The sequence below is a fragment of the Chionomys nivalis genome, chromosome 7 (assembly GCF_950005125.1).
Source record: "Chionomys nivalis chromosome 7, mChiNiv1.1, whole genome shotgun sequence".
Classification (NCBI taxonomy): domain Eukaryota; kingdom Metazoa; phylum Chordata; class Mammalia; order Rodentia; family Cricetidae; genus Chionomys; species Chionomys nivalis.
The window spans coordinates 102,289,557-102,393,750 of NC_080092.1; the positions used below are offsets into that span (position 1 = coordinate 102,289,557).

Genomic DNA, 104,194 nt, shown 5'->3' on the forward strand with positions numbered 1-104,194 from the left:
GCTTGGCTTGAGGAGATGCTCTGTAACAAGGAGAATGGTACCAACCCTAACCCTGGGACAGACCCCGGACCAGGAAGCTCCCCTCGGTCACGTGCTCCCTACCGTTGCCTCCAGCATCCGGGCCCCGAGCAGCCAACGGTCCATGGGTCCCAGACCGTTGGGGCGCAAGTAGCTCGGCAGCAGATGCTCTGAGCAGCTGTAGACGACATGATCTCCTCCAAGGTGGTGCCCCGAGAGGAGGCTCAGCGGGAGACGCTGTCTGAAGGTCGACTGGAGGCAGAGTCCTCCGACGAGGCTGGCCCTAGCTGGGCCGCAGGGCCGCCGTCAGAGCGCCTGCCGCCCCTGGGTCAGGAGGCACCTCCACCACGCCGCTGCCACACCGACTGTTTAGAAGCGCCCCTGTCGCGCTCCTTCCAGCGCCTTGGCGCCGCGGTGGGTTCGCACCCCTGGCTGTTTTTGCTTGGGCCTGCGCTGCTGACGGTCGCGCTGGGCACCGGCCTCATCTTCCTGCCCAAGGAGAAGGAGAACCTGGAGGAGCAGTACACGCCGATTGGCAGCCCTGCCAAGGCCGAGCGGCGCTTCGTGCAGGGTCACTTCAGCACCAACGACACGTACCGCTTCTCCGCCTCCAGGACCAGCTCCGAGACCAACTTCGCGTCCATCCTGGTGGTGTCTCTCACCGACTCGCTCCTGAAGCCGAGGACATTCACAGAGGTGAGCAAGCTGGACAAAGCGGTGCAGGCGCTGAAGGTGGTACAGGAAAACGGACCGCCGATCCTGTATAAAGAGGTGTGCGCCAAGTACAAGACGCTGTGCGTGCCACCCAACCCTCTGCTGTATGCCTGGCAGCATAACTTGTCATTGGATTTATCAAGCCTCACCTTCCCCATTCATAACATGTCCAACCACTTCATCTACTTGGCGGGCTTCTTTGGGGGAAACGTCTTGGGCCAAACCGTGGGAAGAAGTCAACGACTTGTTGAGTCCCGAGCGTTGAGGCTGCTGTATTACCTCAAGACCGAAGACCCCGAAGACAGTGAGCGTAGCAAGGCATGGCTGACTCACTTTCTTGACCATTTCAACGACATGAAGAGCAGTCTGACTTTAGAAGAGACAGAGGTATTCTGAAGGTTAGGGTTTGCAAGGGAGGCCAATAAGGGTGGGAGGGTTGGAGATGAGGTGGGCCCTTGAATTAAAGCTGAATATGCTCTGCTATGCTCGGTATGGAATCCCATTGTAACACGGATAGATGAAGCCACAGATCATAAAGCATTGTCATCATTCTGGTCTGTACACGAATCCTGCATCAGGAACTCTGCCCAATATAGAAAATGACTTTGACACGTGGTGTGGGGTTTGGTTTTCTAATTAAGTTACTTGAAAAATATTTTATTGAGCCCATTCTTGTTCCTAGGAGTTCCTACAGCCTGTTTGTGCCCAATGGAATTAAAAGACAAAACTTTTAAGTTCTGTCATGTTATTTAAGAAGATAACTACTTCAGCCCTTTTATGGTTAGTTATAGAAGTATATGTCACCTAGCTTAGTATTGAAGTATATGTCATCTGTTAAAATTCTGGGCCAGCAATTCCAATATATAACCCTAGTGAAAGCAAATGCTTACTGGGAAGCCAAGCATTTCTTTTTTATTTTATTTTATTTTATTTTATTTTATTTTTTGGTTTTTCGAGACAGGGTTTCTCTGTGGCTTTGGAGCCTGTCCTGGAACTAGCTCTGTAGACCATGCTGGTCTCGAACTCACAGAGATCCGCCTGCCTCTGCCTCCCGAGTGCTGGGATTAAAGGTGTGCGCCACCATCGCCCGGTAAGCCAAGCATTTCTTAAAGTGCTATTGATGCAACTAAAATATGAAAAGACACCAATCTAATAAGATGTAGAATATGCCCAAAATTTTCCACAGTTGTCAGTGAGGATAAGATTTTACAGTGTGCATAAAATTCAATTTTGGTTTGTTTATATTTAGGGTTTGCTTTTTTTTTTTAAAAAAAAAAAAAACCTGATCTTGCTAGAATGGAGAGCAACAATTTAAACTTTGCATTTTGAGGGAAAGGTAGGAAAGCACACTGCAGATTTTATGTGAGGCAAATCATTGACTTTTTACACTGTGGCCATTAACAAACTGAAGTGTCCAGCAGAGTTTGTAACTTCTGACAGACTCTGGAATTGGGATTGATACCGAGTATTTGTTGTTGTTGTTGTTGCAGGTAGTCTATTTTACATCCCTTTCAAGGCAGCTGGAGTTTGAGGCAACCTCCAAGACTGTGATTCCTCTGTTCCATCTGGCATACATTTTAATCATACTGTTTGCAGTTGTATCATGTTTCAGGTAAAACTCTCACTCATGATTTACTTCTCACTTTCTAATATATTGTGATAAAAACATACACAATATACAAATTTCATTGTAACAATTTAGTGATATTAATTCTATCCATACTGTTTATCCATCACAACTATCTGCTTCCTAGGTTTCTCAACACTACTAATAGATACTCTATTAATTATGCAGTAACCCCCTAAACCCTTCTCCCATAGTCCCAGAAAAACTAACCTATTTTCTATTTCTGAATTTGCCTATCCTAGACTTTTCCTTTCTGTTCTTTATAGCTTACTCAGTCTAAAGAAACCATAACAGACTGACACTTCTGTTATCTATGGTTTTATTTTTCCCCTAATTTTAAAGATTTCCAGTTATTCAAGTTTTTCCTTTTTAAAGTAGGTGTCTATTGCCGTACATTGCCTTGTCACCTCACTCTGTAAGTTAACAATGTTGTATGGCTTTTCTGTCACTTGATAGAAAATCTATACCAAAAGAAACTTATAGAAGAAAGAATTAATTTTGGCTTATGTTTCTCAAGGGATACAGTTTATTATGGAGCAGGGATCTGGCTGATCATATTTCACCCACACATAGGAAACAGAAGGACAACAGGAAGTACCCAGTGATGTACTTTCTCTGGAAAGGCTCCACCTCCTAAAGTTTCCATAACTTCTTCAAACAGTACCACAAAATGAGGACCAAGTATTCAGGAAAAAAGCCCGTGAGGGAAATTTCTCATTCAGACTAATAGTTTCTGCCCCTTGTCCCCATAAGTTCATGACCATCTTACAATGCAAAATGCATTTAGTCCAACTTTAAACATTCCCACAGTAGTGGCTGGAGAAATGGCTCAGTAGTTAATAGTACCTGGGTTTGGTTCCTAGCACCCCCACACAGTGGCTAACAACTGCCTGTAACCCCACTTCTAGTTGATCTGACCTTCCTTTCTTATCACTGCAAATGTGGTGTAAGACATATACATACAAAATTTAAAAAGTAAGTTCCTATAGTTTTAAGTCTTAGCACTGTTCAAAAGTTCAAATTTTCTTCGTAACTGTGATTTCCTGTTTTTTAAAAAAACAAGTTATATATATGCACACATATATATATACAGATACACATACACATATATCTTATAAAATGGGACAGAGTATATATTACCCCTCCAAAATGGAAGTTTGGGGACATAGTAAGGAAATATTAGAGGAAACCAAGACTGAAACCCAGCAGGGCAAATGCAATGGTTTGTAGCTCTGTGTCTGGTAGCTGGGACTTCAGGTTCAGAGGGCTTAGTTAGGTGCCTCGGCACTTCCAGCTTTGTTGTCAGCAATATCTCTCCTGAACTGGTTCCATTTCCTGTATTCAGCTCTCCTTGATACATGGCTTTTGCAGTTTTGACATCTCCAAATCTTGAGGTCTGAAACACAGTCTGGGTTTCACTTTTACAAGCTTCACACAATGGCCTTTCAGGGCCTCTAACATTGGCAACATTGCTTGGCCTCAGTGGCTCTTTGACACTGTGGAAAAAGAATCAATGACTTTCTCAATTTTGCATCTTTCTTATCTACAAAAGTAGTACTATGTGAACAACACTGAGAAGTTCAGCTGCCAGCCTGAAATGGGCCCTTGCCTGTTGGCTTGGTTTGTTTCATTTTCTAATTGCTGAGTTGCTTGCAAGTAGATTGTGTGCTACAAACCTTACTCTCTGTTGATGAAAATAGTTTTAGGTTTCTAATCTAAAGTTTTTCTTTAACTATTATTTTATTTCATATATATGGGTGTTTTCCTGCACATATGTCTGTGTGCTGTGTACTTGCTTGGTACCCATGGAGGACAGAAGATGTTGTCAGATACCCTAGAACAGAGTTACAGATGGTATGAGCTACTCTGTGGGTGCTGGGAACCAAACCCTGGTCCCCTGGAAGAGCAGCCAGTGCTCTTAACTGCTGAACCATTTCCCCAGCTCCTTTTTCTAACTCTTTAAAGAGTTTGTTGAGGTCTGAAAAGCTAAGTCCCTCATTACGACTTTTCATGAAAATTATTGTGTGGCGTTTTTCATTTTTCTGCGTATTTATCTGTACACTGAGCAGGTGACATGAAGTTTTCAGCCCTGGTCTAATCTTCTGGAACCACCATTGATTATGCACTTTCCACTGCCTCCAAACAACATTGTTATTGGAACATCATTTGTCACTATTATATGACATACTTTTCTTGGAAAAACACAACACAATACACACACAACTACTCACCCCAGAAAGGGAGCTCACAATAGATCAAAGTAATGATCGTGCAGAGTTTAAATTTGAAGAACTAATGAGTTTTTAATGGGGTTGCTAAAAGTAGTATGCGTAAGGGCATTACTTACAGGAATAGGGGTGACTCAGAAAGAGTAGCTGGATCACCAGAAAGCAAAACTTAACATGGGTGGCCACTCATGAAAGTCGTATCCCTAGAACTTTCTGCATAATTTGCAAGGAAACTGGATAGACTGAGGGTTTTTCTGTGTCTTGACTGGTTAGATTCCTCTCCTAGCAGATCTATGAGAATTTTTACAAGATTTTGCTTTCCTAGATGTGTGTCTCTTGAGTTTCTTCCTCCTTCCTGGAATAGGAATAGGTGAAGAAATGTTTGCCTATTTGAATACGATCTTTCCTTTTGTCTTAGAATCTCTGATTTGAATTCCTACTCATCATCCGCACATGATGTATTTCTTTTCCCTATAATGTATTTGGAAGTATAGTTGTCACTCACGGTTTTGAAGCAGTTTCTAGCAAGTGAAGTCTAAAACCTGTAGTGTATTGCCAAGGTTTTAAAAGGTACTGATGGGGGCAGAGGGATGGTTCTTACAGAGAACCCAGGTTCAGTTCCCAGCATTCATTTGGTGGCTTATGATAAAGCATCCTCTTCTGACCTCTGTGGGAAGAAGGAATGGGCATTATGAACATACAGATATGCAGGCAAAACAAACATACACACAGAAGAAAATAAATCCAAAAATTTTAAAATTTTCTGTTGTCCTGACAAGGAAATAGGTTGGTTGTTCAAAATGTGTTGTACTCCAATTCTTTTCTTTCCTTTTTCAAATTATCAACCTTTCTATAAAGCACACATCATCAAGTAGATAAAAATCATGAAAATGATTTTAAACAATGTTTCCATACCTTTAGCACAGTATCTACTGGACTAATTTCAAATTGCAGACTATTTGTACTATGTTTATGTCTAGTTGAAGTCAGGGGTTGGATGGACAAAGAGCTGAATATGTGTTCCATTTCACACACAGCTTGCCCTTGACTGTGCTTTGGATGTGGATTGAGGGAGTCCTAGTTCATGTATTGATAACTTGGTTTTTAGCATTGTGATATTGGGAGACAGTGATAGGGATGCTGTCCTCAGAGAGCACTGACATGGCTCTCATTAGTTCTTTTTTTTTTTTTTTTTTTTTTTTTTTTTTTGGTTTTTCGAGACAGGGTTTCTCTGTAGCTTTGGTTCCTGTCCTGGAACTAGCTCTTGTAGACCAGGCTGGCCGCGAACTCCCAGAGATCCGCCTGCCTCTGCCTCCCAAGTGCTGGGATTAAAGGCGTGTGCCACCACCGCCCGGCCTCATTAGTTCTTGTAACAGAAAGTTATGAAAACAAAAAATCTTTCTCCTAAATCTATTTTCCCATCTTTCCTTTTATTCAATCTCTCTCTCTCTCTCTCTCTCTCTCTCTCTCTCTCTCTCTCTCTCTCTCTCTCTCTCTCTCTCTCTTTCTCCTACCACAAAGACATGTACCATGTTATAACACAGTGCCAGGAGCTCTTGCAAAGATGCTGCATCATCCTCTTGGACCTTCAGAATTGTGAACTAAATCAATGGTTTTCATTTTATAAAGTATCAGGCCACCAATGTAAAACATTTAAAATTAATAGTTGCTTTTAAAAAGTAGATTCAACAGCTACCTTGTATCATATCTATATCCTCCCTTTTTCTTTTTAGAATAGATTCAATAATCTTCCTTTCTATCTTGTCATATTTATATCCCCTTTTTACTTTTAATCCCCCAAAGGAGATCCCTGAGATTACAAAATTTACACCCCAACTCCCAACCCTATGCCAGCTATAATCAACCCCTAATTGATGTCCCTAACCCTGAGGATAAACTTTGTTGAAAGAGGGGATGTTGTCTTCTAGAATTACTTCCAGCTGTCATGAAGGCCATGTTCTTTCTATGGGATCCTGTAAAAACTAAAATGATGGTTAAATTTCAAGACTACTGTCTGGTATAATTGCAAATAGTCTCTGAGTAGTGGGTAGGGTTTTTCTGAAGTTCTTGTTTGAAATTCTGGCCATAACATTGTAAGAAGGTGCACCATTTCAGCTGACCAAGTTGGAATCATTTTGAGTAGCTGGTACCCAACACTGATCTTAAAGTAGCATTATCAGCATCATGATGTCATAACAGCCAGATGAAATCGTTGTTGTGGGACCCCATCTTTTTCCTGGAAACTTCAAAGAATACTGCAGGAAAATTTATTGTTCATTATTATTATTCATATAGACATATATTCAATGAAAGGTATGATAGAGACAGAAATATTTATGGAGAAAAGTAAAATCTTTCCTAAATTCTTTCTTCTTTCTGTCCCATACCAAATGGCTCTATATGAGACAGAAACTCTGAATTTTTCTTTTAACAACATGCTTGGATTTAGAGATGGATAGTCATTGTTCAACTCCAAAGTCAACTTTGATTTTTAAGTGATTTATGCTTCTAGTATACTGAGAAGTGAATATATATGTAATTAAATTTTACCCTGTAAAGGTTATGGTACCATAAGTCAGATTTCTCTTTGCTTGTTGATTCTTTCTGGATAGCTATGTTTTCTTCTTTCGGCATCTAAATGTCCAAAGTCTCTTGACTTTTTGAAGATGAGTATTTTTCTGCAAAGACAAGAACAGAATCTTCCCCAACCCTTATGAGGGTTTCTTACCACTTATATTATTGTAATCTCTGTGGATGAACTGTTATTTTTATGTCTCAGAGATTTCTCTTTTTCAAACTGAATTTTTATTAATCTTAATGATATCCACAGCTCTTCTTCTCCTGTAGAAACAAGAGAGAAACCCCTTCCCCAATCTCCTGGTTTCCATTCTGAAGTCAACACATTCTTGAAATACACTGGCTGATTTAATTCAGAATTTTTTCTATTATCCAATCTCTCTGCTGTTGTTTCTTTCTCATTAGTGATAAGAAAATTCAAGGTTAATAAAGCATTATACAATCTATTTCTGGAGGTATTTTTCTATCCCTTTCTGTTTGTTTAGCATGTCCTTTATAGTTCAATTTGATCTTTCTATAACTGCCTGACCTGAGGGATTGTTTGATGTATCTGTAATATGTATATATTTATATATGCATATGTATGGATATGAGATAAGTATATGACAGATATAAAAATTATCATCCTAGAGGCTTTTGCCTTGGTGTCTAAGTCAACAACTAATTGGTCGTATTTCAGTATGAAAGCTGCCATCACAAGTTTTTATTTTTCTCTCTAAACTTACAGGTTGGACTGTGTAAGAAACAAAATGTGGGTAGCAGTCTCTGGAGTATTTTGTGTTGCCTTGTCAGTGGTGAGTGGCTTTGGCTTGATGCTGCACATTGGAGTCCCGTTTGTGATCATAGTTGCAAATTCACCATTTCTTATTCTTGGTGAGTAAAACAAAATATGAAGCTGTGTTGAGCCTGTAGGTATGTGTGGTTAAAAAGGTAACACATTTGTGTAGAAACCTCAAGCAACTGGAAGAACAAATTGGCTTATCTATCTTCAGAGTTGGAAAAATGTAGTATCCCAGACAAATAGAAAGGAGAATGGACTTTAGTTCACACTGAAAATATGCAAGAAGTATTTTGTATCAAGGGATACACACTAAATTTGAAAAAGTTTTTCCTCTAGATTAATCAGTATTAGCAAGATTATTTTGGAATGTCGTGTGTGAATACTCAAGAGTTTGCTGTAGAAAAAATATAAATTGGTTTGTATTCCCCAAGTTTATAGCAAAAAATTATAGAGCAACAATTTCAGTTCTATAAAATTTATTTGATACATGTAATTGATCATAAGAACAAATGGGTTTATTTTGGTGTGTTTTAGAATAAGAAAATATTGAAAGCAACTTGATCCCATATCAATATGGCATTTGTCAAATCAAACATATTAAAAATGGAAACCATATCTGACCTTTTAAAAAAGACATATAATGAATCAAATGAAAATTTGTCATTATGAATCAAGATACATGCAATAGATAATTTCATGGGTGTAGCTGCATAGAACAAATTCTAGATGAATTTTTAAAATGTGTTTTCAGAATTTTCCTTGCAAGGGTGATTATAGTTTTTTTGTATTGCTGTTTTTAAATTTTATTTTACAGTAAGTATGCCTGTCAAACTATGCAATTTGAGAGAAATCAGTTTTTCCCCTGTAGATAGATGGGTTTATATTGCACATCAGTTTAGCCTGCTCTTAAGATTACACTCCCATGTTCATACAGTTAGCCACTGTGCCCATAGTCATCAATAACTAGGTTGATGTCTTTATTGTAAGCCAGTTTGTACTCACTGTATTCATACAGTCTGTATCCATAGGAGTGTAAGTATAGATTTGTAAAGAGTATATGTAATTCTAACAACTCAGTAACAGTGAGGAGAATTTCTGAACAAATTTCCATAAGTAATAAAATCAGGTTTTAAACACCCAAGAGTTACCAGTGCATTCCATTCTTGGTTTTTAGTGCCTCTGATTATTTCCTCTGTTCGGTTGCTGGTCATGGGGTGCTACCATACAGTATATGACAGCCCCTCTACCTTTGCGCAACTTCCTACCTCAATTATATCTGAACTACAGGCCAGCTTGTAATTTTTAGTATTCTCCTAACCTTAACTTGTAACCAATGAAAAAGAAGTAAAGATCAGCATTGCAGTCCCAAACCTGCTGTTAAATAAACATGGAAATAAAAGCACACATGACTGTAAGCAGTCTCCACTTCAGTCTAATGCTGGAGGGAAGTCATTGATAGCTGGCTCAGACTGTCTAGTCTCCCTGCTTTTGCGTCTTCATTTTTTACACTATTAATGTAAAAGCTCTCAAACATTCTTCAGTTTTGTTTCAAGCCAACCATGAAATGGCACCATGGAAAGGATTCCAAAGATTCACTTTTGCACACCTTTCTCATCTCAGGACCAAAGAAACATTCTGTCCACTGAATGCTAGGTGTCAAAAACCAACAGAGACACTAGATTTGTGTGTATGCCTAATAAAAATGGCACAACTTGGATGGCCTTATGCTTACCTGCAAAAACATTTGCCAACTCCCACAGAATGTTTGATGGATGTGTTTGTGTATTAGTTGAAATGACTCATGGGATCAAAGATAGATTGCTGATGCTATTTCACCTGGTATGCAATCAGGTAGATGTCCTCATTTTATCACGAAGATACCCTGGGTAAACACTAGGGAGTATTCTGTGTACTAGCAACATAGGTATGTACAAAACTAAGACCTATTACAGAGGAAAGAGTGACAAATTTTGTCATAAATTCAGAACCAGACTGAGAAGATGGTGTTGAAACAGAGATTTTCAAGACAAGTAATAAAAAACACTTGGTTGTTTTAATATTTAATGTGTATTATTAATATGTAGAAAGATCTGTTCTTTTGTTATAGGTGTTGGGGTTGATGACATGTTTATCATGATTTCTGCCTGGCAGAAGACCAGCCTCATGGAAAGCATAAGAGAACGACTCTCCAATTCATATTCAAAGGTGGCAGTGTCCATTACAATCACCACCCTCACCAATGTCCTTGCTTTTTATACGGGAATCAGCAGCTCTTTTAGGTCTGTACAGTATTTTTGCATCTATACAGGAACAACTCTGCTCTTTTGCTATTTTTATAGTATCACCTGTTTTGGAGCAATTATGGCTCTGGATGGTAAAAGAGAAGTTGCGTGCTTCCGCTGGCTAGAAAAGCCAGACCCAAAATATGCTTCATTAAAAAAATCCTGCTGTGTCCCATTTGGTTCAACCCCAGATGAGAATGGGGAAGATAAGCATCCAATGAATTTGTTCTTTAGAGACTATTTTGGTCCTTTCCTCACAACTTCTAAAGCCAAGTTTTTTGTAGTGCTGATATACATTTTCTACATCATAAGCAGTATATATGGATGTTTCCAAGTGCAGGAAGGGTTAGATCTTCGGAACCTTGCGAGCGATGATTCCTACATCACACCATATTTTAATGTTGAGGAAGATTACTTTTCAGACTATGGCCCAAGGGTTATGGTCATAGTCACTGAGAGTGTCAACTACTGGGATGGAGATGTAAGACAGAAGCTGGACAACTGCATGATAAAGTTTGAAGAAAATGAATATATAGATAAAAATCTCACAGAGTTTTGGTTGAAAGCATATATTCAATATATGAATAACAGTGGAAAGGACCCTAATGACAAGAATACATTTATGAATAATATTTCAGGTTTTTTAAAAGTTTCCCCTGTTTTTACATATGATATTAATATTTCCTCATCTAATGAGATCATTGCCTCCAGAGGCTTCATTCAGACTGTAAGGGTTTCTTCGTCAAGCAATAAGAAGAGAATGTTACTACAGTTACGAGGCATAGCTGAGAACTGTGAGGTTCCCTTAATGGTGTATAACCAGGCATTCATCTATTTTGATCAGTATGCTGCGATAATAGAAAACACTGTTCGAAATGTCATGGTTGCGTCAACAGCTATGCTCATTGTTTCTTTATTGCTAATTCCTCACCCAGTGTGCTCCTTGTGGGTTACTTTTGCTATTGCATCTGTGATTGTGGGAGTGACGGGTTTCATGGCATTCTGGAATGTTAATCTTGATTCCATATCCATGATTAATCTTGTTATTTGTATAGGGTTTTCCTTTGATTTTTCTGCACACATTTCCTATGCATTTGTTTCCAGTTCTGAGACCTCAGTAAATAAAAAGTCAATTGAGGCGTTATATATGCTAGGCTATCCAGTGTTGCAAAGTGCAATCTCAACAATAATAGGGGTGTGTGTTTTATCTGCAGCTAAAGCTTACATCTTCAGGACATTTTTTAAGATTATGTTTCTTGTTATGTTTTTTGGGGCCGCTCATGGCCTAATTTTTATTCCAGTATTCTTAACCTTTTTTTGAAAGTTTGTTTCAATACACGGTAAATAGCCCTAACCAGTTAGAGAATTCCTGATGACCTGAATCCAGTCTGATTGCAAAATGTACTAATTAAGACTAGTCAATAGAAAAAGAGAGAGATGAATTAGAAGAGGCATTTCAGGGTAAGAAAAACCAGGGGTAGGGGTGAGAGGGAAGAGAGGGTAATGTTGGATATAAACAAAGGACATTGTATACATGTATGAAAATGTCTCAATAAAAACCATTAGTTTTGTCCAATTGGTATGCACTAATAAAGTATGAATTATTAATGTATAACTGAAAACAGATATAAAGTGTTAAAAATAGTCATTCCACTTCAAAGATGTTTTCTTGATTTTGAAGTTCCATATTAAATTGTTCCTTAACATATTCTGAGAAAAATTAAAATGTCTTTACCAAATTCAGAAAAATGTTATCATCTTTATTCTAATATCTACAATAAGTCTTAGTTACTTTTCTATTGATGTGATGACCATAACCAAACTTTGGAAGGAAAGGTTTATTTCAGTTTATAGCTTACAGTCCATCACAAAGGAAAGTCAGGACAAGAACAGAGAGACAGAAACTGAGGCATAGACTGTTGGAAAAACTCTTATTGGATTGTTCCTCATGGGTTGCTCAGCCTGATTTCTTACATACCCTAGGGAACCTTTCCAGAGATGGCCCATGAAGGGACTGTAAGCTAGGTACTGTGGGTACTCAGCTATCAAAAACAAGACATTACTCTCTCTTTTTCGAGACAGGGATTTTCTGTGTAGTCCTGGCTGTTCTAGAATTCACTCTATACACCTGACTGGCCTTAAACTCAGATCTGCCTGCCTTTGCCTCCTGAGTACTGATATTAAAGGTGTGTGCCAACCCTGCCACCTCTGTCATAACACTGTTTGGGAACATACATAGTTTTTTGAAGGAGATAGCATTCAATTCTGAATAAATAAATGTATTAGTAATTAGTAAGTAGGGATGTTGTTCCAAAAAGATGAATTATATCATTTTTGTTTTTGGACATATGTTTTATTTCTTCTTGCTCATCTTTTAGTCATCATTAATAAACTATGACAGAACAGAGTTATCATTTCCAATCATTTTCCCTCAAGTTTTGACATTATTGATTAATAGAGTTATCATTTTTACTCATTAACCCCATAACCCAATTTTTAAAAATCTAGAAGCATATGACAAGCTGTTCTCAGACTGGTTGCTTCTCTGACTACAAGGACATTTGACCAAATCATCTTCAAACCATCCTGAGCATGGTGCCACATCCCAAGCAGTGTATTTTTAATTCTTCATGGTCAGAGTGCCCAAGATATATCCTCAGGCCAAAGCTGCTGCAGTTATTATGCAAATTCTGGCATAATACAATGTTTATATTTTATATCTTTATGGAATACTTTTATCATCTTTCTATATCATTCTTTGCCTGTCAGTATAAGTCTGTGTAGGACAGAGGCAACTTCAGCTAATCTAACTTTGTTGCTGCCTGTGCCAGGCAATTGCCTGAGTGTACAGTGGGAAGAGGCTTGTGATCTGAACTGTGGCCAGTTCCTCTAGCCCACCGAATCTTGTTGACCTTTTAAAGTTTACTTTGTTTTGATTATCTTGTTTCTGAATAAGTATAGGGACAGATGTTTCAAAATGTCTTATAGCCTCATAAAGAGACTTCTGGCTTCTTTATGTGTGTCACAACCTGCAAGGTGTAAGGAAGACCTTCAAGTAGATGAGGATATCTTCCAAAGTGGGGGGGAATAGTATGCTAGGGACTGTGCTGGGGAAGCTTAGAAATACCATTCCTGGGAGAAGGCCTAAATCACTCATAATAAATGTTCCATCAATCCAATGTCCCAAATTGTACAAATATTAAAAGTCTCCCAAGTATGCAACAGGTGGAGATGAAAACCAAAGGTAGTATGGCGGCCATCATGTGGCTCAGCTTTGCTGGATCTTTGCCAAATAGCTGTGCTGGCTTTATGATTCCTGCCATTCCCATCAGATATGACTGTGCCAATATCCAGCATACAAAACTTCACAGAATGTTCCCTTAAAATGGTTTGTATTGGGTTGGAAATACAGCTTAGTGGTTCAGTTTTTGCCTAACATATGTGGATCACTGGGTTCAGTCCCTAGTACTATAAAAATAATTTCTAAAAAAATGTGTTTCGTATTGAATTTTGCATTTTTACAGTCAGATCTTTCCATTTTGGTGATTTTTTGGCAAATGCAAATAGTTGTGTAACCACTACCTCCTCCAAACTGTAGAACTGACTGAGCATGGTAGTGTATACCTGCTACACCAGCACTTTGGAGAGAGAAACAGGAGCTAAAGGTCAGCCTGGGCTACATGAGACTTTGTGCTAAAATCAAAAACAGCAATGATAGCCTTTGCTGGAGAGGTTGTGGAGAAAGGGGCACACTCATTCATTGCTGGTGGGAATGCAAACTTGTGCAACCACTTTGGAAATCAGTGTGGCGATTTCTCAGGAAATTTGGGATCAACCTACCCCAAGATCCAGTAATACCACTATTGGGAATATACCCAAGAGATGCCCCATCAAATGACAAAAGTATCTGTTCAACTATGTTCATAGCAGCATTGTTTGTAACCTGGAAACAACCTAGATGCCCTTCAATGGAGAAATGGATGAAGAAAGTGTGGAATATATACATATTAGAGTACTACTCAGCGGTAAAAAACAATGACTTCTCGAATTTTGCGTGCAAATGGATGGAAATAGAAAACACTATCCTGAGTGAGGTATCCCAGACCCAAAAAGAGGAACATGGGATGTACTCACTCATAATCGGTTTCTAGCCACAAATAAAGGACATTGAGCATATAATTTGTGATCCTAGAGAAGCTAAATAAGAAAGTGAACCCAAAGAAAATCATATAGTCATCCGCCTGGAGAGGGGAAGTAGACAAGATTGCAGGGCAAAAACTGGGAACTTGCGGGTGAGGTGGCAAGGAGCAAAGGGGAAATGGGATGAGAAACATGAGAAGGGGAGGATGGGAGGAGCTCGGGGGATTAGGATGGTTGGGATATAGGAAGGGAGGATACGGGAGCAGCGAAGTATATATCCTAACTAAGAGAGCCATCTTAGGGTTGGCAAGAAACTTGACTCTAGAGGGGTTAGCAGGTGTCCAGGGAGATGTCCCCAGCTGGTACCTTGGGCAACTAAGGAGAGGGAACCTGAAATGACCCTATCCTATACTGATGAATATCTTGCATATCACCTTAGAACCTTCATCTGGCGATGGATCGAGGTAGAGACAGAGTCTCAGTTTGGAGCAACGGTCTGAGCTCTTAAGGTCTAATGAGGAGCAGAAGGAGGGAGAACATGAGCAAGGAAACCAGGACCACGAGGGATGCACCCACCCACTATGACAGTGGAACTGATTTATTGTGAGCCCACCAAGGCCAGCTGGTCTGGGTCTGAATAAGCATGGGTTGAAACTGGACTCTCTGAGCATGGCGGACAATGAAGGCTGATGAGAAGCCAAGGACAATGGCACTAGGTTTCGATCCTAATACATGAACTGGCTTTGTGGGTGCTTAGCCTGTTTAGACGCTCACCTTCCTGGACATAGATAGAAGACCTTCGTCTTCCCGCAGGGCAGAGAATTTGGACTGCTCTTCAGTATCGAGAGGGATGGGGAATGGTGTGGGGGGAGGAGAAGAGGAGTGGGGATAGGGGGAGGGGACTGGGGGGAGGGGGCAATATTTGGGAGGAGGGGAGGGAAATGGGAAACGGGGAGAAGGTGGAAATTTTAATTAAAAAAGAATAAAAAAAAGAAAGAAAAAAAACTAAAAAAAGAACAGTTCCATCACCCCAAACACAGTGAAGTACCAGCCAGTACTTCTTTGCCTCCCACAGCCCTTGGTGAGGTAGCTACTTAAGTATAATCTCGTCTTTTGTTTGTGTGACCCCTTTATCTAAGAGTTTGTCCCTCTCCTCTGGTTGCTAACAGGGCTTGAAGCATGATTTAACAAAAGCTCAGGGTCAGAAATTGGTGTTCAAACTGAAGATCCAAAAAGCAAAACAGCCAGCCACTGGCTCGTACCTCGACCTCAGTCTGAAATGGCGATAGTACCTTCTGAGATCTCAGAAGGAGACTGCTTCTGAGAGCTGTCTTCCCCTGTCTTATATTTCTCTCTAGGGCTGGGAGTAAAGGTGTGCGCCACTGTCATTAAAGTCATGTACCACCCAGTTTCTATGGCAACTAGTGTGTCACTGGGATTAAAGGTGTGTGTCATTGTGGCTACTGAGATTAAAGGTGTGTATTATCATAACCTGGTTTTGTTTTACTCTCAGATCTCCAGGAAGTCTTTATTTATTAAAATACATTTGAAATGATACTACAAGGGCTGATAGGAGGGCCTCAAAAACAAAAATATGTCCTGTGGATCCAATGGAGTTGGAGGAGCCAGGTTACTGAGCCCCGGCATTGCTTCTATGGCTATTCTCTATCCATAGAGTTTGCTTATCTCAAATGTTGCATGGATGGAATTATGTGGTTTGTTGGCTGCAGCTTCTTTGACAATGCTCGGTTAATTTGAGATTTATCTGATACATAAGTTAATGGTTTGTTTTTATTGTTGAATATATGTCCACCATACAGATATACCACATCTTATTTTTGCATTCTCTGTTGGAAGATTTTTGGGCAGTTATAAAGCCCTTTCCAGTTTCATATACTTGTATATGGGTTTTTATGTCAATGTATCTCTGCACTCTCAGATATGTGTGAAAAGAATGACCTTATGCATCTCCTAATTATTCACGTGTTGAAGGTTTGTATCCAGCCTTGAGAGGTAGTGGACTCTTCTAAAAGGTAGAATCTAGCAAGACAACCTTAGATTATTGGATATATGCTTCTTAAGGGATTAATGAGGCCTTGATCTCTTTCCTTTATTGTTCCTGACCATGACATGAACAGGTCTCTTCTGCCAGACTTGTCTGCAATGATGTGCTGTGCTGGTCCAGGCCCCAAAGCAACAGGGCCCATTGACTCTCTTAGCTACGTGTTCTTTTACTGTGAACAAAACAACTTGGGGAAGAAAGGATTTATTTCAGCTTATAGTTCCATGTCACAGTCTATCACTGATGAAAATCAGGGCTAGAACTCAAACAGGGTAGGAACCTAGAGCCAGGAGCTGGTATAGAAGCCCACGGAGGATTGTTGCTTACTGGCTTGCTTGTCATGGCTTGTTCAGACTGCTTTCTTATGGCAGCCAGGACCATCTGCTCAGGGGTACCAACACCCACAATAGGGTGTGCCCTTCCCCATCAATCACTAATGAAAAAAATAAATAGGTTTTCTGTAGCCTGATAATAGGTTTCTTCACTAAGCCAGATCAAGCCAAATAGAAAAAGTGGAAGAAGAGGGTTTTTTGCTTGTTTTTTTGTTTTGTTTTTTTGAGCAAAGCAACTTCTGGATGAGTTCTCCAGTTCCAGAGATTGAGGCTGGAGAAGTCATACACCTGAACAGGGAGCTTTTATATAGGCTGTAGGCAAGGAGTGATGATGATGTGTCTGCCACAAGCTAGGTTTATGCCCAAGTATGGTCAAAAGCTGAACACTTTAGGCAGGGACTTGGGCAGCTGGCAACTTCAGGGGAGGAAGCTACAGTAACCACTAAGAACACAGAATTGGACTTTTTGGTGCCTCCCCTTTGTTCAGAGATTCTACAAGTAGGCAGACTTTGGTGGGAGGCATGGGGCTTTCCAGATCATGCAGAGGAGAGCTGGAGGTTCCAACCAAACAAAATATACTGCAGATTTGTAGATGGAGACTGCTTGTTTGTTTCCTGGCTGCCCAGAACCGAATAGTTACACAGAAACTGTATTAATTATAACAGTGCTTGGCCATTGACTCAGGTATATTCTACCTAGCTCTTACATCTGAAATTAACCCATTTCTATTCATCTGTGTATCTCCACATGGCTATGGCCTACCAGTAAGGTTCCAGCATCTGTCTCCTTCAGCATCTAAATGGCAAGGCATCTCTTTGACTCTGCCTACTCTCTCTCTACATCTCTGTTGGAATTTACCACCTGACTTTACTCTGCTAAGCCATTGACCAAAACTGCTTTATTCATTAGCCAATAAAAACAAGATATATACATCCCACATCATCTTTCCCTTTCTGCCTAATTAAAAGGAAGGTTTTAACTTTAATATAGTAAAATTGCATATAACAAAACAATTATCAAGCAAGAATTATAGTTACAGTATTTCTTTGTGAGTGTAAAGTTTCATAGCTAAATTATCTTTTATCATAACTAAGGAAAACTATAACTATCCGTCTTCAACTCCACCAAAGACCCTAGAGGATATAATATTACCTAAGTTCAGAGGAAGTGCACTGCAAGCAACTTCCAAACCTTTAGAGTTGACAGAGATGTCTCGTTGTCCAGACAGTCACCCAAAGTTCTTCTGTCATGTTGGGGCATTCATCTTCAGCCTACGGGCCCATGGCATCCAGCACACTTTTCAGTACTGTCAGCTCAGTCTCTTTCTGATGGAACTCCAGAAATGGAGGGCAAAGACATGTGTCTTGCTCAGTGCATATTTGTTTGATGTTGTAGACACTGGTGACCTTCAGTAATGTGGTTGTGGCCTTCTTCAGGGAAGAGTGGAAGCTGCTGAATGCTGATCAGCAGATTATGTACAAAGATGTGATGCCGAGAACTGCAGGAAGCAGCTTTCTCTGAGAAGGGCCACAAAAGTGATTTAGTTTTTGTTTGTATAGGTATTTTGTTGGGATGTCTGTCGGTGTACCACAGGGTCTTAGAGGCCCCCAGACTTTAGCACAACCAGTACCACCTTGGAAGTACCATTTATTTAGGTCATGGAATCCAGCATATGGTGACACCACCTGCCAAAAGGAGAACAAAGACCTAATTCATAAATGTCTGTAGTTCTGGGAAAGTCTTTTGGCTTCTGTAGTTCTGCTTCTAACTGTTCTTGCTACAACCCAGGATGTTGGTGAGTTTTCCACTTACATACATTTCATTTCAATGCTATTATGTCTAACATGCAAATTATTATACAGCTTTCAAAGGTGTTTTCTTTTTCCCCAGCCTCCCGAGTGTGTGCATAAGGACAGCCAGCCTTCTATGTAAAAAGAAAACAGAACTTTTGCTCATCCCTGCTCCTTCATTCTCTATCTCTTTTCTCTGACCTGTTCTCAGCTCATCTAGCATCCTACCTTCAGCATTCACATTAATTAACTGAGTGATAATTGTGTTTATTTTTGAAGACAAAATCTCACTATGTAGCCCTGGCTGACCTGGAACTCACTATGTTTGTATACTAACCAGGCTGTCCTCAAACTCACAGTGATTTATCTGTCTCTGCTTCCTAAGTGCTGGGAGGTAAGGTGTGTGCCACCAAGCACTTCTCAATACTGCTGTCTTAATAATTTACAGCTAATATCTTCCATGCTATATAGAATAGTAGCAGGAACTGGAGACAAAGCCCATAAAACCTCATCTGAAGCAGACTGAGGAGTTCTTTTCAGAGACCTCTACTTAGATGGAGCCAGGGTTCTTGGCTTTGCAACAGAAAAGAATTTTAGGTTGAGTCAGTATAAATCACACTTAAGGTTTATATAAAAAGATTTTTAACATAGATATTACCATAGGTATTAAGTAAGATAGACAGCCCTTCACACACACACACACACACACACACACAGAGAGAGAGAGGGGGGGGGAAGGATAGTATTCATCTAGGTGTGGGTATTAATTTCGTGTGGGGGTTTCTGCAAACACCTTGGCCAACAGAATGTCAATCTGTGTGAGGCAAAAAGGAATTCAGATTCAATAGGATTCAGTAGTCACACTAAGGTTATTATAGGCATTATTTATGTAGAGTATAATTCGAAAAAAAGTTTCCTGGTGTAACAGAATCCCATGAGCACAGTAAAGCTTAAGTCACAACTAAATAGAAACTTTTTTTTTCAAAATACATGTCTCTTATTAAATGAAGATGGGTTCCATAGATAGACTATAGATGTTATCTTAAGAGCCTTGGGGAGGATGTTCAGATAGTACAAAGGTCATCTAGGCTATTGACCACCTCCATTCCTAGTCTTCCAGAAAACAGGTTGTACATCTCTTCCTTTGAAGAGACAATCCTGTATGTTTAGCATTCCTGGTTTTCCTGTTCCTTATCTGTGAGCACAAGGATCTCTGTGCCCTAAACAATTTCATAAGAGAGTTGTGTGGTGCCTTACTAATAGCAATATATATGATTTTGTTGGCTTCTGATGTTTTGGATTTTATACCATTTTGAATTTCAGATTAGGTGTGCTCCCACTGCCTGTAATGTAGTGTGTTTATCTCATGGAAATACCCCATTCTATTGGGCATTTTTTTTTACCTGTGGACTATTATGAAGATGATTTCTTCCTATGCTGTACTATCTAATTGATAATAATGTTGCCATTTTATACTACAGGTAATGTTCGGTATTTGGTTGTCGGCTGACATCTTAGTGTTAGAAGATGGAGTTCTTGGTATCTTGGGGAAATCTAGGGATGATGGTTAGAATCAAACTTGAGAACCACAGAGAACAGGGCATCGTTCTGACAACACATGGCTCATTTAACTCAATCATACAGTTGAAACTCTATCAGAAGGTTATTGTGTGGACTGACTGTAATGCATGGAATACTTAAACAGTGCCTGGCCCTTAACAGGGATCTTTATCTGAGCAGTGAACAATGCTAGCTTTGAACTCAAGACCTGGAAGTGCAGTAAATGGTGAGGGGCTAGTGGGTAGGGTCACTTTCTGCTAATCCTGATGATCTGAGTTTTGTACCCAGAGTCTAAATGGTAGCAGGAAAGAAGCAACATGGCACATATTCCCTCACTCTCAAGAAAGTAAAAATAACAAAAAAGAGGTAAACATTTGATGGTCGTTCAGCTGGTGCTTATAGTATTCGATAATTTATGAAATAAAAACATTCATCAACATTTTGATTATTATATATCTATGTAATAGAATATTATGCAGACATTAAAATTATATACACAACAGCTGTGGGAAGAGGCCCGCAGCTCCCTACTACAAAGTCTAATAATGGAAAGATTGATACTGCCATGTATAGTGAGGAAAAAGCATGATCGGTGTTGGTACGACATAAACTAACATATTTATAAATAAATGCACAATAAATAGGTGTCCATTGCCCCAAACTTAAGAAAATATGTAAAGGATTAATAGCAGTTAACCTACATATTGTTTGTTTGTTTTTAAAACTATGCTTGGGCTAGCGAGAGGGCTCAGAGATTGAGATTGCTTGTGGCTCTTATAGAAGACTCAGGTTCCATTCCCAGTACCTGCATGGTAATTACAGTTCTGGCACATAAATACAGGCACTTTCTCCCCACCACCCAACACAATACCTTAAAATTGTTTTATTTGTTACTAGGGGTGATGATGCAAACCTTTAATATCAGCACTCAGAAAGCTGAGGCAGGTGGATTTCTTTGACTAGTATGGTCAACACAGGGAATTCCAGGACAGCTAGAACTACATGGTGAGACCCTGTTTCAACAAAACAAAACACACTATCTCACTCTTGCCAAATTCTCCTCAGAGACCATGTTAAATTTTATAATCAAGAAAACTGTATGTGGTAACAAAATTTTCTCTTCCAAAGTTCCTCTTTATTCATATGCTCACAAAATCTTAAGGGAGTTTAGGAAGGTCATAGAACATCTAGAAAGTGAAATCAGAACTATGCACTTACATTTATAATGATATAAATGTATTCAGTTTTTTATTAATGAAATATGTATGGACTAGGGTGAAAACTAAAGCAATGTTAAATGGAATCATGAAGCAAAGGGCCAGTGAGGTAGTTTAGTGGGTAAAGGAGCTTGCTTGAGAAAGGAAAGACCCAATTACCGCAGTCCCACATCGAATACTATGGCACTCTCCCTCCCCCATGGAAGGAAAGATCCAATTACTGCAATTCCACATCAAATACCATGGCACTCTCCCTCCCCAAGGAAGGAAAGACCCAATTACCGCAATCCCACATAGAATACCATGGCACTCTCCCTCCCCATGGAAGGAAAGACCCAATTACCACAATCCCACATAGAATACTATGGCACCCCCCCCCCAAATAAGACAGATAAAATTTAAAGAAATTATAAAACCCATTATAATGCAGAAAGATGTCATGATCACAATGGAAAACTCAGTATTGTTAACATAGCATGTATTCCACAAATTAACTTTTAGATTCAGAGGCATTTTGTGTTTAAATGAACAGGCTAATCTAAAATTTGTGTGGAAATGCAAAAGTCTGAGAATAACCAAAGCATATTTCTAAAAATACATGGAAAATCTTTTTTTTTTTTTTTTTTTTTTTTTTTTTTTTTTTTTTTTTTGGTTTTTTCGAGACAGGGTTTCTCTGCAGCTTTGGAGCCTGTCCTGGAACTAGCTCTTGTAGACCAGGCTGGCCTCGAACTCACAGAGATCCGCCTGCCTCTGCCTCCCAAGTGCTGGGATTAAAGGCGTGCGCCACCACCGCCCGGCCATAAATGGAAAATCTTGCACTAAATAATTTTAAAGCTTGCCGTAGAAATGCATTAGTTACACTAATAAGCAGTTCAGTGTGGCCCCACGTGCCACAGGCTGGAAGAATGTGAGTCCAGGTCAGTCTAGAGGATGTAGTGTAGTCCTGTCTCAAAAGAACCAAACAAGTATACTAATAAGAAATATCTTTGACATTTGTAATTAAATGACTTTTAGCATATGTACCTCTTTCCTCAGCAGTCAAAGTCAAACAATTCAAAGACAACACAATAACAGTATTTAGACTGTGTATTTTTTACCTTCATATAGCTTTCTTTTTCTTACCCTATTTTATTTTATTTGCTTTTTGGGTTTTTTTTTGAGGCAGTCTTTCACTGTTTATCTTTGTCTGTCCTGGAACTCACTCTGTAGAACAGACTGGCCTCAAACTCACAAAGATTCATCTACCTCTGCCTTCCACATCCTGGGATTAAAGGCATGCACCATCATGCCCAGATACTCTACTTTTAAAAATTTTTTCTACCCCTTTTCTCTCAAGCCTACATATATTTTTAAACATATTGTAAACCATTTAGATGTTTTTATTCTATCTGAATCTGTTTTTACTGTATATCTCTATCTTTTTCTGAGCATGAGTCTTAAATCTACTAAGCAGCATGGTTAACATTAAATCTGCAGGTCCCTGGCACCACCAGGAAGCATGCCACCAGCCACTCATAAAAACCTTTTAAGTGATTGGAAGCAGGACCTCTTAAAAGGGCTGCCATGTGGTTTTTGCCATTAACATTAAGTTAGGAAGCCTCAATTAAAGAAGCTGAGCTTCTGCTTGCTGCCAGCAAACAGAGCCTACCAGAGAAAAGATGGTTACCAAGAAGCTGCACTTGACTCTGTTCTTGTCTGACTAGAATATTTTTTTAAAGAAAGCTTTCTCAAGCTTCATGTGGATATTCTTTCCAAACATTTGGGTGCCATTTGTAGACAGAAGTTTCTGTCCGGCCTAATCCTGTAACCATTCATCCCAAAGAAACACACAGAGGCTTATATTAGTTATAAACTGTTTGGCCTATTAGCTCAGGCTTATTACTAAAGTTCTCACAACTTAAATTAACACATAATTTTTGTTGATGTTTAGCCATGTGGCTTGGTACCTTTACTCAGTGAGGCATTCTCATCTTGCTTCCTCTGCATCTGGCTGGTGACTGACTCTTTGACTTTCCTCTTCCAAGAATTCTCTTAGCCTGGTCACCCCCCCCCCCCCCCATTCTTCCTGCCTGGCTACTGGCCAATCGGCATTTTATTAAACAAATACAAGTGACAAATCTTTACAGTGTACAAAAGCACCATCCCACAACAAATATCCATAAAGTTTTACAACTGAATTAGTTATTTCATGTCATTGAAGAGATACATGAAATCTAAAAGAGTTACTTTAACATTTAAGTTTGTAGGGCTCTGTTCATACGAGTTTGTAGGTACAAACAAAATAATAATACACTGCTTGAACAGATTGTTGACACTGTCAGATTTTATCTCCAGAATTCCCTTGTGTAACTTAAATGTATTAGCTAAAGGTCTTCCCAAATCCTTTATAGCTAGAGTCTCTTCTGTATGAGTTTTTATCATGTCCTCAATGACTACTGTGATATGCACAGGCTTTAACAGAATGGTTTCACACTAAAAGTGTTATTGTCGTATAAAGAGTACTATGAAGTGCAAAACCTTACCACATTAACTACATTTGTAGGGTTTCTATGCAGTTTGATTTTTTCTCATTGTTTCAAAGACAAAAATCATGTACAAAGGCTTTACCACAATGATTACTTTCATAGAGTTTCAATCCAGTGTGTGTTCTTTTATATATGTGGAATCTACTGTTACATGCAAAGGATTTCCCACGTTGATTATATCAGCAATCAGGGTTTCTTGCCTGTATGTGTTCGCTTATGTGTTTTGAGATATTTGTGAAATGCAAAGGCTTTACCACATTGATTACATTCATAGGGTTTCTCTCTGGTATGTGTTCTTTCATGTGTTTGGAGACTACTGTCACGTGCAAAGGCTTTACCACATTGACTACATTCATAGGGTTTCTCTCCAGTATGTGTTCTTTTATGCATTAGAAGAGCACTGCTATATCCATAGGCCTTACCACATTGATTACATTCATAAGGTTTCTCTCCAGTATGTATTCTTTTATGCATTAGAAGGTAACTGTGAGTGGTAAAGGATTTCCCACATTGATTACATCCATAGGGTTTCTCGCCTGTATGTGTTCTTTTATGTGTTTTGAGATAACTTTGAAATGCAAAGGTTTTACCACACTGATTACATCCATAGGGTTTCTCGCCTGTATGTGTTCTTTTATGTGTTTTGAGATAACTTTGAAATGCAAAGGCCTTACCACATTGATTACATTCATAGGGTTTCTCTCCCGTATGTGTTCTTTTATGTGTTTGAAGCCTACTGTGACATGCAAAGGCCTTACCACACTGATTACATTCATAGGGTTTCTCACCAGTATGTTTTCGTCTATGCATTAGAAGATGATTGTGTTGAGCAAAGGCTTTACCACATTGATTACATTCATAGGGTTTCTCTCCAGTATGTATTCTTTTATGTATTCGGAGATAACTGTGAAATGCAAAGGCTTTACCACATTGGTTACATTCAAAGGGTTTCTCTCCAGTATGTGTTCTTCTATGCATTAGAAGACGACTGTGCTGTGCAAAGGCTTTACCACATTGTTTACATTCATAGGGTTTCACACCTGTATGTATTCTTTTATGTGTTGTGAGATAACTGTGAAATGAAAAGGCTTTGCCACATTGATTACATTCATAGGGTTTCTCTCCAGTATGTATTCTTTTATGTGCTTGGAGAATACTGTCACGTAAAAAGGCCTTACCACACTTATTACATTCATAAGGTTTCTCTTCACTATGTATTATTTTATGCATTTGAAGACTACTGTCACGTGAAAAGGCCTTACCACAATGATTACATTTATAGGGTTTTTCCCCAGTATGTGTTATTTTATGCCTTAGAAGATTCCTATTGCATACATAAGTTTTACCACACTGATCACATTCATAGCGTTTCTCTCCAGTATGGATTCTTTCATGCCTTTGAAGCTGATTATTATAAGCATAAGCTTCAACACTTTGAGTATATTCAGAAGGTTTCTCTCCAGTATGGCTTCTTCCATTCCTGTAACAATAATTGGCACATGTAAAAGCTTTACCATATTCATTACATTATTGAATATATTGCATGAATTAATTTTACAATTTTGTCTAATTGTAAATAGGAACCAGATCTTAAGGTTTTATGACTACTACTATTACATTTATATTGTACTCTTTCATTAAGGGATGTTTTGCATCTTTGAAGATACCTATGATGATAAGAGCCTTTATTACATGGTTCACATTTTATAACATCTTTTTTTCTATTTAAGATTTTTCACATATTTGAAAAGAACTGCAAAAATTCAGAGCTTTATCACACATATTGCATTCATAAATTCTCCTATAATGTGAGTCATACTACATTTGCGGAGTGAACAAGAACAAACAAGTATTTAGACATTCCTACTACTCACAGGGCTTTTCTGCAGTGTGAGTTTGTTGCTGAATTTTCAAAGAAGTAAAAGCATTTACTTGTAAACTTGAAACCTACTGAATAAGTTCATTCAAAGTGGGGACTAATATATATCTTCTAATTGATCTGAGAGGGAGAGGGGTATGTTGCTTCTTTTGATATCCCTATGTTTATATGGCTTGTATCCAGAGTGACATAGGATATACCTATTAAAGGAAGAATTACAAATAAAAGGTGTCCATGTTCCATTCATGAAGTTTGAGTTTCTGTTCCTCATAGACATATGGTATAGGGATTAAGGTTCCTGCACAACAACTGCCCTTTGGCTCTTGACTCTAACTACCCCCTCCTCACACCAAACATAGCAAAATCACAACAAGTATATGAGGAACACGAGCTTTATTATAGACTGTTTGCTTATTAGAAGGTTTGGGACATGTACATATCACCTATTTAATGAGCATACCTTTTGTACTATGACTGGCATGAAACTAAATGGATTGGCAGTTCCACAGTACAGCTCACATGGGGCTATAATTGAAATGGTGATATCTATTAAGAAACTGTTTCCTTCTCTTCTTTTTTTAACAATGATTTGCAAACAAAATTCACCTATATGACATGAAGATATGTGGTTTTGTGAGAATTTAATAATCATCAGTGCACTTTAAGTTGTCCTTATTTACACTGTTGCTTTCTTTTAAAATGTCTTACAATTTCTTGAGGCATATTTATATTAGCTTGCATATGAAAATTACCTTCCAGGTCTTCTAGAACTTTGATGTTCTTCAAAATTATGATCTTCCCATTTGCAGCCTAAAATATAGTAACAGAAAATGAGTAATGTATTATTGGAAAATGTGCAAAATTTAAGTTGTTATCTTCAGTGAACCTTAGAACCATGCCCAACTTATTCACATCATCCTTCCTTAGTCTCAATTACAATTACAAAAGATCATCTATAACCAAGAAACAGTCATCCCCTTATTTTAAAATGTTTTTTTTTTGTTTTGTTTTTTTGCTAAACCAAAACTTCCTTTATACAAGTATTAAAATACAATCACATTTCTAAAGTGAAGCCATAGGTACACGGCTGTAGTCGTAAAGCTACACAGAGAATCATCAGTGGGGCAAATGTTTGACGAAGACACTCCTGAATTTCACGTTTTCACCGAGCATCGAAAACCACCAATCTTTTAGTCCTTTTCTTGTACATTATTCTATATCCACATTCTCTGCATCTGATTGGATCTCTGGACTTTATTTCATTTTCGGTGTGACACTCTCCACAAATATATATCATCGGCTGCTGCTTTGGAGGTTGGACGTCTTTCTGGGTATCCATTATTAGTGCCTTGGCAGCTCAAACAAGCTCTGTGCACGCAAAACCTTTCCCGGGTCCTCGTTAAAGTGTTTTTTTTTTTTTTTTTTGGTTTTTCGAGACAGGGTTTCTCTGTGTCTTTGGAGCCTGTCCTGGAACTAGCTCTGTAGACCAGGCTGGTCTTGAACTCACAGAGATCCGCCTGCCTCTGCCTCCCGAGTGCTGGGATTAAAGGCGTGCGCCACCATCGCCCGGCTCATCCCCTTATTTTAAAATGTGAAGTAAAATTCATAGTCTTACCTATAGCAGTGAGGTTCCTGTAGGTCTCCAGCATCACATCTCTGTAGAGACTCTTCTGGGAAGGATCCAGCAAAGACCACTCTTCCCAAGTGAAGTCAACAAGCACATCATCATAGGTCACTGCATTCTAAAATATACATGTGTACAAAAGAAAGTGATAACCTTGCAAATGTATACTTCTTTGAAAATATAGTCATATAATTCTGGTGCTTCTCAACATATTTCATGACACAGAAGTTTAAACGTAATCACCAAGTTATTCTAGAAGGAAATTGAACAGGAGGGTCAACTGTCATTTCTGCACCTTTATATGGGATATTGCCTTGTTAGAGAAATGCCTATTAACAGACTCAGAGAGACAAGTAAACAGATCAATAGTACTGACTACACATCAGAGAAATTGTATGAACAACTACCAACTACAAAAACATGATGGGCAAGCTGGTGTGCTGGCTCATGTCTGTAATCCTAGCACTCAGAAGGCAAAGGCAGGTATGTTTGCCTCTGAGTTGAGTACCGGCCCCATTTATGCAATCCGTTCCAACACAGATGGAAATACATCATTAAAAACCTGTCTCTCATGCAAAAATCAAACAAACAGAAAAGATATTAAGAACTCAGGGGTTTCTTACTGAAGTTTCTACAAAGAGTATGTATTCATTCCAGTTCTGCATTCATATTCAAGAAACATGAAGTACCTGTCTAAACTGTACTATAAATAAGATCTTTCTAAAAGGAACTGCATATTTAAACAGGTACAAATGGACAGATGAAAACAAGCAATGTAAATGTTGATCATAAATAATCAACATAGGGCAAGAGAGATGGCTCAGTAGAAAGGAATATTTGCTGATCTTTCATATAGGTTAGATCAATTGCTAGTACTTACAGGGGGGAAATCATAATTATCTATTGTCTCAAGTTCAGAGGTTCTGAGACCATCTTTTTACTATTGTGAGGACCAGGCACTCATGGGGTGTATGTCCAGGGAAACAGACAAAGACTCATATTAACTAAAAAAAATTCAAAGCAAATACAACAGGTAGGAAGAATGTCACAGATTTGCAATCCAATGACTCAGAATGCTCAGGCAGTATTAGTGTCATGAGCTTTTATTTATTGCAAGCTCGAGCTTAAACTCTCCATCCGTTCTGAAACAGAGGTTGGTTCAGGGAGAGCCCCAAGTTCAGCTGGGGCAGGGCTGTCAATGATTAAAGTATGGGAGATGGGGTAGGGGAACTCCTCATTGGGGAGGTGAGAGGCAACAGGAGTTTTGTCAAACAGGGATTGGTGCTGGCACTGCTGCAGGGAAATTGAAAGCTATATGCAAGTTATGTAAGCTATTTTTAACTTTCTGGAATATCTGGTACTTGTTTGTCTCAATTCTGACTGGTGGCTGAACTCGGGATCAACGTGAGGGTGAGGCCTAGTACCAGTATTCCTAGCCTGTAGCCTTTCATGGCTGCACTAATGTTAAGTTAGTCCTCCTCAGTACAACTTCAATGATTCCACCAAATTTGGCTTCTAATTTGTGATGGGACCTGCCATACTTCAAACAGAGTTGCTTAAGATTTTTATAGGAAATTGCTTCCTGGGACTAGGAATCACTTTTCCTAATCCTTCCATTAACTGCCAAGAAATGAGATGCTCAACTACTTGCCACATCCATCAGAAGATCAGGGAGGCTACCCTCAGATCTACCACATTATCTATTAGCCCAGATCCGATTTTCCCAGTTGCCTCTAGCACTGGAATAGAAACCAGAGTAAGCTTCCCCTCGATCCTCTCCATACCTCCTGTGGATCCCTAGGAAGATCTCCCTTTGGCCTCTCATTTCCCTAGCCTCTAACACCAGCAAGCTTTCTCCCATGAGCATATAATAGTCAACAAACACTCTGATACTCCAGAGAGCACACAGAAATCCAGGAACAAACCTTCCATCCAACAATGAAGCCAGAAATTAGCACCTAGACCTACAATCATCCCAACCCCAGATGCTTACACACCAGCACAGGAATATAATCCATAACATCTATGGAAATATATCACCAACAGAGCTCAGCTATCCTATCATAGCAGGTACTGAATATTCCAATATAGCTGAAATACAACAAAAAGGTCCTTAAAAACAATTATATGATTACAAATTATAGCCTCAATGTCCTTTATTTATGGATAGAATCCACTTATGAGTGAGTACATATCATATTCATCTTTTTGGGTCTGGGTTATCTCACTCAGTAAAGTGTTTTCTATTTCCATCCATTATAATTCGTGATCCTAGAAAAGCTAAATAAGAAGGTGAACCCAAAGAAAAACATATAGTTATCCACCTGGATATTGGAAGTAGACAAGATTGCCAGGTAAAAGTTGGGAGCACAGGGGTGGGGGTGGGGTGGAGGTAAGGGGAGATGGGGAGAAGGGAGAAGGGGAGGATTGGGGAGAGCTTGGGGGAATGGGATGGTTGAGATGGAGGAAGGGTGGATATGGGAGCAGGGAAGTAGATATCTTAATTAAGGGAGCCATTTTAGGATTGGCAAGAGACTTGACTCTAGAGGGGTTCCCAGGTGTCCAAGGAGATGTCCCCAGCTTGTTCCTTGGGCAGCAGAGGAGAGGTTGCCTGAACTGGCCTTATCCCATAGCCACATTGATGAATATCTTGCATATCACCATAGAACCTTTATCTGGTGATGGATGGAGATAGAGACAGAAACCGACAGTGGAGCACTGGACTGAGCTCCCGAGGTCCAAATGAAGAGCAGAAGGAGGGAGAACATGAGCAAGGAAGTCAGGACCGCGAGGGGTGCGTCCACCCACGGAGATGGTGGACTGAAGGAGCATGTGATCAAACCGAACTCTCTGAATGTGGCTGACAACTGAGAAGCCAAGGACAATGGCACTGGGTTTTTATTCTACTGCATGGACTGGCTTTGTGGGAGCCTTGTCTGTTTGGATGCTCACCTTCCTAGACCTGGATAGAGGGGGGAGGACCTTGGACTTCCCACAGGGCAGGGAACCCTGACTTTTCTTAGGACTGGAGAGGGAGGAGGAGGGGGATTAGGAGGAGTGGGAGGAAAAATGGGAGGAGGTGGAAATTTTTAATAAATAGATAAAAAGAAAGGAAAAAAAACAATTATATGAAGATAACAGAGGTCTTCAAATAGAAAATGAACAAATCACTTAAATTCAGGAAAACACAAATGTTGGAGGAAATCAAAAAATCACCAAAAAAATCAAGGAAAACATAAATAGCTGTAGTACACACTCCCAAAATAAAGCAAAGAAAATAAAAGCCAGGCCGGGCGGTGGTAGCACACACCTTTAATCCCAGCACTCGGGAGGCAGAGGCAGGTGAATCTTTGTGAGTTCAAGACCAGCCTGGTCTATAAGAGCTAGTTCCAGGACAGGCCCCAAAGCTACAGAGAAACCCTGTCTCAAAAAACCAAAAAATAAAAAGGAAAGAAAAACCAAATAGTTAAAACAAGTGAAACTGTTCAAGACCTGAAAATGGAAATAGAAGCAATAAAGAAAACACAAACTGCAGGAATTGTGGAAATGAAATCAGTCTGGAATGAGTTACTGGTCTGTCTTCCCAGCAATGGGAAGCAAGGTCAGGATTAATGTTCAAAGTAATTCTCAATTACATATTGTAAAGCAAGCCTGAGAAATAGGAGACATTGGTCTAAACCAATAGTTCTCAACCCTTCTAATGCTGCAATCTTTTAATACAGTTCGAATTCCTGTGGTGACAACCAAACATAAAATTATTTCCATTGCTACTTTATAACCACAATTTTGCTTTTTATTATGAATTGTAATATAAATATCTGTGTTTATGATGGTCTTAGGTGACCCCTGTGTTAGGGTCTTTGACCCCAGGAATTATGACCCACAGGTTAAAAAACACTGTTCTAAAGATAGATAGATAGACAGGTAGATAGACAGATGTATACATAGATCGATCGATCGATAGATAGATAATAAAGCACTTAAGAAAAAATGGTATGAAAATTCTTAATGACTGGAAAATGTTAGAAAACAGAAACACATAGAAATTAGAGAGGCAATGCATTTAAAGAAAATATAATTTAAAAAGTGATACCAATAATTGACTTCTTAAAGAGATAAAAATAATTGGAAGAACACTTAGTTATACTGACTTTGAAACAGAATAGGCCCTTCCCTGGTAGAGAATGCCATTAATAAGACATTGTATGACTTTGTCCTGTGTAAAATGGTAGATGCTTAGGGCTGTAAACTCATACAGAGTTACAGGCAATGGCTGGTGTCTCAAACCTCTCAGCTGAGTTAACTGTGTCCACTAGGACTACACATATATGCATAGGAGAGTTCTCTAACTGAAAACTGAATACTCAGTATTCAAGCTACCCTCCATAAACTGCACACTCACCAATTCTGTCTGTCTTTGTTCATATAGAAGGGATAACACATACTGGGAAATTACACAGAAAGTACTTACCCTGCCCCATCAGTCCTTCTTTATGCTGGAGATCCCCCAGCTTACTGCCTTAAGCTTCAGTCTGTGATCTAGCTATTGTCTATTCTATTTCCTCCTGCAGTGTGCCCAGTACACTGTTTTTCCACTTCTGGTCTGAATGGAGAAGCCATGCTTCACACACAAATCCTTTCCCTGTACTGAAATGGACAGTCCACTACAGTAATCAAATGGGTAATCTTAGAAATTTGTAGTGCTACAGACCTGTAATCTAGATATTTAGGATGGCTAGTCAAAAGGATAGAAAGGGCAATGCCCTGTGGGTCTACAGACAGGGTTCAAGTTCACCTCAATCAACGTCAGAGACTTTGACTCAAACCATTTTTCAAAAAGGCTGGTGATGCAGCTGTTCTATAATACACCTTTATGGCAATGCTGGTTGTGACCCTGTAATGTCCCATTGAAGAGCATATTAGAGGACTGTTCTTTGATGGGGGCCTTTTGGCTGTTTGCAAATCAGGGTTGTCTCTTTTGTTATGGGAATGTAGCTTTACAAATCCCGATGGACAAACATTCATATACTAGCGTCCTAATCTCTAAAAGGCCTTGGTTACCTTAATGCTTATCTTTGGTGTATTTGGGAGGCAGCCCTACCCTTAGCTAAATTCTACTTTATGTGAATTAATGTCCTACAAATTGTCAAATCCTTATACTATCAAGTCTATTACCATCAACACTACTCTTGTATGTCACAGTTTACCAGTGGAGTGCTACTCTACACAGCAGATACTGTTTATAAATTGCACAAAATTAACTCCAGATGGATCCTAAAACTAAATGTTAAATGTTGAAAGTTCAGACACCTCCTCTTCACAATGACCCCCAGGGAATCGCAAGGACAATGCAGGACCATGCAGAATCATAAAAGTCACAGGGGATTCTGCCTCTTGCCACTGGTTCCAACCCAGCCCTGGGGAGAACACACAACACCAGATCTAGTAGCTTAGCAGGCCACCCCTCCCTGTCTGGGGACAGTGGCCCCTTGCTCACCAAGGTATGTATGCTGAGTATGCCTACTGTCTACCTGCAATGGAGCACAAGTAGCAACACACAGGCCAACTTCTGACTTCCTCAGTAGTGTAGCTGAGAAGGCAACATGGGGCTCAGAAGGCCCTTCCCATCTGAGCTTCCAGGTCCAGTGGAGGCCCTGATTGGCTAGTGAGATCTGAATGATAGGAGCAGTTCCCTTGGAGACAGGGTGAGCTGAAGGGACCCAGCAGAGTGGTTCCCAGCCTTGGCCTCCATTCCACCCTGAGCACAGACTATCCCAGACTGGCTGGAGATTTACAGCAACTTCACCAACACATCTCTTGATTACCTAAACCAATGGTTTCAGTTATAAAAAAAAATCTATACAAATTCAGAAGGAGGATAATCAATGTTGCCCAAGAAGGACACAGGGTAACTCCAAAATAAAATCAGGGAGAAACCGCTGAGCTAGTAAGCCAGAGCAAGAGACCACTGAGGGTCCAGATGTAAGTCTAGGACCTCCCAAGAACTAGGCCTGAGCCACGACCTCTGCCAGTCTCAGCGTGAATGTGGGACCTCTGAGGGAGTAGGCAGGAATGAGCGATCTTGCAGGGCCAGGCATGAGACTGGGACCTCAGAGGGAGTAGGACTGAGGCAGGACCTCTATGGGCCCAGGCATTGGTCTAGGACATCAAAGGGAATATGCAGGAACCTGGAAACTCTGCAGGTCTGAGCATGAATCTAGGACCTCTGATACAGTAAGCCTGAGCCAGGTCATCTGCGGTTCTGGGTGCACCCAAGCCTGGGAACTTGGAGGCAGTAAATTGGAGCCAGAAACCTTTGCAGGACACACTCCAAGTCAGGGACTTCTGCAGGAGGGGATCCAGACCAGGATTTACAGAAACAGGTCAGAGCCAGTAACCTAAGCCAAAGTAGGCCAGAGAGAGTAAACTCCAAGGGAGCAGAGCAAAGACATTACTAAGAAAGAGAATTACAAATCAAACTCACTCATGAACATGCAATAATAATAAAATACTGGCAAATCGAATCCAAGAACATATGAGAACCATCATCCACCATAATCAAGTTGGCTTCATCCCACAAATGCAGGGATGGTTCAACATATGAAAATCTGTCAACGTAATCCACCATATAAACAAATTGAAAAATAAAAACTACATGATCATCTCATTAAATGCCGAAAAAGCTTTCAACAAAATACAACATCCCTTCATGATAAAGGTCTTGGAGAGAGCAGGGATTCAAGGAACATACCTAAACATAATAAAGGCAATATATAGCAAACCAACAGTCAACATCAAACTAAATGGAGAGAAACTCCCAGCGATTCCATAGAAACCAGGAACAAGGCAAGGTTGTCCACTGTCTCCATATCTATTCAATAGAGTTCTTGAGGTCCTAGCTAGAGCAATAAGACACAAAAGGAGATCAGGGGGATTCAGATCGGAAAAGAAGAAGTCAAACTCTCACTGTTTGCTGATGATAGTTTACATAAGTGATCCAAAAATTCTATGAAGGAACTTCTACAACTCATAAACACTTTGAGCAATATAGCAGCATACAAGATTAACTAAAAAAAAACATCAGTAGCAATCCTGTACACAGATCATAAAAGAGCTGGGAAAGAAATCAGAAATACAACACCCTTCACAATAGCCACAAATAGCATAAAATATCTCAGAGTAACTCAAACCAAACAAGTGAAAGACTTGTATGACAAAAATTTTAAATCTCTGAAGAAAGAAACTGAAGAAAACACCAGAAAGTGGAAAGATCTCCCATGCTCTTGGGTAAGCAGAATTAACATAGTAAAAATGGCAATCTTTCCAAAAGCAATCTACAGATTCAATGCAATGCCTAGCAAAATTCTTCACAGACCTCGAAAGAACGGTACTCAATTTCATATGTAAAAGCAAAATACTCAGGATAGCCAAAACAATCCTGTGCAAGCCGGGCGGTGGTGGCGCACGCCTTTAATCCCAGCACTTGGGAGGCAGAGACAGGCGGATCTCTGTGAGTTCGAGACCAGCCTGGTCTACAAGAGCTAGTTCCAGGACAGGCTCCAAAACCACAGAGAAACCCTGTCTCGAAAAAGCAAAGAAAAAACAAAAACAAAAACAATCCTGTGCAATAAAAGAACTTCTGGAGGCATCACAATCCCTGACTTCCAACTCTACTACAGAGCTACAGTACTGAAAACAGCATGGCATAGGCATATGAACAGACAGGAGGACCAATGCAACTGAATAGAAGATCCAGATATTAATCCACACTCCTTCTAACACCTTATTTTTGATAAAGAAGTAAAAAACATAAAATGGAAAAAAGAAAGCATATTTAACAAATGGTGCTGGTATAACTGGATATCAACACGTAGAAGAATGAAAATAAACCCATATCTACCACCATGTACAAAATTCAAGTCCAAATGAATCAAACACCTCAACATAAAGTCAACCACACTGAACCTCATAGAATAAAAAGTGGGAAGTACACTTGAATGCACAGGAGACCACTTCCTAAATATAACCCCAGCAGCACAGACAGTGAATGAATCAATAAATGGGACTTCCTGAAACCGAAAAGTTTCTGTAAAGCAAAGGTCATGTTCAACAAAGCAACAGCCTACAAAATGGGAAAAGATCTTCACCAACCCCACATCAGACAGAGGTCTGATCTCCAAAATATAGCAAGAGCTCAAGAAATTGGTCATCAAAAGAACAAATAGTCCGATAAAAAAAAAATGGAGTACAGACCAAAACAGAGAACTCTCAACAGAGGAATCTCAAATGGCTGAAAGACACTTAAGGAAATGCTCAACATCTTTAGTCATCAGACAAATGCAAATCAAAATAACTCTGAGATTCCATCTTACACCTGTAAGAATGGCCAAGATCAAAAACACTTATGACAACTTATGCTGGAGAGGATGTAGGGTAAAGGGAACACTTCTGCATTGCTAGTGGGAATGCAAGCTGGTACAGCCCCTTTGGATATCAGTGTTTCAGATTTAGGAAACAACCTTCCTCAAGACCCAGTAATACCACTTTTGGGTATATATCCAAAGGATGCACAATTGTGCCACAAGGACATGTGCTCAACTATGTTCACAGTAGCATTGTTTGTCATAGCCAGAACCTGGAAACAACCTAAATGCCCTTCTACCGAAGAATGGATAAGGAAAATGTGGTACATTTACGCATTGGAGTACTACACAGCAGAAAAAAAATAATGACATCTTGAGTTTTGCAGGAAAATAGATGGAGCTAGAAAACACTCTTTTGAGTGAGGTAATCCAGACACATAAAGACAATTATCACATGTACTCACTCATTGGTGGATTTTAAACATGAAGCAAAGAAAAGCACCCTACAAACCACAATCCCAGAGAATTTAGACAACAATGAAGATACTAAGAGAGATTTACGTAGATCAAATACATGGGAAGTAAAAAAAGACAAGATCTCCTGAGTAAATTGGGAACATGAAGACCTTGGGGGAATGTTGAAGTGGGGAAGGGAGAGAAAGGGAGGGGAGCAGAGAAAAATGTAGAGCTCAATAAAAATCAATCAGTCAGTCAATAAATAAATAAAGTCCACAGTGACCATGGGACTGATAACCACAATCCCATGTGTGGAATGAATCAAGTTCTTAACTTCTGAAGCAACCCCTTCCCAAAGGCCCTGGCCCCAGACCATTACCAAGTGTGATCTTGACCAGTGTTACCCAGTTATGTTGAGGGATAATGTTGTCCACTGTAAAGATATGTCAATTGTATTAGTTTAATAAAATACTGATTGGCCAGTAGTCAGACAGGAAGTACCGATGGAGTGACCAGATTAAGAGAATTCTGGGAAGAGAAAAGGCAGAGATTCAGTCACCAGTCAGATGCAAAGGAAACAAGATGAGAATGTCTTAGTGAAAATAGATACCAAGCCACACGGCTAAACATAGACAAGAATTTTGGGTTAATGTAAATTGAAAGAGCTAGTTAATAATAAGCCTGAGCTAAGAGGCCAAACAGTTTATAATTAATCTAAAGCTCTGTGTGTGTCTATGGGACTGAATGGCTGTAGGAACATACAGGATAGAAATTTCCATCTACAAATAGCACTTATGTTTGGCAAGAATTTCCAAATAAAGCCTGAGAAAGCTTTAAAAAAAGAATTCTAAATATACAAGAACAAAGTCAAGCCCATCTTCTTGGTAATTGCCTTTTCTCCAGTACGCTCTGCTCCTTTAAGAGAGGCTTCTTGACTCAGCACTAGTGACAAAAACCTCCACAGCTCTTTTAAGAGGCTCTGCCACCAAACACTTAAACAGTGTTTATGAGCAGCTAGCATCAGGCTTCTTGGTGGTGGCATGAACCTAAAAACTCCACAGAGTTGTGACATTCAATGTGGTTCCCACTTGTACTTGTGCCATGAAGCTAGACTCTTAGGAAGCTAAGAAATGTAGAAGAGCCAGTTGCCAAAGCCACAGCTTTAATTCTAGCCATTTCACTTAGCAGATGAAGACTCATATGTTCAGAAAAAGATAGAAATATATAGTAAAGATAGATTCAGAGGAAAAAGAATCCTCTAAATGATTTACAGTGTGTTTAAAAATGTATGTTGGCTTGGGAGAGGAAAAAAAAGATAAAGTACTTAAACAGAAATAGAGTAGTTGGGTGGGGTGACACAGGCCATTAATCCCAGCACTTGTAAGGCTGAGACAGATAATCTCTGAATTCAAGGTCATCCTGGTTTACAGAGTGTGTAACCAGCATAGCCAAAGGTACACAGAGAAATCCTGTCTCAAAAACCAACCATTTAAAAATAAAAGAAGCCGGGCGGTGGTGGCGCACGCCTTTAATCCCAGCACTCGGGGAGGCAGAGGCAGGCGGATCTCTGTGAGTTCGAGGCCAGCCTGGTCTACAAGAGCTAGTTCCAGGACAGGCTCCAAAACCACAGAGAAACCCTGTCTCAAAAAACCAAAATAAATAAATAAATAAAAATAAAAGAAATGGAGTAAGAGAAAAAAAAGCTATATCAACATAGAAAATACACAGAGAATCTGGATCCTATATGTTATTGTGTTGTCTTTGAATTAACTGCTGAGAAAGGAGCAACAGCTGCTAAAACACATTTGATTATAAATGCTGCTGAGCAAAGAGATCAAGACCAGGATGGAGAGACCCACTGAAACAGCTTACCTGAGCTAATGGGAGCCCATGAACTGCATAGGACCAAAATAGGCCCACTTAATGTGAGTGACAGTTGTATGACTGGGGCAGCCTACAGGGACATTGGCAGTGAGACCAGGCTTTATCTCTACTGCTTGTACTGACCAAAGAGTTTATAATTAATATAAACCTCACTTTGTTTCTTTGGAACTGAATGGCTGTGGGACTGGATGGCACAGAAACTTCTGTCTATACAGCTACCTATAATTCTATCTGTGTACAGAAATTAATAAAGATAGATTTCACAACTTCAACAAAATTAACTCAAAGTGACACTTAAACTCTTCATGTTTTAAACCACCAGCTACTGATATGTCTTCCAGAGAGGCCCCATGCTCTGGAGCCCTCCCTGCAAATGGAGGCGATCACAGCTGTGGCATCTACCTTATTCACCTGCCCAACACCATGCAAACCTGAGATACCTCTACAGATCAGAAACTCATTTTGTCCCATGGAACTGAGCTTCACTGAATCACACCATGGTGGCTGGCAGCAGCAGAAAGTTGAAAACATTCTAATCATGTATTGCTGTAGGATGATGCCCATCACCTCCTTTCTACCAGTTTCTAAACTATCTGACATATGTGTTAAACAAACCTGAAAGTGGAATGAAACATTCAGAACTTCTACAACCCAGATCTTCAGTTTTCCAATCTGTCTTCCCATGGCACAACAAAAGCAATGCCTCTGTGTGGACACTGGACGGTGATATTACCAGATAATAGTCTCCGAGGTCAGGATGGCAGAACCTCCCCCTGCCCAGAGAATCCACACTCAAGGAAGCTCAGAGGTCCAGAGCCACTGCTCATGTCACCACAGGGATCAATAGAACCCCAGGCTGGCTTATGGGGTATCTGAGTCCAAGCAGTCCTGACTCTGATAGCTCAGTCAACCTACTCTTCCTGGTCTAGGGACAGTGGCCCCCACACTCACCATGGACTGGCTTGTGGACTTCAGCCCCCGCCCCCAGCAGAACAAGAGGAGAATCATGAAAAGAAATTGTAAACTACCTCCCACTAGTGCTCCTGAAGGCCAAGCCTTCCCAAATTTCCTCATTACTTAAGACCACCCAGTGAGCTTCAGGACAATAGCAGCAATGCCACTAGGTGAGTAGAGATCAAATGACTCAGACCACACAGTCCTTCCCAACCTTGTCCTTCCACATATGATCAAATAAGGCCCTAATCTGGGAAGTCTGCAGTTTAGTAAAATCCCCCAACCTCCCAGAACACTTCCTGTCCCTCTTCCAAGGCACAGCACCATCCAGTATAGCCAATCGTTTGCTTCATAGTTGGGAGGTCCTGCAGCCAAAGGCAGGTCACATCCAAATGGTAACTGTTGTTAAACAAAAAGAGGCCATGGATTAGAACATAATGAAAAGTCTATGGGAGGGCTTGGAGGTAAAAACAGAGATAGGAGAAATAATGTAATTATAATTGTAAAATATTATGTTAAAAAGTTGAAACAGGCTTTATGGCTATATGCTCCAGAGACTAGGAATTTCGAGTAGAGCACAGCAAGTACCACTCACGCATTTCTCTCAGGGAATACAACTGAAACCTGGAAAACACAGTCATGCAATGCAGGGACACCCCATTTTATCCAGTTCTTCTATTTAGGTTGAACTGGTATAACTACAATAATTTGGATTCTAGTTCAGTTTTTTTTTTTTCCAGATTCTTTATTGCCTGCTCTGTGGACCCAAGATACGGCTAGATAGAACCTTTTTTGACCATCTAAAATTGATTCCCTCACTACTCATTGCTAAAGTCAAGTACTGTCAGAGCAGGAAAGCCTTTACCCTCCTCCTTGCCCATCCTTTTCTGTGCTGTGACTACACATGCTTACAGTTAGTCAGTGAACTCAATTCTTCTATGGGTCTCACTTCATTTGTAAATTCAAAATAAAATCTACAGGATCATTCACTGATCTATTTTTCCTTCCAGTCAAGGCCCAGCCTGGAAGGAGCTAGAAGACTGTCTTTTCATCAGTGGGCAGCAGAGGCAGGAGTAGGTATTCAAAGCAATTTTCAGTTACATAGTGTGAGGCATCGGAGCTATGGGAGACACTGATCTAAACCAGTGGTTCTCAGCCTTCCTAATGCTGTCTCATTAATGTACAGTTCTACTACTTCATAGCTATAATTTTGCTGTTATGAATTGTAATATATATATATCTGTATTTTCTGATAGTCTTTTTTTAAATAATTTATTTATTTGTAATTTATATACATTGGTGTTTTTGTCTGCATGTATGTCTGTGTGAGGTGTTGGATCCCCTGGAACTGGAGTTTCAGACAGTTGTAAGCTGCCATGTGGGTGCTGGGAATTGAACTCGGGTCCTCTGGAAGAACAGTCGGTGCTCTTAACCACTGAGCCTTTCTGATAGTCTTAGGCCAGTCCTGTGATAGGGTCATTTGATCCCTCAAAGTGAGCCAGACCCCCCAGATTGAGAACCATTGCTCTAAACTAATATGAATAAATAGTACTTAAGAAAAAAACAATGGAATGATATTCTTAAACTGGGAAACATTGAAAACAGAAACAAAGGTTACAGCAGTAATGCATCAAAAAATGAAATAAAAAAATACAAAACACTGACCTTTTAAAATGATAAAAATAATTGGAAGAGTAGTTAGCTACACTGACATTGAAACAGAGTGGGCACTTCCCTGATAGGGAGAATGCCATTAAGAAGAGAATGCATGACTTTGTCCCATGTAAAATATTAGCTACTGAGTGCTGTAAGCTGGCACATGGAGTTACAGGCAATGGGCCCTATGTCTCAAACCTCTCAGCTGATTTAAATGTGTCAACCTGGATTGCTCATACTGCATGAGAGAGTTTGTTGATTGAAAACTGAATACTTAGTAGTTCAAGCTATCCTTCCTAAACTGAACACCCACCAATTCTGTCTGTCTTCATTCACATGGAAGGAGTTAATTCATAATGGGAAATACACAGATAGTCCCTCACCCTACACCATCAGGTCTGTCTTTGTAATGGAGACCCCTGCAGCTCACTGCCTTTAAACTTAACCTGTGACGTAGTTATTGTCTAGTCTATTTGCCCCTGCATTGTGCACAGTACACTGTTCCTCCTCTTCTATTCTAAATGGACGAGTCATGCTCCATCTACATAAATCCTTCTCTTGTTACTGCTTTGGATGGTCCACTATATGACTCAAACTGGTAATTTTAGAACTCTATGGTGCTATAGACCTGCAATCCAGGAACGTAGGGTGGTTTAGTCAGGAGGATAGCAAGCGCAGGGTCCTGTGGAACTACAGACGCGGTTCAAGTTCACCTTAATCAAATTGACTCAAAATTGCTTTTAAAAAAAGTATTGAAAGTGAAGAACTTCAAGAAGATACAGTATTTTTCGACTCTGGCAAATCTGGTGATGTCTCTCCACACTGCAGGCACCAGCTTTTCACAGTGATGTTAACAACAAGGATCTTACTGAGCACAATTCTGCTCCCAATGCTCTGCGCAGACACGACCGGGTGACTGAAGTTATTCAGAGGCTGCCAGCCCGGCCCAGGGAGTTGCAAGGCCACATAGGACCACGCTGGGCCAGGCAGGAATACAGCGAACTCTGTCTGCCCACTGGCTCCCACCAAGCCAGGGGAGGACCCATCACAGGCTGCGGAACCTCAGCCAGCCTCTCTACCTAGTTTGAGGACAGCGGCCCCTCCCTCACCAAGGGTAGCTACTCCACCACACGTGGGGACAGCGGACCCTGGCTCACCAAGGCCCACCGGTCCTCCCCGCGTGAGTTCAGCAGCCCCTCATTCACCATGGCCAGCCACTCTTGCCGGCATGGGGACAGCACCCCCTAGCTCACCAAGGCCCACCGCGCTTCCCCGTATGGGGTCAGCAGCCCATCAATCACCATGGCCAGCCACTCCTCCCCACATGGGGACAACCGATCCTCACTCACCGTGGTCCACCGCATTTCCCCGTTTGTGGAGCGCAACCCCTCGCTCACCATGCTGCGGCTGCCAGAACGATCCGTCCTCTCCCCACAAAGCAGCTCAAGGTTCAGCGTAGAGGAAACTTCCGACTTCCTCAGAAATGCTGAACCAGAAGTCTGCCTCCCGGAGGAACCCACCAATCTGACTGGCCGGTTCTCTGGAGGCTCTGATTGGCTAGTAATGAGTGAGTGATAGGAACGCAACCCAATGATTCTCAGCCTTGGCTTCAATCTTAAGGACAGACCTATCCCAGGTTGGATGGAAATTTGTGCCAAATTCAACAACCAGTCTCTTGTTAATGTAAACCAGTGGGCTCAGTTTTTATTTATTTATTTATTTATTTATTTATTTATTTATTTATTTATGATTTCTGCCTCCTCCCCGTCACCGCCTCCCATTTCCCTCCCCCTCCTCCAATCAAGTCCCCCTCCCTCGTCAGCCCTAAGAGCAGTCAGGGTTCCCTGCCCTGTGGGAAGTCCAAGGACCACCCACCTCCAGGTCTAGTAAGGTGAGCATCCAAACTGCAATGGGCTCAGTTTTAAAAGGAAGTATGCAAATTCAGGAGGAGGTTACTCAGATAATGTTGCACAAGGGGAACACAGGTAACTCAAGAACGTTAAACAGAGTTCACAGTGACCTTGGAACCACAGACCTTTGTGTGGAAAGTGTTGGATTCTCAGGAGTTGAAGCAATCCCATCCCAAAGGCCCTGGCCCCAGATCGTTGCCAGCTCTGCCAAGCATATTCCCGGTATTAGAGAGGGAACTCCGATTTTGCTCTATACATCAGGGCCTTAGAGAAAGCACCCAAAGCTTAGGCAGGTTGCCAAACTTGGAGAAGACTAGTTTCAAGTCTTCTCTTGAAGCTCTTCACTGGTGAGGGAGGAGCCGCTGTCCTCAAACTAGGTAGAGAAGCTGGCTGAGGTTCAGCAGCCTGTGACGGGTCCTCCCCTGGCTTGGTGGGAGCCAGTGGGCAGACAGAGTTCGCTGTATTCCTGCCTGGTCCAGCGTGGTCCTATGTGGCCTTGCAACTCCCTGGTCTAGGCTGACAACCTCTGAATAACTTCGGTTACCAGGTTGTATCTGGACAGAGCTTGACTTTAGCAATGAATAGTGAGGAACAGACTAGTTTAAGGTCTCCACCCCTTGCAAAGGTCTTGAACTCCTGGCTGACCCATTAAAGGGTGAGGCTACAACTTGACTGGTCTGCTTAGATATGCATTTTTTGTTTTGTTTTGTTTTGTTTTTTGAGACAGGGTTTCCCTGTGCAACAGTCCTAGCTGTCCTGGAATTAGTTCTTGTAGACCAGGCTGGCACCAGGGATCTGCCTGCCTCTGCCTCCCAAGTGCTGGGATTAAAGGCATGCGCCACCACCGCCCTGCCTAGACAGGTGTATTTGCTGCCTTTCAGCTACAATTACCTTCTTGTTGAAGTTGGGAAATTGCTGATTTGAATTCAGTCATTTTCAGGTTTCTTAGAAAAAAACACAAAAGAAAACAAAAAACTTATTTGTATTATTTCACATTTTAACTTGATTTTTTTAGGACAGGACCTGTCTTTTTATTTGTGCTTCAGCCAAACTATTTTAATACATGGCCCAGGACTTCTTTCTGAACACTTCTGCTGCAACTACAATTTAAAGAAGAAAAATTGAAATTAAAATAACTGACATGGGATTAACAAAGATGAAAAAAAGGAAAAAAGTTGCATTTTCTTTCTTTCTTTCTTCTTTCTTCTTTCTTTCTTTCTTTCTTTCTTTCTTTCTTTCTTTCTTTCTTCTTTTTTTGGTTTTTCAAGTCAGGGTTCCTCTGAAACTTTGGATCCTGTCCTGAAACTAGCTCTTATAGACCAGGCTGGCCTTGAACTCACAGAGATCTGCCTGCCTCTGCCTCCCAAGTGCTGGGATTTAAGTTGTGTACCAGCACTGCCTGGCTCTTTCTTTTTTCCTTTCTTACTTTGTTTTTTTATTTTTTGAGGCACAGTTTCTCTGTGTAATAGCCCTAGTTGTCCTGGAACTCACTTTATAAACCAGGCTGTTTTCTTGGTGAAGAACATTCTGTTTTTTTTCTTATTTTCTATCTGTAAATCGACATTTCTTCTCTTTGATTTATGTTTTTTTTTTTTTTTTTTTTTTTTTTTTTTTTGGTTTGTGTGATATTTTGGCTCCAAAATCTTTCTGTCTATTACCTGGAAATTTAGTAAAGCACAATTTAAAAAAAAATTGGGCTGATTCCTTAAATGAAATATTGGATCTGTTGGATGGTTATTACTGATGATTCATTCAGGTCTACAGTAAAAAGAAAACAAGGGCTGAAATAAATGAAAATGAAAAGGTAGTTACAGGTGGCAACCAATTACTAGGATAAGCAGGGATTTTCAAGGAGCTTATTATTATTATAGAGAAGGCCCTTGTCATGAAATGGAAGTCTAGCAAGATGCTCCAGGAGTAAGACTCCATCCACTTAAACCTTCAATTTATGTAAGGAGTAAGCAAATAATTCCCAGTCCTAGGAAGCAACTTCATACAAAACCTGCTATGCCTGTGGTGCAAGTGTGTTAGTGTCTATCAATTAAGAAGTTAAACTTTTCAGGACCACTCATCATGTGCTGGTCCTGGAAACAAGAAAAAAATCAAAATTTAAGGTACTGGGTTCTGAGTTTGTGGTTACAACTCAGCATTGTTACTGGCATCCATGATTGGCAGAGTCAGAAACCCAGTGAAGAGATTGTGAGAGTTCATGCCATGAAGCTGTGAGGATAAAATCTGTTGTTGTTGTTTTTATTTTTTGGGGGGCCTCCACCCGGCTCTCAAAAAAATGACATACACTGAGCCAAACTCGGAGACTTGTGGTCTCTCCTGGGTCTTCAGAACTTCTGAACTTTTAACATTTAGGTTTAGGATTCGTCTGTAGTTAATTTTGTGGGGCTTGTAAAAGGTTTCTCCTGTGTAGAGTAGCACTCTGCTGCTAAACTGTGATGTAGAAGAGTATAATTGATAATAGAATTAATGGTATAAGGATTTACCAGTTCTTAGGAGACATTAAGTCACACAAAGTGTTAGGTTGGGAGCTTAGGCCCCAGTCCTTCCCATCTATCCCAGCCACCAGGCCTGGTCTTGACTTCAAATCCCAGCATGCCAGGTCCTGACCCCTCCCTGGGGGTGGGGTCGGGACCCCTCCCCCAGGGTACTTAAGTCATCCCCCCCAAAAGAGGAACACGTGGTCTCCCTTTCTTCCTGGGTGTGGGGGGGTCGCAGTCCTGCTGCTTCCTGTTTCCCCTTGGGGCCACCCGAGAGTGCAGATCTCCCATTAAACCTGGATATTTCTTAATTTGGATTGTTTTGATTTGGCTTGATTGGGAATTTTTGCGTAGTCAGAGAGCTCGCTTAGGAAATATTCCTAACATTTGGAGGTTCCCACCAAGCTAGGGCAGGTCCTTTCCGAGTGGCAGGCCTCGTGTTGAAAGGCCCCTAGTCTTCAGTTCGAACCCTCTATGCCATGCTTAAAACTGGCTTCTGGGCTACAGCAGCTGCGTCTTGGTGAGTCCCTTTTCTTGTCTATGCTATAGGGTTTGGGGGGACCCATTCGTACTTATTTTTGTCGTTTTCAGATTTCTATTTGAAGTCGTGAGCTCACGCTGGGAATTCGAGTCAGGTTGTGGTCCGGGACGCCGGGCATTCAATCTCCGCGACCCCTTTTTGACCTAAGAGCCACTTTGGAGGACGCGTTGAAATGGACTTAGGCCACGTGGTTGGGCATAGACTCTAAATTGGCACTTACAGTTCAAAGCCAGGTCTGTTTTTGCCCCTGTAAGCCTCTCTTTTTTTTTTTTTTTTTTTTTGGTTTTTCGAGACAGGGTTTCTCTGTGGTTTTGGAGCCTGTCCTGGAACTAGCTCTTGTTGTAGACCAGGCTGGTCTCGAACTCACAGAGATCCGCCTGCCTCTGCCTCCCAAGAAAAAAAAATCTTTTAAATTTGGCTTGATTGGGAATTTTTGCGTCATCAAAGAGCTCATTGGGAAATATTCCTAACACAAAGTAGAATTTAAGTATTCTATCTTTCTTTTTTCTTTTTTTAAAAAATATTTATTTATTTATTATGTATACAATATTCTGTCTGTGTGTATGCCTAAAGGCCAGACCTCTTTACAGATGGGTGTGAGCCACCATGTGGTTGCTGGGAATTGAACTCAGGACCTTTGGAAGAGCAGGCAATGCTCTTAACCACTGAGCCATTTCTCCAGCCCAGTATTCTATTTTTCTAAATATTTTTCTAAATATTTATCTTAAATATTGTTCACATTCACGATTGTTATAGCTTTGATGTAAGTTTTTTTATTTTTGAGTTTTGGGTTTCCCTGTCTTTGAACTCACAGAGATCTGCCTGTGTCTGCCTCCCAAATGCTGGGAATAAAGATGTACACCACCACTTTCCAGCAAGAAGTCATATTATGTCAGTCTTTGTACTATTTTTTTATAATCTTATTGATCACTCTGAGTGTTTTCACTATGAATGTAGCTTTGTAATCAGCTTTTCTGTTATAAATTGTTGGAAATTGTCATTGAATTGTATTCATTTCATGCTTCAAATTTACTATACACAACATATTTGTTTTGAGGTATCAAGTTCCCAAAAATTAATTATATGCTTCTTTATTTATTTTATTTACTTTTCATCTCTTTTGATTTATTTTATTTTGAAATCTAATGCTAGATATTAGGATAGCTACACCTTCTTGTTTCTTAGGTGCATTTAATCAGAAAACCTTTTCCTAATCCTTTACTTTGACGTAATGTCTGTCTTAGAGGTTGAGGTGTGTTTCTTGTATACAACAGAAGTCTGTATCTTCTTTTCCTATCCATTTTTTTAGCCTGTGGCCTTTTATAGGTGAGTTGAGACCATTAAGTGCTATTAATGACCAGTGGTTGTTAATTCCTGTTCTTTTTCTGTGGGAGTGGTTGTGTGTTTCCCTTCCTTCGGTTTTGCTGATGTGAGGTTATCTGTTGCTTGATTTTTTGTGTGTGAAGTTAGCTTCCTTGGGTTGGGGTTTTCCTTCTAGTACTTTCTGTAAGGCTGGGTTTGTGGATATATATTGTGTATATCTGGTTTTGTCATGGAATATCTTGTTTCCTCCATCGATGGTGATTGAAAGGTTTGCTGGCTATAGATATCTGTGCTTGCATCTGTGGTCTCTTAGTGTCTGCAGCACATCTGACCAGGGCCTTCTGGCTTTCTTGGTTTCCATTGAGAAGTCAGGTGTAATTCTAATAGGTCTACCTTTCTATGTTACTTGACCTTTTCCCTTTGAAGCTCATAATATTCTGTCTTTAGTCTATATGTTTTGTGTTTTAATTATTGTATGGTGAGTGGACTTTATTTTGATCCAGTCTATCTTGTGTTCTGTAAGCTTCTTCTATCTTTGTAGGGCTATCCTTCTTTAAGTTTGGAAAGTTTTCTTGTATGATGTTGGTGAATGTGTTTTCTGTGTCTTTGAGCTGGAGTTCTTCTCCTTCTATCCCTATCATTCTTAGGTTTGGTCTTTTGATGTTTTTCCAGATTTCCTGGATGTTTTTTGTTAAGAATTTGTTAGATTTCATGTTTTCTTTGGCTGACGAATTTATTTCATATAGCTATCTTCAACCCCTGAGATTCTCTCTTCCATCTTTTCTATTCTGTTGGTCCAATTCTTACAGTGGCTGTCTGAGTCTCTGGGAACTGTTCTTGGTTTGCTCTGTGTCTCATGGAGCCACTGAGGTCTTCTTTAGCATGCTCTCTTGCTCTGTTCTCTTGGGTTGCTCTCACAACTTGTGCTTTATAGTGCCCCTTTTGGTCCTCTCAGCAGGAACCTCTCCTGCTAGCTGTCTAGATAACCCAAGTCAAGTTTGTGAGGACCCCTGCTGGGTTGCTGGTCACTCATCTCTTGGACCTCTCAGTATTGTATTTCAGAGTACCACTGAGGTTGCAGGATAGGTGAATTTGGGTGCAGGATGGTGTTTGTTGCTTGTGGGGGTCCAGTGGAAGGGAGTGGTATTGGTCCAGCTTCCTGCAGGAAACTCTCCTTTTGACTGGCTAGAGAAACTGAGCTAGTCAGGGTATAGGTCCAGGGTTTTGCCTCACTATGGAGGGCCTAGAAAGTGTGGTGTCATACTGGGTGGCTTGTCACTCATCTCTTGTTTCTCTCTGTATGACAGCAAGCTACTTTCAGAGGTTATGGTTAGGGACCCAAAAACTCCATAAAATGAGGGTAAAGTACAAAAATAATCAGGAGGGAAACTGACAATCAAAGTCTTTAAAACATGGTTGACCATTTAACCAAAGTCAAAATAATGAGTTTTTCTCCAATGTGGTTCTCTATTGGAACCATAAGCTCCCATATCAGATACTTACATGGATCTGTGTTTGAAAGAATTGTTTGCAAAAGCCCAAGGATCAAATGCCAAAGAAAAGTGCATAGGGTGCACTTAAGTAGTTTGGCACCATCTGCGCTCTGTATCCACTCTACTATGGTGGTTCAGCCTCCTCCAGGTCTTCCACTATTTACTTTTTTGGCACCTCATGTAACTGTCAGTGACAGTATCCTACAGCCCCCATTTTGCAGTCTCCATGGCAACATAAAGCTCTTTAGTCTCCACCCCATCAATCCCCATTACTTGTCTGCCTGATATGAATAAGGATAATCTAAGATACATTTAAATTTTTCCCTTTGGCTAACAACTAGTGAAATAATAGACACTATGAAATTTGAGGTTCCCTGGGAATTTCACTGTGGAAAAAGACTGACTTCTCCAGGTGAGACCGTGTCTACTGAAGAAACATTTACTCCTTATCTGACCACCTTACAGGAGAGACAGGAGCTGAGGTTTGGGGAGGGTTTTAGAGATGGGAAAGCTTTCATTATATGACTTAGGTATGTTAACTTAGTTGTGTATAGCCCTTGCCATCTATCTAAAACTGTTAGGACCTCAAGGATAAATTAATCAGCTTATATCTTCATCACTGTTCCAAATTAGTCATACCAAAAATATCATGTTTATTACTTTTGTTAATAATTTGTTCTTTTTTATTTTCTATTTTTATCTTAAAGAATAGCCTCATTATGAATCTCTGACTGTCCTGGAACTCACTGTATAGACTAGAATCTTGTAGAAAATCTCCGTAATTTGCCCACCTTATCTCCAATGTACCTGAATTATAGTTGGGCACATCACAGACAACTAAATTAATACATTTTTTGTTGTTCAAGACAAGGTTTCTTTTTGTAGCTTTGGCTGTCCTGAAACTAGCTTTGTAGACCAGGCTGACCTTGAGTTTATAGAGACCTGCCTTTCTCACAATTATGTAGTTTAGAATTGTTTTGAACACCCATTCCTGCTTCTGTTGCTCAGTGCTAGAAGGTCTTGCAGCTGCTTCAAGGCTGGGCCTTAATTGGTCAGTGAGAAGGAAAATAGATGAGTGTCCTCCAACTAATCTGTATTTTACTGTGAACTTGCAAATGAAGAGGGACTTGTGTAAGAATTGAGTTCACTGACAAACTGTAAATCAGGTATAGTCCCAGCACAGAGAGGTATGGGCAAGAAGGAGCATGAAAGCATTTCCCCTTAGACTGTAGCTCACATAAGAAATAGGTAGTGAGTCAATCAATTTTAGATGATTGCTAAATGTTCTGACTGGCCATTTCTTGCATCCACAGAGTAAGGAATCAAGAACCGGGATAAACAACCGAACTTATGAAACCAAATTACAGTAGTTGTACTAGTCTGACCAAAATAGAACTGGATAAAATGGTGTTCCCGTTCCTAGAAGAACTGTTATTTTACATATTTAAGATGTACATTCTGAGATAAAATGTGTTACTAATCCTTGGTGTGCTCTAATATAAATCACTAAACTTTGGAACACATGACCATAAACCTGTTTCACCTTTTTAGACGAATTTTTGTGGATTATAATTACATCATTTACATCATCACCTTCTTGCCTCTAAGACTTTCCAGAAATTAGAAAAATCATGAATTTTGCTTTATCAAGAGTTGCTGTTTTAATGTGACTTAGGTTTGGCTTCAGAATATCTGAGCTATAAAGGAAAGGATTGATTACACTGGTTACTAACTCTGTAATGGGCTAGGTGTGGGGCGTTGCTAGGGGTGGGCGTTGCTAGTGGTGGGGCGTTGCCAGGGCCAGGGAGGGGCCCTGGTGACCCAGCACTCGGGGTCAGTGGGCCTTTAGGGGGACTGGGGGGGGGAGGGTTGGGGCGTGGCTGGGGATGGGGCGTCGCTAGGTTTGGGCGTTGCCGGGGGTGGGGCGTTGTCAGGGCCGGGGAGGGGCCGCGGTGACCCGGCACACGGGTCCATGGGGACTCGGGGTGGCTGGGGGGGCCGGGGCGTGGGGTCCCCACGGGACGTGTCCCGGCCTTGGACACTCTCCCGGGGGATGGGGGGCGGCCCCACCGCTCCCTGCCCGCCCTCGCTCCGGGACCCGGTTCCGGTCCGGGACTACGTCTCCCATGATTCCCCGCGGCGGCCATTTTGCCTGTAGTCCGGGACCGTCCGGGATGGACTCGGTCTCCCAAGATCCCCGGGCTGGAAGCCCGGGCTCCTTCTTTCCTTCCTGCCTGCCCGGCGCTCCCGCCACGCTGGTAGCCAGCTCCCAGCGCGCGGGAAGCAGAGAAAGGAGAAAAAAGAAGAAAAAAGAAGAAAAACCGCCGCTTTTACCCCCCGCCGCCTGCAGCCGCCGCCGCCGCCGCTTGTGGAGCCGCTATCGCCGCGGGGGAATCCGAGGTGCCTGTTCGGAGGGGGGGGGGGGGGAGGGGGCGGAGCTCCAGGGCCACTTCCCGCGGGTTCCCGGGACCGGAACCAGGGCAATCGTGGCTCCCGGGCCGGCGATGGGGGGGTGCGTGGAGAGGGGGGGATCGGGGAGGGAGGAGGGAGGAGGAGCGAGCCACGCGGCTTCCCGCCGGTCCCCGTAACCGTAACCGCCGGGGCGACCGGGCCGGCGCGGGGGTGCGTGGGGCGTGGTGGGGACGGGGGGGGGGGGGGGGGGGGGTGGAGCGAGGAGGGAGGGGGGAGGGAGCGAGCCAGCCACGAGGCCAGGCGGCGGGAGCGGGAGCAGCCAGCAGGTCCAGACAGATGTCCACGGTGTCCGCCGTCCCCCGTCCCGCCCCCCCCCCCCCCCCCCCCCCCCCCCCCCCCGCGGACACAGGACACTCGGGAGGCCCCGGTACTCAGGCCATAATCCGCCAGGCCCCTCCTCCCGGCCCAGACGCTGACTCCACGTCTCCCCTGTGCCCTCTGTAGGCCCCTGACCGGACTCAGGATCCTCCTGGACCCCGAGACCCCTCGCTGGAGGCTGCAGGAAGATTCCCAGAAGGCCACAGAGGGCCCCAGTGTCCACAGACTCTGCCCAAGCGGCGACCAGGACTCCACTGGGGGCCTGGGCTGTGCCCAGAGAGGCTTCAGGTACGCGCTGAAGGTGCTCTGGGGGGGGCAGAGCTGACGCCCACGGTGTCCAGGCAGCCCCTGGGCGGACACAGGACACTCATGAGGCCTCCAGACTCTGCACAGACAGAGACCAGAGTCCGCCAGGCCCCTCTGCCCGGCCCAGACGCTGACCCCACGTCTACCCCGTGCCCTCCGCAGGCCCTTGACCGGACTCAGGACGCCCCTGGACCCCGAGATCCCTCGCTGGAGGCTGCAGGAAGATGCACAGAGGGCCACAGAGGGCCACAGAGCGCCCCAGAGTGCCCCAGAGTCCACAGACTCTGCCCAGACGGCGACCAGGACTTCACTGGGGGCCTGGGCTGTGCCCAGAGAGGCTTCAGGTACGCGCTGATGGTGCTCTGGGGGGCAGAGCACACGCTCACGGTGTCCAGGCCGCCCCTGGGGAGAGGAAGGGGAGACTCTGCAGGCCTGGCATGGTAGGATATTATGCTTGTAATACCACTGTCCAGTGTACAAAACAGAGTCATTCTCTTGGTGTGCAGTGGGAAGAGAGATTTGAAAATTGATGGTGTGGTTTCTAGAATTTTTGAATATTGCATTCCACTTTCAAGTTTGTCTTATAAATGTTTCAAATAGTTTCAAAGCTGGTAGTATTATGGTGATGTTTATTGTCTTTTAGCAATACATAATTAGAATGCTTCTAACTTTCTGCTATCACCAGCCACAATGACATGATTCAGTGCTGTTTAGTTCCAGGTGACAAAAGGAGCTACCAAGTTTTCTCAGGTGTGCATGGTGTTGGGCAGGTAGATAGGGCAGAATCTATGTCTTGTGCTATAGTCCTTGTGACAGGAAGCATAATTATATTCCATTTTCTAAATAATTTTATAAATATTCATCCTAAATATTTTTATAAATATTCATCCTAAATAATTTTATAAATATTCATCCTTAATATTTATCCCGTTCTTGATTGTTATACCTTTGTTGTAAGTTTTTTTTTTTTTTTTTTAGTTTTGGGTTTCTCTGTCTTTGAACTCACAGAGATCTCCCTGTGTCTGCCTCCTAAGTGCTGGGATTAAAGATGCAGAGCACTACTTTGATGTGAGTTAGCCAGAAACACGCTTATGTTATTGGCCAAACAGTGGTGCAGGAGAATTGTCTGTATTCTGTCAATCATATTTTAAATAAAGGCTGATTGGCAAGGCAGGAAGTATAGGCGGGTCAACCAGACAGGAAGTAGAGGTGGGGTGATGATGACAGGAAGATTCTGGGAAGAAGGAAGCTCTTCCCCTACTCCTGCCCAGAATCCTAAGAAGCAACATGTTATCTGCCCTGCTGTGAAAGGTACTGAGCCACATGGCTAACATAGATCAGAATAATCAGTTAATATAAAACTCAGGAGCTAATAAGTAGCCTGAGCTAATGGGCCAATCAGTTTTATATCTTATGGAGATATCTGTGTGATTTTCTTTAGGGCTTGCCAGCTGTGGGTAACTGGGCAGCGCAGAAACCCCAACATGCAGGCCCACCCTCATGTTACAGAATGGCGTTCTCGTGGATAACTACATCCACAGAAAGCCTGAAAAAGCTTGTAACGAATACAGTTAAGCATGTTTTCTTGGTAGCAGCAATTTCTTGGGTCTGCTTCTTAGAGGCAAACAAGCTCTCTCATCTAAGAGAGGCTTCCTGACTCGGCTTTAGCTGCAAAACCCTGCAGCTTTTTCAGAGGTCCTGCCATGAAATACTTAAATGGTGTTGTTGAAAAGCTGAATGCATGTTTTTCGGTTTTCAGCTTTAGCAAAAAAAAAAAGCTGCACTGTTTTAAATTGCTGGCTTTCTAGCCCGTCCTGCCAGGGCAAACTCTGATTCTTTCAGGTAGGCAGTGTGACTACTAAAACACTTGAGTATGGTCTGAGCAGAATGCTGCTGCTTGCTTGCTGGCTGAGACCTTGAAACACTGTAGAGTTGTGGCAGTGAAGGCTGCTCTGGCTGGTACCTCAGCCACAAGGCTGGAATCACAGAAAGCTAAGGAATGGGCTATATCCATCCTTCAAAGCCATGGCTTTAATCCGCTCCATAAATCCTCATTTGGTAAGAAAAAGACATATATATACAGTAAAGAGATTCAAAGATGAAGAAGACCTCTAAATGGTTTATAGTGTGTTTAAAATATGTGCAGGGTAAAGGTTAAAGTTCTTAAAGTGGAAAAAATAGGAAAGAGTAGTTGGGTGTGTTGGTACATACCTTTTATCCCAACACTTGGGGGCCAGAAATAGATTTACCTGTGAGACTTCAAGGGGCAGAGGTAGAATGATCTCTGTGACTTCAAGGTGTGGTGGTATACACCTTTAATCCCAATGCCTGGGAGGCCAGGACAGACAGATCTCTGTGAGTTCGGGGTGTGGTAGCACACACCTTTAATCTCAGCACTGTTGACAGATCTCTTTGAGTTCAAGGACAGCCTGGTCTACAGATTTATTCCTGGACAAAGATATACAGAGAACCTGTCTCAAAAAGAAAAGGTAAATATAAAAGAAATAGAGGTTAAGTAAAGCCACATAAAGATGGAAAATACACAGAGAATCTTGATACTGTATGTTATTATGCTCTCTTTGAATTGTTTTAACGCTGGTCCTTCATGTTACAAAACAGCATTGTAAATAATATGGTTTCTGTGTTATTATTTCAGGTGTGATCACTTGGGAACAAACAAGCATCTCCATAGAGAAGGTAAGGCACATTGCTTTGTGGAAGGTCCAAGGCCCTCTCTACTATATCTATGCTGAGCAAGGTATCCATCCAAAGAGAATAGTTTCCCAAAAATCCAGTACAAGCAGTAGAGATAAATCCTGGTGCCACTCCCAGTGGCCCATCAGTCTTCCCCAGCCATACCACTGTCAACCACATTCCAAGGGAATAGTTTGGCCCTATGTTGGTTCCTTCCCAGTCTGACTGGTGTTGGTGAGCTCCCATTAGCTCAGTTAAACTGTTTCAGTGGGTGAGCCCATCATGGTCTTGACCTATTTGCTCATATTCTCATTCCTTCCACTCTTCAATTTCAGAGTACCACTGAGGTTGCAGGATAGGTGAATTTTGGTGCAGGATATTGTTTGTTGCTTGTGGGGGTCCAGTGGATGGGAGTGGGTATTGGTCCAGCCTACCTGCAGGAAACTCTCCTTTTGACTGGCTATAGAAACTGAGGCAGTCTGGGTAGAGGTCCAGGTTTTTGCCTCACTATGGAGGGCCTAGAAAGTGTGTTGTCATACCGCGTGGCTTGTCACTCACCTCTTGGTACTCTCTGTATGGGAACCAGCTACTTTCTTGCATCCACAGATTAAGGAATCAAGAATCAGAATAAAGAGCCTAACTTATGAAACCAAATTACAGTAGTTGAACTACTCTGACAAAAATAGAGCTGTATAAAATGGTATTCCCCTGCCTAAAAGAACTGTTATTTTACATATTTAAGATGTACAGCCTGAGATAAAATGTATTACTAATCCTTGTTGTCCTCTAATATAAAACACTAAACTTCGTAGCACATGACCATAATAAACCTGTTTCACCTTTTTAGATGATTTTTTGTGGATTATAATTACATCATTTACATCATCACTTTCCTGCCTCTAAGACCTTCCATAAATGAGAAAAATCATTAATTTTGCTTTATGGAGTTGCAGTTTGAATGTGACCTAGGTTTGTCTTCGGAATATCTGAACTATGAGGGAAAGGGTTGATTACACTGGTCATTGACTCTGTAATGGAACACACACACACACATACACACACACACACACACACACAGGACACCATATTTTGTAAAAGAACAGGAATTGCTCTGAGAGACTGGAAGAGTTTCTACTAAAACACCTATTTTCCGTACTAGAGCCCTTTTTTCCATACTAGAGCCTAGGGGAATGGCATGTTTGGGAAAGGCTGTGTTGGCTTAGTGATTTGATTTCTGCTCATCTAGTAGGGGAACTGCTACTGTCTTGAGGCTCAACTGGGCAATCCTAGCTATTGAGGGACTCTGGTTGGCAATCATGAGCCCCAGTAGTAGGTAGTTTACCGGTTCTTTCAGGATTCTCTTGTTTTGCTCCAAGGAGCTGTAAGGAGGACCACAAGCCATGCTATGGTGAATGTATGAGCCACTGTCCTCAGACCAGGTAGAGCTGGTTGGCTGAGTTGTCAGAGCTGCTTGGACAGGGATGAACCATGAGCCAGACAGGTTCTCTTGTTCTTTGTGGTTACCTGGGCAGTGACCCTTGACCTTTGAGCTTTGTTGAGTGTGGGGGAGGCTAATCCATCCTGGCATGGGAGACTATGAGTTTATAATATTGTTTCTTCATGCTATGTAATTGAGAATTTCTTTAAACACTCCAGGACTAGGCTTTCGCTGGTCTATGAGAAAGAAAAACAAACCAGCTAATGAGTGATCTCCTGTCTCTCAGACTTTTCCTGTGTGATTGTAGATAAAGAGGGATCTGTGGAAGAATTGAGTGCATAGACAAATCTTGAAGCTGGCAGATTCACAGTGCAGAAAGGAAGAGACAGGACATTGGTTGAGAACTTTCCTACTTCAACAGTAGCTGAGATTAGCAATGTGGAACTAGGTAATCAATTTTAGATGCTCCATAAATGTTCTGATGGTCATTTCTTGGTGTCCACAGACCAGGCAATCAAGAATCTTGACTGACCTTATTATGAAACCAAATTGCTATAGTTACAACAGTTCAATCAAAATAGATCAGAGTGAAATGTTGTGGCCCTGCCTAACAGGACCATTACTGGTTTTAGATATATTCCCTGAGAATTAATACCCTGTGAATTAATATTGCATGATCGATAATAAAATTAATGGTATAAGAATTTCCCATAGTTTCTGTAACACATGGTTATAAAGCCTGCTTCAAATTTCACAATAATTTCTTGAGATTATAACTATATCATACTTTGAGCTTCCCTCTGTACGCATTTCCTTGGGAGAGGGAGACTCTGCAGTCCTGATATGGTAGGATATTGTGCTATATATGCTGATATTTGATATATATGCTGAGAGAATATTTATTACAGGAGAGAGGTGCAGAGAGAAGAGACGAGAGACAAAACCTGTGTGCACTCCAAAATAGAGAGAACTACTCCATGGCCTCTTTTTAACCGTTATTGTTTGAATGTGACCTGTGTTTGGTTGTAGTACCTCCCAGCTATGAATTAAAGGGTTCGCTACACTGGACATTGAGTGTATAATAGTGTGTATATGCATAGGACCCTGTGCCTTGGATGAAGAACAGGAAGTGCTCTTGGAGAATAGAAGATTTTATTAAACTGCAAAGTAGCGTCTTATCTCACCATAGTGTGGAAGGACAAACCTGGAGACTTTCTTGATCTTGATCTTGATTCCCTAGTAGTGGCTGGTCTCAGGCAGGGAGACACGTGGCCAGCTGGCCAAAGATAGAGACAGGGATAGACACGACTTGCAGAGTGAGGTCTACTGCGCATGCGTGGCCTTTTCGTGGAACTCTGCGTGATTCTGGGAAATGTGGTCTTTTAAATCTGGTGGGCAGATGCACTACTCTCCACATGCATGGCCTGTTTGTCTAACTCTGTGTGCTTCTGGGAAATGTGGTCTTTTAGATCAGGCGGGCAGACGCTCTACTCTGCACATGCGCAGTCCTTTTCTCAAACGCTGTGTGATTCTGGGAAATGTGGTCTTCCCAGGTTAGGTGCAACATTATGGCCTCTACGTACAGTGGCCTTCTGGGATATGTAGTGCCCCAGTAGAAAAACAGACATGACTTGCAGAGTGAGGATGCTTTGAAATGTATTTAGGCCACGTGGTTGTTCAAATTCTCTAAATGGGCACATACAGTTCAAGGCCAGGTCTGTTTTTGCCTCTGTCAGCCTCTTAAAAAAATCTATTAAATTGAGCCTGTCTGATACAAATGAGCAAAACTTACACATATATGGTTTTCTGTCCATGGTTTTTTGGTCTCTGTGCTCTCGGTCCACCCCCACCTTAGCCAGTCTCAGCACCATGCTGCCTGAGGCACTGGCCCCTCCCCTACCCTCTCAAGCCTACACTCCCTACCTCTTCTGGTTGAGCTACATTCATTCCCTAGTCCTTTGCTTCTATCCCAGCCACCATGCTTGGTCTGGATTTCAAACCTGAGCATGTCTTGACCCCTCCCTCGGGTACTTAATTGATGTCCCAAAAGAGAAGCACGTGGTTTCCCTTTCTTCTTCCCTGGGTTCGCCTTCCATGTGGCTTCCTGGTTTTCTCCTTGAGGCCACCGGAGAGCGTAGATCTCCCATTAAACCTGGTTATTTCTTAATTTTGATTGTTTTGATTTGACTTGATTGGAATTTTAGCATTGTCAGAGAGCTCGTTCTTCGTGAGTCCCTTTTCCTGTCCACGCATTTATGGTTTGTGGGGACCCATTTGTACTTATTTTTTTCGTTTTCTGATTTCTTTTTGAAGTTGTGAGCTCACTTTGGGAATTCGGTTCAGGTTGTGGTCAATCCGGTGGGATAGGTGTTAGCTGAGGCAGAGTTCTGTTTGTATCTGGACACTGGACAATTAATAAAAAAACCCAGGTTTGTTTTTGCACTTGTAAGCCTCTTACAAAAAAAATCATTTAAATTGGGCTTGATTGGGAATTTTTCCTAACCCAAATTAGAATTTAAGTATTCTATTTTTCTAAATATTTTCCTAAATATTTATCTTAAATATTGTTCACATTTCCGATTCTTATAGCTTTGATGTAAGTTTTTATTTTTGATGTTTGGGTTTCTCTGTCTTTGAACTCACAGAGATCTGCCTGTGTCTGCCTCCCAAATGCTGTGATTAAAGATGTACACCACCACTTTCCCGCCATAAGTCATACTATGTCAGTCTTTGTACTATTTTTTTATAATCTTATTGATCACTCTGAGTGTTTCCACTATGAATGTAGCTTTGTAATCAGCTTTTCTGTTATAAATTTTTGGAAATTGTCATTGAATTGTAGTCATTTTATTCTGCAACTTTACTATACACAGCATATTTGTTTTTAGGTATTAAGTTCCTCAAAATTAATTATATGCTTCTTTATTTTCTTTGGTTTTATTTTTCTTGTTGCTGTTAATCTTTGAAATAATTTTGGTTTAGTCTCAGTACCATGCTGCCTGAGGCACTGGCCCCTCCTCTACCCCCTCAAGCCTACACTCTCTACCTCTTCCGGTTTAGCCACATTCATTCCCGAGTCCTTTGCTTCTATCCCAGCCACCATGCTTGGTCTGGACTTCAAATCCCGCATGCCAGGTCCTGACCCCTCCCTCGGGTACTTAATTGATGCCCCAAAAGAGAAACACGTGGTCTCTCTTTATTCTTGCCTGTGTTCGCGTTCCAGGCGGCTTCCCGGTTTTCTCCCCTCCCTTTAAACCCGGATATTTCTTAATTTTGATTGTTTTATTTGGCTTGATTCGTAATTTTTGCGTCTTCATAGAGCTCGTTTAGGAATTATATCTAATATTTGGAGGTTCCCACCAAGCTAGGGCATGTCCTTTCCACGTGGCAGGCCTCCTGTTGAAAGGCCCCTAGTCTGCATTTTGAGCTCTCTACACCTTGCTTAAAACCGGCTTCTGGGGTACAGTGGCTGTGTCTTGGTGAGTCCCATTTCTTGTCTATGCTGTATGGTTTGTGGGGACCCATTCGTACTTATTTTTGTCGTTTTCAGATTTCTAATTGAAGTTGTGATCTCACGGTGGTAATTCGAGTCAGGTTGTGGTCAATCCCTTGTGCTTTGGGTTGGCTGAGGTGGAGTTCTGTATGTGGACACTGGGCACTTACTAAAAAAAGCCATGTCTGTTTTTTCCACTGTAATCTCTTACAAAAAAAAATCTTTTAAGTTGTGCTTGATTGGGAATTTTCCCCAACACAAAGTAGAATTTAAGTATTTATTTTTCTAAATATTTTTCAAAATATTCATCTTAAATATTGTTTACATTCACCATTGTTATAGCTTTGATGTTAATTTTTTTTTTTTTGAGTTTTGGGTTTCTCTTTGAACTCACAGAGATCTACCTGTGTCTGCCTCCCAAATGCTGTGATTAAAGATGTACACCACCACTTTCCCGCCATAAGTCATATTATGTCAGTCTGTGTACTATTTTTTTATAATCTTATTGGTGACTCTGAGTGTTTCCACTATGAATGTAGCTTTGTAAATTTTGGACATTGTCATTCAATTGTATTAATATTATTCTTTAAATTTAGTATACACAGCATATTTGTTTTTAGGTAATAAGTTCCAAGTAAATAATTCTATGCTTCTTTATTTACTTATTTTTATTTTTCTTGTTGCTGTTAATCTGTGAAAGTTTTGGTTTATTGGATACAACGTCTTTGCAGGTGGGTTTTGCTGATGTGAGGTTATCTGTTTGAGTTTTTTGGGTTCTGTTAGCTTTCTTTGTTTGGGGTTTTCCTTCTATTACTTTCTGTAAGGCTGGGTTTGTGGTTATGTGTTGTTTAAATGTGGTTTTGTCATGGAATATCTCATCTCCTCCATTGATGGTGATTGAAAGGTTTGCTGGGTCTAGATATCTGTGCTTGCATCTGTGATCTCTTAGTGTCTGCAGCACATCTGACCAGGGCCTTCTGGCTTTTTTGGTTTCCATTGAGAAGTCAGGTGTAATTCTTATCACCCAAAACCTCCATTAAATGCTGGTAAAGTATAAAAATAATCAGGATGGAGACTGACAATAAAATACTTTAAAAGATGCCTGACCATTTAACCAGAGTCAAAATAATGTTTTGGTTAATAGACATCTATTGGAACCCATAAGCTCGCATGTCAGATGGACCCCAGGTTGAGTTTTTACTTCCTATTAAGAAAAGAAAATGAACTTGCAGGCATGTATTCTGACTTCTTTGAATGGAGTCATATTGTGCTTCCCTGATGCCTACAAAATCTCTAGTTAGGAGTTTTCAATGATGTTGACCACATGACATCCAGATTGTGGTTAGATCATGAGACTGGAACTGAAGTCACTGTAAGGTTAAGTTAATCAGATACTTACATGGAGCTGTCTTTGAAACAATTGTTTGCAAAAGCCCAAGGATCAAATGTCAAAGAGCATTGCCTAGGGTGCACTTAAGTAGGATGGCACCATCTGTGCTCTGTATCCACTCTTCTGTGGTGTTGGTTCAGCCTCCTCCAGGTCTTCTACTATTTACTTTTTTTGGCTCCTCATGAAACTGTCAGTAACAGTATTCTACAGCCCCCATTTTGCAACCTCCCCAGGATTGTAAAGCTCTTTAGTCTCCATCTCATCAATTCCCAAATATTGTCTGCCTGGCAAGAATAAGGATATTCTAAGATACACGAATGGTGTTGCCTTATGTTGTCATGCTTATGTTGTCGTACGGGGAGAGCTATCACCGAATTTGCCAAACTCAGAAGACTACTGGTCTCTCCAGCATCTTCAGAAGTTCCTCACTTTTTCTATAATTTTTAAAAAAATGCTGCAAGTTCCCTGGCGGCAGTATGCAGCTGTAGTTCCCAAAATGGTGGTATCATGCCCTGTGGTGTCAGACAGCAGGCCCTGGGAGTAGCCAGTCCCAGGCATAAATGGCTGCCAGTCCCAGATTGGTGGCCTGAGTGGGGGTGTCAGGCCATGCGGTGTCAGGCAGTGGGTCCTGAGAGCAGCCAGTCTCAGGCAGAGATGGCTGCTGGTTCCCTAGTAGTGGCTGGTCCCAGACGGAGACACATGGCAGGCGGGCCAAAGATAGAGACAGGGATAGACACGACTTGCAGAGTGAGGTCTACTGCGCATGCATGGCCTTTTTGTGGAACTCTGGGTGCTTCTGGGAAATGTGGTCTTTTAGATCATGCGGGCAGATGCTCTACTCTGCACATGCGCGGCCCCTTTCTCAAACGCTGTGTGATTCTGGGAAATGTGGTCTTCCCAGGTTAGGCGGAACATTATGGCCTCTACACACAGCGGCCTTCTGGGAGATGTAGTCCCCCAGTAGAAAAACAGACATGACTTGCAGAGTGAGGTTGAATACCGTAACACTTTTAGCATTTAGGTTTACGTTGCCTCTGTAGTTAATTTTGTGGAGCTCGTAAATGGTTTCTCCTGTGTAGAGTAGCACTCCACTGCTAAACTGTGAATTAAGATTGCATGATTTTCTAATAGAATCTTTGGTATAAGAATTTCCCATAGTAACACATGGCCATAAAGCCTGCTTCAACTTTTCACAATAATTTCTTGAGATTATAACTATATCATACCCTGAGCCTCCCTGTGTATGGATTTCCTGGGGAGAGGGAGACTCCGTAGTCCTGTTATGGTAGCGTATTGTGCTATATATGCTGATATGTGATATATATGCTGAGAAAATATTTATTACAGGGGTTCTAAAATGTTTCTCCTGTGTAGAGTAGCACTCCACTGCTAAACAGTGATGTAGAAGAGTATAATTGATAATAGAATTAATGGTATAAGGATGTACCAGTTCTTAGGAGACATTAAGACACAGAAAGAGTTAGGTTGGGAGCTTAGGCTCCAGTCCTTAGCATCTATCACAGCCACCAGGCCTGTTCTGGACTTCAAATCCCAGCATGCCAGGTCCTGACCCCTTCCTGGGGGTGGGGTCGGTACCCCTCCCCAGGATACTTAAGTCATTCTCCCCTCCCCAAAGAGAAACACGTGGTCTTCCTTTCTTCCTCCCAGGTGTTGCATTCCTGAGGTTTCCCGTTTCTCTCTTGGGGCCACCCGAGAGCACAGATCTCCCTTTAAACCTGGATGTTTCTTAATTTGTATGGTTTTGATTTTGCTTGATTGGCAATTTTTGCTTCGTCAGAGAGCTCGGTTAGGAAATATTTCTAACATTTGGAGGTTCCCACCTAGCTAGGGCAGGTCCCTTCCACGTGGCAGGCCTCATGTTAAAAGGCCCCTAGTTTTCAGTTCCAGCTCTCTATGCCAAGCTTAAAAACTGCTTCTGGGCTACAGCTGCTGCGTCTTGGTGAGTCCCTTTTCTTATGCTATAGTGTTTGTGGGTATCCATTTGTACTTATTTTTGTTGTTTTCGGATTTCCATTTGAAATCAGGTGCTCACACTGGGAATTAGAGTCAGGTTGCAGCCAATTCTGTGTGATCTGGTTTTGCTGAGGCGGAGATCTGTTTCTATTGGGATGCCGGTCATTCAATCTCTGCTACCCCTTTTTTACCTAAGAGCCACTTTGGAGGATGCTTTGAAATGGACTTAGGCCACGTGGTTGTTCAAATTCTTTAAATGGGCACATACAGTTCAAGACCAGGTCTGTTTTTGCCCCTGTAAGCCTCTTAAAAAAATCTTTTAAATTGAGCCTGTCTGATACAAATGATCAAAACTTATATATACATGGTTTTCTGTCCATGATTTTTTGGTCTCTGTGCTCTCGGTCCACCCCCACCTTAGCCAGTCTCAGTACCATGCTGCATGAGGCAGTGGCCCTTCCCCTACCCCCTCAAGCATACACTCCCTACCTCTTCCGGTTGAGCTACATTCATTCCCTAGTCCTTTGTTTCTATCCCAGCCACCATGCTTGGTCTGGACTTCAAATCCCAGCATGCCAGGTCCTGACCCCTCCCTCGGGTACTTAATTGATGTCCCAAAAGAGAAGCACGTGGTTTTCCTTTCTTCTTCTCTGGGTTTGCTTTCCATGTGGCTTCCCGTTTTTCTCCTTGAGCCCACCCGAGAGCGTAGATCTCCCATTAAACCTGGTTATTTATTAATTTTGAATGTTTTTATTTGGCTTGATTGGGAATTTTAGCGTCGTCAGGGAGCTCGTTCAGGAAATGGTCCTAACATTTTGAGGTTCCCTCTTAGCTAGGGCAGGTAATTTCCATGTGGCAGGCCTCCTGTTGAAAAGCCCCTAGTCTGCATTTTGAGCTCTCTACACCATGCTTAAAACTGGCTTCTGGGGTACAGCGGCTGCGTCTTTGTGAGTCCCTTTTCTTGTCTATGCTATAGGGTTTGGGGGGACCCATTCGTACTTATTTTTGTCATTTTCTGATTTCTAATTGAAGTTGTTAGCTCATGCTGGGAATTCGGGTCATGTTGTGGTCAATCCGGTGGGATCGGGGTTCCTGAGGTGGAGTTCTGTTTGTATCTGGACACTGGGCACTTACTAACAAAAACCAGATCTGTTTTTGCACCTGTAAGCCTCTTACAAAAAAAAGAAATCTTTTAAATTGGGCTTGATTGGGAATTTTTCCTAACCCAAAGTAGAATTTAAGTATTCTATTTTTCTAAATATTTTTCTAAATATTTATCTTAAATATTGTTCACATTCCCGATTGTTATAGCTTTGATGTAAGTTTTTTCTTGAGTTTTGGGCTTCTCTGTCTTTGAACTCAGAAATCTGACTGTGTCTGCCTCCCAAATGCTGTGATTAAAGATGTACACCACCACTTTCCCGCCATAAGTCATATTATGTCAGTCTGTGTACTATTTTTTTATAATCTTATTGGTGACTCTGAGTGTTTCCACTATGAATGTAGCTTTGTAAATTTTGGACATTGTCATTCAATTGTATTAATATTATTCTTTAAATTTAGTATACACAGCATATTTGTTTTTAGGTAATAAGTTCCAAGTAAATAATTCTATGCTTCTTTATTTACTTATTTTTATTTTTCTTGTTGCTGTTAATCTGTGAAAGTTTTGGTTTATTGGATACAACGTCTTTGCAGGTGGGTTTTGCTGATGTGAGGTTATCTGTTTGAGTTTTTTGGGTTCTGTTAGCTTTCTTTGTTTGGGGTTTTCCTTCTATTACTTTCTGTAAGGCTGGGTTTGTGGTTATGTGTTGTTTAAATGTGGTTTTGTCATGGAATATCTCATCTCCTCCATTGATGGTGATTGAAAGGTTTGCTGGGTCTAGATATCTGTGCTTGCATCTGTGATCTCTTAGTGTCTGCAGCACATCTGACCAGGGCCTTCTGGCTTTTTTGGTTTCCATTGAGAAGTCAGGTGTAATTCTCATTGGTCTACCTTTATTTGGTACTTGACCTTTTCCCTTTGTAGCTCATAATATTCTTTCTTTTGTTTTGTGTTTTAATTATTATATGGTGATAGGACTTTATTTTGATCCAGTTCTATCTTGTGTTCTGTAAGCTTCTATCTTTGTAGGGATATTCTTCTTTAAGTTTGGAAAGTTTTCTTGTATGATGTTGGTGAATGTGTTTTCAGTGTTCTTGAGCTGGAGTTCTCCTTCTGTCCCTATAATTCTTAGGTTTTGTCTTTTGATGTTTTCCCATATTTCCTGGATATTTAGTGTTAAGAATTTGTTATATTTAATGGTTTCTTTGGCTTATTATTATGTTATTCTCCTTGGTTATTATTATGTTATTATGTTATTCTCCTTGGTTGTTCTCACAGCTTGTGGTTTATAGTTCCCCTCTTGGTTCTGTCAGCAGTAACCTCTCCTGCTAGCTGTCTTTTTATCCCAGGTTTTTGAGGACCACGGCTGGGTATCTGTTCACTCACCTCTTGGTCCTCTCGTTATGAGTCTCTGGCTGCCCTGGAACTTACTGTATATACTATGATCTTTTAGAAAATCACCGTGATTTGCCCACATTATCTCCAATGTATCTGAATTATAGTTGGGCACATCACAGATAACTAAATTAATACATTTTTGTTGTTCAAGACAAGGTTTCTTTGTGTAGCTTTGGCTGTCCTGAAACTAGCTTTGTAGACCCTACTGAACTTGAGTTTAGAGATCTGCCTTTTTCAAATTTATGTATTTTAGAATTGTTTTGAACACCCAATCCTGCTTCTGCTGCTCATTGCTGGAAAGAAAGTCTTGCAGCTGCTTCAAGGCTGGGCCTTAATTGGAGCATGAAAGCATTCCCCCTTTGACCATAGCTCACATAAGAAATAGGTAGTGAGTCAATCAATTTTAGATGATTGCTAAATGTTCTGAGTGTCTATTTCTTGCATCCACAGAATAAGGAATCAAGAACTCGGGTAAAGAACCAAACTCATGAAAACAAATTATAGCAGTATCACTAGTCTGAGAAAAATAGAACTTGATAAAATTGTGTTCCAGTTCCTAAAATAACTGTTATTTTACATATTTAAGCTGTACAGCCAGAGATAAAATGTGGTACTAATCTTTGCTGTGCTCTAATATAAATCACATGACCATAAACCCTTTTCACCTTTTTACATTAATTTTTGTTGATTATAATTACATAATTTAAATCATCACCCTCTTGCTTCTAAGACTACCCGGAAATGATAAAAATCCTGAATTTTGCTTTATCAAGGGTTGCTGTTTGCATGTGACCTATGTCTGCCTTCAGAATTTCTGAGCTATAAGGGAAAGGTTTTATTACACTGGTCAGTTACTCTGTAATGGTACATATACAAGGAACACCATATTTTTGAAAAGAACAGGAAGTGCTGAGACTGGAAGAGTTTCTACTAAAATGCCAATATTCCATACTTGAGCCCTGTGTTCCCCTAGGGTGGAATGGCAGAGCTGCTAAGGGCTTTGTTTGCGTAGTCATTTGATTTCTGCACATCTAGTAGTGCAACTGCTACTATCTTGAAGCTCAGGTGGTCAATTCTAGCTATTGAGGGAATTTGTGCAAGCCTAACAATCAAGAACACCATTGGGAAGTATATTGTGAGCAAATAGGGAGCCAGTAGAGAGCCATGAGAATTGTTTTTTTCTTCCCTAAACTTTATATTTGATTTCTACCTCCAGTTCTTATCCCACCTTCCTCTGAATAGGTAACACTAACTACCATTATGGGATTGGGACTATGACTGATTTTGTTTGTTTTCGTTGAATTTGTTGCATCAGGTTGTAGTATTAGAATTCCCTTCCATAGAGCCTCTTGTAAGGACCAAATTCTCTGTCTATATGAGGAACTTACATATCCAAAGTCCATAACACATTTTTGAAGGACTCACAATAGCTTCCATCTGTTAGAGGTTTTCATTTAGCTTCTACAGTTGGTCCCCAGAGTGATGAGCCCACAACCATCACACCCTTTTATACCTGTTTCATCAGCCGAAAGTCAGCATGATACCCTTCCCATGTGGCTTCTGGATAGGGAGAGGAGAGGTATTTAGCATCATTTAATTTGGAGTTTAAAGCAATCATGGATCTGTCCTTCTTTGCTGTGTGCAGTTGCTCTAGGAGTCTGGGTCTCATGTCTCAGATCTGTATATAATCTTTTTACCCAGAAAATATTACTGAGATTTGCTTTTTAACTAACATCCTATGTAGACACTTTGGAGTGTCATCCCTTGTCTCGGGACCAATCCTCTTATCCTTTGAATAAAATTTCTTCTTTAGTACTGCAGACAGATGCAGGTGGCAAAAATTAATCTTACTTTTTGTGTTGTTAATGCCAGTTCATCATCTATACTTTATATGTCACTTGTGCTTGGAAGGAAACTCAGATTCTTCAAGTATGTCTACTATCAGTTGTCCATCAATGTGAGTATAAGTCCAAAGCTTTGCTTTATGTACTGTGGCTTTCTTTGAAGCCTACATCAAACCTCCTTTTGTATTCTTTATAAGTATTCAAATTAATTGATTGGGTTATCCATGGCCTCCATGTACTGGACAATAAATGATCAATAAGTAGCCTTTGTTCCTAGCTACCTCACTGATCTTGTATATAAATGATAGAAATATTTCCACCTTTTTGTCCCTGTAATGACATTATAATAGCTTCTAAAAATGATCATTAAACATCTAGAAGATCAGTGTCATATTTGTTTTTTAATTTTAACTACTTTATAATACTGTATTACACAGTACATGAGATGACATTTACAACCTCCACAAATTAACTCCAAATGGACCTTACACCTAAACGTCAAATGGCAAGTGCAGAACTTGAAACTACGGCTCTCTGAGTTTGATTATCTGCCCATGCTTTGGGAGGTTTTTCTAAGGCCCTGATGTATAGAGCAATCGGGAATAGTCTTGAGAGAGCTGGTAAAGATGAATAGTCAGGGCCTTTGGAAAAGGGTTGTTTCAGATTCTCAGCCCAAGACTTTTCACAGAAGGGTGTAAACTATGGTTATAATTTCCAATTCCAATGTAGACTTTGTTTTGAATGTTCTTGATTTACCCAATATTCCTCTTGTACAACATTGTCTGATTAGCTCCTTTCTGAATTTGTATGCTTACTTTTAAAACCGAATACATTTTTACATTAGCAAGACACTTTCTGTTGTATTTGCCTGAAACCTCCATTCAATCTGTGATAGGTCTGTCTTTAGATTAGCAGACAGTGCTGCGAATGCTGTGCTATGTCCCTTTCTGCTCAACTGTTTCTGTCACTCTTACCTCACTAATAAATCATAGCCTCTAGTAGTGTTCTTCCGGGAGCCATGCTTCCAGTTCCAGCACTCCCTCTTGTAAGAGAGTTATCAGCTCGGCAGCTGCACCATGATTAGCGTTTGCTCTCCATAGATGGGAGGAGTGGTGTGCTAAGGTGAGTGAGGGGCCAAAGTCACCAAGTGGGGATGAGTGGCCTGCCTTGGTGCATTTTGCTGCTATCCCCATGTGTAGAGGAGTGGCTGTGCTTGGTGGGTGAGGTGGGGCTTCCCTGTTCCCAAACTCGGTGGAGTGGTTTTCTGAGACTTGTGGCTGGTGTGGTGTGTCCTTCCCTGGCTGGGTGGGAGCCTGTGGACAATCACAAAGTTTAGTGATTTAGTTTCCAAGAAGTCCTAAGTGATCCTTGCAACATTCTCCTGTAGGCCTCTGAATAACTTCACTGCCTGGGCTGTGTCTGCATGTTGCAGTGTGCTTGGAGCCGCAAATGGTGGTGCCTCTAGTGCTTATGTTGTCGCATGTTGAGATATATCACCAAACTTGCCAAACTCGGAGACTACTGGTCTCTCCAGTACCTTCAAAAGTTATGCAACCCCCCTTTTAAATAATTTTTTAAAAACTGCTTTAGCATCCCTGGCGGCAGTAGGGAGCAGAAATGCCTTAGGTCCCAAAATGTTGGTAGTGGATATGCCTCTGTAGACAGCAGGCTTTGTGAGCTGCTGGTCCCAGAGTGGTGGCCTGAGCAGTGGTGGCAGGTCATGTGCCAGCAGGCATTGGGCCCTGAGAGCACCCAGTCCCATGGCTGCTTGCTGCTCCTGCCTCCACCAATGCTGTCAGGAAGCCTCTTGGCTAGCTCCTCGCACCCCCCTTCACCCCTCCTCCCCGCCGCTCGCCCCATCCTGGTTTTCCTGATCCTGGTACTGTCTTGAAGGGCTGCTTCAGCTGGTACCCAGAGCTCCGCCTCCTCCCTCTGCTGCCCCCCCCTCCCAATCGGCACTTCAGATCCCTTGCGGCAATCATGGCTCCACAAGTGGCGTGTTGGGGAGGGGGGAAAATTTTTTTTTTCTCCTTTTTTCTTCGTTTTTCTCCTTTCTCTGCTTCTCCCTTGCGATGGTATCCGGCTACCATCATCGAGGGATTGCCGGGCAGGAAGGAAGGAGCCTGGGCTTCCAGGCCGAGGATCTTGTGAGACCGAATCCATCCATGACCGGGGATCTTGTGTGACCAAGTTGTCCAGGACTGTTCTGGACTACAGGCAAATTTGCCCCCGCGGGGAATCATGGGAGACGTAGTCCCTTACCAGGAACTGATTTCCGGAGGCCCTGGGGTCCGTGGTAGCATTGTGGCCGCTCCCCCACCACCCGGGGTAGTGTCCGTGGGCACACCATGTCCCGTCCCTGGTACCCCAGCCACCCCAAGTCCCCATGGACCCCAGTGCCTGGTCCCCCCCCCCGCCCTTCCCCTGCCCTGTCAACGCTCCACCACAGGTGCCGCCAAACCCTAGGGACGCCCCACCTCTAGCTACACCCCAACTCTAGCCACCCCTTAGCCCTAGCACCCCAGTCCTCCTAAGGGTCCACTGACCCCAAGTGCCCATTGACCCTGTCACTCCCCGGCAATGCCCCACCCCCTAGCACTGCCCACCCCTTGCACTGCCCCAAACCTTTGACTCTCCCTAACCATAGCCAAGCTCCAAGCTGACTGCCCTGTTAGGGTTACTGATGGCTTAGGTTTAGGGCATGGATAGGGTTAGGGGGGAGCTAGGGTTAGGGTGTGGCTCTTCTTTTCATGAGTGCTCGTGCCCAGGTAGTGGTTGTGCGTGCCTTTAATCCTAGCATTTATGATGAGAGGCAGGCCTACATTGTCTACAAGAGCTAGCTCCAGGACAGGCGCCAAAGCTGCAGAGAAACCCTCTCTCAAAAAAACCAAAAAAAAAAAAATGCTTTTGAAAAAATTATAAAGTGAGTAGCTTTTGGTATATGCTGATTCTTTAAGTTCGTTATCTATTATTTTTTTTAATTAATTAATTAGTTTTTTTCCATTCAAAAATTTATACTTTTTCCTCTCCTCCCATTCCCCACCCAGTCCCCCTCCTCACTCCACCTTCCCTCCTTATGAACCCTACCCTGTTCTCCTATGTCCAAGCCTAGGAAGTTTTGCATCCAAATAGACTATGGTCCCAAAAAGGCAGTACATGCAGTAGAAACAAGACTCAGTGCCTTTATCAATGGCTTCTCAGTCGCCCTCATTTTCAGCCACATTCAGAGAGTCTGGTTTGTTTGCATGCTTGCCTGCTCATTCATTCCTTGTCCAGCTGTTTTTGGTGAGCTCCCATTGGACCAGGCATACATTCTCAGTGGGTGCACCAACCCTTCCTGGTCCAGTCTTCCTTACCCATCATTTCCCTCCCCCTGCTCTTCAACTGTACCTTGGTAGCTCAGTCAACAGCTCTGATGAGGGTTTCTGTTGTTATTTCTTTCCTTCACCAGAAGAAGATTCAGTGTTGTATTGGCAAGGCCAGTTCATTCACCCTTTTCTTATGCGCAAATCAATCCCACACCAGTTATGATTTAAATGGATATTGTTTTAGGTGGGTAGAACACAGGAAACATCAACCATCAGGTAAGGAGCCTAGTCCCCAGAGCATGAACCAATTGCCTTAACCGCGATAGTGTGCCCAGGCTTTCAGCTATTTTGTAATGACAAATACCCCACGCCACATAGGGCTGGTATTTCAACATCTCTTTGCTGATCAAGCAGAAGGTGCTCTTGTAGCTCAATGTGCTTGTACTTCAGCAGCTATTGGCTGAAGGAGTGGTAGGTCCTCCCGCAGCACCCTCCCCCTTTTTTTTAAGTAAGACCATTTTAATTCTACTACAAAATTGTGTACAATTAGAACAAATATCCTGTCCTAACAATCCCAAGTCTTTTATAATAAATAACTTGGATAGCTTTTGAGAGATGTTTCTACATTTACCTATTCTTAAATCCCATAGAAGATCTGAGAAGTGAAATAATGTTACCTGATCAATTATGATTTGCAATCAAACAACTTCCAAACCATGTAACAAATCAGATACAACTTTCTACTGGGCCAATCACCAGAACTTATGTTTTCAGCATTTGATCAACCAACTTTCACTATGGCCTAGAATAACTGACAGCTTACTTTTGACAGTCAAGAGATTTTACCATACCACCCTACCCTGTCTTAGCGATATTCGACAGTTCTGTTTATCCATTTCCGGATTTAACATGGAAGACATTTTTCAAAACTGTCCTACCCTGCCTTTGACAGTTCTGTGTATACATTTCCGAATCCTGTGTATTTTGTCACTAACTTTGGTATGGGCAGTTTCTTTCCCAGATGCCGGTTTTGTCAATAAGAAGACAAGCTCCAAGTGGAATATCTTTGGTGCTCAATAATCTCTTGGGAATAGGTCATTGTTGTCAGGAGTCATTGTTTGTCACTGTCACAGAACTCTATTAATAAATTATGTTATTTTCCACAGCTATTTGAACAGCTTGAAGATTATTTATACAAAATATATTCTATGTATCATGTTCTATGTATGTAAAGAACCTGATTAGTCTAACTATAAATATGACATACATACATGGCTTGATCTATAGCTCTTAATGTCTATCTACCTTAAAGATTAAGAGAATAAGCAACTGTGCAATCAATGAGAACAATTGTTTCCAAATGTAAAACATAAATAATACATAAGTATCTTAGTCATAGCTAGAAATGTATACTCTAAAATGGTATACATATATCAATGCACAAAGAAGTTTTAAACATAGGTACAAGCATGCATGCATACAATAGTTAATATAATTTAAGTTTGTATCCATCTGCAAAGAATCTATGCCAATGTAATTATCTGTAAACAATCGGTCACAAATACTGTTATTATCTATCCAGTTATCCCTGTTTTTTTTTCCCAAAAGATCACTCTCCAAATCCTCAACTGTGTTTAAAGTATAAGCAGACCCTAAGTGTTGTATTTCAATTTTAAGTAACACCTAAATCCGAGCACAAACATAATTACTTCCAGCTATGCAGGGGCGATGTTATTTCTGAAGGATCTTTTGAGAGTAAAATACTGGTTAAATTTCAAGATCAGTGTCTTTTAATTGCAGGCAGTCTCTGAGTATTTTGCTGTGTTCTGGCCAGAATTTTGTGCAAGATGTGCACCATTTCAGCTAACCAAGCTGGTGTCATACGTTAAGCTGGATACCTGAAACACGACTTGTAGTAGTGCTATCAGTATTGTTATGTCATATCAACAAATTGCAGTTAGTTCTGCCTGTGGTAGCCCCATCTGCTTCCTAGAATCCTCAAAAACTAGTGCAGAAAAACCTCATTGTTCATTTTTGACAACTTAAACCTTAATTATGTAGACATGTGCATACATGCAGTTATGATAGATACGAATAAAAAATTATCTTATCTAAACTCATATTTCTTTCTGTCTCATCATGGGTTTGGATAGAGGACTGACCGAAACTCCATAAACTTTGGGTTTTTCTATTAACAATAGGCTTAGAATGATAGAGGCACTGAATCCAACTCCAAAACCTGGTCTATAAGTTTAGAAACATGATTAAGTATATCCTTTAGCACCATACTCTCATAATCGGTTCAGTTTTCTTTATAGTCCTTATCTGATATTTATTTTTCCTGCTTTCAATATTCAAACGTCCAGTATTCAAACATCTTACCTTTCTTGTGTAGATAAGAACAGAACTTTGCACCATTCTATGTTTTTCTTATCACCTATAATGGTTCCCATCATTGTGTATGATCATCATTTGCCCTTTCCAATCTGTCATTTATCGTTTTCCCATCCAAACTTTATTAATTTTGATGGTACCCACAGTTTTCCTTCTGCAATGGTACATAAGAGCAAAACCACTTACCCAATGTATCACATCTCCTGGCTTCCATCAGAGGTCAGCACATCCTTATTTTATAGTATATGTATATAGTATATAGTATTTATAGTATATGGTATTTATAGTATGTATATTTATTTTTATTTATAGTTTTTTTTATTTATAGTATTATTTCCAACAGTTCACTTACAAAGTTTTGACACATGCTGGTGCTATCTCCCAATATGGTAATACTTATTTTATGTCTTCACTGAGAATGCAAAGTTTTTCTGTCATTTCTTTCTAATGTTACGTTCAAGAAGCAATCCTTAAAGTTAATGACTGTAAGAGGCCATCCTTTGTGTAACAGAAAAGGCAGAGGAAGCCCAGACTGAAGAGTTCCCATAGGTTGATTTACCTTGTTGACAGCCCTGAATGGCTGGTGGCCTTTGTGCATAGTACTTTATTACATCCTTCCTGTTATTACATCACAATTCAATTTATACCTACTCTCGATTTTCGTCTCTGATTTTTAGAATTTTTCCAAAATATAGGCTTCTTATTTCCTACTTGAATTTCTGACTTACCCTCTTTTACAACCTTACGGTCTTGTACAGAAGGTTCTAGAGTTTTTAATTGTCCTGGTGTCAAAATTTCTCCACGGTTACTGGGAATTACTGGGCCACTTGGTTTTTTGTTTTTATTTTATTTTATTGTTTCTTTTTTGGTTTTTCGAGACAGGGTTTCTCTGTTGTTTTGGAGCCTGTCCTGGAATTAGCTCTTGTAGACCAGGCTGGTCTCGAACTCACAGAGATCCGCCTGCCTCTTCTTCCCAAGTGCTGGTATTAAAGGCATGCGCCACCACCGCACGGCAACTGGGCCACTTTTGGCATTGGTTGTTCATCTGCACTCATTTGTCTTAGTTTACCATGCCTCCTACATACACCTGAATGCTGGGGTTTCCGATTTGTTCCATTCAAAGATGAAGTTTTATTCCTAAAAATACCTTTCCTGCAATTCCTTTTAGATGTCCAAATTTACCATGATTAAAACATTTGTTAGGTTTATTTCCCCTCATTGCTTTATAAATTGCTAATCATACCAAGATTCAACATCGTAATTGTATGTTTTTAAAATTAAAAATAGTTTCTTCAGTCACTTCAAGTTTTTCAGTCATTGTCTCTCTTAAATTATGAATCTTCTTACCTGCATGTGTTCCTAGGCATTTCACTAAGGTGTTGATTTTTTTTGGTCCCCATTCTGCATCTGTGATTCCAAGTTCTTCATGCTTCTTTTAAAGATAATATCTCCTCCTTGAATTTCCCCTGTATAGCATGTGAGTTGCCATCCTGCAGCTATATCCTCCTGTCCTTTTATTTATCAAAACTGTGTGATAACTTCTGAAAGTATAATACAACAGCTGGTAACCTTTCAGGTCAATTCTTATTACCATTAGATAAAGAGTCAGTTTTGCCTATCATGGTGTTTGTGCTATCAATTAATCACACATAATAAAACAGTGATATATCATTAAGAATGACACTTAAGAATAATAAGTAAATAGAGGTACCTCCAAATTGTCCAAAATGCCTCTTTTCATTTCGACCAGAGTGGCAAGAAACGCCGTGGCTTGAGTCCTATTGACAAAGAAACCTGCTGATTAACTGTCATCCAGCAGATGGTGCAGTTTCTGATTTGCAACTGTAACTGTAGTAGTTGTGCAGACAAATCCTGTTTTAAAACCCGCTCTTTTATTTGTTGAAATACAGACAAAACCGGCCAATTCATAGGTCAGATGGACACAGAGAGAGAGTCCATAGGTCGGGTACCAATCTCCAAAAATCTGTGATTTTCTTGTGGCCAATACACAAGTCAGCCTGGCCTATGGCATAGCTCTCTGTCCAACCCGATGTAGAGGGTGTGACACAGTCACTGCACTGCTGAGAAAGGACAAGAGCTGTGGGACCTTTGATCCTGTATTTGGATTAATTGCCACAGTCAGTGAGATTAAGTGCCACAGTGCTTGCAATCATTTTTTGCGATTTTGCTGTTAATTTAAAGGGACATTTTTGGCTTAAGTGATTTCTATCTTTGTCAACCGCTTGCCCTTGACCTCTTTTACTCGCGTTGCAATGGGAAACTTAAAAACCCGATCATTATAGATCCAATTTTTCCTCGTCAGAGACTGTTCATACCTGTGGATCCCCGGAGGCGTGGAGTTTACTTTTACCTTATTTTTTATAAATGATGCTAGATTCCCTGTGGCAGTAGGCATCAGAAATGTTGTAGGTCCCAAATGATGGTGTCTGGCCCTGTGGCAGCATACAGTGTCCCCTGGGTATAGTCAGTCTCAGGCAGACATGGCTGCCCGTCCCAGAGTGGTGGCCCGAGCAATGCTTGCTGGCTATGTGGCAGGCAGTGGCCAGTGTGAGCAGCCAGTTGCAGGCAGAGATGGTTGTTTGTTCTTGATCCCTGGCTGGTACCAGGCAGATAAACACCTGACATGCAGGCAGGAGGCAGACATGGATAGACACGACTTACAGTGTTAGGTTGAATACTGATTCAGGGTTTTCTGTGGGTGAAAGTGTTAATGGGTGACAAAGATAGAGAAAAGGAGAAAGAAAGAAGGTTGGAATTTGAGAATTTGGGAGAGCAGCAGAAATGAAGCTGCCTCTTCTATAGGGAGATGGAAAAGAGAGCTCAGGATGGAGGCTGAGCCTGCCTGAATGGTTTTGTAAGGAGTGTGCATGGCTTGTCTCTTTAATACACAAAAAACCATAATATTTCCATGTGTTCTATATAATTAAAAGCGCATTATACAACACCATTTGAAGGAATTGTGGGTGGCAATTCTGAAGACTTTTTAATTATGGTTTGTGGGCGTCGTTTTCTGTGGCGGAGAAACATAAAAAGACTGTGTGTTCGGAGTCTTTGAATGCCTTGTGCTGTGTGCTGGCCACATCTTGTCATAGCTGGTCTCTTTGCTGCTCACCATTGTCTGTGCATGGAAATGTCTGATATCTTGTATCCTGTTTAAGGTATTGGAAGAAAAATAGAACAAAGTTAAATTCACAAAAAAAATTTTCTATAAGTGAATTGAGGGAGTCCTTAATACAGCTCTCTGGAATTCACAAGAACTACTTCTCATTGTAGAACTAGAAGTTTTAGACACATGGAGGCAGAATAAGAGAGACATTTGATTTGAAATTTGTTTGCAGAGGCAAGTCCTCACAGGAATCAAACTTTGTTTGATCTTAGAGAGGGATAAGATTTTACCTGAGTTACTGATTAAAAAATACATATAACTTACTTTTATGGCACCCAGAGCTCCTCTGTTCTGGTTCCTCAATGATTGCTGGATGTTTGACTTCACCTTTGATGTTTTTTGCAGGCATTTTCAGGCTCTATAAGAACCTGTGTGCTAAGAAAAGTTGTAGGAAGAGAGGCTCACCTTTACCTGATCAGCTAGGCTGTCTGTTCCAACAATTCCATTCGTGGCTATATGTTTTGAGTTTATACCAAATCAGTTTTTCTCCAGTGGTCAACACTGTCCAGTCGATGCGAACTGCAAAAGAAACATCAAAGACTCCAGAAAGATACAATATTACCTTGACAAAGAAGAAATACGCAACTTCCAAAGTCTAGAAATGACTGGCATCTCTTGCTGCCTGTATGTCACCCAAAGTTCCTGTGTATCATTGTGACATCCATCTTTGAAAAATATGAAAAATGCTTATCTGAAATATGTATACATATCTAGAAAATCTACCAATCCTAACTACTAGCTTTATTATTATTAATGAATATCCATTTACAACCTATATGCTTTACATTTCTACATGAATTTCACATGTAACAATCACACAAAACCCTATTTAATATTGTAAATATATGCATATGACAAATTTTCCCTTAAATTTATTTTGACAAAACATAAGTTAGAGCAATGAAAATTATCAATATCAATATCAAATCAATATTTTAAACAATATTTGGTAATATGGTCTCAGTTATTTCTGTCCAAACTGCTTCCTGCCCAATGTGGGCACTTATAATCCCATTGCTTAGGGTCTAACCTGTGTGCCTGGTTTATCTCTGTCAGCAGTTGTGCGAAATAATTTTTTTGTGTATCCATAGCAAGCTTTCTTAGGCGTGGTCCATCATACCTTATTTGAATAGAGGCAATACACAGGATCTTATCCTCTGTGAAAACAAAAGAAGAAACTCTTTTTGAAGGTAACATGTCCTGAAATCCAAATTTTAAAATCAAGATATTCTAAAGATATCTATCTTGAATTATTTTAGCAGCATTTATGAACAAATATCTTCTAGCAGCTTTTGCTCTTCCTTAGCATTCAAACAATTCAAAGATAGCAAAATAGCAGTATGTGTCAAGATTCTCTGTATTTTCTGCCTTTCTGCTTTTTTTTTAAACCTCTTTAATTTATTTTTATTTTTATTTTTTTGAGGTAGGTTCTTTGTCCTGGATTAACTTCATAGGCCATGCTGTCCTTGAATTTTCAGAGATCCTTTTTTCTCTGCCTCCCAGGCATTGTGATTAAAGGCGTTTGCTACCACGCCTTGAAGTCACAGGGGTCAAGCGACCTACCTCTTTCTCCCAAGTGTATGGTTTAAAGGTGTGTGCTACCACACCCAACTACTCTCTTTCCTTTTTAAAAGAACTTCACCTTTTAGCATGCATATACTTTTAATACACTGTAAATCATGTGGAGGTTTTCCTTGTTTTTGAATCTCTCTTTACTGCATCTCTATTTCTTTTTCTGAACACATTAGCCTTTAAATTACTGAGCAATATGGGTAGGATTAAAGTCGTGGCTTATCGTGCTAGATCCAGGCCCTTAGCTTTCTACCCTCATGGCTGTAGTCATTTTTATTGCTTCAATTCTATGTTGTTTCAAGTTCCTTGCCAGCAAACAAGCTACAACACTCATATGCTCTCTCTGGATCTTATCTCCTTCCTCGAGTTAGTGCTAGAACCGACAATGGTATAGAATGGCTAATGGTTCAAACCAGTTTAGATTATGATACTCATATGTTTGAAGTCTGAAATGAGATTTAATGAACAATTATTCTCTGTGTTGAAAGAGTCAAAGGTAATTATGCAACGTCGCACACATGCCATTGTGTAAAACACATGTAATACAGTCGATAGTTTTTGTGAAAACCAGAGGAAAATGCAGCCACTTGTTGTGTGAAAAAAGTTACTTTTTGGTAAGTACTTTAAGGTTAATAAGAGGGACCTAAAGGTCTTTTTTGCTGTTTCTGAGCCTCCATGCCACAAGCCACCAAGCCACTGGCTGTGGCAGGGAGCAAAGAGGGAGGAAAGACTGGAATTGAAAAAGCCCTCTGTAATTCTAAAAGCCTCCTTGGTTCCTACGTATTTGCTTGTACGGTGTTAGTAATTTGACAATTTCCATAAAATTTTGGTAAAGGTACCCTTAAGCCGACATTTAGTTTTTCTCTAGGCATTTTTGTAGCAGAGCCAGGTAAGTGTTTAGGTCTGTGAGGTAGGTCCAAGTGGCTTCCCAGTAGGGAGTTTGGGGTGATATGTCTGGTTTGCTTTGCTCCCATTGGTCAAGGCTGTGAAAACTCCTGCTAAAAACCATGGTATTTTAAGCCAACAATGACAAGGCCTCCCCGTTAACACCTGAAACAGATGTTAAGAACACCCTGTACTCGCGAACGGGTCTCTGCGTGTTACGGTATGGGCGTCAATGGCCTAGCTTAATCCTGACCAATTATTCATAAGTCAGAGGTCTTTCCACATTGTAGCTGCATGCCGCACCATAGCGGCGGTTACAATGAAAAGTCGTAAGAAAGGGAAGGAGAAGAGAAAAAGCAGGATAACTATAATCCCAAGTCCTCCATGCATGGGTGAGATCAGGGGCTTGCTAAGGCCACTCCATCCCAGGCACTCGCCTAACCAAGGATGAAAGCCATTAGTGAATGCCAGCAATGGGAATAACCTAGGCCCTGAAAGCCTCAATTGTGCAAAGTTTCCCCAGCCATAGAAACACCAGTGGGTTTCTGGCAGCTCAACAGTCGATTTCCCACATTAAAAGGGGCAGTTAGTTGCCCTCAAGGGTACACTCACGGTTAGAAGCCTGTGCTGTCTGTAGGAGCTGCACCCGCGCAGATGGAAAACATGGGTCGTTGGTAGCTCAGAATCCCAGACAATGCCTAAAGCTGCAACTCTGGTCCCAGGTGTAGGTCCAGACCAGTAGCAGGAACCAATTTCAGGAGCAAAGAGAGCTGGGTAAGGCTTGCTGGTCTTTTTGAGAGATAAATAAACCACACCCCTGTGGTCTGGTATTTCAACAGCTATTGGCTGAGTGATCCTAAGGCACTCCTGCTCCTGCAGAACTTCATCAACTATTGGTTGACAGAGTGGAAGTTCCTCCCACAGCAGTTTGCTCTGCATCTCAATGACTTACCTTGGGACATCCCATTGGACAAATGGCATCCCCTCTAGAGCCAATTCTCTTGCAAGCCCTATAACGGCTACCCTACCATAGATATCTAGTTTCCTGCTTCTATATCCTTCCTTCCTCCATCTCCACCCTTCCACTCACCCAAGCTCTCTCCTGTGTTTCCTTTCTCCCTTCTCTTTCTCCTTCTCCCCTTATCATAACTCCACTCCCAGACGTGCCTTCGTAACCAATCTTGTTGCATGTGATCCTTCCGCTCCTCCAGCCAATAGCCGCTGAGATACCAGCCCATTCGGGCGTGTTCTCTCACAAAAAAGGGGGCCACTTCCCTCCTTGCTCTCTCTGTTTCCTGCTCCGCTTCTGGCAACTAGAATCCTTCCTGTTTGCGCAGAGGGCTGCTGTTTGGGACGGTGATCTGTAAGTTTTTTCCCCTTTTAATAGATAACCATTCTATTAATCATAATTCCATACTAGTGTGTGAATTTTTCATTATTCCCTCCATGATCTGGCGCGAGAACGTTTGTTTTTATGATCCCTCCTTCCCCCTGGTGGCTGTCTGCCATAGCTCTCCCTTCCTCCCTTAGACTTGGCCTGTGCTTTGTGTCCTTTGCCTTGTGCATCAAGCTGGCAGTTAAATATAATTTAACGCACAGTGACCTCTCCTCCTTCAGTTTTTTATGCTTTCCCTTTATACACCTCATTTTGACTTCAAGTTGTCAATCACCCTACCATTTGCCTCCCCACGTGGATTTAAGCTAAACAGGCCCACGTAGTCTCTTCCAGCGTGGTTTGCTCTTTTCTTGCTGACATTGGTACATTGAATGCAGGTTGACAACAGACAAGGCTACCCGATACCTTTTGGAAACTCCATGAGTGGCCTCTCACAGGCTCCCAAGCCAACCGAGTCCCCGTCATTCCCAGTCACAATGTAGATCGTGACAAAAAATTAACAGCTCCATTTTCGGCTGAAAAATGTCATGCTGGTCTAATGATGAATTACGCAAGGTGTATGAGTGCAAAAACCCAGTAAGAAAGAGCAAACGTATGTTATTGCAGACTACTATTGCCGATCAAAGACCAAATCTCAGATTCTGTTTAAATGGCACTTTTATTGAATGCTTATTAGAGACAGGTGTGGATCTAAGTATCATCACTTTTGAATCTTGGCATCCAAATTTGCCTCTTCAAGAGTTAGAGGTTAACTTCCTGTGAATTCTAACCCGTTTGCATGTAAAACAAGTCAAAAGATAGGTAGAATGCATACGGCACGAAGGGCAAATAGGGAGAGATGTTGCTTTGGTTTCAATCGAAATGGAGAGGCTGTTGATTCATTTTCAGTTAAGCAGAAAAACTTTAAATTTTCTTTAGTTATTTACAAGATTATCTGTGCTCCTATCAAGCAGGAAATATAATGGAATACGCCCATATTCCCAAAAATTGTAGTATGTGTATTTTCCTTAGCTTAACATAAGGGAATTTGTGCCTGAGATTTTTCTGCATTTTTTCAATTTTGTGTTTTGTTTTATAATGACTGCTTTCTGTGACAATCTCTGGGGGCAAACTCACGCTAATCTGGCCCAATGAGTGTTGTCTGTAATTTTTAGGTTGGTTACTGGCATTGAGTTTTAAGTGGCACCTAGTTGTGTCCATGATAATGTCCACAGCATGTACCTCCGCCATGAGGTTGTGAAGCTAAGCAATGTGCTTGATCTGTCCTACAAAGCGACAGCTTTAACTATCTCTGTGAAAACTCAATTAGGCATAAAAAGAGAGATAAAGCTATGCTTTCTGTGACCTGCCACTGGTTCACATTCCGGTTGCACTTCGTTTCTTATCATTTAATGGATAAATTAGCTTTGAGCATGCCCATGGCTCGGCTATGCCTGCCTGAGTAGACAGCATGATCAGGTCTCCTACACAGTCGCTTTTTTGAAATACCATTTTCAGGGTAATTTCACAACCGTGCTTTCTGTCTATTATCTGTGTATTACTTGGATTAAAGCACTATCATGTGTTTGATGGTAACCAGACTCACTCTGTTCCTCAAAATCCCTAAATGGCTACTCTCTTTCAAAAATATATGTTTGAATGCAAGAGATAAGTATATCTTAAAGTTTTTAAAATATTTGTGTGTGGTGGTACACACCTTTAATTCCAACTCTTGGCAGGCACAAGTAGATTGACCTTGTGACATTCAGGGTCAGAGGTATTTGTAGTACCACACGCCTTTAATCCCAATGTCTCGCAGTCATATTTCTGAGTTCTAGGTGTGGTAGCACACGCCTTTTATTCCCAACCTTGGTGCATTCTAGGATCTCTGAGTTCAAGGACAGCATGGTCCACAGTGTTATTCCTTTACAAAGATATACAGAGAGCTTCTCTAAAAATTTACAATTGAAAATAAAGTAATTAGAAATTAAAAGCAAGCAGCTCAAAGAGGGAAAATACATAGAGAATCTTTATCCTCTTTGCTGTTATTTTATCATTGAATTGTTTGAATCTTGATAAGTATCAACCTCTGTGAAAAAATATTTGTTTGTAAAAGCTACTTAATTAATCCATGATGAATTTTTTAAAAATACCTTGGAATGCAAAAGGCATGTTACATTGGATAAGAGAATTTTTTTTTGTTTTCATATGAGATGAGAGGCTGTGGATTCTTTCTGAGGTTAAAGAAATTACTACCTTTTTTTAGCTTATAAGATTATCAGTGCCCATAACCATTAGTAATTTGCCAGTAGTGCTATGCACACATTCCCCAAAAATCCACTCTGATTATTTCCCTCTGTTTAACCAAAATAAGGCTAGAGAATTATCTGTATTCTGTCAATTATGTATTTCAGTAAAAAGCTGATTGTCTAGGGCATTTTCCTCCTGCCTAGATGCATGGTGAGGATAACTGGAGCATGGTGCAAAGGAGAAAGCACATCCTCCCACTCCAGCACATACTTTGGGGAGGCAATATTAGACTTGTTCCACAGTTTACGGTGATGACAGTCATGGGTTTAAGATACAGGAGATAATACGACTGAGCTAGTTTGCGAGTCCGTCTTACGACCTAGTGATATCTCAGATTTTCTCTGTGGCTTTTTGTTTTTTGGTTGCTAGGTGGCACAGCGACATTAACTAGCCATCCCGTGATATTACTGTATATGTTTTCTTTGCTATCCTTTTTGTATTTTTTTTAATAGAGCTGAAGATAGTTTTTTTGGGGGTTTTAAAGATTCTTTTTGAGAGTTTAATTGGGAATGCATTAAAATCATATATTGCTTTTGTTTTAACTATCATTTTTGCTGTGTTGATCCCATTCATTCAAGAGCCTGGCTGTATTTCAATTAAATTTTCTCTGTGTTCTCTTCAGTTTTTTTCTTTAAAGACTTAAAGTCTGGTCAGTTTGTTTATGTTGCTTTTTCATTTTTAAAGAATTCCATGAAGAATTTTTTCTTTGTTTCCTTTTTCCTTTGTTTCACGCTGACCCATGGTTAGTTTACTTGTTGACTGTTCAGTTTCCGTAAGTTTGTCATTTTTTTGTGCATTGAACTGTTATATTCTGATTTTGATCCATGGTGATCTGATAAGGCTCATTTTGTTGCAGAAATGAGTTTAAGATTTATTTTTTAACTTATTTATTCATTTACTTACTATGTTTTCAAAAGTCTATCAGTGTGTAAGAAATAATTACCGTAGGTTGTGCGCCACCTTGTGGTTGCCAGGAATTGAAGTCAGTACCTTTGGAAGAGCAGTCAATCATCTTATCTTCATCCATCTCAGTATTTCCCCCCCTCCCCTTTCATTTTCCAGACAGGGTTTCTCTCTTGGATCCTGTTCTGTGACTAGCTCTTGCATACCAGGCCAGTCTCAATTTCACAGAGATCAACCTGGCTCTGCCCAAACCTTTTTTGGCCTGTTAGGTTTACTTTGTTACCAGGTATTTTTTCAATGTTTATGAAGGTACCATGAGATGCTGAGGATGTATATTCTTTGAATGTTATTTAGATTTCTGTTAAGTCCATTTGTTTCTTTATCTCCATTATTTCTCTAAATTCTCAGTTAGGTTGCTTTATGGTAGTCCTGTCCATTGTTGAGAGAGGAGTGCTGCAGTGTACTACTATTAGTGTGGTTTGAAGCATACTCTGATATCTAGTGAGATTGTTGTTTTTATTTTTCTGAGATTTGTGTTTTGTATTGATATTTCATTCTGATGAAATATTCCTGCTATGAGTATAATGTGTCAATCTTATTCTCTTATGCCTGCTTCAGGTTTGAGGTAATTTTTGCTACATGTCTGTGGTTCGTAATAGACCTTTTTCCTTTGCAGCTCTTAATATTCTTTCTTAATTCTGCATGCTTTATGTTTTGGTAATTATATGTTGAGGGTGGTTTTTAAACTTAATAGGAATATCCTTCCCCATGTTTGGAAAGACTTTTATTTTTATGGGTCTATTTTTTTGTTCTTTGAGCTGTATTTCTTCTCCTTTTAACCTTATTGTATTTTTGGGTAAAGTACTATGGTATCTTTGGCAACCAGACTCACTGTGTTCCTCAAAATCCAAAAATGGTTACTGTTTTTTGAAGGCATATGTTTGATTGGGAGAGATAAGCAGATCTTAAAGCTCTCAAAAATATTTGTGTGTGGTGGTACACACATTTAATTACAACACTTGGCAGGCAGAAGTATATTGACCTTGTGACATCGAGTGTCAGAGGTAGATTGACACCTGTGACTTCAAGGTATGTGTGGTAGCACACGCCTTTAATCCAAATGTCTAGCAGGTAGGGACTTGCCTATTTCTGAGTTCTAGGTGTGATAGCACACGCCTTTTATCCCAGACCTAGGGGCATTCCAGGATCTCTGTGAGTTCAAGGACAGCATGGTCCACAGTGTTATTCCTTTACAAAGATATACAGAGAGCCTCTCTAAAAATTTACAATTGAAAATAAAGGAATTAGAAATTAAAATCAAGCAGCTCAAAGAGGGAAAATACACAGAGAATCTTCATCCTCTTTTCTATTTTTTGATGTTTGATTTGTTTTATTCCTGAGACGTAGCAACCTCTGCAAAAAGATATTTGTTTGCAAGTGCTGCTAAGTTGATCCTAAGATAGATATTTTCAACTAACTTGGAATGCAGAAAGCATGTTAGTTTGGAGAATAGAATTTTCTTCCGTTTTCACCTGAAATGAGAGATTGTTGAATCATTCTTAGGCTAAAAAAATGACTCTACAATTTTTTTCCTTAAAGGATTATCAGTGCCTGTACAAAATAAGGAATTAGCCAGTAGTGCTATGCACTCTTTTCCCAAAAATGCAGTCTGTATTTTCCTCTGTTTGACCAAAATAAGGATGTTTGTGCTATGGAATTATCTGTATTCTGTCAATCATGTCTTTCAGTACAACTCTGATTGTCTAGGCAGGAGGAAAATGCGTTTAAACCACACAGGAAGTAGATGCATGGTGAGGATAACTGGAGCATGTTGCAAGGGAGAAAGCACACTTCCTCAATTTTTGTTATGTGGTCATTTATTACTATGAAGGCCAGAAGAGGGCGCCAGAGATAACTACCATAAGTTGTGCGCCACCTTGTGGTTGCCAGTAATTGAAGTCAGGACCTTTGGAAGAGCAGTCAATGGCTCTTAACCTGCACCATCTCAGTATTTCCTCCCTCATAAAACGTTTGGTTTTATGATCCCTCCTTTCCCCTGGTGGCTGTCTGCGAGACCCCTCCCTCCCTACCTTAACCTTGGCCTGTGCTTTGTATCCTGTGCCTTGTGCATCGAGCTTGCAGTTTAATATTAATTATCACGCTGTGGCTTTTCTTCCTTCAGTTCTTCGTATTTTCCCTTTTGACACCTCATATTGACTTCTATTCCTCAATCACCCTACCGTTTGCCTCCCCGCGTGTATTGAAACTACACAGGCCCACATAGTCACTTCCAGCTTTGTTTGCTCTTTTCTTGCTGACATTGGCCCAACCAATGCAGGTCGACAACAGACAGCCAAGGCAACCCGATACCTTCTGGAAACTCCTTGAGTGGCCTCTCGCATGCTCCCAAGCCTACATTGGCCCAGTTATTTTTAGTCACAATGGAGAGCGTTGCTGACCAAGAAAATTAACAGCTCCATTTTCTGCTGAAAAAGGTCATACGAATTACACAAGGTGGATGAGTCAAAAAACCCAGTAAGACAGAGTAGTCATATTTTTCTGCAGACTTCTATTACCGATCAAAGACCAGAGCTCAGAGTCTGTGTGAATAGACACAGGAGTGGATCTAAGTATCATCATTCTTGAATCTTGGCATCCAAATTTGCCTCTTTAATAGTTAGATGTTCACTTCCTGTGAATTCAGACCCGATCGCGTGTAAAACAAGGCACAAGATGAGTTGAATGCATACGGCCTGAAGGGCAAATAGGGATAGATGTTGCTTTTGTTTCAATAGAAAAGGAGAGCCTGTTTATCCATTTTTAATTAGGCGGAAAACTTTTAAATTTTCTTTGGTTAGTTACAAGATTATCTGTGCTCCTATCCCAAGCAGGAAATATAATGGAATACGCCCATAATCCCAAAAATTGTAGTTTGGTTATTTTCCTTTTCTTAACAAAAGGGAAGTTGTGCCTGAGATTTTTCTTTTTTTTTTTTCAGTTGTGTGTTTTGTTTTACAAAGACTGCTTTCTGTGATATTCTATGATGGCAAATGCACGCTAATGGGCAGGCAGTCCCAATGCGCGTGGTCTGTGATTGTAATGTTTCACCTTGCTTACTGGCATTGAGTTTTAAATGGCACGTAGTTGTGCCCATGAAAATGGCCACAGCATGTAACTCCGACATGAGGTTGTAAAGCTAAGTAATGTGCTTGATTCTGCTTACAGACCAACAGTTTGAACTATCTCTGTAGAAAATCAATTATTCAGAAAAGGAGAGATAACGCTATGCTTTCTGGGACCTGCCAATGTGTCAAATTCCGGTTGTGCCTCGTTTCTTATCATTTAATGGATAAATTAGCTGAGACCATGCCCATCGCTCGGCTATGCCTGCTTGAGTAGGCAGCATGATCAGGCCTTCTAGAAAGTAGCTTTTTTGAAGTACCATTTTCAGGGTAATTTCGCAATCTTGCTTTCTGTCTATCTCCTGTGTATTTGGAGTAAAGTACTACGATCTCTTTGATGTCAACCAGACTTACTGTGTTCCTCAAAATCCCTAAATGGTTACTGTTCTATAAAAACATATGTGTGATTGTGAAAGATACATAGATGTTAAAGTTCTTAAAAATATTTGTGTGCGTTGGGACACACCTCTAATTCCAACCCTTTGCAGTCTGAAGTAGATTGTCCTTGTGACATCGAGGGTCACAGGTAGATTAACACCAGTGACTTCAAGGTATGTGTGGTACCACAGGCCTTTAATCCCAATGTCTGGCAGGCAGTTACTTGCCTACTTCTGGTTTGGTGGTATACGCCTTTTATCCCAAACCTTGGGGGTTCCAGGATCTTTGTGAGTTCAAGGACAGCATGGTCCACAGTGTTATTCCTTCACAAAGATATACAGAGAGCCTCTCTCAAAAATTACAATTGAAAATAAAGGAATTAGAATTTAAAATCAAGCTGCTCAAAGAGGGAAAATACACAGAGAATCTTTATCCTCTTTGTTATTTTTCGATCTTTGAATTTTTTTGTTCATGAGGGGTAGCAATCTCTGTGAAAAGATATTTGTTGACAAATGCTGCTAAGTAAATCCTAAGATAGATATTTTCAAATACCTTGTAATGCAGAAAGAATGTTAGTTTGGAGAATAGAATTTTCTTCTTTTTTCACATGAAATGAGAGATTATGGATTCATCCTGATGTTAAAGAAATGACTGTACAGTTTTTATTTACTTAAAGGATTATCGGTGCCCGTAAACGATAATGAATTAGCCAGTATTGCTATGCAAACATTTCCCAAAAATGCACTCTGTATTTTCCTCTGTATAACCAAAATAGGTAGATTTGTGCTATGTGATTATCTGTATTCTGTCAATCATGTGTTTCAGTAAAACGCTGATTGTCTAGGCAGGAGGAAAATGCATTAAAACCACACAGGAAGTAGATGCATGGTGATAATAACTGGATCATGTTGGAAAGGAGAAAGCACACTCCACTCCAGCACAGACTCTGAAGAAGCAATATTTGATCTGTCCCACAGTTTAAGGTTCTGAGAGTAATGAGTTTAAGCTACAGGAGATAATAAGAATGAGGTAGTTGTCGAGTTAGTCTCACGACCTAGTGACATCTCTGATTTTCTCTGTGGCATTTTTGTTTTTGGTTACCGGGTGACACAGTGACAACGAATAGCCAGCCCACAACATTACATGATTTCTTTGCTATCCTTGCTTTTTGGTTTTTTATATTGAGTTGAAGAAAGTTTTCTCAAGGTTCTTAAAGATTTTTGTTGAGATTTTAATTGGTAATGCATTAAATTTGTTTATTGCCTTTGCTTTAACTCCTATTTTTACTATGTTGATCCTATTCATTCATGAGCTCTGGATCCTCCTCAGTTTCTTTCTTCAAAGCCTTAAAGTCTTATCAAATAGACCTTTAATTTTTGAATACTGTAACTGCAGGATACTTTATGCTGTCTGTGGCTGCTGTGAAATAAGAATTTTCTCTTATTTCCCTGTTCTTATTTCTATTGATTTAATCTTGTGTCCAGCCACATCACTGCAAATACTGATGTATGAGATCATACAATTTTTTTAGTTAGTAATTTTTACTTTTTCCTTACCTATTCTAATACCCTTGATCTCTGTATTTCGTCTACTTGTTGTTATAACTTTACACATTATGTTTAAGACATAGTATGAGTCGACAGATTTGTCTTTTTACTAATTTTAGTGTAATGGATTTGAGTTGCTCTCCATTTAATTTATATCAGCTGTTGGTTTGCTTTATATAGCTTTTTTATATTTAGATGTCATCATTGTATACATAACCTCTCCCAGCAATTTATCATTACGTATTGTTTCACTGTGTCAAATGCTTTTCCAGAAACTAATGAAATTATTGTATGGTTTCTTTTTCTTTCAGTGTATTTATATGTATTGTATTGTGTGTATATATGTATAATAGCTTTGATTTATATGTTTTCATGTTTCCTGTCAGCCCTGCATCTCTGTTATCAAGCCTCTTATATCGTGATATATTTTCACTTTGTATTTTCTTTGACTAGGTTTTTCACTGTTTTTGCATCTATGTTTATAAGCAAGAAGGTTTTGTAGTTTTCTCTATGTCCCTTTTTTATTTAGGTTTGGATATCAGGTCAATGCTGTAGCTTCATAGAAAGCTTTGCAATGACTCTTCTGTTTCTATTATGTGAAACACCTTAAGGAGTATAAGGAGTATAAGTATCAGCTCTTGAAATTTCTGGTAAAATTATTCTTTAAAACTAATTAGTCCTGTCCTTTTCTTGGTTTGTAATTTTTTTACGGCTCCTTATATTTCGTCACTGCTTCTCAGTCTATTTCATTGTTCCCTTTGTCTTTTTGATTATTGGTTAATGATATTTATCCACAAACAGGTCCATTTCTTTTACATTGCCCAACTTTGTGTCATATAGGCCTTCCTAGCAAGATTAAATTATTTCTGGGTCTCCTTAGAGTCTGTTATTTCCCCCATTTCATTTCTTATCTAGTTAGTTTCCATGTTCTCTTTCTGTGCCTGTTTATTAAATTGGATAGTCGCTTGTCAATCTTGTTTTTCCTCGAATAACCAGCTCTCTGGTTCATTGATTTCTTTGTATTTTCTGTGTTTAAATTTTGTTAGTTTCACTCCTTCAGTTGATGATTTTCTGCCTTCGACTCCTGTGTGAGATTCCTTTTTTTAAAAGATCTTTTAGCAGTGCTGTTCAGTGTTTAATGTGAGCTTCTTCTATTTTTGTTATGTGTGAACTTAGTATGATGAACTTACCTCTTAGAGCTTCTTTGCAAAAGTCTGTCTGTGTTTATGACTGTGGGCCAGAAGAGGGCGCCAGAGATAATTACTGTTGGTCGTGCGCCACCTTGTGGTTGCTGGGAATTGAAGTCAGGACCTTTGGAAGAGCAGCCAATGGCTCTTAACCTGAGCCATCTCTGTATTCCCCCCCTCCCCTCTGTCATTTTCTATACAGGGTTTCTCTGTTGCTCTTGGATCCTGTTCAGTGACTAGCTCTTGTATACCAGGCCAGTCTCGAATTTACAGAGATCCACCTGGCTCGGCCAAAAACTTTTTTTGGTCTCTTAAGTTTACTTTGTTGTCTGGTATGGGGTCAATATTTAAGAAGGTACCGTGAGATGCTCAGGAGGTATATTCTTCGAATTCGCTGTTAGGTTTCTGTCTGGTTGTTCTTTCCATTGTTGAGAGAGGAGTGCTGTGGTGTCCTACTATTAGTGTGTTCTGAGGCATACTGTGATATCTTGTAATATTTTTGTTTTTATTTTACTGAAATTTATATTTGGTATTGATATTTCATTCTGATGAAAGATTCCTGCTATGAGTATGAACTGTCCATCTTATTCTTTTATGCCTGCTTTAATTTTAAGGTAATTCTTGTTAGATATTAGTGATTAGTTTGGTTTTTAAAATTTGATCTATTAGGTGTTCCGTATGTGCTTGTACCTTAACAGGAATATCCTTCCTCATGTTTGGAAAGACTTTTATTTTTATCGATCTATTTTCTTGGTCTTTGAGCTGTATTTCTTCTCCTTTTACCTTTATTGTTATTTTCGTTCTTTTCGTGGTGTCCCAGATTTCTTGGATTTCTATCTTTAAGAATTTGTTGTTTGCTGTTTTCTTTCATCATTGCGTTTATTTCCTCTATTATCTTCGATTTCTGAGATTCTTCTATGTCTTCTATTCTACTGTTTATACTTGTCTCTGGATCTATTGTTTTTTTGCCGATATTGTCTATGTCCAGCAATTCCTCTTTTATTTTTAAAGATTTCCTCCATTTCAGTTTTCAAGTCTTGTACTCTTTCCATTTCCGGTTTGATTCCTTTTTCTTGTTTTCTTTTTCTAAGGTATCTTTGAGTGATTTTTCATTTCTTAAGTTTTTGAGATTCTTCTCATCCATTTTTAAAAAAATTTTTTACACATTGTTTGATGGCCCCTATCTCTTTTATAAAATTACCTTTAATGTACATTTCTTTTTTATCCTTTGGATTAGCGTTTTCAGATTCTCTGTAGAGAGCCGCGTGGAGTCACACCTGATATCTATGTGTAGAGTCCTATGTGGAGTTGCACCAGATGGTGCTGGCTCCCTCCTTCAGCGATCACGAAAGCGAGTGCTCTCTGTGATAATCAACTCCTAATATCAGCTAGTCCTGACTTATGCTATTATCGCGCAATGATTGTACCCTGCTTGAATATGCGTGGACCTAAGGGTAGTGCCCACCTGTCAATCTGTGTTTGGTTTTCCAAGTCCTACTTAAGTGCGGGGAGAGGTTTGCCCAGAGAGAGCAAGAGACACAGAGACCGCATTGTGTCCTGAATTTTCTGCAGCAGGAAAAGCTTTGGTGTTGCGTCCTTCTTGCTGTTGTATGTTTGCTGGATTCTCATGCTATTAAGCTGTCTTTCAGATTGTCGGAGGGAGTTTTACACGCATGTACATCTGTGCTAAGTCTTGGCTGGTGTTACTGTCTTTGCTGTGGCAACCTGTGAAATTATTTTCTTGGTCTTCCTTTTCTTAGTTATTTTATCTCTTGATTCTCTTGTATCCACTCCACCATGGAGTAGTTGATGGTCCACAGCACCATGCAGGTTCATCTGAATCCTTGTACTCTATCTGTGATGGGGTAGGTAGATAAATTTATTAGCCAGAGAGAACCACCTCTGAATGGTCAGAAAACTTAGCAGATTTTTGGGTGCCTGATTTCTGTTTGCTGCTTTCACTCATGCTTAAGGTCATATTAGAGTCCCCTCTGTGTGCTGTTAATTCCGTTGTTTAATGAGAAATCTCTTTCAGATATTAACTTTGCTGTGTGATAGTCATTCGGGAAATATAAGTTAATCACGACAGAGAGAAGGCGTATTAAGAGAAAAACAATGTAGTTATGCTGGAGAGAGATGCAGGAAATTCGCAATGTAGTCCACAGCCTTGTTATAGTATACATTATTTTTGATGTGTTCATTTATGATGACTTAGTCAGACATATGCTTAAGCAAATTGACAATCAATGTTACAAATAATATTGTTTCTGTGTTGTTACCTAGGTATCAGCATCCGTGACCAAACAAGCAGCTTCCCTAACACATCCATCCAGTCTTCAGAAAAGGTAAGGCATCTTTCTTTTGGGACAGTCCAAGGACCGCTCTACTATATCTCCATTGAACAAGGTGTCCATTCAAAGCTAGTAGCTTCCGTAACAGCAAGTAAAAGCAGTAGAGATAAATTCCGGTGACACTGCCAGTGGCCCCTTATTTTGCCTCAGACATACCATTGTCAACCACATTCTGATGGCCTAGTTTCCTTCATTAAGATTGTGGCTTTCAGCCATTTGTGATTCCTACATTGATTGATCTGTTTATTTTTGTGTTTAATTTTAACTTTGGTTATTTGACTTTATAATTTGCCCTTTTTATGTCTAATTTCTTGAGTTGTTTATATTTTTGGTATATCTATAGATATGCATCTTTTTTCATTTTTCTACATGTTGACATCCAGTTATGCCGGCACCATTTGTTGAAGATGCTTTCTTTGTTTTGTTGGCTAATTTTACCTTCTTTGTAAAAGATGAGCTGTTTATCAGTGTTGATTATTATGTGTGTTTTGGATTTTATTCTAGTAGTCAAGTCTCTGTTTTTATACCATTACCAAGCTGTTTCCATTACTGTCTCTCTGTGGTGGAGGTCGATGGATTGTCATGCCTCTGGAAGTTCCTTTCCTTTACAGGATTGTGTCTGCTACCTTCGGTTTTTTTATTATTGATGAAGGTGATTGTTTTTTATCTAAACTGACATTAATAATTTATTGATATTTTGATGTGGGTTACAATTATATAGATTGCTTTTGGTATGATTAACATTCATATCATGTTAATCCTCTGTTCAAGAACATTGGGAGATCTTTCCATTTCCTGCTGTATTCATCAGTGTTTTTCTACAAAAGCTTAAAGTTAATTTCATAGATGTTTTTAACTATAGTTAGTGTTATCAGTTATCATTTATTGCTTTATGGTCCCTGGGTATTGGTTTCATTTAAATTAGGACACTGGATGAAGTGTATGAATAACTGCATAAGATTAATTTCGTATGACCTTTTATACACACTAAAAAGCATTGCTTCAACTTTGAAACCCCCCTTGACTCACATACATGTTCATGAGAAACTTTTGACTCTCTTTGCAAGAGACAATACCTCAATAAAAACGAAATGAAGTACATAGAAACCAGGCTAAAAGAATGCAGAAGCAAAGTGCTCCTTTATAACTGGTAGAGTGTGAAGAACTGAGCTCACAAGCCAATTCTTTATCCATTGTATAGATTCTCACAGAACATTTTAGTAATGTGCATAGTTAGCTTTCGTCTATTCTTGGTTTCCCAAGCAATTGTTTCCTAACTTCATTTCATCTGTCCCAGGAGTTGCCTTAATTCTGGCCCATTTCCGTGTCTCCACAATTTCATACTTTTATAATAATTAGTTTTAACCATAAAGTATGTTAACATTTTGTCTTGTTTGAATATAAGACATACATCACCATAAGAAAATTAAAAGCATGATTATAATAAGCATATCACCGGGGTATGACTATTACTTTGTGAGAAACTCTAATCCTGTCAATTTGTCGGCAAAAATATGTTCAATGTTAGAGCCATCTGACTCAGGAAATGATTTAGCAAAAGTTTTGTATCTTCATGTAAGTGATCATTGAAAGAGGCATTGCCCAAAAGATAACCTAGAATAACCTTCGATTCCTGCAAAGAATCATTTTAAGAGATATCATTACTTCCGAAAGTGTTTAAATTATAATCATAATGCGAAGTAATTATTTCTTGCAATAATGCAAATTTCTTTACAAACCTACTCGCAGTTTGCTAAAGTACATCAATCTGTGTATGAGGTCGAGCATATGTTTAAGCTTGCTGAATCCATTTCATGAGAATCTTTATGACATTGCTCTAGAAAATGTTCGTCTGCAAGGATGTATGTAAAGCAGTAACAGCCATATAGGCAGTAGCAGCAACAGCAATAAGGTTAAGAATTACAGCTATTGCTGAACCTAACATGAACTTTATTTTTTCAAATGTCTTATTGAAGAGTGATACAACAATATCAGCTATAGAGTCTGGAGGCAAATTACGACTTAGGTTTATAGGCAGCCAAATATATGTGCGTTTCTGTTTAATCATAAGTGATTTTCAGTATTAAACATAACAGATGAATTAATACATGATTACAATTAACTACATCAACTAATTTCATTAGTGAAATTGATTCTTCCAAATAAAAATACATATGTTAGTGACACACAATCATTAGAAGCAGATACTTCTGTTCCTGTTTTAAGTAATGACCCATTAAAAACATGACCAGGTTTTAATAAGGCAGCTATGATTTTTCAATTATGCATCTGTAATGCAGTAGGGACTGTGAAGAAGGCATTGCGATCATCACTGATTCTTCCATATCCCCATGCCAGAAAACTGCTTCCATTTATCTTTTCATTCTCTGTTAGATTCATCCTGGTAATATAAACCAGATCACAGAGTTAATATACCATTAAGAACAAGTGTTAATAGATTGACCAGTTATTCTTTAATATTTTACATATTTCCCCAAACGAGTTTTCCCTATAAATGACTGCTTTTTAAGCTATAATACGTAAAATCTGGACATACAGATGAGGGCGCAAGTCATAAACAATCCAACACCAGTGGTATTTATTTAAAGGGGAATAAACTTACAGATCACTGTCCCTGACAACAGCCCTTTGCCAAATTAGGAAGAAGTCTGGTTTCCGGAACCAGAGCAGGAAGTAAAGAGAGCGAGGTGGGAAGTAGCCGCTTTTTAAAAGGGAAATAGATCAAGCCCCCATGGGCTGGTATCTCAGTGGCTATTGACTGGAGGAGCAGAAGTACCCCCCACAACACCTCCCCCTTTTGTTTAAGTAAGAGAGTTTTACACATACTATGAAGTTATATACAATAAGTTCAAATATCCTATTTTAACTAGCTTAGGTCTTATATAATTATTAGCTTGGCTAAGTCATGAGTCAAAATTAACTACATTTATATAGTCTTCAACCCCATCGAAGATTTGAGAAGGGAAATAATGCTACCTGAGTAATTATTAAGTGCAATCAAACAACTTCGAAAACATGCAACAAATTACAGAGACAACTAGCTATCTGTCCAGTCACCCAAGGTCACGTTTGCAGCGTATAAGCAACCAACTTTGGCTAAGGCCTAAATTAACTGACATACCATTTTCAAAGTCAAGAAACTTCTCAAAACTATCTTACCCTGTCTTTGCAGGATATGACAGTCCTGTTTTTTCCATTCACAGAGACTCTGTATTTCTGTCAGTGGTTGAGGTATGGGCATTTCTTTACCCAAAGGCAACTTCATCAAAGAAGAAAGGCTCTAGGTAGAGTGTCTTTGGTGCTCAACATTCTCGCTGTGTTGCCAGGAGCAATTGTTTTTCACTGCCACAAAACTCTGAGGTAGATTAAAGGACATTTTCAATATCTCTTTGAAGATGTTGAACATTATCTATCGATACTGAGTATAATCTCTATGTATCTCAAGAACCTGATTAGTCAAATTATAAATGACAAGCTTAGAATACTATTGATCTATATAATTCTCAATACCTATCTAACTTAAGGAGTAAGACAATACACAACTGTGAAACAAACGAGGACAATGACCTCCAAATATAAGCAATGTACAAATATACATTGCAGTGTGGTAAATATAAATCAATATACAAGCAATATGTAAGTATCTTAATCAGAGGTAGAAATGTACAATGCAATATGTTAAGTATATACAATATATATGTATAAATATAATATATGTCAATGCATAAAAATGTTTTTAAACTGAGGTAGAAACATGCATGCATACAATAGTCAATATAATTTCACTTTGTGTCAATATATAACAATCGATACCAAAACATTTGTCTCAAAACAATAACTCACATATACAAACAAGTACCAAATAATTATCCCCCTTTTTTTAATGATCCCTGAGCTTATAAAATCCCTTCCCCAGCCCTCAGCCATATACCAATTATAATCAAACCATAAATGATGTCCCTAAACCCAAGTTCAAACTTTACTGGGAGAGGGCACGTCATCCTCTAGAGTTACTTCCAGCTGTCATGTTGGTGACGTTCTTTCTGGGTGAACCTGTGAAAGTAAAATGATCATTAAATTTCAAGATCAATGTCTTTTAAAATTGCAAATAGCCTCTGAGTATTTGGTGCAGGTCTGGCTAGAGTGTTGTATAAGATGTGCACCATTTCAGCTACGTAAGTTGGGATTGTCTTGTGCAGCTGGTCCCCAAAACAGGTCTTGTCGTAGTGCTATCAGTATCATGACGTCGTGTGAACCAGGAGTAGTCCATGTTATGGGTCCCCATCTTCTTCCTGGAAACTTTAAATGTCACTTCAGGAAAAACTCATTGTTCACTGTGAAAAACTTAAACAATCATACAGACATATACACACACGTTTATATATTCAATGAAAGGCATGATACATATATTTAATGAAAAGTGTGATATATTTGAAGAAAAGCAAGGATGTTTTCTAAACTCATATTTTTTTCTGTCCCCTATCATGGCTCTTGACATGAGACAGAAACTCTAAAGTATCTTTATTTGAATCACATAACAAGATATCATCCATGTTATGATAAATTATGGACATTGGGAATTGTTTACGAATTATTTCCAACCGCCTACTTACAAAATATTGTCACAATGTTGGACTATTGAGCATACCCTGTGGGAGTACAGTCCATTAATATCTCCTATTAGGCTGAAAATTATTATAAGTATGCATTGTGAAGGCAAATTTTACTCTATCCTTTTCCTGTAACGGTATGGTTAAATAACAATCTTTCAAATAAATAACTATAAGATGCCATTCTATTCGTTATAGAGAAGGCAAAGGAATTCCAGATTGTAGTGGGCCCATAGGTTGAATTACCTTGTTGACAGCTCTTATCTGCCACCATTCTCCATTTATTGGATTTCTTTTTTACAACAAACACAGGAGAATTTCAAGGGCTGGTGACTCTTCAATATGGTGAGAATCTAGTTGCTCCTGCACCAGCTGTTCCAATGCCTGTAATTTATCTTCATCTAGAGGCCAATGTTTGATCCTTATTGGCTTCTCAGTTAGCCATTTTAAATGTAGGGCTGTTGTTACCTCTAAAGGTTTGGTATTTGCTGTATGTTCTTATACAGCATGAATGGCTGATGACCTTTTCCCATAATATCTCATCATATCGTTTCCAGATTTATGCGTTCCTGGAACTACAGTAATGTTGATCTGGGTATTCCATTGATGTAGCAGGTCACGGCCCCATAAATTTAGTGGAATGTTGGCAATATATGGTTTTATTTGCCCTTCAAGCCCTGTGCATTCAACCCTACTTGTACTTTGTTTTTCACGAGATAGGGTTCCAATTCCCAGGAACTGAACATCTACCTCTTGAAGAGGCCAATTCGGATGCCAAAATTCTGGCATTTATGATACTTACAACCGCACATGTGTCTGAGAAGCCTTCGATAAAAGTGCTATTTATACAGACTCTTAGCTTTGGTCTTTGATCATTAATAGAAGTCTGCCAAAATATGTTTACTTTGTCCCAGTGGGTTTTTTGACTCATCCTCTGTGCGTAATTCATCATTTATACCAGTACTATTTTTTTTTTGCTTAAAATAGAGCTTTTAATTTTCTTGGTGAGGCATGTTCTCTATTGTTATTGTGAATGACTTGGCCACTGTTGGCTTGGGGGCATGCGAGAGGCTCCTTAAGGAGTTTCCCGACAGTATCGGGTTGCCTTGTCTTTCTGTTGTTGACCTGCGTTCGTTGGACCAATGTCGGCCTTTAACGCATCTCCTACATATACCTGAAGGCAGAGGTCTCCTATTTTTTTCATTCTCAGAAGGGATATACCTAGAAATCCTTTGCCTGCAATCCCTTTTCAGATGTCCTGATTTATCACAATTTAAACACCTTGCAGTTTGATGTCTCCTCATTGCTTTGGAAATCGCTTCTCCTACCCAGGATTCATCATTATAGCTAAACGTCTCAACGTTCATTGTATGCTGAATCCGTTCATCCATAGGTGCTGATCTAAACTTTTAGGGCCCAATTATCTTTTTGCATTCTATGTTTGCATTCTCAAAAGCTAGAGATTCAAGAAGTAGTCGTCTAGCTTCTGGGTCTGTTCACACCAATGTACAGAGCCTTAATTAATCTTTGCAAAAAGTCAGTAATGGGTTCTCTCTGTCCCTGCCTAATTCTGGTATATGATTCAACCCTTTTTGCTGGATCTTGTAGCCTATTCAAAGCATTTAAAGCTGCTTGGTGACATAAACACAGTACTTCATCATCATAAAGAGCTTGGACCAGTGGATCATCATGTTCTCCTACCCCAAGAATTTGATCTTGAGAAACCTCCACACCTTTTGCTCTTCCTTGCTGTTCCATATGTTTGGATTCTTCGCTGAAAACAATTCCAAACACCAAGCAAGGTCCATTATCTAAAACTGCAGACACTAACTGATGGAAATCGTGGCTCTAGCATAAGAAGCCCAAGTCCTTATCATTTCCTTAACATATGCATAGTGCAAGCCAAAGGTAACAATAGCTTGCTTAATTTCTTTTAGATCATTTATTGATATTGGCGTAGATCTAGCTTCTGTGACTCCCTTGAGCCTTTAGAAGTTGATGCTTCGTTAGAATGAATTACAGGGTATGTCGCTAAAACCCTGGGTAAGCCAGTTCTAATAGCTGGTGGTGGCATTGTATCCTGTCCTTGTGCCTTCTTACTCTGTTCACCAGCTCCAATAATTTCTTCAATCATTTCAAGTCTTTTTCATTGTCTCTCTTAAATTCTGAATCTCCTGACTTACATGAGTTTCTAGTGATTTCACTGAGGTATCAATTTTTTGGTCCCCATTATGCACCTTTGATTCCCAAGCTTTTTAATCCTGAATTTCCTGACCTGAATGAGTTTCTAGTAGAGATTGTATGGTTCTTAGGAGTGCCATATTTTTCTTAAATGATAGAATATTAAAAAGGATACTGAAAGCTAGTAACCAGTAAATTAAGTTATCCCCATAGTTATCTAAACCTTGCATGGCATAACCCATTGTTTTGGTAAGCAAAAACGTAACATTCTTGTTGGAAATGAAAACTGCCATATTACCTATTGTCCAGCAGGTGGCGCTGTTGCCAAGTCGTGATGAAAAGTCGGTGTTGTCTCAGTGTCCATATGTAACCCATTTATCAATTTATTTTGAATTATTTTGCCAAACTGGCTCAAAAAGGTTTTTCCATATGTCGGAAATTTTAAGAAAATATCTTAAATCTGGACATAGAGGTCATTCTAATTCATAGTTTTCATTAATATTATCTTAGGTCTGATTAATGCATTAGGTGGACAGTCTTTGAAGACAAGTATGAGATGTAAATTGGTCATGTTTATTTTTTCTTTAGGTTTATTTATATTATGGATTAAGTTTATTGATGACTGTAGTACCATCCCTGCACCTCTGTTTTGAAGGTGACTTGATTATGAAAGAATTTTTTGTGTATTTTTGAATTTGGTTTGAGTATTTAATTGAGTTATTTTGGATTCATGTTCAGTAGTGTGATTAGTTATTAATTCTCTTTCTTCGATGAGTCTTCCTGTGGTTTTTTGTATCAATCTAACTGTAGTATCATAAAAAGAGTTTGCCTATGTTCCTTTTGGTTATATTCTGTGCAACACTTTGAGGAGTATGTGAAGTTCTGATAGAATTCTTCATTAAAACCATTTGGCCCTGGGATATTTTTCTTGCTTTTGATGATACCTTCTATTTCCTTAAAGAGTATATGCCTATTTAAATTTCTCACCTGGTCTTGATTTAATTTAGGGATATGGTCCCTGACTGGAAAATTGTCCGTTTCTTTTTTTCCCCAAAACTTGTGTAGTGCAGGTATTTGTGGTATGATCTAAGAATTCTCTGTATTTCCTTAGTGTCTGCTGTCATGTATCCATTTCTATTTTTGGAGTATTAGTTTGTATATTTTCGTTTGGCTTTTTATTATTTGGCATACTGGTTTCTCAATTTAGTTATTTTTCACTAAGAACCTGCTCTTTGTCTCATTGATTCATTGCATTTTTTAATTTTCTTTAATTTAATTAACTTCAGCCCTCATTTAGATAATTTCCTGTTCTTTAATACTTCTGTGCATGTCCGCTTTTTGTCTTCTAGGTTATTCATATGTATTGTTAGGTAGCTAGTGTTAGCTGTCTGTATATGCCACGATTTTTCCTCTTAGCACTGTTTCCATGGTGTTCCAGAGTTTTGGATGTTAGTGTCATTTCGTAGTTTGATTTTAGGAAGTCTTTAATGTCTTTCTTTATTAATTCTTCATTGTAATAAGAAGCATCGGGGCTGCTTCCCCGGCACACGGCTGTCCGCATGGCTTTACCAAAAATAATTACATGGAAACTGTTCTTTTCATCACTGCCTGGCCTCTTAGTTCCAGCCTCCTATTGGGTAGCTCTTACAGATTGATGTAACGCAGTTCTGATATTCTGTGTAGTATCACGTGCTGGCTTATCAGGAAAGATTTTAACCTGCGTTTTTCCTGAGTGTGATAATCTTGGCTACTCCCTGACTCGGCTTCTTTCTCCCAGCCTTCTGTTCTGTTTATTCCACCCACCTAAGGGTTTGCCTATAAAATGGGCGTAGGGAGTTTCTTTATTAATTAACGAATGAAAGCAACAGATTACTACAAGACCAACCTCCATCATTTCCCCCTTTTCTGTTTAAACAAAAAAGAAAGGCTTTCACTTTAATATAGTAAGATTACATGTTGCAAACCAGTTAGTTATCAAGCAAGAATTATAGTTACAATATTTATCTCTATTTTATCGTTTGTCATAATTAAGGAAAACTATAACTATTTGTTCTTAAACTCCTTCAAAGTCTCTAGAATGATATATAAACAAGAGATCCAAAACTCTAGAAATTACAGAGAAATCTCACTGCCTGGACAGTCACCCAAAGTTCTTTTGTACTGATTGGGCATCCATCTTCAGTCTTCAGGCACATAGTATCCAGTAGATGTTTTCATCAAGCATGATATTCCAGAGAAAGTACGGTCAATTTTTGCCATGTCCTGCCTAACAACGAAAGACCATCTTACATTTTGGCGAGTTTAGTAGTCCTCTCTTTGAGGGTTCTCTGTGTCCAGTTCATGCAACAGTCCAGGCAAGTGCAGTTTCTTGCCAAAATGGTTATCAAACTCCATAATGGAGCCTCTTCAATGCCCATCTTCCACTTGAAGAAGATTGGTGCTGACAGGAGCAGATGTGTCTCATTGTCATGAAAAGCTCTAAGTTATTAAAATATTTTAAATGCCATTTTCTGCAGTCTTTGAAAGATATGAATACTGCCTATCTAACTGAAATATATCTCTATATATCTAGGAAATCTAACATGGCTACAAGCTTGACTATTATTGATGATTGTCCTTTAATAGCGTACATTACCTAATTATAAGTTGCATTTTAAATGACTATACAATCACAATATAGTAATCAAGATCAGAAATACATATACATATAACCAAATTGACCTTAAAATCTATACCAACACAAATTATTCATATCTATATCATATCCCCCTTTAAATGTAAAAGAATATTTATAAACAATATTTGGTGACATGGGTGCAGTTTTTTCTCTCCAAACTGCTTCCTGATGTACGGGGACGCTGTTATTCCGGTCTTTTATGGGATAACCTGTGTGCCATGGTCATCTTAGTTGACAGTTGACTGAAGTAATTTTTTGTGGGTGTTCACGGTAACCTTTCAGGAGGGCATGGTCTTTCAAGTCATATGTGGAAAGAAGAAATGAACAGGGTTGCATCCTCTGTGAAAACAAAAGAAGACCCTCTCCAAAGCATCATATCATTAAACCCATACTCTGAAATCATGATATCATTATATCCATTGTGGTTTATCTTGGCAGCCCATATAATGAAATGTCTCTGTACTTAGCTCCTTTACAGACAAAACTTAAAGAAAACCCATTGTACATAATCCTGACTCTCTGCGAATTTTTCATTTTAACGTGGGTTATTTGTTTTTACTTATAATCAATAACTGTCTGAACTCTGTCTCTTTAAAGACTGTACCCTTTTTTGAAAAAACCATTAGCTTTATTGTCTATGTTCTTTTTTTTCTCTCTCTCAAGCCTGCGTACACTCATCCAACTTTGTGGTCTTTTATGTCTGAATCTGTTTCATTGTGATTCTGTAATTTTTTTTCTATCCTGGATCACTTTGTTTTGAGCTTTTAAATCGTTATGGCCTTAAGAATCTAAGCTGTGACACTTCTAGGCCAAAAACAGGTCCTGCCAGCTTGCTCCACCCAGTAGAATATGGCGGGACTGCTCGTGTCTCTGATCCTTGCACATTGCACCAGTAGCATGAGCTGCTTGTGCCTCTGAGCCGCAGCACGCAATGACTTCCTTTTATGCACACAGTTAGTCTAGTTGCCCTTTACTCCAAATGATCCATTCAAAAGGTCTGTCTTCCATAAGAGCACGACAGATCGCAATGGCGGCAGTGCCCATAAAGCCTCCATTTTAAAACACCCAGTTTTTTCCTTCTGCTGAGTCAGGACAATTTCTTTGTGGCGATCAACACAGAAACAGCAACAAGCTCTCTTAAATTTTCTCTCTCTCCTTTTTAAGCCCTCAGGTTTCATGTGGAGTTCATTATCACGCTGGGTGCCACTCTGTTGAATTGAGAGCAGCAGGGCTGCGTCCCCGGCACCCGCCCACCCGTCCGCATGGCTTTACCTGAAATAATTACACATAAACTGTATTCTTGTAAACAATGCATGGCTCGTGATTTCCAGCCTCTTATTGGCTAGCTCTTACATATTCTAACCCATTTCTAATATTTTGTGTAGTACCACGAGTTGGATTACCAGGAAAGATCTTAACCTGCGTCTGTCTAGTGCGGGAGAATCATGGCGACTCCCAAATTTGGCTTCTTTTCCCCATCATTCTGTTCTGTTTACTCCACCCACCTAAATGAAAGCAACAGATAAATACAAGACCCACCTCCATCACTTACTGTACTCTGTGCTGGTTCAATAGTTTTCTGTTTACTTTACATTACTTTGTAGGATTTCATAGAGTACTGTTGTTGTCAAGTTCCAACCTTAAACTGGTGTGATCTCATAAGACACAATGTAGTTGTTCAATTTTTTGTGTCTGTGAATTTTTGCTGTATTACACAGTGTGTGGTCAGTTTTATGGAATGTTTTATGAGCTGCTGAGATTGTTATATTCTTTCTGGTTTGTGCTGAGTATTCCATAGAAGTTTGTTATGCCAATTTCATTTATTACTGAGATTCCCTACCATTACTCTGTGTGGTTTGATGAGTATTTTGAGTTCCAGTTACGTATCTTTTATATGTGTTCGTGCTCTTGTATTATGGGCATCGATGAATATTGAGGCTTCATCTTGATCGATTGACTTTGTTATTAACATAGTGTCCTTCTCCAAGTGTTTTGATTTATTTTACTTTGAAATCAATTTTTTATGGTAAAACAGTCACACCTGCTTGTTTCTTGGGTCCTTTTCCCTAACCTTTACTGTGAGGTACTGTCTGTTTTTGAGGTTGAGGTGTGTTTCCTGTATACAACAGATGGCTGATTCTTGTTTTCCTATTTGTTTTCTTAGCTTTTGTCATTATTTGTGGATTTAGTTCATGTATATATAGAGATATTAATGACTAGTAGTTGATAGATTTTGTTATTTTTCAGTCATAGTGGCTATGTGTTTCCCTTTCAAAAATTCTTGCTGATGTGAGTTTGCTTGTTGCTTTGGAATTTTTGATTGAACCTTGCTTTCTTGTTTGGGTTTTCTTTCTAGTAAGTCTGGGTATTTTGATGCGCATTTTAAAGATATGTTTATTTTTTGTCATGTGATATCTTGTTTTCTCCAATGGTGAAAGAAAGCTTGGCTGGTTTTAGTAGTGTGTATTTGTGTCCAAGGTCTCTTTCCATTGCTAAGTTTGGAGTAATTCTTAGGTTTTCCTAAATGTTACTTGGCTTTAGTCTTTTCCGGTTCCTAATATTCTTTCTTTATTCTGTAGGCTTTTGTGTTTGATGTTTTATGATGTGACGACGGGATCTTTTAAATGTCTTTGTTCTTCATGCTTCTTATATCTCCACAGGGATCTCCTCTATGCTGGGAAAGTTTTCTTTATTTTTCATCATTATATTTTCTGTGTCTTCTATTCCAAATTTTCTTTGGTTTCGTCTTTTGTTTTCTTGTTTTCCTGTCCGTTTGGTTAATTTGTTAGTTTTACTTTTTATTTTTTTCATGAACTGATCTAGTTATCTTCAAACCCAGAGATTCTCTCTTCCATGTCTTTCATTATGTCTGTTATAATTCCCTTTATATTTCCTGTCAATTTTCCCTTGTTTTTTATATCCAGTCTTTCTATATTTTGTGTTTTCTTTATTGCATATATTTCGGTCTTAAGTCTTAAACCATTTCTTTCCTTCAATAGTTTGATTTTTTTTTCTGGATAATCTGGGTTTTTCTGTGAGTGGTTCATTAATTTCTTTAAGTTTTTTGCTGTTGCTTTTTTTTAATTTTAATGGGCCGTTATCACTTTAAAGATCTCTATCCTCTCCATAATTTTATCTTTTTAAATGGTTTTAGTTTGATTATTCTTGGTTATGATGTCTGCCTGGTCTGTGATCACCTGATTCTGATGTTACTGTGATGCTTTTTAGGTTTTTTGATAAATTCTTTAATTGGAGTATGCCCATGTTTT

General features: G+C 40.1%; 3 protein-coding genes and 1 long non-coding RNA gene across 5 annotated transcripts; 2 read left to right on the plus strand and 2 right to left on the minus strand.

Moving 5' to 3' along the window:
* The first annotated feature begins 207 nt into the window (after positions 1-207).
* Positions 208-11,548, plus strand: LOC130877104 (patched domain-containing protein 3). The gene is made up of 4 exons (XM_057774006.1): positions 208-1,119; positions 2,223-2,344; positions 7,892-8,037; positions 10,053-11,548. The coding sequence occupies exons 1-4, from the start codon at positions 208-210 to the stop codon at positions 11,546-11,548; spliced, it is 2,676 nt and encodes an 891-aa protein (XP_057629989.1).
* Positions 11,549-21,847: 10,299 nt separating this feature from the next.
* LOC130878447 (zinc finger protein 431-like) lies at positions 21,848-42,164 on the minus strand. 2 transcript variants are annotated; one of them, XM_057776416.1, is made up of 4 exons: positions 42,067-42,164; positions 27,348-27,474; positions 26,485-26,542; positions 21,848-25,333 (listed from the first exon to the last, which is right to left on the minus strand). In XM_057776416.1, exons 1-4 carry the CDS (start codon positions 42,067-42,069, stop codon positions 24,040-24,042), a joined length of 1,482 nt encoding a protein of 493 aa, XP_057632399.1. In that variant the 5' UTR covers positions 42,070-42,164; the 3' UTR covers positions 21,848-24,039. The 2 variants fall into 2 exon arrangements, with proteins under 2 accessions (XP_057632399.1, XP_057632398.1); XM_057776415.1 differs by having other exon boundaries at positions 42,019-42,136.
* LOC130878448 (DNA-directed RNA polymerases I, II, and III subunit RPABC4) lies at positions 26,752-27,125 on the minus strand. Its single transcript, XM_057776417.1, has one exon. It carries the CDS (start codon positions 27,069-27,071, stop codon positions 26,895-26,897), a length of 177 nt encoding a protein of 58 aa, XP_057632400.1. The 5' UTR covers positions 27,072-27,125; the 3' UTR covers positions 26,752-26,894.
* A 9,583-nt stretch (positions 42,165-51,747) lies between the features above and the next one.
* Positions 51,748-91,497, plus strand: LOC130876853 (uncharacterized). Its single transcript, XR_009057361.1, has 3 exons — positions 51,748-51,865; positions 54,178-54,218; positions 91,369-91,497. It is a non-coding gene; the product is annotated as an uncharacterized LOC130876853 (long non-coding RNA).
* The last annotated feature ends 12,697 nt before the right edge of the window (positions 91,498-104,194 follow it).

What these genes read in the sequence shown, in the direction of transcription:
- LOC130877104 (XM_057774006.1), top strand. Translation starts at nt 208, where the DNA reads ATGATCTCCTCCAAGGTGGTGCCCCGAGAGGAGGCTCAGCGGGAGACG. An exon ending in TGACTTTAGAAGAGACAGAG is followed by an intron (nt 1,120 to 2,222) that starts GTATTCTGAAGG and finishes TTGTTGTTGCAG; the next exon opens with GTAGTCTATTTTACATCCCT. An exon ending in TTCACCATTTCTTATTCTTG is followed by an intron (nt 8,038 to 10,052) that starts GTGAGTAAAACA and finishes CTTTTGTTATAG; the next exon opens with GTGTTGGGGTTGATGACATG.
- LOC130878448 (XM_057776417.1), bottom strand. Translation starts at nt 27,071, where the DNA reads ATGGATACCCAGAAAGACGTCCAACCTCCAAAGCAGCAGCCGATGATA.
- LOC130878447 (XM_057776415.1), bottom strand. Translation starts at nt 42,069, where the DNA reads ATGGTGAGCGAGGGGTTGCGCTCCACAAACGGGGAAATGCGGTGGACC. An exon ending in GGGAAATGCGGTGGACCACG is followed by an intron (nt 27,475 to 42,018) that starts GTGAGTGAGGAT and finishes TGTATATTTTAG; the next exon opens with AATGCAGTGACCTATGATGA. An exon ending in AGTTCTAGAAGACCTGGAAG is followed by an intron (nt 25,334 to 26,484) that starts GTAATTTTCATA and finishes TTATTGTTACAG; the next exon opens with GAATGGAAGAAGCCATACTG.